Source organism: Aethalodelphis obliquidens, unplaced genomic scaffold, assembly GCF_003676395.1.
Source record: "Aethalodelphis obliquidens isolate GAN/ISIS:26980383/991018 unplaced genomic scaffold, ASM367639v1 scaffold60, whole genome shotgun sequence".
NCBI classification, from domain to species: domain Eukaryota; kingdom Metazoa; phylum Chordata; class Mammalia; order Artiodactyla; family Delphinidae; genus Aethalodelphis; species Aethalodelphis obliquidens.
In genome coordinates, this window is record NW_020838004.1 from 10865152 (window position 1) to 11005080 (window position 139929).

The 139929-nt window shown below is 36.8% G+C and overlaps 1 protein-coding gene across 5 annotated transcripts; it reads right to left on the reverse strand.

The window, feature by feature from the left end:
* Positions 1-2727: 2727 nt before the first annotated feature.
* Positions 2728-119185, reverse strand: TRPC6 (transient receptor potential cation channel subfamily C member 6). 5 transcript variants are annotated; one of them, XM_027087750.1, is made up of 13 exons: positions 118597-119184; positions 51494-52268; positions 33737-33922; positions 31682-31846; positions 25706-25922; positions 19548-19781; positions 16908-17172; positions 15474-15669; positions 14473-14676; positions 12754-12828; positions 5376-5459; positions 3827-3902; positions 2728-3146 (listed from the first exon to the last, which is right to left on the reverse strand). In XM_027087750.1, exons 1-13 carry the CDS (start codon positions 118764-118766, stop codon positions 2995-2997), a joined length of 2799 nt encoding a protein of 932 aa, XP_026943551.1. In that variant the 5' UTR covers positions 118767-119184; the 3' UTR covers positions 2728-2994. The 5 variants fall into 5 exon arrangements, with proteins under 5 accessions (XP_026943551.1, XP_026943553.1, XP_026943552.1 ...); XM_027087752.1 differs by having other exon boundaries at positions 2803-3146; positions 15474-15492; XM_027087751.1 differs by lacking the exon at positions 31682-31846 and having other exon boundaries at positions 2995-3146; positions 118597-119185.
* Positions 119186-139929: the final 20744 nt, after the last annotated feature.

Genomic DNA, 139929 nt, shown 5'->3' on the forward strand with positions numbered 1-139929 from the left:
TTTTGAAGCCAAATATTCTTTTTACCCCTAACCTTTCTTGATTAACATGATTGCGTATCTCTGGACTGGGTATAGAATGGAATTTTGGCTTTTCAGATACAGCCCATTTTTCCTCACCTAGAGGTTGAAATATAAGCTTCACAATGAGACAACCACACTCCAAAATAGCTGTTCAAGATCCCAGGTAACTGTGAGGCCTCTGCTGAGAGGCAGGCCTAGGTTTTGTTCCTGGTTCTGACACTTGCTCTATGTGCAAGTTACTTAGCCACTAAAAGTCTCTGTTTTCTCATTTCTAAAATGAGGATAGTAACAATAGTTACCTCATATAGATGTTGTAAGCATTAAGTTAGATTAAATTATATAGAGCATGGAAAGCATTTATCACAGTGCATGGCACATGGTAGGTGCTCAATAAACACTTCTTATAGTTGTATTAAGTCTTATTTCTTTACTTTGTTGCAGATTCCTTAAGGTCAGACACATTTTTTATTCCTTTTAATCCCTGGCAAAGTTTTAAGCAGACTAAATTCTGGTGATTCATTTTATATTCCTAGTAAAATCATATTGAATTTGTGTTATTTCTCAGTCTCAGAGTAATGAGAACAGCAGAGAGTCAAACCAGGCAGCGATGTACAAAACCAGGGGCTTCATTTTATTCTTTGGTGGATGGTCTGCCATGAGGAGTGGGCAGGGCTTGGCGCCTCAGGGAGTAGCTGTATGGTCAGAGTGCCAGATATCATTGTTCTGTCCTCCTTATGGTACCCAAACTTCCAGAAAGCACCAAACCACAGAGGAGAAATATGAGAGACAGCAGTTTGGATAAACACATTTAAATTTCTTAACCACCTAATTTTAAAAGATTAAGCTTACTGCAACATGAATACAGGATTTAAAGCCAGTGGTCTTGAGATATTTGAAGGATCATTGTGCTTTGACAATCCTTTGCCAATATGTCTTGAATTAAGTTCTTGCTGGAATTTTTAAAGCCTTTCTTAAAATATGCTTGAGTTGTCTTTTCATCTTCCAATTAAAAGGAAATTAGAAGAGATGCCAATTCAGCTGCACTTCAAGGAAAATGTGTTGACTTCAGGACATTTAATTTTGAACAATAACAGGTGGCCCTTGATGGCAGTATCTTTTACTGAGGAACTCATTGTCATGCCTGTTGCATTTCCTAAAACTTACATCTTGTCAAGTCAACCCAACTTAAAAGACACTGAGACATCTAAATACCTTTTCCAGAATCTTCTGGAGTCAAGCCCATTTGCTGTCATAGTGGCTTGGAGGCCAGTCTCTTGCATGGCATGACACACAAGCTTTATGCATTTAGATTATTTTAATTTGCAGATAGTGCATTTGGTTTTGAGGTTGATTTTTAAAATTTCTGATTCAAATGTTGTCACAAAACATTTGAAAACAGACCTTTTCTGTTTCACTAAATAATTTCTCAATAAGTAATAACCAAACACAAAATCACAAATCTCAGCTATATTTTCTGATCTGGTTACATAAAGGCTTTTTGATGTAAACTAAATCAAAGTTGGGGCTAAATAGATTCTCTTTAACCATTTTATCTTTTTTTTTTTTTTTTGCGGTACGTGGGCCTCTCACTGTTGCGGCCTCTCCCGTTGCAGAGCACAGGCTCCAGACGTGCAGGCTCAGCGGCCATGACTCACGGGCCCAGCCGCTCCGTGGCACGTGGGATCTTCCCGGACTGGGGCACGAACCCGTGTCCCCTGCATGGGCAGGTGGACTCTCAACCACTGCGCCACCAGGGAAGCCCCTGTGACCATTTTATCTTTAAAATGAAATTTAAAATTTGCTTGAATTTAAAGCAGCACTTCCAGTCAATGCTCAGCATCATCCAAATGTTGACAGTCTTTGGGTAGCTGAATAGTGAACCTTCATTTCTTTCTTTTAGTTGTTTTAGATATGGCCCCATATCATCAGTAAGTAATAGCAACCTCTTGGTAAATGCTCATGAATTCAGATTCCTGTTTTATATATTTTGAGAGGAGGGTAGGACATACTAAGTATTTGCAAGTTCCCTCAACACGTTTTTTGCTTTACATTTGAGGCCAAACATAGGAATTCACCTGTAAAGCCCCTTGGAAATGGTACAAAAATTGTGCTATAATTGAAGCAAATAACGATAATTGTTTGTGGCTTTGATACTTCTCCAATAAAGTGTTCTTATTTGGCCAATAATTTTTCAATAAAATAAAAAAATGTACATTGTACAATAAAAAGTATAATATAAAGAGCTTTTGAGTATCTGTATTGGCTGCAAAAGAAACTAGGACAAGTATTTCACATGCACATGTGCAAACACACACACACACACACACACACACACACACACACACACAGAACTGAACTATGTTTCCAGAGTTCAGTGAAGGAAACACTTTTTCACTGGTAAGTGTAACATTTTCAAAGAGATGAATCAGAAAATTTAGGAAAGATTTAACCCCATTTTGCAGATATTATCAATCATATTCTGTGGGGGCTAAGAAGGGTAGATGATTAAACAGTATTCTCTAAATGGCAAGAGATTATTTTTCTCTAGATTTCAAGTCTGGAAGTCTTGCAAGGGACCCATAGAGCAGGCAAGAAGGTACCTGATATCTGATATCTCCATCAGGGAAATACCACAATATGGTGTGTCTGCCCTGCCAGCTAAAATGATTCCCAGGCAAACACTACATGGCAATCACATCATCACAATAGTTGTACCCAAGAAAGCAGTTTACAAAACAAGCACCAAACAACTGGGAATAATTTTCATCATAATCTGCAAACTTTAGCCTGAATAATGAAATTTAATCATCAAAAATATTAAATAGTAGAGTTCCAAATAATAGGATGACCCAAGTTATCTTTGAACATTTTCTTCTCTAAAAGCTGGTCATATTGCCAGTTAAAAAAATAAATCAGAAAATAACATGGCTTCAAGTGGACAAATAAATATGAATTTTAAAGAAAGACTTTGCATTATCTATTGCTTTCCTCTTGGTTTGGTTTCACTGATAATTTCTCCCCAAGTTTTCTTATAAGTTCTGCCAAGTCTTCTGAATTTTGAGTTTTTTCTTCAAGAAGTTCATAGCGGAGACTTGAGATGTCCTGTTTAATTTCCTTCAGCTCCCCTTTGCAAAACAAGAGTGATAAGAAGTCAATTGTAAATACGTAATGCAGAGAAACTAGTGATTCTGGGATAGATTGAAATGAGCCTTAATGCCACACACATCTGTATTTTGAATCCCTTCAAAGGAAATCATTTTTTAATGGGGGCAGGTTTCTATTTTCTCAGCTCAGTATTTTGGTTAGTGAAAAGATTATAGAGAAAACTTACAACGTCGGAAACACTGGTGGCAAATGTTACAGGGTTTGGGGGCAATGGACCCTTACTATCCCCAACCACTTCCTTCTCCCTCAAGCCCCCCACGGATATAACACTGTTCGCTCTCCCTATCCTCGGGTATTATGTGTGCGGAGGCGGAGGGTAGACTGTAGTAGTTACTTCATTTTATATAAGGGACTTGGGAACCCATGGATTTTGGTATCCACACAGGTCCTGGAAACAACCTCCCACGAATACCAAGAGATGACTGTAGTTACTTATCTAGCAAGTGTCATCTGCCCCCAACTGCGGAGACATAGCCTATTTCCCCAGTGTGTAGCAATACTGATGGTTGGCGAGATCCTGTCTTCTCCTGTTGAAGCTCACCCTTCCCACACCCATCTCTCCAGCTCTCCCTCAGCTCTGCTTCAGGCCCCAGGTCCTGGCTTATGCTCAGGGGCTGACTTGTCTCTGTGTTCAACTCACCTTCATTCACTTCATCACTCTCCTTATCTATCTGGGCTTGTAATACATATCTTTTAATGAGCCTCTTCATTATTTTCTAGACAGAGAAAAGAGAAATCCATCTTAGTTTTACGTTCATGATAAATCACTCATTTGGAATAAGTTTCTGATTTTTTCTCTCTTTAGTAAGCACTTCAGAAATGATAGCTATGAAAGATTAAGATGATTTATCTGGTAGGGGATGCATACTCTCTCCAGATTTTAAAAGTAATTTTCACATCACCAGGACTAATGACTCAAAAGTCAATTCTTGAGAAAAGAATAAGTTCAGAGCAAACATCTAATCCTTGATGTTCATTGCTTGTATTTTACTTGAAAGTGTTAGAACAAGACACAGCCTTAACAGCTGGGCAGGTCAGAGGTGTGCACTTCTGCACGTGGAAATGGAAAGTTAAGCAAATGTGCCCTCATTTATGGCTTTTCCCCTTCATTACAAAGAAATGGAGCCAGTTTTGATTTTATACTTGTTAATAATTTAGGAATGGCTAGCTTCAATGTAATAATATTTCTCCAGCACTTGAGCTTCCACCATGAGGATATTGCTTTTACTATGTACTTTTCATAAAAAGTAAGAGGCTCAGCAAGTATGCAGGAAGTCCTGGGTGGATATATAGCTAAACCAAATCTTGCTACCTAAACCTTAAACTAAATGATAGTCAAATCCCACTTTCAAGAACTTATCCTAATGATGTAATTAGGTACATAGACAAGTATGTTCATAGTAGTCTACTTATAATAGTGAAAAAAAAAAAAAACCTTAAATGTCCATCAATAGAGGGTTATTTATTTGTACAAAGGAATATAGTACATCCATTAAAATTAATATGAATATATGTTTTGTGAAGTGAAAAACTATTATTCATTATATAAGTCTTGTTAACTCATTTATATAATATTACATATACATTTCTATAATAATATTAAACTATATGTAAAATTATATACATACATATAATCATCTGGAAGAATATTCACGAACAGTAAGTAGTCTTTACTTCTCAGTGGTGGGGTTTTTTACTTTCTTTTTATGGTTTTTGTAAGATAGACTTTTTTTTTTTTTTGTCTGTGTTCATGTATTGGAAGACTTTATATAGTTAGGACAACAATTCTACTCAAATCGATCTATAGATTCAACACAGTCACAGTTTTGGAATACACAATCAATTCTAAAATTTATATGGAAAGGCAAAGAAACAGAAAAACCCAAACAACTTGGAAAAGAACAACAATGGAGAATTCACATTAGTAAGATAGGCTTTTTACAATAAACGTGTAGGCTCTAAGTTCCATGATGGCAAGACTTCATCTATTTCGTTTGCTTCTATATCTCTAGTACTTAGAAAGTGCATGATACGTGGTAGTTATTCAATAAATATTTTTTTGAATTAGTGTATTATTTTGATATTGAGAAAAATATCATAACAGTTCATTTTCACTTAAATAATCGCATAGTTTGAGTTTCTAAATATTACAAATAACTAGTCTTATTTCTTTAAAAATTAATGCTTACCTGATATTGTCTTGGAGGATTACTGAAACTGTTTAACTGGAAATCTTCTGAACTTCTTAAGCTTGATTGTTTACTATGTCCAAACTGTATTTTGAAAAGAATTAGAAATTATCATTTAATTTTTTTTCAATGTGATGATATTTATCTCATTGTTATATATGTGAACTAAGTCTCATATATAAAAATAATCTTTTCTATATGTATAGTGCCATTTTAACTTAATTTGCTTAATATTCTGTCTTCCAAGACAAATCATAGACACTTTAGGTGTGTTCAGCCTCTCAGTGTCTATTAGAGGTTGTCTGAGGACACTCTTAGACTTTGTGGCTATCAATCATTTTGTCATGAGAGTCATGTTTTAACATTCCCACAGATACACCCTTGGTGGAGGAAGAGGCAAACAAGTTGAGAAAATAACGGTGGTGATCTCAGAAGTCCATTGATGAGGGATCCACAGTCCAGCATGATTGACTACACCATCCACACCTGCAGTAGAGACTGTGATAAGACTCCTGAAGAAACACCAGGGTAAGACTTTGTTGTAGGATAGGATTCAGGTGCCAAGAAAGCACTAATTAACCATTTGAATTTTAGGATATATATAGTATCCTATCTGGGCAGCACTTTTCAAATAATACATTTGCTTGAATAGGAAAATAACAAGGAGAGTAATCTGCAAGAGAGGTGGTAAAGTACCATATTAACATGATAAGAGGATGATTAAAAACCTCTTTAAGGCATTTTCTAAAGGGAAAAAAGTGGTTTTACAAAGAAATAAGTAGGAGAAATTGAGCAAAACACAGCATCTCCAAATATACATTTTTGGGGGTGCAAAACTCTTTTCCAGGGGAGAAGAAACTTCAAGACTATCTACTAAGACAGCCATGATTTATATTTCCCAATGACATCTAAGTTGCTACAGGTAAAGCTCAATGAGACTCAAAATCCTTGACTTCAATGCATTGATGCTTTAAATGGCCACATGCTGAATTCAAGCAGCTATGCACACATTCATCCATTAAACAGGTATGTGTGAGTGACCTCTATATGTAAGGTGCTGTGCTATGTTCTGAGTATTTAATGAATAACATACATAACTATGATCTAGCTGAGTTATAATGATGGGAAAAGTATGGCAAGGCTGACAAGATTCATATTCATTGTGAAGATATTGTTTAGATAGCATCCTTTTCCATGTAGCTATTTGCCTTTTATTTCACCCTAATAATGTCAGCAAAATGTCCGTATTTTTTTAAACTTTATATTAACTTTTAAAAAATTAAGATAAAATTTTACAATTGACCAAATTAACCAGAGGCAGCTTGGGTTCTGTAGAAGAGCACTTGACAGAAACCTGAAAACTCAAATCTGGCTCTGCTACAAGTTAGCTGTGGGATACTAGGTGAGAAGCTGAAACCCTACAATCTCTTCTGACAGTGAAGGGAATGCCCTAGTTGACCTCTACAGTCCTTCAAGTCCTACTAATTTATGAATTTGTGAAACAAATGCAAATTTCAACATATTTTAATAATATTTTAATGTTTATTTTCAAATTACATAATCATTTATTTTTATAATATTATAAAATATAATGATATTTAATATATTAGATATGATTCCTGGATTTCAAACTATGATTTATGCTTTAAAGACATCATTAAACATGATGACCAGAGTCATCACTTCCATCCCCCAGTTTTTATGATAAAGCATGGAGGGTGAGGACAGGTTCATAACCAGAGCAAAAGGATCCAGGCAAAGGGAATCTTTGTGTGCATCACGTCCATCTCTTCATGAATGCACAGCCTCATGGTGGCAAATCATTAATTTGATGTCTCCTTCTTTTGTTAGAGGCCACTAACACATCCAAATGGTGTTCATGGAAAAAAGAAAGTGAAAAATTATACTTCTTTGAGAGTTTTTTAGAGATGAATGTGTGGACCTTAATACTCGTGCCGGTCATTCCAAATTAAGGCAGCTCCACAACCCACCATGCCTATGGCAATCATCCTTTTTTGTAAATTTAATATTATATGAACACTATGCAGGCTTTTTTTCATTTGCTCTTTTCTAATTTAAGGTTTGTTATTCCCAATTCCTGAAACACTCTTTTCCTGGCTCTTTGCCTGTCTGACTTGCTTTGTCTGATCCTCTGGAGTTTAGCTCAACACATAAGCTCCTCAAATGGCTTTCTCTGCCTACCCCATGAGAATAGATCTTGAGCAAGCTAGGCCTTTTGTACCCTTCAAAACATGCTTCTCAATTGCTAATTACTTTATTCACTGGCTTGTTTACATGGTTATTGTCTACATCCTCCTGGGCTCTACAGAAGGAGGGACTTTGTTTAGTTTATCTCAGTGCCTTAAGAGCCATCGCTGTCCCGCAGATGGTAAGTGCTCAAAAGTTGTTGGTTGGTGAATGAATGAAGGGAGAAGTGCTTTCGGGTCACTAATAGAGTTCACCTGGTTTCTGAACAGCTTGCTATACAAGACGTGTACAATACAGGTTCATGAACCAATTGGCTGCAGCTCAACCACACGGGAAAGATAAATCTGAAACATGGTTTTAAGGTCTGAGGCAGATGACTTACAAATTAATACCCTGGATGACACAGAAGAGGTAACAGTACCAGGAAAGCCAGAAAACAGTTTTCTGTTCATTTGAGAATGGGTATAATTGTAGATTTTCCAGATTGTAGATCTTGACGTGTCAATGACTGCAGCTACAGTGTGTCATACAGTTTTATAACACACAGCTCCTCTTTGCACGCACCCAATGGGTAGAGTCTGGGATTTCTCAACTGCAACATTTTTGACACTTTGGGCTGGGTAATTCTTTATTGTGGGGGGCTTCCAGTACATTGTACAATGTTTGCCAGCACCCATGGCCTTGATACCCTAGATGCCAATAACAGTTCCCTTCTCTAGTTGTGACAACCAAAAAAGTCTCCAGGTATTACAAATGCACCCTGGACTGCTGGTAGTGTGGAATCAAAATTACCTCTCAGTGGGAACCACTAGTATAGTTAAATGGTATATGACTAAACAGTTACAAATTAATTTGGATCACTTTTATGTGAAGAGTTCTGCTCTAAATCTGAAGTATGAATTTGGATGCAAATATAACATTTATTTAGCAAAAATTTCTAAACAGTTTCTGATCTATAGTAGGTATTCAACAAATACATGTTTAAAAATTTAATAACACAAAGGAGTAATATGTAAGAAGAAACTTACCCAATGGTGCAAAGAAGCATTATTACCACTTGGTGGCAGAAAATTCTAATTTATATTTGTTTTGATGTACAGCTACTAAAATAGACTGGGAAGTCAAGGGAATTCAGTTGGCAATATGAATAGCATTTAAACCTTAGTGATTTGGACATTTATAGATGGCACTGACGCATAATGTGATGGGAGTGGGAAAGGGGAGCTTGTTGAGTAGAAGCAGGAAGGACTGGGTGTAATAAGCTTTCTTCCTGTGTAATGCAAATACACACTCTGATTCTGAATAAAGCACTGCCTGTCCTTTTTTTCCCCATACCTTCTACCGCATTTCCTGCATTCTTTATGTTTCTTTTCTTTTTTAATCCTAGTAATTAGTTTGATATTAGCATTTCTTATCTTGCTGCAGCTTCATTGTAGGATTAGAGTGAGGAACACTAAATAACTTGTTTGTTATTCATTAAGAATAACAAGTAAGCCTCAGGCTTGGGAATTTTTTATGTTGTTGGACATAGTACTAGGAGTCAGTCTCCCATTCCCCACGTTGAGGGGTCTGAGGCAGGGATCAAAGCAATGAACTGAAAATGTAGAGGAAATATGATCAGTCAGCAGGGGGTGCACATATGACATGAAACCATGTGGTACAGTGCTTGTAAAAGCTCTTGCTTGAAATCAAACAGATATGGATTTGAATTCTGGCTCTGTCATGTGTCTGAAGTGGGACTTTGAGCAAGTCATTTCACCTCTGTTAACCTAAGGTTTCTCATGTATAAAATAGGGAAAATAATATTACCTACCTTCTAGAGTTAATATGAGGATTAAAGAGATAAGGTGTGTAGCTTGACATAGTAGATGTTGTACAAGTGTCAACAGCTATTATTATTGTACAGAAGGATAATTATCTACTATGTGGCTTTAGGCCTATTTCATGGTTAGTTTTAATCTGCTCTATTTCTTTTGGAGACACTTTGCTGAATATTGCTTTTTACTGATGTGCTCATGTCCATGACTAAGTCATCCAGGGAATGAAATACTCAGTGATTCCCATACCCAGATAAGCATTAGAATCTCCTAAGTACTTATTAAAATGCACATTTCCAGGCCCAATGGCCAGAGATTTTAACTCTATAGACCTGGAGAAGAGGATGGGTAATTTGTACAAATTCATCTGTTGAAGTGACCCTGGTGATAGTAACAAATTGGAACCACTACATTATATAACTGGTTCATCAGATGACTAAAAAGAAAGCCCCTGACCTAATTAGAAGCTAAAGGACATAGTTCCTGGATATGTAACTGATAAAACAAAAAAATCTCCACATCTCATTCAATCCAGTACAGAATGGACTCCAAATCCTAAAATAACATCTACGCTCCATACTTGCCTATGGTTCATGGCATGTAAAACCTGCTCTGAAACTGACTACTTGAAGGGGATCTGTTCTAGAGCTAGAACAGAGCAAATATTCAAGAAGTTATTTGGCATTTTCAGGTTTACACATGTAATACAGTATGGCAGAGACTGAATATTAATGTATGCTGTCCTTTCAGACTATATGTCCGAAAAGCTAATGCTAACCACCAAAGTCAGTGATACTCAGAGCTGAAGGAGATGATTAAAGATAATAAATAGATATGTTAAAAAGTATTTTTATATGGCTCATCTGACTGATTTATATAGTGTCCGTGGAGCAGATGTGAAGGAAGCAGATGTGAAGGAAGGTTTGTGCGACCTAACCACTTTAACTTTCAAGGAGCCAAGAAAGAAGACCCCAGCAAAATAGAAACTTAACTGTGCCATTTTAGACATAGACTTCATGAAAAAGAATGAACAAAAGCCATGCAAATGGGTTAGGGAAAACACACAGCAACAGGCAAAACTGATTGGAACTATAAATGGTTGCTTTAAAAAACATTTTCTCAGGAATATAGTTAATGTATCAAGCAAAAGCAAGCTATGTGAAATATGCCTCAGTTTTGTTCACCACAAGCTTAAATGGTAAGGGAAAATAGACACTTGTGTTGATTTGGTCCTCTAGAAATCAAATGCCAAGACAAAGTGAGAAATATGAGATGTATTCAGAATTATGCCTGTGAAAGATAATGGGAAGTGGCAGCAGAAGGCATAAAAAGCTCCCAGACCGTGAGGCATGGCTCACCTGGGAAAGAGGGAAAGGTAGTAAGATTGTCTGGGAAAGTCAGCCAGCCCAACGGGGAGCTGCGGTGCAGAATGCCCGAAGAGAGGTCCTGTGTTGGCTTGAACTATCCGGGACCTAAAGAGCATGGCCATGGCGGGAAAGCTGAGGGGACCCCAAAGATGCTGCAGCCGGAGGCTGTCAGCTGACCGAACTCCTTGAAGCAGGCTCTCTCGAAAGAAAACATGAGCCGTACACTCCCATGGCTGCCACAATAAACAGTCTCTCAAAAGGGTCTCTAGAAGGTTCAGCTGACATTGGAATCAACATTTCATCGATCTACCACTGTGATCAGATACCAGAGGCTTTGTATTGCTGTTAAAGAATTTGCTTTCGCCTGGGATTGAAATATGTGCTATCGGAAAGTGTAGAGTAATCCAAGCTATGTTTAAAAAATATAAAATGTATTTTCCAGATGATTAAAACAAATTTTAAGTTTCCACATTTTTTGAGAAACTCTAAAGAAAATAAAATTATTTGATTTGAAAGACACTATAGTTTCTATCGTAAAGAAAAAAGCCATGTTGATCCCCCTTGAATTTTTCTCATATTTGTCCAACGCTTTATTGTTATCATGCATTCATCATACTTTCAGCACAAGTAATTTCTTACTGGAAAACTATAAAATCCAACTCACACTGACCTATTTTTGAAAAATTTTTATTGAGTTATTCATAACCAAATAACAAAAAGCTGCTTCTTTATAACAAGTACTTCACTATTTGTATAATAGTGTTTGTGATTTACAAAGCATCAACTGAATCCTCTCAACGATTTTGTGTGATGGGCTGTACAACTTGATCATTCCTATCTTGTAGATGAGGAAATTAGGTTCAGAGAAGTCAAACGAATTGCTAAAGGGGCAGAGATAAGATGAGATCCCAATCTTCTGACTACTTGGTTCAATGATCTGGCTATATCAATACTATATCAATACATAAGAGTATTCCTATTTTGTTGGAGGAGGAAACATACTTGGCTTAAAAACAAAACAAAATAGCATCCCTCCTTGGCATTTGTGTCCCATGGGGTGGCCCTGTAGCAGAGTTCTGGCTAATGAGATATAATAACAGAAATTGTTGGGAGGCATCTCTGAGGGTGATTCAGCTAGGGGCCCACTTTTCCTTTGCCCCATTCCTTCTTCATGCCTGAAAAGTGGGTGAGATGTCTGGAGGTGAAGGTGTCATCTTGCATCTGACTATGACAAAAAAATCCAGGAGAATCAGAGAGACTCACTCCTGGCAACAGTCCTGTACTGCCAACTCTGGAGAGTTAAATGAGAGGGGGAAAAACAACTGTCTTGTTGAAAACACCATGATATGTGCAACTGAATGCTAGTCCCACCGGATACACTGCCTTCTCCTAATGAATTCACTCAAAATTTCCCTCAGCAACATGCATTTATTGTATCCCTACTATGTGCCTGCTGCCAGAATGAAGCAAAAGTCCTCAGCATCAGGGATTTTGCCGCTCCAAATTACGGAGCTGATGCAGCTCCAGGGTACATTGCTCATTATAAACTGGGCTGATGACAGGAGCCATTAAATTCTCAGGGTGCCTTTTTGTGACAGCTTCTCGATTACTGACAAATAATGCAGCTCTGTTAGGTGTGCATAATCTCCACCTGAGCTGCCGAGAATTAAGTTAATTATATCTCCATCAGGTCCCTATTGTTTCAATTTTCCCTTCTTTACATCACAATTTCTATATTCCATCACCCATAAGTACCCCAGTATACTTGTTTACTATCTGTCTTAAACAGCCATGTAATTCTTTTTGCTGATTAACAGGACACAGGCTTATTTTTACTTCTCAATAACAGATTCTTTGAGCATTGTTAAATTGTTAATTCTTTAATGTGTCTACTGTTTCTTGAAATTGCTTCTGAACATCTGTCCTTTTCTCTGAGTAGAAAGCCTGAACCTACTCGTGGTTTCATATTTTCAAATGTGATCTTACCTGTCTTTTGTCAAGTGATAATTTTGAAAGGTCTTCATGACTTCCCAGAATTCCGAATTTCTTTTCTTCATTTCTCTTTTAAAGATAGAGAGTAAAATAGGTACAATCACTAATTTTACATTGGGAATTATAAAACGAATTTCACTCTTTCTTTATTCCATATTCTAAAAGCCATCTGGTCCAATTCTCCAGCAAGTTTCAATGAGAGAAACATATTCTTATTCAGGTCTTCCCTTTGGTGAGTACTTGGACATTTCCTTTTGGAGACTGAATTGTCTTGGGTTGCAGCTCTAATCACACCTGTAAACTACACACTTAATAACATTAAGTAAAGTGAGGGAAATTTTTGCCACTCAACACACTGAGTTCTGTAAGTTATACATTTGGGAGAGCACCAAAGATGGCATATTTTTCCAAAATTCCTATACAAAATAATGATAATACATTTAAAGAGGGCTTTAGAATTCTCAAAGCACTTTTACATATTTATCTGATTTGATTTTCATGATGTAGATGCAATTTTTATTCCCATATTACAGTTGAGGAAATTGGAGCTCTGGGAGCTTAACTTGAGAATCTCACATAGTAAGTAGCAAATCATTCAATAATAGAATCTTATAGCTGCAAGGTGGCTCAGTTGCTCACCAGTGTAGGAAAACCTATAAATTCCTAATGTTGGTTAGCCAACATTTATTGATTACCTGCAAAGATGGGGAGCTCACTATTTCACAGGACAGCCCACCACTCTGTTGGGCAGATCTTGTTGTTACAAATTTTATTTACATAGAACTAAAAATGAACTATTTGCAACTTTTGCCCATTGCCTCTCTTCCTATTTTTGAAGAGAAAATTAAATGTGCTTCCTCATTAAAATTGGGAATTGGAAGCAGCCAGCTCCTTCACGTCCCCATAATATGACACCATATCCACACCTGTTCCCTTCCTGGCCCTCCTCCTCTGGAGGCATCTAGTCCCTCAGTGCTCCTTCTGGATATAGAGTTCTGTCCCCTGCAGAGTTCCCTGCTGAGAGTAACCTCCCCACCCCCATGCATTCCACACAGCATTCCACATGCTCCACACATTTCTAAACCCACTGTGATTGTTCTACTCCTTCATCTAAGCACTAGACCTCTTCTCTTTCATGGCTTCTTAAGATGGTACTGCCTCATGGGATTACTGTTTCCAATTAGTCTCCTTAGATATTTCTTTCTTGAACTACTTAACGCCAAACCTGGTCTCCCATATTACATGTGATCAATTGATTTCTGAACTTTTCAATGTACGACTTACTTGTCTGTCAGATTCCCCCAAGTCATAATCAGCTAGCTGTATAAATTGAACATGCAAAAAATGGAAGCTGTATAAATTGAAGTATATAAATATACCTAGCTGTATAAATTGAAGGTGAAGTGAGGGACATGTAGCCACAATAGCAAAAATGGGGCCCAGAATAGCTCTCCCTTTCAGTACCCACTCCAGATAATGTAGTACATTATTTTAGTTATATTTCATGAATTTTTCTTATATTTTTAAGCAGAAATGCCCAGTGTTCTCCTAATAAACAGACACAAGCCAAAGGACTGCTCTGAGCTAAGTGACTACATTTGGGAATGGATGGACATGTCATCACAGACTGCTTCTTTATAAAGGGATGTGGCACAGTGGTTATAATGGTTTCAGCATTTAAAAATATAATTTTAAATTATCAAGTCAAATCACCTTGTTCATTTCCACATCCTCCTGGAAACCTTTTTTATGGCCCTGGAACAGCTCAGAAATCCATTTTTTAAGCCTCAGTAGGAGATAAAACAGGGACTTTGGACTTGGCACCAGGTTGAAGGGAACAGGAAGAGTTCTTCCTTCCTCAAAGTAGGAAAACCAAAGTTTGGCCCTTGCAAATTTCCACTCCACATCAGCATCATCCTATACAAATACATATGACAGTTCAGCAAGGAAATGCGTAAAAAGAATTACTGGGATGCTTCTAACATTGCGTGACTAGATGGAAGTAATGGTGCCTACAACACTCTCAGGCCCCAAAGACCACTCCAAGATTTTTTCAAAAATGTTAAGGTACTATTCACACACTCTTTCCTAAATTTTATCAGGCTTATAGATCTATAGATCTCAAAACTTGCATGTGTTTATAAATACATTGAAAGATATAAATACATTTTCCTACATTTGAGAAAACACTATGAAAAATTATTCACTTTTTTATTCTGCAACAGATCACTACTTTGATTAATTTGGGAGACAGACCAAGATTTCTGGAATAAAGATGTACACTATCACTCTGAGTTTGAGAAAGGGTCAATTCTGAACATCACTCAAAACAAGATTTGGAGAATAGTGGTATTCGGAAGCAATAACTTTTAAAATAAAGTATAAATTCATGCTGATATAGTATTTCTAAAGAGTTTGTAAATAATAATAACAAATCATACATCATTTCTCATCCTTACGCCTTACTATCCCACCACACCCATAGATATTGTGTTTGGAAGCAAAACATTAAAATTTTCTAGATTCCTTGTATATAAAGTATACAAAAATATAGATATTCTCTACAGTATATATAGTATATAAAGAAGTATGTAAAAAGGGAAAGAACAGATGGAAAGCAGTCTATACTGTATACTGTCACCACCAATGCTGAGTTGATCCCTGGAATAGTTAAAACATGCAGCACATAGTATACAAATGTATAGAGATTATACCTCAATTTCCTGGAATGAACTGTTGATCATTGCAATTAACATATTTAGCAAAACAATAACCATTGTAACATTATAGACTCCATAAAGAACATAACCGATGTTTTCAATGAATTTGTGGTTATAGTTGATGACCACTGATTTCACTTCAGAAAGTCCAAATATAGCCCAAAACAGTGTCTTAAAACTCTCTTCCACTCTGGTGAAAAAGAAGGAGAGAAAGGAAATGATAAAGTGTACAAATAAACAAAAATGGTACCATAATAAAAGTGAGTTGATTTAGTGTCTTTGAAAATTATTAGATATTCATGAGAAAACTCTTTACTTCCCTGAGCCTCATTTTTCTTTTCTATAAAATGGGTACAATAATTATTTATTTCTAGGATTGTTGCAAGGATGAGGAAATATTGTGTATATGAAGCACATAGCTCACTATCTGGAACATAATAAGCACTCAGTAAATGCTAGCATAATTACATAACCACAGATATTAACATTTAAATAATCCATAGTTGTGGCAATGGAAGTGTTAAATGTATTACTTAATAAAAGATAATGCTATCTGTTAGAGTCCTTTTGGGTTTCCTGCTCATCTATACTTCCACTAATTTCCAATAAAAAGATTACAATATTATGTGTCTTAAAGGTGTCTTAAGGAAAATATGACAATATAAATAAGTCGATGTTACCAAAATCACTGACATGTCTTACATAGGAATTTCAATGCTTTAAGCATAATTATTGACCTTAAACTAAGCCCCTCTGCTTAGCCCAGGTGGTTTAATTTCTCTCATAAACTGAACTTTACAGGAATATGGGTAATAGGTTATGCTTCAGTCAATACTTATTGTAACACTGAATACCTAACATTTGAATAATGTATTCCAAACACACTTTATAAAAAACATGTGTCTATGGTGAACATAAGTTAAAACTCTTGTCACTATTGATAAATTGGATTGTCTCAGTGATAAGATCCAACAAATTGAATTAGGAAGCAGCTGTTCTCATAGTCAGCATCCCAGGAGTCTGTAGTAAGCAGAAGGACACAGCAGTGAAGAGCACAGATGTTATAGTGGACAAGGGACTATGTCCTGGCTTTTCTATCTATTAGCAGCTACGCAGTGTTCAGCACATCATTTAACTTTTCTGAACTTCAGTCTCCTTTTTTTCTTCTGAAACAGAGATAATAAAATGATGTGTGTGAGGTAGTTCCTAGCCTTAAAAATGTTAGCTATAATTACTTAATATTACAGAGGTTGCCTACATTATTGAGTTCTTCCAACCCATTTTAAAATCCTCTCATTTTGCTAAAGAGTAACTGGAGATGAAGTCTTTACCAAAACATTATTTATGCCATGGACGCATATGAACACTGTTAAGCTAACATTTATTTAATCGATGATCTCCATGATCAAAATATCTGAAAGCACATACGTTGTGAAGGCTTCGTTTTGCTTTGCACCAATGTAGTAGGAATAGAGGTTGAACATTCCAATCATAAAGGCCACAAACACCATGATGAATATGACCATGAACTTGAAGATGTCTTTCACTGTTCTTCCAAGTGATATCTGCAGAGGTCCAAAGCTTTCATTTGCTGGTAAAATGTAGGCTATTCTGGAGAAACTTAAAACTACAGCAATTGCATAAAGACCTTCAGATATAATTTGAGGATCAGAGGGGTCCCACTTTATCCTGGCTAGGAGAAAGGAAAGACAAGAGTTATGGTGAGTTTATTTAAGTTTTTTACTTAGGTAACTTCTTTTCTGGGGTAGAAATAAAATTACATTAGCAATCCAGTTCCTGACGGAAGTCTTTTATCTTAAAGGGCTTCTTTAAGTGTCAGGTGTATTTGAACTTCTGAATTTACTGAGAAAATTACGCCCCTGGTTTGCTGGAAGTTTTCCATAGGGTATAGCATAATGGTTAAGAGTACACATATATATGGAATCTAAAAAAAAAAAATGGTCATGAAGAACCTAGGGGCAAGACAGGAATAAAGACGCAGACCTACTAGAGAATGGACTTGAGGACACGGGAAAGGCGAAGGGTAAGCTGGGACAAAGTGAGAGAGTGGTAGTGTATATATGGACATGTATACACTACCAAATGTAAAATAGATAGCTAGTGGGAAGCAGCCGCATAGCACAGGGAGATCAGCTCAGTGCTTTGTGACCAGCTAGAAGGGTGGGATAGGGAGTGTGGGAGGCAGGGAGACGCAAGAGGGAGGAGATATGGTGATATATGTATATGTATAACTGATTCACTTTGTTATGAAGCAGAAACTAACACACCACTGTAAAGCAATTATACTCCAATAAAAATGTTAAAAAAAAAAAAGAGTACAAACTGTGGACTCAGCATATGTAAAAATTCCAATACCTACCTGTCTATCTATCTATCTATCTATCTAAAGTCAGCTGGAAGAACTGGTACAAATTACTTATCTTAGTTTTATTTTCCCCTCTTTAAAAATGAGATAATACTGCTTCTACCTCTGTCATCTGTTGTGAGAATCCAGTAAGTCAACATACATTCAGTGTTTAGAAACTGCTTGGCACTAACTAAATGATAGCATTTACTATTTAATCTTAAACTATAATAAAAGAAAAGAAGGCCCTAAATACATGATATCATTATTTAATTTTAAACTGTAATTACACTATAATGTAATTTGGGGCTTTTGGAGTTATTTAAACTTACTAAAGTAATTTATATTGGTCACTCAAGTCTATTTTTATCATAAAAATGTAGTAATTATTCACTTATGAGTTCTTCTGGCATTATTACATCAGGTCATCAAAAACCTAATTAAGAAACCATTATGAAGAAAAGCAGTGTGTAGGAAAGAGGAAAAATATAATTATAAATTTGTATTTGCTTATTTGCTGAGAAGTGGAATCAGGAAAGGGTACAGTAAACTGATAAAAGCACTTTCTTTTTTTATAGCACTTTGAATATAAGTACAATATATAAATAGATAGTTTTGACTTTAAAATTCCATATAATAAAAATTTTTGTTATAAAATAACGGCTACATTCCCTGTGCTGTACAATATATAGAAGCCTTACATTATGCACTAAAAGTTGTTAATTAAATATTAAAAGAAATATTAAAAAGAAATAATAAAAAAGAAATCCCTATGTGATATAGCCAGTAAAACCCATAGAGATGTCAATTGACTGTTAACTGACATCTTAACAGAGGATTTGAAATAAGTATTCAAAGAGAATCTGTTTTCCCCACTCTAGGTTTCTACAAGGAGAGATTTTCCCTAAGTAAATAACTGAATCTATTTCTATCACTTAGTCACTTTCCTCCTGGGGAGGTGGAATGACTTATCTGATTACTAAACTGGGGTGGAAACTGAGCATACTTGGTTCAGCTCTGCCCTCTTTTTTCTTGAGAATTTTCCTCTGTTCTTCCATGGGGGAATCTCACATGATCAGACACTTGCTGCCATACCCCTCTTTGAGGAAGACTGCCCTGTCCATACATCTGCTTAAGCCTGAGGTTCAATATTACTGAGCCGGCTGGCTAATAAACTCAGAATTATGTCATCCACCCTGAACTTTGTCATTATTAGAGGTGATGATCTGGCCTCCGTGTTCGCTTTTGGTTTTATCTCTTATCTAGTTTCAAAGACTGGGTGAGAAAAAGTGGTGTTATTTATTGGGGGCCCTCTAGAGCCTCCAATGATTCCTTTGCTTTCAAACAGTTTATATGCCTTAAATGGAAATAGTACTTAAATGTATACTATTTTTAATGGACAAGAGGAAAAAAATAAATCCAAGACATAATACAGGCATTCTCAATGAAGTTTGGTGGTTAGCCAATTAATCCCAGAGATAAAGTGAGATGATTCTTGTGATTAAAAGAGGTTTCCAGCCAGAAGAAATATCAAGGGAAGAGGTAGAAAGCATGCTTCTTCAGATACAGATACTCTAAAGAAGCTGGAAACTGACCAACAATTTTATGAGAGCTGAGTAGTAATCAAACTGTTACTGATGTGTACTTTTATAAGAAAATTCTGCATTTTATAAACTTACATTGACTGTGTCCTATAAACTCACCCAAATTGTAGTATTTCACATTGTCTCCCAATGTGACTTTTGTCAAATCCTTCAAAGTATCATTTGCATCAATAATGCTCTGGGCTTTGGAAGCATGCCAAAATGCCATGAATCTTGCAATGAATGATGCTGCAAAGATTGCCAACATTCCAAAATCAAGCATATTCCACAACTCAAACAAGTACTCCTTGGGGCCTTGAGTCCAAATTTCTTTACATTCAGTCCATATCATGCCTGTATTAGAAAGAGGTTAAAATATCAATCCAACTTCATTCCAGCCTTAGCTCTTCAATAAAACAATAAATTTGAAAGATCTCAGGCTGATATTCAAAACCCTTCAAAATTTGGCCTCATCCCACCCATCCAGCCATAATTATCTTGTCCCCACAAATCCTAGAGTCCAACAATATCAGTGCATTACCTTATAGCAATGTGACAAATTTCATCAAGGGCATTCAATGTTTGATTCAATGGATCAAACATGATTTGATCCATTAATTCTATACATAAAAATACATTAATAAGATGTTCAGTGTAGGGTTCTTTATAACAATCAAACCATACAAACACACCCACATTCACACACTCAAAATAGAAGTAACCATGGGACTTCTACATATGGGATATTATGCAGGCATTTCATATGATATTTTAATTACCATGGGATAGTGGCCACAGGAATGTACCTCCCAGACCTCCAACTACAGGAATTTAATTGGCCATGGGCCTCAGCTACAGCATTCTGAAAACTACTGCCACTTTTGCCCTAAGGCCATGCTTCCCATGGGCTGCTCCCCAGTAGTGACTGAGGGCAGTCCTTCTTCAGAGACATGGGACTACTTTGATGGCTGACTTTGGCTCAAGGATTTCCTGACGGCCTTGTTAAACTTTCTTTAGACTGGATGGAGATCTAGGATACTTCTACCCTACTTTCCTTCCCTCAAGATAAGACTTGCATCCCCGTCTTACAGCCCTTGCAGCTCTCTTCAGTTCTCTCCCATTTTCTCTCACGTGGAATTTCCTTAATAAAATTGTTGTACATTAAATCCTGTCTTGCATATGCTTCTTGGAGGACCTGGACTAATACACATTGGAAAATGTTTATGTCATAAACATTCAAGCATGCTAAGTAAAAAATGTTATATATTGTATGACTTTATGTTTCAAACAAGCATAGTAAAAGACTAGAAATAATTACAGGAACATATTAATAGTAGTTGTCTCTTGATGGTGGAATTATTAATAATGTTGCATATTCACTCCAAAACTTAATGTGGTACTCAGGAAGGAGCATAGGTTTTGGAATTAGACTGCCGCAGATTTGAGACTTTGCTCTTCCACTTATTAGCTGTGTAATCCTTGGCAACTTATTTAAACTTTCTAAAACTCAATTTGGAAAATGGGGATGATAGTAGTTTGTACCTACTTCACAGGTTTGTTATGAGACTTAAATAACACATGTAAAGTGCTCAGCACAGTGCCTGGCACTTGAAAAAATAACTAACATTGATTGAGCATTTACTATTTAAAATTTCCTAAGTCTGGCACATTTTCTTTTTTCATCTGAAAAATCGTACTTTATTAAAAAGAAGTTACTTTACCCCTATTATCTTTAGATCCCTATGCTCTGATGTCCCACCTCCTCCTAGAGCCATCTGGAGAAATACAAGCCAAACTCCAACAGTCCATCAAAGGCTACCTCCATCAACAAGTCTCCATGTTCCCCTAGCTGAAATTAATCTTCTCCCCTTCCTCCTACCAAGCACCTTCCCCAAGTCCCCACATTTGTCATGAACCTTTATCACAACCTGCCATGTGAATGACTGTAGAGCCCTTCAGGGGTTTACAAAAGCCATGGTCTCCACTCTTCCAACAGCTTACTATGTGCTTTTCTCAAAATGATCATTCACTGTAGCCCACAACTTACTTATTTGGAATTACTCAAAATTCAGAGGAGACTAGAATTGAATTCATATATACTTTAGTGGATCAGATTTAAAACAGGACACACTACATGTGTACACTCATGAACACATACGTGCATGCACACAACTATGAGCAGGGGTGAAAAAAATCTGAGGGCAGCCTTTTTTTGTGGTCCCTGGATTCCTGCCAGCTTCCTCAATAGGACAAAAGGGTAGTTTAGAGTAACTGAAGAATAGGAATTAAAGGGCGGTTTAAATTCATATCGTTTAGTTGTTTTCAAAACTTCTCTCCTTCTTCCTCCCACTTCTCCATCTTCTCTCTCTTTAAGATGTACAGTTTTTGGTAAAAAATGATATCTCACCAAAGCTTAAAAAATAAAATAGATAGAACGAACTCTTCTGTTTGAAGGAAGAGTTCCCGTCTTATTTCCCCTGTGGACCCCCAGGAGCTGCCAAGCATAGATTGAAATCCCCCATCTAGTCCAACTTCTCCAGCAAGCAGGGGACTTCTCCGCAGGGTTGAGCCTCTTCTTGAATTCGTCCTGAATGACTACTTCTGAAGACGGCTCATCCCATTGTTGACTTTTTAGGAAGCATCCCTTCACTGTGGACCTGTTAGTGCTAATTCTGCCCTTGAGAGAAGAGAATGAGTCTGCTCTCTCTGCCTTTAAATTTCTTAAAGCAAAACAGAATAAAACAAAGCACAAACACCTGCACACTCATTAAATCTATGCTTCTACAGCAGAGGCAGGTTTCCCACAAAGCTCATAAAATTTAAACTTCAAGATGTCTTATCTGCCCAGGCTCCTCCTAGGGCTCTGTTTTGTCTTCTTTTTCTCTAAATGGGGCCCTCCAAATAACTAAACTTCAGGTTCCACAATCCCAGGGTTCTGCCCTACCTCCACCCTCCAGAGTAAGCTTCCGCAGTTCCCACAAGTGCTGTTCCCTGGAAGAGCCACTCCCTTTTCTGGTTGCTTTCAATTTGGGATGCTCCCTAGTTTGCCAATTGCCTGCAGATGGGATGTGGCCAGAGTGTGGAGCAGGAATGTAATTACGGCCCTTGCCTGTAGTCCTCTCCTTCTGTTGAAGGGTCAACCCAGCATTGCATTTGCTTCCTCAGCAGCTCACACTGGATGTTAAGTTAAAAAGTGCTCCTTAGGTGAAGCGTCATCAAGCGTGTCTCCCCCCTCCCTGTGTTCCTGCTACACTTCTCATTGGTTTCAGCTTGCCCTTCAGCCTTGTCAAGATCTCCTGGAATGTCAATTCCATCATCCAGCCTTTCAACATTTTGTCTACTAAAAATTATATAAATTTGCTTTCTGTGACCAATAATGTCAGTCTTTTCCCTCAAGCCAACTAGCATCTTGACCTAACTAGTCGACTTCTTATTAATATTTCCAGAAAGTACAGCAACTGTCTTTCAAGAATAACTTCAAAAAGAAAAATAAATACCAGTGTCAGAAATTGAACCAGGAGTCTAACATATGCTACAAAGTATCAGCTGTCCATTCTGAGTTGTTCCTTGTCTTCCCTTTAAATGAATGCTCTGAGATCATCTCTGAATCTCAACCGTAAAGGTTATCCAGCCAGTTGTTCCAAGGAAATGGCTTTTATTCATAAAATTAAAAGTTAACATTCTTGGTTTAGGCTTCCAAGTGAAAAAGGAAAAACTTCCAATGTTTATATTAAAATATTAGTATGAGGAGAGTCAATTATTTTTGATAAAGAATAAAATGCGCATTCATTGTATTTAATCCTCTTACATAAAATTTAATGTTTTCAAAGTTTAATCTTGAACTGAAGTGTTATATCTTGCTTAATATGTTTTCAGTAGGAAATAGCACTTCCATATAAAACACATGAACTCTTAATGAAGAGTTTAATAGTAATCATAGTTATCTGAAATTTATTAAACGTTTCCTATGTGCCAAGTGCTGTAATATGTACTTTAAACATACTAACATAAAACAAAACCTATAACATATAGGCTCTTAGCTTGAGGTAAAGGCAATGTCCAAATGATTATTCTTATTTTAAATCAAATATTCAAAGTGAAATGTAATTTATTTCTTATAGCATTATGTTATAAGGTAAATATCAATTAAATTCGAAAAGAAAAAGTGGAAAATCAAACTCTTCTTTATCTAAGGTTTACTTTAGTGATGCAATTCACATGTTAAGACACTATATTTCTCCTTGGAACATTTCCAGGAAATGAAGAGATTCAGAAGTTTTGAATAACTCTCAATGCTGTTGGATTACCTCATATGCATTTAAAACGATCATATGGTAATTTGTATAGTGCTTTGTAGTATTTCAATGGATCATCCTATCAGCCCCAGTATGAGGAAGCCAAGAAGACATCCCCTGCCCTATAAGTGATATAAAACTGACTGCAGATGCTTCTCCAGACCACTGGAAGAGAACCAAGCTTATGGGCTACCAATGGTTTTGTATGAAGATTCCTTGGGCCTTCTTCTCATGACACTCTCCACATTACACTCTAGGTGACTTCATGCATAATCAGGGCCTTATGAAGATTGCTGAAACTTTATCCACAGCCTGGCTTCTCCCAGGGGTTGCATTTTAGTGGACATCTTCAACTGGAAATCCCATGGGCACTTCAAAGTCAATCACAACCCAAACTTACCTACCAGCTTTTCATTCTCCCAGTCTCAAGCATGATCTTCCCTCTATATTCTTCCTCCTAGAGACTTGCAGTCTAGTAATTACCTAGTAATTACCTAGTAATCCAAGGCAGAATCCACAGTTCTCCCTTTCCATGTACAATACATCACCAAGTTCTTTGAAGCGTATCTTTTAAGAAGCTCTCAACTCCTTTCCCCACGCCCTGACTTCTGGCACCATGTTCCTCACAGGGATCACTTCAATTGTCTCTCAGCCTCCACACTCACTCCTCCCCAAAGCCACCCTCTACCTCACAACCACTGTGATCTTTCTAAAATGTGATGGATCACATCACCAACAGCTGAAAATCATCCTCTGGCCATGTCACCACCCTTATCTCCCATCACCCACATCCATAAGTGAACCTGCATTATAGCTGGACCTAACACATGGCTTTGCAAATGAGGTGTCAGCTGTCGACCTTGCAACCCCTGGGAGAAGCCAGGCTGTGGATAAAGTTTCAGCAATCTTCATAAGGCCGTGACTATGCATGAAGTCACACCTTTGCATCTAACATTTTGCATCCATGCCTCGTAGTGTCCTTACTCCCCATAAACACTCTGTAGGATTAACATGTCCTTATCTTCAAAGTTTCAGATTGAACATACTGTTCAGGGAGGCCTCCTTCGCCCCATTCACACCCCACCCCATTCAGATTTAGATGCCCAATCCATGTGTGTTCATAACACCCTAATAGCTCCTCAGTTACAGTATGTGTCACATAGGTTTTCTTTATTGACTTACTTATTGACCTGTCCCCTCCCCCCAGACTTAACTTCCTTGACTATAAAGACGGCATTTCATTCACTTCAGTATCCTCATTATCTAATGAGGGCACTTTGTTAGACAGCTATTAGGTAGGTAATAGCTACTGACTTTATTCATTCATAAATATCCAATTGAAATATCTTTCATTTGCATTATATTTAATGACAAGCCATATGGATGAGTGATTCTAAAGATAAATAGCATAGTAATTAAGACCACATTCCCTCTGTTTCACTTAACATCTGGGAGATCTAAAGCAAATTACTTAATCTTCACATTAATGCTGTAGTGTATACATTATTATATGACAGATTGGACCACTAAGGCACAGAGTGTGTGATATGATGTATGTAAAGTGATTTGAACAGTTCTTGGTACATAACAAATGTTCAATAGATGTGAGTGGCTACTACCTTCAGTTCCTATTAAATTGCAACATAAAATCATATGGTTATTTTTAAACTTGAAGTCACAGCTCTCCTAAAACATGAATGGCAGTTTTTCGTCACTGGCAGGGTTTGATTCATACTATCCTGTTCATTTTCTTCCTGACTTTTTCTTAGAAATATAAAAAGCTTGTGACATGTGAGAAGACTGTGGTACTGATAATGAACCCAAGATAACTGTGCTTTAAAAACAACAACAAAAAAACATGCTATGTGGAGCATTGTATCATGCTGTATACATCTGTATAACTGATGTGTGAAGGAATCAGTGTCATTCAGTCCTACTGCTAAGGCTGTAAAAATAAGTGATGACAGAAAAATCAGTCTTTACCTATTACCCAGGAAATAATGAGCATCTCCATCCATGAGAAGCAGGAGGTTTTCATCCTGAACAGCTGTTTTGCATTATCTGTGCTGGTTTCATTAGGAAGGAGTTTGGTGCCTTCAAATCTGTCTGCTGCATTCATGACTAGTAGCCCCAGAAAAATAGTGAAGGAGGCTGCATGTGCTACAAACTTCATGAATGGGCCACGCATTATCTTCCCCATCTGCCACAACACACACCAAAAGAAAATCTTAGCTTTGTTCTGTACATTTTGCAAAACACACATGCGTATACACAAGAATAAATATCTGTGCACTCCAATCTTCTCCTAAGATAATTATGTACCTTTATATAACTAATAATAGAAAAATAATTCCTTATGCTGATATAAAATTTTGGTCATGTTGCTCAGCTACATATGCTGATATTCTGGATTGATAGTTAAATAAATTAATTTCTATTAAATGATATTTAAGTTCTTAAGATATTACTGACAAAATATTTTATGAATATAATAATGACAAAAGGCAGAGCATAGTATCACCATTACTCATAAAAAGAAAACTAATTTAGTGGGTGTGAAGTATTGAGGAAGCAGCAATGAAAATATTAACCTGAATCTGCTTTACAGTGTATACACCCTTGGTTGATGTTTGTCTGCTTGTTGTCCTCATATGCATTTCACTGACATGGGTGCAAATCAGGCTTCAAGTGATGCTGTAAATGGAGTAAGAGTCAGGAGTACCAAGAAGAGAACTCCCAGCCCAGGACAGGACAGCAAGGCAGTTCCCATCACGTACTGGAAAGATGTCCTGGAATGACACTGGATTGAAAAAAGTCCAAGTGTCTTTTTTTTTTTTTTTTTTAACGTCTCTAAATCTTTAAATATGGGATAGGAGCAAAAGGTTAAAACATTTGGTCTCGCGTTGGGAAGGGAGGTTTGAGGAAGAATGGATGAATTCACTGGAGCTGGCCCAGGCGACGGAAACCGAGTAGGGGGTGGGTCTCAGGTGCAGAGGCTGGAAACGGAGACTCAATGGGAGCAGTTTGTAAGGGTGGCTGTAGGGTCTTCAAACCGTTTTTTATATTTGCAGAAGCCTATTGGAAATCACTTTATATTTGCTGTTCATAGGCTTCGGGAAAAGATTTAAAAAAAAGTTTTGTGGGGTTTTTTGGCTAGAATTGCATCAGTGTGGTAAGAAATGCAGATTGGCAATTACATACATCTCTGGTCACATAACCAACGCATTTTAGGTTCAGGTTCCAGTTTCATTCCCTCATTAGCTGAGTAGCAATGAGTGAATTTCCTAAATTATGTGAAAGTCAGATTCTTCATATGAAATATGGAGACAATAAAAGCTCTTTTGCATCTATAGTACAGGAATCATTTCCATCTGAGATGCACGAATCCTAGCTGGGGCAGAGGGATGGTGTGTGCCCAGGATGTGTCTCAAGGGCTCTGTGTATCCCCTGTAATGGTTAACAAAACTCAAATACAAGTATGCAAGAATTTTTTCTTAGGAGAGGGCCAATAGCTTTCAACAGCTTTTCAAACGAGTTTATTATTACAGAAAAATGTAAAAATTAATAATAATACCATCAACACTTGGCCAGTACTTTTATGTACTGTTTTAAGTGCTTTACCCTGTTAATTCCATGATATAATTACAATATAAAGCGGTATATGCTGCTGAAATGCCCATTTTATGGATGAAGAAACTGAGGAAGTGAGGTCCAGAAACTAGCTTAAAGGTCACACAGCTTATAAGTGGTAGAGCTGGAATCTGAACCCAGGCATACTTGTTTGAGTTAATGTTTCTATTTGGTTTACAAAACAAGTTCATATTTTCTCATTGAAGTACATATATATGTAAATTCTTAGAGAACAAACGGTTCTAAGATTTTAAAAAGCTAAATGCTGTAATGGAAGGAATGCAATCAATGTTCTCTGTTCCTACACACTTTATCTGTCTATATGGTTTTCAAAATCATAAAAGTTAGAGCTAGGATGAATCACATAGTTTAGTCCCTTCTCTCTTGATATTTAGAATCTTAGGTCAGGCAGAATATCAGGGTGTGTATGTGCGTGCATGCATGTGTGTGTGTGTGTGTGTGTGTGCGTGTGTGTGTGTGTGTGTGCGTGTGTTTATCTAGATCAATAGATCAACCGCTCTATCTATCTAGTTTTAAGCCAATGGATCTATACAGTTAGATATATTGCAGCCCCAATCCAAGGTTACTTTGTAAAAGGTTGCTGTAAAAACGTTGTCCAAAAACCATACTTCCATAAGTAAATGCTCATTAGATTGAATCAAAGAGTACTTTCTGTGTTTTTTTAAGATCTTGTTTAAATAGAACTCTCAAATAAAGTTAAAACAAATGGGAGAGAAAGTAGGCTTGATTTTTCTCTTGCCTATTGTCCTTAGCAATGTTTTCTAAAAAAATATGGACTATTAAAAACTGAACATTAATGCGACTTTAATTTCTTTTTCTATGGTGTGCCACATATACAATTTTAATTCTACATTTGCTTTATATGCAATTTATTGTAATCATGGCTATTTAATCATGTTTTATATAAGATTTAATCAAGTGTACAAGATTTATTTAATCATTTATTGCAAGGTTCAATATCTTCCTGGTGAAAAGAGCTATTATTATAAATATTAAACCAATTTTTTAAAGTTCTCAGTTTATTTGACTGTTGTGGAAAACTGGGATTGGGGCATTGACTATTAGTAGTAAAATCTATGGAAAACTTATTTATTCCCTGTTTTGTTCAGGAGAGAATCAGAGGCGGCCTTCAAAATACAGAATTACGAAAAACTCAAGAGAGCACAAATTAAAATAGGAGAAGGAGAAGAGAAAAGGCTGGAGACATAAAACGAGGTGAGAATAAAGCTACCCACATTAGAGTGTGCCTCAAGCTTGAGAGGTCTGGAACTTGAGTTCAGCTGTCTGGACACATCTAAAGTCAACGTTCAGTTATTCAGGGCATGGTATCTGATCTGCCCCTCACTCCTGACCTGCCTCACCTTCCTTCTTCCCTGGGTTCCTGGTTCTTACACAATATGACTCCTTTATTTTATTCAGAAGGGAGAGAAGAGACTCAAACCAGGTACTTTTGTTGCTTAGTAAATATATACTACCAAACGTAAAATACAGAGCTAGTGGGAAGCAGCCGCATAGCACAGGGAGATCAGCTCGGTGCTTTGTGACCACCTAGAGGGGTGGGATAGGGAGGGTGGGAGGGAGACACAAGAGGGAGGATATATGGGAATATATGTATAGCTGATTCACTTTGTTATAAAGCAGAAACTAACACACCATTGTAAAGCAATTATACACCAATAAAGATGTTTAAAAAATAATAATACATAAATAAAATTTAAAAAAACAAACACATAAACAAAAAGATGGTTGACAGGAAACTAAAGTGGTGTGTTTGGATAATCATATCTTCTATTTCTTATTACAAATCACTGAGAGTTGTGTTTCTCTTTAAACTAAAGGAGATTCTGGTACCACTCAATGGACTTTAGGAACTGAAATGAGTTATTCATTTTAGTAAAATTTGTCATCTATATATTTTGTGACGTAAACAGATTTCTAAAAAATAACTGTAAAGAAAAATTGAACAAGGTGAAAAACTGATGTACCTGGAAAAATGACTGAAAGTAAGCACTGAAAGAAATACCTGCTTTTAAATATTATATCATACTCTTTTTAAGTATTTACTGATGATCAAATAACTATCAAATACCAATAGTAGCAGAAAATGTTGAAGATAGCTTAAGCCAAAATGATTTGAAATCACAGCATGACCTATTTTTACTATAATGAGTATAAAACACATTTGGGTTATGGTGGAAAAAGAGAACAAGTAAGGACAAAAAGAATTTCTTGAAGAAAAGAGCAGACTTGAGGAAAGAAAACCAAACTTTAAATAGAAACAAGGACTCTGTCAAGGTGCATATGCCTGCAATTTGATCTCGCTTAATTTTCATGGATGCTTTGGAATTTTTTAATATTTTAAATAATATTTTAAATAAAAGCATCAATATAGCTTGAGCAATCTCCCCCCTGTTTAAAAAAATCAATTCTCTAAACTGTAAATAATATTTATATATATTACCAAAAGGAAAAATGTAAAATAGATTTTATCATCATGCTTCAAACATTAAATAACAGTAAAATAGATTTTACATATGAAAAAAAATACAGTGTCCTTGACAGTGTCCTTTTAATTTGATTATTTGCCTCAGGGTTCATAAACGAGGGTGGAAAACATACCAGAAAGAAACATGGCCAGGAAAGAAGAAATAGTGAAGGAAATCAGGTTAATTAGGATTCAATCAAAATTTAAGAAATGTGCAACTCTAAGGACTGCCAAAACTAGTCTGTCAAAACACCAAACACTCTGGAAGGCATTATGCTTTTGAACTCACTGGATATGGGGAGGCACAATTATTCACCTTAGAAGAGAGATTATAATTTAACTGATCACAGAGTAATAACAAGGATAATTCCGAACCCCCCCCACTTCCCCCACTTTTAATTCAGGTTAAATCTCTGAAGTAGAAGCAGAACAGAGACTACATACATAGATGTAGCTTATGTTCTAGTAAGGAGAATTAATTCTTTTTTCAAAGTGGAATCTGTCATTCCTATGAAAAAAGGAAGAAAAGAAAAATCTTAACTTTCTAGAAAAAAATCCATGCTATAAATTTCTAATTCTAGTAAATATCACTATTTTCATTTTATTTTCCTCCTTTATAATTTATTTATAAATCTATAAGTCCAACTTTTGGCCTTATATATTTAAGGGAAAAACATTTATAACGACAGATTTTACCCTCAGGAGAAAATGCCAAGTTTCCAGCAGTTCCTATCATCATCAATGGAAGTAATTATGAAGTTCCCACTATGTAAGGCTTTGCACCAGCTTCCTACCATAAGCCACTTAATAACATTCCTGTAAGGTTAAAGCACCAAATATATGACTAAGTAATAATAAGAAGAAAATATGTAGGTAATGGTGATATATGTCTTTGTACCCACATGTTACAAATATTTGAAAATGAGTCATGCCCAGATTTAACAACAGCAAGTGATTCAACTGGCATATCGACATGGCACATAAATAGATGGTCCAGCAGACATTTCAGCCACATAGCTTTAGAGTTATTTCAGTCTGACTCTAAGAGTTGAAACTTTGACAATTCCAGAAATGTGGCTTCAAAAACATGCAGAATAAGATTGTTGGCAATGCAGGGCAGACAAATCTCTATGCCTGTTAACAGAATGACAGGTCAACATTTTCCAAACTTCTTCTGTCACACTAATGAAAGGCTAGGTCCATCTGAACAAATTAGTTTCATCAAATCCTGGGCAGAGTTTGCCAAAAACAAAAAAACCCCAAAAAACAGGCTATCTTTGTTGTCAGGTTACAATGTATTCTGTCCTTAAAACAAATAGTCTTCATTGAAACAAGCATTATAGTAATATTTACACAATTGCCTTTTATTTATATTAAGATTTATCTGGTCATATTTGCTAAAATAAATACAAAACAAAATCTTTCATCTCAAGGTTTGCCAGAGGAGAAATAACAAAAGAAAACATGTTCTTTTAGGGTGTTATTTGAGATATCTGCTCAATGCATACCTCATCAAAAATGTAAAAATATATGCATAGGTGTAACTAGAGAGAAGACAAATAGGAAATATACTGAGTTTTTCTTTCGCATATTAACAGTGGTAATATTACAGGTGAATTTTCTCTTTCCATTGCTTTCATTATTTCTTATAGCAAATATATGTTATTTTTATAATATTAAAAACAATAAGATTATTTAAACCCAACTCTGACTTCCCTGAAATTTTTATTTGGGAAATAGAATTTTCTTTGCTTAACTGGCTCTGATATATAAACCAGATACACTACTAGGAGATAACAGAGGTGCAGGCTTCACAGACATACCTTGCTGCATGGAGCAAACCAGTAAATGAGAGCCAGGAAAGGCAGTCCGATGGCAACGGCGAGGACCACAAGAAACTTGACTGCCGTGGTCTGCTGCCGCAAACCGGAAAGGTTCTCATACCATATGGACAGAAGCTGCTGTTGACAGTTTGGATGAGCTACAAACTAGCAGGGGAGTGACAAAACATTTAACAGCTTGCTTAAAGATTCAGCATAAACTCTTTTCTTGCATTCTAATATTATGTTCTGTTCTTGCCCATGAAAAATATTGTTAGAATTAAAGAACAAATGTAAAATATCTAGCGGGCAGGTATTAAGCAAGATGGCAGGGGGTTCTAATATGTATTACATAAATTCAAAGATTCCAACTTTTGCTTTATGACTAATGGGTTTTCTTTCAAAGCACAAACAAATTTTGGAAATTTAACATTGGAAAATGATTCATCAATATTTTACAAAAGGACTTTTATGATTATATGTTTTTTCCATCTAGAAGGAGTGATATAAAGATCCTGCTAGATCAGATGTCTAAATACTTTTTTTTTAAAGTATATGACCTTTTCTGCACTGACCTAAAATGCTAAACTTATTTTATACTAGGCTCCCATTTGCATATGGGTCTTTTTCTGGACTGCCTATTCTATTCTACTGATATTTCTTTTTATTCCTGCACCATAAACTCTTTCAATTAAGAAAACTTTATAATTAAATTTCACTCTTAATTTTTCAGAATTTTTTATTCTTACATATTTATTGCTTACAAATGAACCCTACGTATGACAGAGAGCTGCATTATTTAATATACAAAAAGCAACAACTCAAAATAACAATTGGTAAAGAATATTAAAAATTAGACAAAGGACAGGTTATATAAAGGAACTAAAAATGTTTCTTAAGGATGGTTAACCTGCAAGATAATTAAATCAAGATACAATGTTTGTCTTCTCAGAATGGTAAGGTTTAATAATACCCATTATGTAGCACAGGGGGATCAGCTCGGTGCTTTGCGATGACCTAGAGTGGTGGGATAGGGAGGATGGGAGGGAGGCTCAAGGGGGAGGGGATATGGGGACATGTGTATGCATATGGCTGATTCGCTTTGTTGTGCAACAGAAACTAACACAGTATTGTGAAGTAATTATACTCCAATAAAGATCTATTTTTAAAAAATAAAAAAATAATAATACCCATTATGAGTGGAAGAAATAATCCCTCTCACATACTGTTGACATGTGTAAACTGGTGTACATTTTTTGAAGGGAAATTTAGCAAATGTTTTGAAATAACAAAAAAAATAAAGAAAATAATAAACATCCTTAAATAGTAAACTGACTAAATGAACATAACAATATAAATAAACATAACGATATGCAGCCTTTGAAAAGATTAAGTGGATGTTTATTTACTGATATGTGAAGATGTCCAAGGTATAAACTTATGGAGAGAAATATAATATTGATTAACCACTCTCTGTTAAGAATTGAGAAGATAGAAAGATGGAATGTCTATATTGTTTGAAAGCTTACCATAAGTCTATGTTACTTTTATTAGAAAACCTACCTTTAAAAACTGTTTTTTTAAAGATATCTTACATAACCTAAGAAAGCAGTCAAGGATAGGGGGCACCACATGAAGACAGAAATAAAAATACTCCACAAATAAAGATGAAGGAGATTCAAATGCTCTAAAGAAGGAATAGAAGTCATTGGTCTGGAATTGGAATATATTAACAAATGGGAAAACCGAGTTGGGTCTTAAATAATGATGTTCCTATCCTATAACAAATGCCTTGTAGTTTGAACACACAAAGTCATTTTTGTATCATTAGTTAAGTAAAAGAAAGTGTCAATCGCTGCATAAACAAGTCTAGGTTTTAAAGACTGGCATTAGTGTAGGTTAAATGCCTCACAACCAGGCACTTAGAATTGTTAGAGAACCTACCTAGTGCAATTAATTAGAAAAAACCAGCTCAATCTAATTATGCCAACCCTTCATCCTGATTTAGCACCAATAAAAACTGAAATAATGTAAAAGGGGCTTCAGGCCTGACCTTACTTTTTTTACGTCATATTTAATGGCAAGTTTTAAACGGCTGAGATTTGGACGACCGTGATCTCCACCACTGTGGTGTATTTCAACATCCCCATTCAGAATGGCCTCTACTTCTTCGGTATTTCTGCACAGATCGAGGAGTCCAACAACAAAATCTTTGCACTGCATTGACAGTTTTTTGTAGTCATTCTAGGAAAGACAAAGCAAAGCAAAAAACAATAATGTAGAAGTAGCAAATTTTACTATGTTATGCTGCAGAATTTATCAGTGATTTGATGGTCTGTAGAGGAAAAAAACTCTATTTTTAGGTTTACTATTCTTTTAACATCTTCAATTGCTGTTCTGCTGAGCGATCTCTGAAATATCTTAGCACAATAAAGATTTTCTTTATATTCTGAAAGAGGAAATTTGTCTAAAACATAACCAAAGTTATCAAAAAGTACTGCACTGTGCCAAACTCATCTACTGATTCAGGAGAAATATAAAGTAAGCAACATTTCCCACAGCATGCTCATACTATGTTGCGTACCTATATCTCTTATGTTCATAACTTCATCAGCTAGGCATATAATATATATTTGCTAGACAAAAGCAAACATATATCACTTATCTATTTACTAAATTTTTACCGAGGAATTTTATGTACCAAACACAGGGTCAAAAGACAAGATCTAATATAAAGTCTGCAAATTGAGATTCTTCTTTGGAGAAAAGGAAATTTAATGAAAATGCTTTCACTGTAATTTACTGCTGATGAACTAATGGTATTTTGGGAGGATTTAGAGAGTACAGATCATATTTAAACACCAAAAACTCATTTTGAACTTACATACACCATGCATTCATTCAGGTCTTTGATATTTCCTTCCTCTTTATTCTCTTACATTGAAATAAGGCCATTTATAACCCAATGTTAATAAAGAAAACCTATTAGTTAGAACTTGTTGCATTCCAAGTGGATCATATCATTTAATCTTCACAGTTACCTTGATCCCTTAGGTTAAATAATATGTTCAAGATCATGCAGCCACCAAGTATCAAAATGAGGCTTTAAATGTAACCCTGTTTTGCTCTAAACCCTTTGCCTGTAAGAATTATGCCACTTTGTCTTTTTGTAGAATGCTTCTCTATTTTGATCTATGAAGAACTGGGAGGCAAGCCAGAGAAATACTAGTCCCATTTTGCACATCAAAAAACTAAGGTCCCGGGCTTCCCTGGTGGCGCAGTGGTTGAGAGTCCGCCTGCCCATGCAGGGGACACAGGTTCATGCCCCGGTCCGTGAGGATCCCACATGTCGCGGAGTGGCTGGGCCCATGAGCCATGGTCGCTGAGCCTGCGTGTCCGGAGCCTGTGCTCCACAACAGGAGAGGCCACAACAGTGAGAGGCCCGTGTACCGAAAAACAAAACAAAACAAAACTAAGGTCCCTTGAGGTCACTGCCTCCATGGCAGAGTTTACTCTTAAAGCCAGCTTTGTAGGTTCAGAATTGGTTGTCTCCTCCATCTTGAAGCCACCATTGTGTTGTAGGATAAAAAGATTCCTTGCAGGGGGAGTTAAGATAGCAGAGGAGTAGGAGGACATGCAGTTCATCTCTCCCCACGATGCATCAGGAATACACCTATAGATGCAACAATTCTCACAGAATACCAGCTGAAAACTAGCAGAAAACCTTCAACACCAGAAGGGACTATAAAGATCCCTGAATAACTGGGTAGGATGAAAAAAAGGAGGGAGAAGGAGGAGGAGAGGAAGTGGGATGGGACATGCACCTCGGGGCAAGGGAGCTGAAGCAGAGGAGAGATTCCCGAATTCAGGGAAACCCCCACTCCAACAGGGAAATCAATTGGGACAGAAGGGAAAAGCATTTGAGGCTGTCAGAAGAGGGTGAAGCGGCCGATCTACAGCAGATGGGACACAGTGAGAAATATACAGGTGGTCTGTACCACAGCCCTATGTGCCCCAGACTGGGATGTGTGTTCACAGGTGTTCAAGGGGGCTGGGAGCTGGATTGTGGGGATTGGAGAATAGACCTGGAGCGAGAACTGCTGTTGGCTGTGGGGAGACAAACTGAGGGGACAGAAGGGAGGAAATCCGCAGCAGGGAATACCTATGGAGGAAGACTGGACTGCCATGGAAACAGGGCGCTATTGCAGGGGGAGGAGCCGCTACTGTAACCTCTCTCTCCCCACACACCGGCACCAATAAAAGAAGCCTTCTCAGGGCTGGCCCTCACACGCCTTATGCTGAGCACCAGAAAAGGCCCTCACTGGGCCATATCTCTTGTGCCCGTGGCCACCAGCTTCCCTGTGCATTTGGTGCCACCAGGGGTCCTGTGATCCAAGCAGCCATACCACCTCTGCACCCCGTCCTCACAGGGGCAGACCCAAGAGCTCCAAGGCAGCCTCAGGACCAGACTCCTGTGGGTGGACCACAGGGAGAGGTGGGGATAAAACCAAAGCTGAACCTCAGGAACAGCGTGACTAAGGAAGAAGATCAAAAATCTTTCCATCAGCTGTTCAAGCTGCAGATTAAATCCCCGTGATCAGCTAGGTAGACCCTGTGTCTATGGAATATCTGAGTAGACAATGAGTGTTCCCACAAATGAAAACAGTCTAGCTCTGGCAGCTGTGGACTTTGGGGGCAAGCACACTGAGGAATTGGGCCCAATCAGAGTCTGAGTGGTTCCCACAGGGCCCACAGCAGGTCCAGAGACCAGCCCAGAGGCAGAGGAGGGCCTCTTGGAGAGGCAGAGGTGGGCTGTGTCTCACTGCATGTGCAAGGACACTTACAGTGGAGACCCCAGGGAAACATAATTATTACTAAGAATTTTATCATGTTTTCATTCATTCTGTTGTTGGTTCTGGCTTTTTTGTTTGTTTCTTTTTTTTTCTTTTTTTGTTTGTTGTTGTTATTGTTTTAGTTTTTTTTTTAATTTAGTCTTTTGGGATCTTCATGTTTTATAACTTTCTTAAATATATATTTCTATTTTTACTTTGCTTTTCTGTTGTTCTGTGTTCTTTTCCCTTATTTTTATTCTTCTTCTTTTTCCTTAATATATTATTTATTTTAAAAATATTTCCATTTCTACTTTGCTTTTCTGTTGTCTTGTGTTTTTTCCATTTTTATTTTATTATTATTTTTTAATCCTTTTTATCGGTTCTGTTTCCTTACTTTATTCTTCAGTTGGCACACTGCTTTGGTTTTGTGGTTTTGTTAGTTTTGATCCTAATTGTTTGATTTCGCCTTTGAGTTCCTCTATTTGTCTGGTTGTTCTTTGCTTTTTGTTTTATTTGGTTCTATTTTTATTTCTTTTGTATGTGTGTGTGTTTCCTTGCTTCTGTTTTTGTTTGATTTTACTTTTTACCATTTGTCTGGGGTTTTGGTAGTCTTTCTTTTTTTAAATCCCCTTTATTGTGGGAATGAGTGACTTGCAGGGTCTTGGTTCCTCGACTGGAAGTTGGGTCTGAGGCTTTGGGGTGGGAGCAGTGAGTCCAGGAAGCTGGACCACTAGAGAATTCCTGGCCCCAGGGAAGATTAATCGCCAAGAGCTCTCACGGAGGCCTCTATCTGAATCCAAGACCCTGTTCCACCCAAATGCCAGCAGTTCCCAGCACTGTATGCTTCATACAAAACACAAAAGACAGGAACACAAACCCACCCATCAGCACACAGACTACCTAAAGTCATACTAAGGTCACAGACACCCCAAAACACACCACCTGACATAGCCCTGCTCAGCAGAGGGAAAGACTCAGCTCCACCCACCAGAACACAGGTACCAGTCCCTCCCATCAGGAGGCCTACACAAGCCACTGGACCAACCTCTCCACTGCGGGAAGAGAAAAGCAGGAAGAGGAACTATGAACCTGCAGCCTAGGGAAAGGAGACCTCAAATACTGTAAATCAGACAAAATGAGAAGACAGAGAAATATCTTGCAGGCAAAGGAGCAAGATAAAAACCCACAAGATCAAAAAAATGAAGAAGAAATCGGCAAACTACCTGAAAAAGAACTCAGAGTAATGATAGTAAAGATGATCTTGGAAATAGAATAGAGAAAATACAAGAAATGTTTAACAAGGACCTAGAAGAACTAAAGAGCAAACAAACAGTAATGAACAACACAATAGCTAAAATTAAAAATACTCTAGACAGAATCAATAGCATAACTGAGGCAGGAGAACGGATAAATGAGCTGTAAGATAGAATGGTGGAAATAACTGCCACAGAGCAGAATAAAGAAAAAGGAATGAAAAGAATGGAGGACAGTCTCAGAGGCTTCTGGGACAATGTTAAGTGAACCAACATTCGAATTATAGGCATCCCAGAAAAAGAGAAAAAGAAAGGGTCTGAGAAAATATTTGAAGAGATTTTAGTTGAAAACTTACCTAACATGGGAAAGGAAATAGTCAATCAAGTTCAGGAAGTGCAGAGAGTCTCATACAGGATAAACCCAAGGAGAAACATGTCAAGACTCATATTGATCAAACTAACAAAAATTAAACACAAAGAAAAAATATTAAAAGCAGCAAGGGAAAAGCAAGAAATAACATACAAGGGAATCTCCATAAGGTTAACAGCTGATCTTTCAGCAGAAACTCAGCAAGCCAGAAGGGAGTGGCAAGATATATTTAAAGTGATGAAGGGGAAAAAACTACAACAAAAATTACTCTACCCAGCAAGGATCTCATTCAGATTTGACAGAGAAATCAAAAGCTTCACAGACAAGCAAAAGTTAAGAGAATTCAGCACCACCAAACCAGCTTTACAACAAATGCTAAAAGAACTTCTCTAGAAAGGAAACAAAAGACAAGAAAAAGACCTATAAAAACAAACTCAAAACAATTAAGAAAATGGTAATAGAAACATACATATCAAATATTACCTTAAATGTAAATGAATTAAATGCTCCAACCAAAAGACACAGACTGACTGAATGGATACAAAAACAAGACCTGCATATATGCGGTCTACAAGAGACCCACTTCAGATCTAGGGACACATACAGACTGAAAGTGAGGGAAAAAGATATTCCATGCAAATGGAAATCAAAAGAAAGTTGGAGTAGCAAGATTCATATCAGAAAAACTGACTCTAAAATAAAGACTATTTTAAGAGACAAGGAAGGACACTACATAATGATCAAGAGATCAATCCAAGAAGAAGATATAACAATTGTAAATATTTATGCATCCAACATAGGAGCACCTCAATACATAAGGGAAATGCTAACAACCATAAAAGGGGAAATCAATACAACCAAAAGGGGAAATCAACAGTAAGACAATAATAGTAGTGGATTTAACATCCCACTTACACCAACAGACAGATCAACCCAAATGAAAATAAATAAGGAAACACAAGTTTTTTTTATTGTTTTTTTTTTCTTTTTGCTGTACGCGGGCCTCTCACTGTTGTGGCCTCTCCCGTTGCAGAGTACAGGCTCCGGACGCACAGGCCCAGCGGCCATGGCTCACGGGCGCAGCCGCTCTGCGGCATGTGAGATCTTCCCAGACTGGGGCACGAACCCATGTCTCCTGCATCAGCAGGTGGACTCTCAACCACTGCGCCACCAGGGAAGCCCAAGGAAACACAAGTTTTAAATGACACATTAAACCCACAGCCAACATCATTCTCAATGGTGAAAAACTGAAACCATTTCCACTAAGATCAGGAACAAGACAAGGGTGCCCACTATCACCGCTATTATTCAACATAGTTTTGGAAGCTTTAGCCACAGCAATCAGAGAAGAAAAAGAAATAAAAGGAATCCAAATCAGAAAAGAAGTAAAACTGTCACTGTTTGCAGATGACATGATACTATACATAGAGAATCCTGAAGATGCTATCAGAAAACTACTAGAGCTAATCAATGAATTTGTTAAAGTAGCAGGATACAAAATTAATGCACAGAAATCTCTTGCATACCTATACACTAAAAACAAAAAAATCAGAAAGAGAAATTAAGGAAACACTCCCATTTACCATTGCAACAACAAAAAAAATTAAAATACCTAGGAATAAACCTACCTAAGGAGGCAAAAGACCTGTATGCAGAAAACTATAAGACACTGATGAAAGAAATCAAAGATGATACAAACAGATGGAGAGATATACCATGTTCTTGGATTGGAAGAATCAACATTGTGAAAATGATTATACTACCCGAAGCAATCAACAAATTCAATACAATCCCTATCAAACTACCAATGGCATTTTTCACAGAACTACAACAAGAAATTTTACAATTTGTATGGAAACAGAAAAGACCCTGAAGAGCCAAAGCAATCTTGAGAAAGAAAAATGGAGCTGGAGGAATCAGGCTCCCTGACTTCAGACTATACTACAAAGCTACAGTAATCAAGACATTATGGTACTGTCACCAAAATAGAAATATAGATCAATGGAACAGGATAGAAAGCTCATAAATAAACCCATGCACCTATGGTCACCTTATCTTTGACAAAGGAGGCAAGAATAAACAATGGAGAAAAGACAGCCTCTTCAATAAGTGATGCTGGGAAAACTGGACAGCTACATGTAAAAGAATGAAATTAGAACACTTCCTAACACCATACACAAAAATAAACTCAAAATGGATTAAAGACCTAAATGTAAGGCAAGACACTATAAAACTCTTAGAGAAAAATATAGGCATAACACTCTATGACATAAATCACAGCAAGATCCTGTTTGATGCACTTCCTAGAGTAATGGAAATAAAACCAAAAATAAACAAATGGGACCTAATGAAACTTAAAAGCTATTGCACAGTAAAGGAAACCATAAACAAGATGAAAAGACAACCCTCAGAATGCGAGAAAATACTTTCAAATGAAGTAACTGACAAAGGATTAATCTTCAAAATATACAAGCAGCTCATGCAGCTCAATATCAAAAAAACACACAACCCAATCCAAAAATAGGCAGAAAACCTAAATAGACATTTCTCCAAAGAAGACATACAGATGGACAACAAACGCATGAAATGATGCTCAACATCACTAATCATTAGAGAAATGCAAATCAAAACTACAATGAGGTATCACCTCATACCAGTCAGAATGGCCATCATCAAAATATCTGGAAACAATAAATGCTGGAGAGGGTGTGGAGAAAAGGGAACCCTCTTGCACTGTTGGTGGGAATGTAAATTGATACAGCCACTATGGGAACCGTATGGAGGTTCCTTAAGAAACTAAAAATAGAACTAACATATGACCCAGCAATCCCACTACTGGGCATATACCCTGAGAAAACCATAATTCAAAAAGTGTCATGTACGACAATGTTCATTGCAGCACTATTTACAATAGCCAGGACATGGAAGCAACCTAAGTGTCCATTGACAAATGAATGGATAAAGAAGATGTGGCACATATATACAACGGAATATTACTCAGCCATAAAAAGAAAAGAAATTGAGTTATTTGTAATGAGGTGGATGGACCTAGAGTCTGTCATACAGAGTGAAGTAAGTCAGGAAAAGAAAAACAAATACCATATGTTAATGCGTATATATGGAATCTTAAAAAAAACGGTACTGATGAAAACAGTGGCAGGGCAGGAATAAAGACACAGACGTAGAGAACAGAGTTGAGAACACGGTCAGGGGGAAGGGGAAGCTGGGATGAAGTGAGAGAGTAGTATTGACATATATACACTACCAAATGTAAAATGGACGGTTCGGGGTAAGCTGCTGCTTAGCACAGGGAGATCAGCTCGGTGTTTTGTGACGACCTAGAGTGATGGGATAGGGAGGGTGGTAGGGAGTCTCCAGCAGGAGAGGATATGGGGATATATGTATACATATAGCTGATTTACTTTGTTGTACAGCAGAAACTAACACACCATTGTAAAGCAATTATACCCCAATAAAGATGTTAAAAAAAAAAAAAAAAGATTCCTTGCAGGGATCAAGAGAGAAAGATGTTGGAGAAATATGAGAGGCTCTGGATGTGAATCAATAGGTAATATTTGCGGAGCAGCTAAATGGAAAACAGCTTCAACTTGGGTATTTGCAAAGCACCTTCCTGGGCTCCTCCCCATAAATCATGCCAAGTTTCACTTTGCTAACTGTAGGTTCAAACAGATTCTATAAAAGAAAATTAATAAAACAAATTCTGTCTTAACTGAGAATGGCTCAAACTACTTCTAAACAGGTATCTGGTCAGATAGTATAAATAAGGTCACAAGGAAACAGCTCTACCCCTGTCATGAAATAGTCAATTAAGGTCATGGGGAAGAACTTTGAGGTGTGGAAGCATCCATACATATGCTGTCCATGCCCACTATTCCATATTATAGTGGTTAGGAGCTTGGGCTTTTAAGGTTAGATATACCTGTAATCGAATCCCAGCTCTTCTGTTTTTTAGCCATGTGATCTTAGGTAGCTTCAAATCACTCTATGAGGTAGGTGCTACTATTATTTTCATTTTACAGATGAGAAAACTAAGGTTTAGTGAGAGTAATTGTTAAAGAAATCACACATTGCAAAGCACATAGCAAGCATTTGATAAAACATAATTATTTTATTTATATCATCAAAGGCAAGATCTGAAAACAGGCCATTTCTTGACATTTGTAAGTACCTATGGAGTTTAATGCATCTAGGCTTTCTTGTTTATAGTGCTCAATTCTAGATGTATCTTTAGTCCTTTTGCAGATAAAAATGTAAGACTCAAAACCAGTACTCTCTCGAATTCCAAAAAAGCTCAGGTGAAATTAGATATTTCAAAGGAGGGTATGACCCTTCAAGTGTAGAGTAACATTTTTAGTAGAAACCACATGGACTGAAAAAGTAAAGGACAGGAGCTCTGTGCTGTTTCATATCTTGACTTAAAAAATTGTTTCCAATTCACTGCTAATTCTCAAGACATATTCCAAGCAAAAACAAAACAAAAACCAACAATTAAAAAATAAAATAAAGAATAAGACTGCTTTTAGAATTGCATGTTTTTTTTACCTTGGGAATCCATTTACAAATATTTTCATATTTTAAGTTTTCTCAAATTGAAATGTAAACTCACTTAAAATGAGATGTTGGCAGTTCATTAGCCAGACACAGCACTGTGATTTTGGTTTTTTGAAAAAGTGAAGCTGACGGTTGATTTAATTCGGCCTTTGGCTCACACACCCACACCATACATTAATAAATTAGAAGTGGATGCTGGCCTATTAACCTTTGAGTTATAAAGAGATGACTGATAGTGGGTTAATAGAACAGAGTTTAGAGATTAATAGACATGAAATACCCTGTTAAAAGCACCCTGTCAAAGGGTCATCTTAGTTGGATTTTACATAGTAGAAGATATGTTATGGTGTGTAATTTTAATGTCTGGATCTATACATAGAATAACATTTGCTTTATAGAAATCAAGAGGGTGGGGGAAAATGCATGCCTTAATTCTCACTAATCAACCCTGTGGGTTTTGGAGAAGAGCAGACCTGGATTTGAAAATAGGTGCAAACACTTACTAGCTGCATGACTTTGGGCAAATTACTTAATCCCTTAAAGCCTCAGAATTCTCATGTGTAAAACAGGGGTAATGTAAGTACCTACTTCCTAGGGTTACTGTGAAGATTATATGAGATAACAAATGCCACTTCCAGGCCCAGGGTTGGGATGAATCAATGGCAATTGTTATTGTTGCTGTTTTCATCATTTCATAAACAATATCCAAGTAGTCTCAGTACCTAGGCACAAAATTGTGCTAAAAAATAATAAAGCCATTATGGGATTCCTGGGGGTAAAAGATATTTCCACATACTGAGGTATGGGTAAGTCATTCTAGCTTATACATGAGTTAACTTGAATTTTATGCCAGCTAAAATTGCCTGTTTGTGGCCTGTCAAACATACATTTTACACCTGCTTTAATTATTAAGTAAAGGGCACCAGAAGTAAAGAATATCCATGTTAAAAGTAACGATTAAATGCCTCTCTTCCTGGGAGGCCAATGCTGGTTCTCCTTCGATGATAAGACTCCCTTTCCAGGTGCCAAGGCCATACTGACTTGCTGTGTACATGCTAATCTGTTTTTTTTTTTTTTTCAAACCTTGAAGGAACATATCCCTGACTTGTTTAATGTTCTTTGTTCTGACAACATATAAAACTGTGCTGAAAACCATGCTTTTTCAGATCAGTTCCTCAGAGTTATCTGAGAGGCTGTCTTCCAGGCTATAGTCCTCAAATAAAACTCTTTTCTATTCCTATTGTAGATTGTTTACAGATTATTTTCATCAACATTGGGTATCACTTGAATGTACTGAAAATAAAATGATTATTCATTCATTCATTCTTTCAACAAATATTCTACAAATGTTCAGCAAGCAATCAGCAACTAGTGCTGTGATAGATACAGCAGTCTTACTAAGATGGGAGTTTGGTAAAATGAGATTATGTTCCTAAAGAGTAAAGAAAGTACAGAGTATCATTATCTATCTAGTGATCGAGTTAACCAGTTCTGCTTCTTGGGACCATAAGTAACTCTAAGGCTTTTCAGAATAATTGTCACTCAATGGCACATTGATCATTGAACCCTGTCACAGCTGATGTGAGGATGATTAACAAGCATTTTTATAGCACCTAATATGTGGGGTTGTGAGGGACATAAAAGGTAATCAGACACTACTCTAAAGAAAAAGTAAAAAGAGATGAGATACATTTTCAAACAAGAATTGAAGACAGACATTTTCCTAGGTTTGTCAGACGCTACTGACTTTTATTTAGATTGTTGCCACAGCAGTGGATACTTATTTAACTTAATAGAGTGTTTGATAAACAGGTTTTATCCTTTCCTTCGCATAGAAATTCTCAGGTCCCATTGAAGCCAGGAAGATTGAAGAGCAGCAATGAAGGTAAACAGGTGCTTCAGGGGCTAAGGTCTCTGTTACTGTTACTGTTGCACGTAACTTCCATCCCTAACTGATGACTTGCCTTAGATCTAAAATTTTGCCAGAATGGATTTTTCCTGCCCATCTATTTAAACTGATCGGAAATTCAAAGACAAGAACAAACAGACTCATATACTTAACTGCATTTGTTCATGTATCTATCTCTCTTGAATAGAATCAAATATCCTTCAGAACAAAGACTGTATCTTACTCACCTTTGAGTTTCCAGCACAGTGGGCGGCACACAGCAGGTAATCAAAACTTTTGTTGTGTCATATAAAGAAAGGAGCATGACTGGGTATAAAACATATCTGTGTTTGAATTTTTGCTCTGCTACTTAACAACTATGATCTTGAAAGGCTACTTTATTTTCTGGCCTTTTGATAATTTCTCCTAATTATGGAGAACTTAAACGCTGCTATATCATAAAGTTAGAGTGTAAATCACTTAGAATGATTCATGAAGCTCAACAATGGTCCATTTCCTCCTTCCCCTTTGGTCTGGATCCCTGCCCTGTGCTTCTGTAGGCTATTTAGCATGCAAGTGACACCTTTGTCACCCTGCTAAGGTCTGATAACAGTCACACTGCCTTTCTGCTAACAAAAACTGCTTTTCAACTCAGTCAGTTTCTTAGAGGGTATTTCTTTTTCAAAAATGCCAGGAATTTTTGAACATTTTGAACGCCAGAACATAGCAACAGTTTAAAAATGGACACAGCAGAGTGTCTTCCCTTTCCTCAAAGTCAGTGGCAGAGGCATCTGGAGGGCCATGTGCCTGTTTAGATACACACCCCGCAGGAAGACATGAAGGATCTGGAAAATCTTCAGAAAAGCTGCTTATCTAGAATGACAGGGAAGAGGGCAAACTCTGATGTATAGAGGGGGTAATTTTAGGGTAATTAAAGGAAATCCTTTTTATTACCACAAACAACCTAAAATATAAATATATTCAAAAAAGGGTTTAGAGACATAAGTCATAGGTACATATTGATATACTAAAAGGAAGTTCTGAATTTGGGAGAATGAATTTGCTGAAAAAGCACCCCTGGTACTGATCTCCTTGTCTTTATGATAATTCTTAGTCTTGAGTCAAGGAGAAAAACCAGGAGTTATGCTCTGCTTCACCAGGATCAAAAACAGTCAAAATTCTGTGTGTGTTTTTTTAATCGATTTGGTGTTTGTTGCCAAAATTAGGTTTAGCCCAAGTTTTAAGTTTAAGGTGGCTGAGGTCTCTTGCTACCAAAGCAAAAACTTATTTATAAAAATTCAATATAGGACTCCCCTGGTGGCGCAAGGGTTGAGAATCCGCCTGCCAATGCAGGGGACATGGGTTCAAGCCCTGTCTCGGGAAGATCCCACATGCCGCGGAGCAACTAAGTCCGTGCGCCACAACCACTTGCCTGCACTCTAGAGCCCGTGAGCCACAACTACTGAACCCACGAGCCACAACTACTGAAGCCCGCACGCCTAGAGCCCGTGCTCTACAAAAGAAGCCACTGCAATGAGAAGCCCGCGCACCACAACAAAGAGTAGCCCCTGCTCGCTGCAACTAGAGGAAGCCCGTGCACAGCAATGAAGACCCAACACAGCCAAAAATAAATAAACAAATAAATTTATTTTAAAAAAAATTCAGTATAAAAATTAAACTTGAATGGGTGAAAACTTTTAAATCTGGTTTCTCCCCCATTCACTTTGAAGACCTGAAATCCCTCAGACCTATGGGTTTTCTTCTTATTCCTGTGGTTCCATCTAATTGTTAGATTTCTCTGCTGTGGTCTGGTTGTCACCCCCACACGGAGCCAGCTCCAGACCTGATGATACGGGTAATGAGTGCAATTTGTTCGGTTTAGAAGATTCAAGGTGCAAGACTACAATTGCCTGAGGAATTCAGTAGCAACTACTCTGGCCTCTTTTGTTAAAGGACTATGGGTTAATAATGGAAAAGGAGAATTTAGGAGGAGCTTAGAGAAGCTATATATTGGAGTTTACAAAATCTTTGTGAAAGTTCTCATTCTCTAACTCTCATAAAATAGATTAGTTGCCTTCAAACAGAGATATGTTTTTTTTGTTTGTTTGTTTTTTTGCGGTACGCAGGCCCCTCACTGTTGTGGCCTCTCCTGTTGCGGAGCACAGGCTCCGGACGCACAGGCTCAGTGGCCATGGCTTACGGGCCCAGCCGCTCCGCGGCATGTGGGATCTTCCCGGACCGGGGCACGAACCCGTGTCGCCTGCATTGGCAGGCGGACTCTCAACCACTGTGCCACCAGGGAAGCCCCAAACAGAGATATGTGAAGACTTTCCAAGCGGCCAGAGAACACTGATAGTTTTAAGGGAATACATTTCCAGATCTTCAACTTTCCTAAAACTGATTTCCTTGAAAATAGATCTTTCACCCCTTTACAAAATAATTCCCCACTCTCACTCACCCATGTAGCAAACAATGGAGAATTCCCCTTTAATAATTAACCCAGGTACCATAGACCTGAGGGGCTTCCTGTATTTTCCTGCCCTAATACACATTCCTGTTGAAGATGATGTTTAATGATAGAAATACAACATGCTGGTTCATGTTGGGATGTTCTAAATTTAGATGTATGGTGCAGTGTAGTGATAGGAACAATGATAATTTTTGCTTAATGTACTTTGCCTCTTCATTCTTCAACAACTGTCAAAGAATGCATCCTTCTTGAATAAGAGGATGGCAAAGAAGGTATCAGTAGGAAATACTGAATACAAAAATCACTTCATGTACTTAAATGTGATTCTTTTAAATTATTAATACTCAGCTTTTGGATGTATTATTAGCTTAAAGGAAAGACATCTCAAATGGGCAAGGCAGCAAACGTTGGGAGGATGATTCCTTTTAATGTGATTTGGAATGGTTTCCAGGACTCAAAATTGTCATAGGATATTGGCTAAAACACATGGATAAAACTTTTATGTGATTTTTTTCAGATTCATTGTGGATAATTCAGTAAGGCAGTTATCAAATCACATCAAGAAATAGTTATTCCAACTACAGTCAGCTCTTTTAATTTTATTACATAAAATAATTTATATTTAATTTTATTAATTTATATATCCTATTAACAAAAACTAAAATAATATGATAGCTGACAAATCAAGTTATTTTAGCAGGCTATAACTTTTTCTTTCACTAAATATATAACAAAAGTATGGACATGATTAATCCCATTAAAAATTCATTTCCAATAAGAACTGTGTCATATATTTAAAATTTACTTTTCAAAATTTGTACATATTTGTTATTTTGAAAAATTATGTTCAACTTATGTAGTTTTGATCAAATATACTGCTAATATGTGTTATATAATATATATCATATATATATATAATATATATGTAATTGGGTGATCTATAAAGGACTTTACACAATAAAAAGCTATTACATCAGGAATCATATTTGTGGAGGAAATTGGACAGGAAATACAAGCTCAAGGAGAAAAGGAAAGATGTAGCTATTCTGAATGTTAAAAAGGAGGTTGTTTACTTATTTTTAAAATAGGTGATGTTATACATAAAATCACAGCACTTAAAGGCCCCTAGATACATCTGAAGGAGCACTAAGAGTTCTATTTTTAAATGTCAATATTTACACTATGCAGAAATTATATCTTTTAAAAATATTTAAACTTAAAAATAAAAATATTTAGATGCCAATTTTAAAATGTGCACATGAGCACAGAATTTTTCAAATGTCTTTCAGGTGAAAAAGAAGCAAAAGAATTTGAAGACCATGAGCAGAAAGGATTGCCTGTGGCCAGTACAATCTCTCAGGTCCCTGTGAGGCATCCCAGGCCTCAGGTGGTCCAGACTCTGCAATCTTTGTTCCCTGAGACTCTAAGGGACTTGACTACTAAAAATACAAATAGAAGGATATGTGCTGGCGTGTTTGCAGTATCAGTGTTTATTTCTTGGTGGCAAAATAGAAATGATTTTTAAACTTTTCTTCATTTTTATATTATTATTTTCTAACATGACCATATACTCTGAACAAAGCAGAGGTTAGGAGCACCCAACCTCTGCGCAGTTGAAAACCTGCATGTAACTCTCCAGTGGACCCTCGGTATCCACAGTTCCACATTCATGGATTCAACCAACCTGGGATTGTGTAGTACTGTAGTCTATATTTAGTGAAAATAATCCACATATAAGTGAACCCGCACTCTTCAAACCCATTTTGTTCAAGGATCAACTGTATCCTTTTAAAGTAAGAAAAGAGAAGTTACTTTTGAAGAGTAGAGCAGCAGACTTAGCAAGAAATCTCACCAGAGACACCAATCTCTTTAGCCCTGTCAGGTCCCATCCTGTTGTAAACTGAGGCTGGGCTGCTGGGAACAGGTTTAGCATCACAACACCATGGATGGTGGTGGATGGAGGATGTGTTTTCCCTGAGTTTACACACAAAGGCAATGGCAGCTCATCCTCGTATGAGGCTGTTCTTGCCTCTGTGGACCCAACTAGGCTGGAGAATGAAATATTTGTTTTAGAGTGTTCTGTCTGGTGAGAAAGAAAACCTTGTGCTTTTTTATTTTGTATTTGCCAAAGACTTTTTTAAAAAAGTCAAGAACTGGCCTTTCTCCTTGTGTAATACAAGAACTTTTGGAGTCAAATTTCTAATTAGAAAAACTGCTGATTGTCGAGCTCTAGGATATACTTTTAAAAACATTTTTCTGAACTGCTATCCTCTTTTAACAGTAAACTAATGTAATATTTGCGAAGAATTTTTAAAAGATATTAGGGATAAAATACTATTAAAGAGATATGTGTTTTCAGAGAGATTTGTTTTTTCTTTGCCTTCAAACCTTCACAGAGGCAGGGCATTAAGCAGACAGTAAGCCTGAGTAGAGGCTCTAGGTAGCTGCTAAAGAGAGTGGAACTACACAGAGAAAGTATGAATGGAGGGAAAGTGCCTGATCCATGTACCTTGCACCACCTGAGCAGAAACAATGTGTGGTGAACAAATAAAGGAACGTCCAGATCCTTAAATCCTCTTAATCCTAAAGGGGCTCTTACATTATGCAATGCATTTAGGGACAGTGAAAAATTCACATTCTGGTTAGATGTGATTCTTCTCACCTTTGGCCCACCTGCCCGCCCCCTCACTCTACAAGGTCATGCCTTATATTATAGTTCCTACACACAGGTCTTTCCTCTCCTATTAGATTACAAACTAATTGAGGGCAGGATTACTGACTGAATTGTCTTTGTGTTCGTGCTACATCTCCATCCTCCCTTCTCAACTCTCCCCAGTACAATATTTGGTACAAACGTGGGCTCAAAAGATGTAAGCAAGTGAATGAATGAATTAAGAATGTAATATTCTTCTGTGGTCTAGAGAAGTGTGTAAACAAAGATACAATTGCAGAAACAGAGATGTTGAAACCTAAGCAGTGAAATTTCAAAAAAATTAAATACAAATTTTAAAATAATATTAATCAGATTTTGAAGAAACTTCTCTAATTGAAGATTGCATAGCTCTCTGACTCACTGAGTCATGGGAGTAAAGTGAGAAGTAGGAAAGACTGAGACAGGATTGTAAGCGATCATTTGCTTGTCCTGTACCCTCAGCTGCCAGGTAGCTAAAGGAAAAGCAGCATCCTCCACCCTGGGGGCCATTGAAAGGTTCCAGTCACCATTTACCTCCCCCTCCCTGCCTGGATGGATAGGACCCAAGGATAGATGGACACATGACATACCATGCTGGGTTTAACAGTGTTCCTTCAATGACAGAGGCACCAAGAAACTGCACAGGAGAGACCCCCAAAGTGTGGAATGTAGAGACATGCTTTCTCATAGCATAGAGAACAGAGAAAATAAAACCAATATTTATCTTTGTGTAATACTGTATTTGATGAATCAGGCCTGATTCCAAGCAGTGTATAGCTGAGTAATGGAGAAAACCTCACCCTAAATAACAGTAATGTACAGCAGAACGTGATGAACACTGTAAGACAGGTCAGATAACCTGTGGAGGGAATTTAAAGGTGTATGTGTGTAGGTGTGTGACCTTAGACTAGGAATCTGAACTTTCACCCTTTCCAGATGTAGCACAAACCATGGGGAAAATGGCAGCATCTGATACGGTATCTCTCCACTTACCTTTTATTCAGAGACTGCTCAAACTTCCCTCGAAGCGACTACTTCTTCCATATCTACAAGCTTTTGTTTTGGATGTTACCTTGGCCTAAAATATCTTCTCCCTCATTCTCTGCCTTCCAAAATGCTACTCATTCTGCCATATACAGCTGAAACACCATTTTACATGTAACTTCCCCGACACCTAATGTGAATTAAATACTGCTTTCTCTGAACCGCTACAGCACACAGCTTATAGCCCTACCTAGTAGTTTCATTTCTCTTTATACCATATTTATGCATGCATGCATCTGTCTCTCAAGTCAGACTACGACTTCCTTTATCATATTCATCTTTCTGACCTCAACAGCAGCTATCACCATGCTCTGAATATAGAAACAGTGTTTTACAGGAGACAGAATCTGGGTTTTAGAGATCAGCATCCATGGATTCTGATCCCAGCTCTGTCATTTTACCAGTTGTGGATCTTGGGCCTTACTTAACCTTTCTATGCCTCCATTTCTGCATCTGAAAAGGAACTAAGATCTTCTCAAGGTTGTGATAAGAATTAGACATAATAAATGCAAAATGTCTAGTGTATAGTAGATCATCTCCAAATGGCAGTGATCACAACTTTTACTCTATATAATAATGATCTTGTTGGCAAAAAAAACATGTAAAATTGCCTACTGTCTACGATACCTAACAGGGTGTGAGTACCTAGTGGAAGCTTGTAAATATACCTTGACTTCGACTCTTAAAGACCTACCTTGAACTCTTTCTCAATGTTGGCCAGCACTGCCAGCTCATTGCTAAGCTCTAAAGCTGTCATGACTGGATCTTCACTAGACAATGACAGGTAAGCTGGGCTTGCCAGGCCTTTGTAGGCATTAATTCTAGATCTGGAATGGCTGAAGGAGTCATGCTTCTGTTTCTGGTTGCATTCGCTGCACTTGCAGAAATAGTCATGAGGCCGTTCAATCCGAGCACCCTTCCGCAAGAGGGTGTGCACAATTTCATATTCCTGGCAGTGGGCGGCCAGAACGATTGGAGTCACATCATGGGAGAACCGTGTTCCGTCTTCATCATAGGCATAAAAATCATCTTGCTGGAGTTCAGACTGACTGGGGCTGGTTGCTAACCGCTTGCCTTCAGCAAAAGCTGGATGACTGAGAATGGCTTCCACAATCCGAACATAACCTTTACTAATAGCTAAAAGTAAGGCATCCCCAACACGAGACAGATTTTCTTTCTTGAGAAGAAGTTCTGTAATTTCCAGATGTTCATTGGCCACCGCCAGCTGCAGGGCATTCTGGCCCATGTAATCCACACAGTTAACATTGAGTGAGAGGCATTCTTCTAACATCTTCCTTACCACTGGGATGTTGCCATATTCAGCTGCATCTAAAAAGCGTTCCTCCTCAATAGACAGGTTTGTTGAGTGATCATTAAACATGTATGCTGGTCCTCGGTTAGCTAACCTTCTCCCCTTCTCACGGAGAACTGTCTGCCGCCGGTGGGTCAGTCTATTGTCGGTGCCCCGGCTGTAATAAAATAGAAAGATTGTGAACAAATCATATTAAGAGCATCTTAGTGTGTAAAATGACCTACCATTCATCTAATGCAATCCTCAAGTATATTAGATGTTGTCTCATCATCTCTAGACCAGCTATAATACAAATGAAGATGCATTTATTTGTTAATGGATTCCAAGAAGTCCTCTTTTTAGAAAGCCAAGCACTTTGCAGATTTTGACACTTTAATTTGGGGTGGAGATTCTGGCAATTCCCATAGTCTCTCTGTGCCATGCACACAGAGATTAATGTGTGTTTTTCAATCGCAGATATTATAGATATAAGAAAGACCCAAAATGTCACCGTTATGACATAGAGTGTAAAAATATAAAAAATAAGTAGGAAAATAGCAAATCCATTCAAGTCAACATATATTTATTGAGTCCCTCCTATGCCAGGGCCAGGCATTATATAAGGTCTGGAAAAAAGCAATGGTAAAAAAAAAAAAAAAAAAGAAACCTTTCTGTCCTTAAAAATCTTGTAGTTCAAAGGGAGAAATGGGCAATTAGCACATTACCTTGTTATCAGCTGTTTAATTGTCATGATAAACTTATAGCAGGGGCATCTAACCTACCTTCTGGGAGAAAGTGACATGCTGAAAATGGAAGGATAGCAGGAGTCAGGTGATAGTGTGTTTGGGGAGAGTGTGATGAGGTCAGGTATAGGTAGAGAGCTTTCTCCAGCAGAGGGATCAACTGCCACAGCGTAGGTTTCATTAACAAGGACAATTAATGGATTGGACTCTGGTAGGCATTGTTCTAAAAATCACTGGTAACTCGAGAAAGTTGTGATCCAGGTGGTAAGTGGGAAGGAATGAGTCTGTGATGGAGACCGTGGTCAAAGAGGAGGCCAGCCTTCAATGTCAGCTTTCGTTCTGTGATAAGAAACAGTGACTCCTCCTCTGATCGAAATGCTACAATGAGGATTTTTTTCCCTAGTGATTCATAACTTTATGTCTTAAGGTGTTTTTGAGTTTGAAGGGCTGAAGCTTTGTCACTATCACTAACTGGAAACCCAAAAAGGACAAGTTCCTGCAGAATACAGAAGAGCCAGGTTAAAGGGGAGCCTGAAAAGAAGAAGAAAGGTGTGATTGATGATTAACGTCATAGATGCTTCTTCTCTTTATAAATGTTCTAAAAGCCATCCCTCTTCAAAGACTGTCACAAACTTCCCCATATAAAGAGAATTTAAATAGATCCAAAGACCCCATAAGCCATCTTCCCCTCCGATGTGGCCAGGCTAAGAGAAACTAATTTTCTTTCCATACTAACCCTTATCCATCTTTATACCAAAGCTCCAGGCAATGTTGACAATGGCAGTGTGATGCCCAAAGAAGTTAGCAAAATGTCAGCAACTCAGAAATAGATTGTGGCTCTCCAAGGAGCTTCAAGAGTCTGCTGCCATATTCACAAAACTTTTTCATAGACTTTCGTTCAGCAGTGAACCCTTTAGCCAGCCATGGCCTCTTCAAAACTAACCAGGCTGATGTTTTACTGACAACTACGTAAATTTTTTAAAAATGACATTAAGGGCCATAGCCAAACATATGCTATAATACTAGTAATTTTTAAGATAGATCTTTAGATAATGTGTCCATAGCTTTTATTAAGTAATAAGAGAATGATTTATATATCTATTTTGCTTTCTATAGCTATTGTTTTGTTTCCGATTCCATTTTAAATTGTACCCAAGTTATGCATGTGCGTGTTTACAGACTCTAAAAGCTTGTTACAAAAAACAGCAGTCCCTTATTCTTCACCTTCTCCATATCCTGATCCCCAGAGGAAATACATTTCAACTATTTTAGCTGGTTATTTTATAATTTAAATCCTTACATCCATATAACTTCATAACATTGCTATTTCTTGCTTTTTCAGATTTGGTATTATCTACAGACTTCCCATTATGAAAGTTGAGTATTTAGCTCACTTTCACAATCTCCCACCTTACCTTCACATCCTTCTCTCTCTCTCTCTCATACACACACACACACACACACACACACACACACACACATGCTTCATGGTCCCTTATCATTCCAGTATAGTTATATCATAACTTTTGTTAGGTAGCTATTTACATTATGACAATGCAGGTGCTAGCTATAGCTATGACAAGTAGTATATACTATACTGTGGTGTCTTTTCTGGTACAGCTTCCCTGTGTCCTGCAACCCAGTCTTTAAAAATCATCTTTCTGTATTCATATGCTTAATGTTCTACGTATTTATGAAATTCAACAAAATTAATCTCCTTCAGTATAAATCTTCTTTTAATACATTCAACATACTATGTGTTTTTTTTCAATTTTAGCTTCTTGAAGAATCTCCCTGTCACCTTCTGATCTGCTCATCTGGACCAGTTGCTATCACCAGTTGGTGAATATTTGTTGTCTTTGAATCTTCCTTTTAGCATCATTCCAAGGATTCTGTTTGCTTTGCTCTTGTGTTGGGTTCCTTACTGTCTGTATCCCAGATCTTCCTCTTTTTTAGTTTACTCCCTGGAGGATGGAGTACATCCTCCAGGAGCTGACTGAGAAAGCAGGCACAGGAAATAAATTTCTTGAAATGTTGCATGTCTAAAAATGACTTTGTCTTACCTCCAAACTTAATTGGTAGCTTGGCTGGGTAGAGAATTCTAGGATGACAATAATTTTGAAAGTCTGGTTCTGTTAGATTCTAGTTTTTGTTAGTTGTTATCAAGGAGTATGATTCTAGAAATTCTCTTTCTCTCTGGTGCCCTACAGTTACATGATCTTTGTTATTGAAGGGAATCTCTTTTCCTCTATAGTTCTAGGCACTCAGTAAAACTTTTAATGTGGAAAAACATGTCCTTCTTTTCTGAAGAATATTTTTGATTTATTTCTCTGATAGTTTTGATTCTTGCTTACAGTGTTCCTTGTTTCTGGAACTCCTTTGTTTTGGATGTTGGACATTCTGGAATATCCTTTTACTTTTTTATCTTTTCTCTTCTATTTTCCAATGGTTTATCTTTTTGCATTGTACTCTGAAATATTTCTTCAACTTTATCCTCTAATATCTTTTGAAAATTTTTTTCTGCTATTACATTTTTAATTTTTAAGAACATCTTTTATTCTTCAAATGTTTCTGTTTATAAGATCTTTTCTGCTTTCAAAGACACAGTATCTTATCTAATTCTGGGGACATCAGTGATAAAAACTCTAACACAGCTCAGAACACTTCAGAGAATTTATTCCTAAGTCACTTTTCTTATGTTTGTTTTTATATTTTATATTTTTATGTTTGTTTAATACTTTATATTAAAGTTATTCCTCAGGGCTTCCCTGGTGGCGCAGTGGTTGAGAGTCCGCCTGCCGATGCAGGGGACATGGGTTTGTGCCCCAGTCTGGGAAGATCCCACCTGCCGTGGAGCGGCTGAGCCCGTGAGCCATGGCCTCTGAGCCTGCGCGTCCGGAGCCTGTGCTCTGCAACGGGAGAGGCCACAACAGTGAGAGGCCCGTGTATTGCAAAAAAAAAAAAAAAAAAGTTTTTCCTCAAATAACTAGTGATCCTTAGGAGATATTCTTTTCCATTAAAAAAAATAAATATTATTTCTAATGTCTTTACAAAGAGAATGTAATTTTCTCCTACAAGAATCAGCCAGCGTCTAATGTTGATTTTGGCAAAAGGTGACTCTTGACATAGAAGCGAGTTTCTAGAAGAGCAGCATTATTTCTGAGTTAACAGGATGGATGAAGTGAAAGAGATAAGAAGTCACCAAGACTTGTTGCATGAGCAACCATCCATCATTTCCTTCTGAAATTCTGAACCTTCTTCCCTTTTTCAGTCACTTTTCTGACTTCTAATAACCTCGTTAGCCTTTCACTTCCTCTCTTGTCTTCTGTATACTTTCCATAGTTTCTGTTGTAGACAAGAGGAAGTTCAAAGATTAGAGGGAGGGGACGTATCTGTTGAACATGGTTAATGCTTTGAAAATGAAAACCTGTAAAATTAAAGGAGAAAAGAGCTAGGATCAGGGGATTTATAAAAGTGAGATGAAAGTACTGGTAGCACAAGAAAGGTTTTTGTGTAACTAAAAAAAGAGGACACAAAATAATGCCAAGTACCAAAAGATGAAGGATCAAGCCTCTTTTTTGTTCTTTTTTCCCCCATAAGATTGAGAGAAATAATTATACCAGCCTAATTTACAGGATTACTTCTAGGGTCAATTGAAATTATGAATGTGGAAAGCACTTAAATTTGGATTTCATCATTTTTACAGCCATAGGAATATGCGTTTATATGAAGAAGAAGGACACTGACTTTATAATTTTTCAGCTGTCGTTCAATTAGAAAACCCACGAAAAGCCAAGGACTGTGATGGTAATTGATATAAGTGGTTTTTGTCTTTTTATAGAAAGAAAAATTATGATTAGCAACTTTACTCATATTTCAATTTTTTGTTGTTGTTTTTTTTTTTTTTTTTTTGGTACACGGGCCTCTCACTGTTGTGGCCTCTCCAGTTGTGGAGCACAGGTTCCGGACGCGCAGGCTCAGTGGCCATGGCTCATGGGCCCAGCCGCTCCGCGGCATGAGGGATCCTCCCAGACTGGGGCACGAACCCGTGTCCCCTGCATCAGCAGGCGGACTCTCAACCACTGCGCCACCAAGGAAGCCCCTCATATCTCAATTTTTAACCTAGTTTCCAAAGTTTTATTTGTTCATATAACACCTCTAAATTTACATTGAGGTAGAATAAGACTGAGTTGTGACATTTTTTAATTCTAAACTTTTAAAATAATGATTTATGATTTTAATGTTATTAATTTGAATAATGGCAAGTTCTATACTGGCAAGGCACTAATCCTAAGGATATATCCTATTTCCTTCTAAACTATTATGCTTTCATACCTATAACTTCCATCCTTTTGAAGAACAGGAAAGACATTTCCAGGGAAAATGTTTTCTTCAGTTTCAAATCTTTTCCTGTCTCTATCACAAATTTTAATCATTTGCAGTTACATAAATTTCAGATATGTTTTTATTAAAAGGCCTGGATCATCATCATCTCTTTAGCACTCTGTCAATGAGAAAGCCAGATAAAGAATGTTTACAGAGGTGTTTAAGATTGTTTTAGGAAGAAAACTCTTAAATGTACAATGAAGGCAGTACTCCTTGCATGGGTAGTGAGATAAAGGGAACGTGCTTGTACGTTGACAAAATGCATCCATTACTGTCTCCTTATCATTCCCAACTGCAGTCTAAAGAAGCAACAAAAGGCTTCATGTATAGTATTTTGTCATAAGTGGTGCTGCTTAATCCTTGTTGAAACGCAAAAGCAAAATGTGTAAAACAGCTTTTTAAATGACAAACATTTGAAGCCTTTCAAGAAAGATACTAGATGTTGCCAGATTATAGAATGGATTTTATAAGGCTATATTATAGAATTGTACATTAATTGCAAGTGTAACCTAGAAAAATTGTCTACTAGAAAGAGGAACAATAGCCCAAAGCACTATGTCAACAAAAGACACATTTTCGTTCCAGTTAAAGGGCACACTTTTGCAAAGTGGGCTCTTCTGTTTAAGAAAAATATTTATTAAGATTGTTTTCTTCATCCTTTTAGTTATATTTAGCATGGCTGAATGTTCAGTAACCTACATATTCATGACTGTATTTTTGTAATTTGCTTTATCACAGTACATAAATACCAGTTCTAGGAAGAATGTATCTAGCCACTGCCCCCATGGTACTCAAATATTGATTAGGTCATGAAAACAAGTTTTTACATACCTCATTTTCCTTATTCTTTTTGCTGGCAGAATAGTGCCTGTTGCCCCAGATAGTGAGAGGTGGAATAATCCATCTCTACTGAAAGTGCCAGCAATGTGAATTAGCTTTTGAGTCAAATGGACTGTGTGCTTGAGGCCAGAGCATGTGCAGTAATTTCCTCTACATCCTGTTCAAATATGATGCACTTTTATCAAATAGAACTGCTCCTATACAAACTAAGCTCTATATTAAGTATCTAGCTTCACTTTTATTTTTTGCTTCAAAAATCCTTGAAATATTTAAATAAAGCACAATTCTACTAAAGCAGAAGTGTTGAAACATAAATGGCATGTAACTATTCCAGGCAGCATGGAAGAGCCACAGGAGTAGACTTTTAGATGTATCCTAGGAAGGTGAAAATTAAGAAAATTCTAGAATGTATATTTTATTACATGCACAATTATCCATGGGAAAAATTACATGCACAATTATCCATGGGAAAAATTAGACGTAGATATTTAGAGATTAACAACAAACACAACTAGCAATTTTGCATACTACTTTAGGAGGATAAATGATAAAAGTAATTTTATTCTAATTTTATAACAATGAGATTGTTTTTACTCTACTTAATCTCTAGCCACACATTCCTGGTCCTTCCTCTGGGGTTGAGGGAGCAATACACAATCAGAGTGGTTTTCCTTTTTCCCACGAGAGCAAGGACTACTTTGTCTTATTCACCACTGGATTCCCAGCACTTAGTAGAAAGGCACACTGCAAGTGCTCTGTACATAACTTCAAATGCATGAGTCCCTCTTGTCAAAGGAATAAAAATCAAAGACTGGGCTTCCCTGGTGGCACAGTGGTTGAGAGTCCGCCTGCCAATGCAAGGGACACGGGTTCATGCCCCGGTCCGGGAAAATCCCACATGCCACGGAGCGGCTGGGCCCGTGAGCCATGGCCTCTGAGCCTGCGCGTCCGGAGCCTGTGCTCTGCAACGGGAAAGGCCACAACAGTGAGAGGCCCACATACCGCAAAAAAAAAAAAAAAAAAAAAAATCAAAGCCTGTTTGCCCTCTATTAAGCCAATAGCAAATCACCACGACATACAACCCTACAAGAAAAAAAAAAAAAGGAACACAACATGAAGGTTTAACCACAATGTGTCCTGGAGTACATATAATAGTTTGCATTCATTTCAAATAAGCATCAAGCTCAATAGCGAATGAAGAAAATTGAAAGGCATATTTTTTAAATGGCATCCTTGTGACTTGTCTTTGATCCAGAAGTGGAGATTTTCTTGTCCTTAAAGGTAAAACTAATATTCTCTCACCTCTATTGCTCTGTCTATCCTTGACACTGTGCATAGAGCATAACCACCCACCTTCACACCCATCTTCACAATGCATTACCAAATCCCTTTAACCTCCAGATATTTTTCAAAGTAACAGTTCTTTATTTCGATTCAGTTAGCTTCGATTTTCCCCATGGACTCCCCTCATTTCATCAAATACTAACGTTCTATTTGATCAGTCACACTACATCACAACACTGCCTTATTACTTTGAGAAGCAAAATGATAGAAACCTGAACTGTCTGTCGCTTTCAGTTGGGAACCAGCAAAAGTGTGACTGAAAAATGTCTTGTGCATGTTATATATTTTTGTTTGTTTATTTTTATCACCAGTTGGCATCTCACTTGTACAAAGTAGAAACCAAACTATATGAGAAAATGAAAACATGAGTAAATAATGGAACAGTTATAGAAACTTTACTTTTTGTAAAACAACTAAGTCTGAAATGTCATTGTTTCTTTTCAGCCTTCAGCTTGTGGTTTATTTCATGTGTCATGTCATCCTTCTTTGAAATGCTCTTTTGTAGATCTCTGGGCACATGCATTTATTTTGATCTATTTTGACAGAGTACTCTTGGAAATATAAAAAAGTTTATGTCTAATACAAGCAAGATATACCCCAATTATCTCATCAAAGAAACAGGTTTAAACCTTTTGCTTCTATTATCAACAGCCATCATAGTCCTGTGTATTATACAAGCATATTATCCTGTTCAACAATAACTTCTGTATAAGACAGATTCCAGGCAGAAAAAAGACAAAATACCTAAATTAGGCAATCTGACAACTTTAATGAAGAGACTCTAGGAATGTGTTGGCAGAAGTTTGTGAAATCCAGCATGGTGCCCTACAGTACCCGGTCTAGGACAGTGTAGGCTTCAGCCTGAAGGGGCAAAAGGAAGAAGAAGTTACAAGCAGTTAAACAGGGTAACTGTAAGGCAAGGGCCACTTGACAGCATTTCTGACCTTTGGTTGAGGGTAACAGCCAACCCACCAGGAGAGAGCCAGTGGAATTGATACCCTGACCTCACTCTCCTGCCCTCTGATATGATGGAGGGGCTCTCCCATGGGCTGTACCCAACCCAAGGGCTGGGGACAAAGGAGCCCACTGATACCGTCTACACAGTCTGCATTGATGCCAACCTGCCAGGCAGAGGAGAGTGTGCAAAGGGTGGAGAGTGGACCATGAGAGCGAAGCCAACAACACCCAACACATACTCTAGGTGAATTTGACTTTGCCATGATTATATCCTTCAGAAATCACTGACAAAAACATATGCATAGAGAAAATGATGTGTTTAATCTTTTATTATGAGTCACTGATGCATCATCAGTTCTCACCTTTCTGAGCTTAATTTTCCCTCTATAATCTATCTGTCAGGAAAGATACCCACATTCAATTTCAGGCAGTCCATTATTTTAAAAAATGAGCCTTTAACTAAGAATCATCCATCCAATTTAGGCTTAGGAGGAACAACTCTGATTCTGAGGATGAGAAAGTGGGTAATGTGATATAGAAACATTCAGAATTGTTTAGGTTGTGTGTTCAGCACAGGCTGAAGCTGCTGACTGCTGGAGATAACAGTGCTAGACTGCAATAATACATCTGGAACATGCTCTCAATCTCTACCTCCAGGGCTAGATCCAACCACTCATAATGTGGGTTTAAGTCTATATGCACCTGGAATGTATAAGAGAGTACAACTATAGAGAAAGATGACTAAAGGATGCAGCACATAGTTTAATTTATTTAGAAAACAAAATTATGGAATGCCTTTCTTTGCTGCTGATTCAGCACAATTTTAGATACCACTATCGCACCTCACATCCACCATCAGGATCTTAACAGATCACTCACTCATCAGTTCAAATATTTGCACTTCCAGGCACTATGCTAGGCACATGGGGGACACAGCAAGGAAAGACACTTAAGGCATGGCAGAAAAAAGAGAAAAGTAAACAGAAGATTAGAGGGTGATGCATGTTATTAAAGAAAAGGTATGATGTGCCATATAAATGAATAACAAGGAGTTTTCAACTCAACCTGTTGGTCAGGGAAAGCCTTCTAAAGACATTTCCCTTCTTGTAAGAAAGAAGGAAAAGTTAGCAGAAGGGATGGAAGAGGAGAAAAACACTCCAGGCAAAGAGAACCATACTTGTTTGTATAAGTCAGTAGTCTAGAGAAAATGGAAAGATGTCCATTATGGTGGGAATGTACAGGAGTTCCCTCCCCCAAGGGACTTCTTATTCCCGGCTCAGGTTAACTGAAAATTGAGGGCTCAGGGTTTAGAAGCTGAGGTCTGGGTTCCATTGTTGACCTCAGTTCAACACATAGCATTTATACCTTAGGGCAGAAAGGTGAAAATTTAGGTAACTCCCAACCAGCTAAGGATTCCATTTTAGGAGATTCAAGCTTCAGAACTCAACTATTGGGTCTCCAGCTCAAGGGGTTTTGTTCTGAGGCATTTGGAGCTTACATAATTCAAGTTCACAAGTTTAGGAAAATTAAGAACAAATTTATGGTTCCTGAGAACTGAGTCTTTAGGGATCTGGACTTGAGGCAACTCTGGGGAGCTATGCCAAATGTTCTTCCCAAATACTGGGAAGAACATTGCTTTGAAGAAAGAAGAACTTTGTTGGGAATCTGGACTCTGTCATTTACTAGCTATATCATCTCTCTGAGCATCAGATTCCTTAGCTATTAAATGGGTGGATGGGGGGTGGGGAATAGTAGTTACTTTGCAGGGTTACTATGAAATTGGTGACTCATGACATTCAGCTTAAGGCAGTTCGACGCCTCATCTCTTATGGACTTCAAACCCTTCTTAACTATAATTGTTCAAAGCTTTCCAGTTTGAAGATGTTCTGTTTAATAAACAAGGTGGAAGGTAAGCAGTCATTAAATGGCTTTCCTTTCCCCAATGCAATCTCTTAAATTTGTACCATGTGCCTAAAATAACAGATTGACCGTTCCTTGTTTTTCTCCTTGCTCTGTATGTAAACATGGCTAACAAGCCATTTTCATTGCCTGAGTTTTTTTTTGTTTAATCTTTAAAATATTCTGTACTTCATTCTTGCTCACACTGTTCTTAAACTATGTTCTATTCTTTTATCTTCATCCCTTGATTGTGTATTTCCCTTACCCTTCTCGTATACATGAGCTCTTTTTTTTTTTTTAAGATTTTTTTGATGTGGACCATTTTTAAAGTCTTTATTGAATTCGTACAATATTGCTTCTGTTTTACGTTTTGGTTTTTTGGCTGTGAGGCATATGGGATCTTAGTTCCCCAACCAGGGATCGAACCCTCACCCCCTGCATTGGAAGGTGAAGTCTTAACCACTGGGCTGCCAGGGAAGTCCCCCTTACATGTGCTCTTAAAACCCAAATCCGTCTTCAATTTCTAGTGCCAAGCACAAGCCAGGCACAAAATGTCTATGAATCTGCAAGTGAATGAATAAGTAATAGAAAGAAAAAAGGATGAAAAGAAAAATTAATGGAGAGCATTCTGTTTTGTCACATTTTTAGGAGTTTCCCAACCCATTTTATTCCATATCAAGAACTTATGTTTTACTATACAATTAGAATATCATTTATCATCAATGATCAAATGTATAACAACCATACTACACAAGCTTCCTGTGCTGTCAGAGAGTCAAATTTTGAAAAGTGTATCCTTTATTTACCAAGTAAGGGTGACTCTTCATAATGTCCCTGCATCATTCAGGCAGTTGAGGGGAAGGTAGACAGACTACTCTGTAGGTGTAACCACATCTGCTTCACTTCCTACAAAATGACAGTGTATTCATTTAGGATTTCTCCTTCCCAGAAGGATGTAATCTAATTAACAACACATCAGGTTTTAGCTCATGAATCTGTGGGATAAAATAATTTTATGTCTGAATATTAGAATGGTCACAAGGCTAAATCAACCAATTTTTATATACTCACTTGATACAGCTAAGATCTTCCAATAATCCACAATGCTCTCTTTTAAATAGGCTGGTTCCTTTGAAATATAGGGCAAAGTGTTAGAAATCATCATAAATAGTAAATGTTGCCTCAATGACTTTCAAAACTAATCTATATAACTTTGTCCTTTATACCATTCCTAGTACAGCAACATCAGACTTTGTAAAGCTACACATTTTTTTCCTCATCCTGTGACCAAATTAGTAAATTTTCATCAAATGCTTCAGATTCACAGTGGTTTAAAGCACAAATGCTTGAGTAACCCAACATGGATTCAGGTTCTGATGTGCCCATTTTTTGACTCCCTAGCTTCCTCCAAAATAAGGATAATAATGACCCTATTTCACAGGATTTGTGGGAGGATTATAATAATGTATGTATTTTATTTGGAAATATCAGTTATAGCCCTTGCATAATACTAAGTGCTCTGCAAGTCTTAAGGAAGCTTAACAATCTTATGTAGTTTGTACTTATTATTCTCATTGAGGTAAAGATAATGTAAAGCATTTACTACTTGATAATAATAAGTGCTCAATAAATAGTCTTAATTTTTATTACTATTCTACTGTATTTTAAAATAATTTTTACTTGTAATAAATTCAAATATACTTGTCCACCCTCAGTGAGAATGAAACATGGCAACTTGCTAGAGTTTGATTTTGAGCATGCCAATTGTGTCAAGTAAAGTTGTAAGTTCACTATATAGTTACTATAATTTTTCTAGCTTTATAAATAAAATTTTATAAAATTTATATAAATAAAATTAAAACACATGTGCAATGTTGGTAGGAATGTAAATTGGTGCAGCTGCTATGGAAAACAGTATGGAAGTTCCTCAAAAAATTAAAAATAGAACTACCATATGATTCAGTAATCCCATTTGGGTATGTATTCAAAGAAAATGAAATCACTATTTCAAAAAGATACCTGCGTCCCCCCATGTTCATTGCAACATTATTTACAACAGCCAAGACATGGGAACAACTTTAGTATCCATAGATGGATGAATGGATAAATAAAATGTGAGGTATATATATACAATGAAACATTATTCAGCTGTTAAAAAAAAAAGGAAACCCTGCTATTTGCAAAAACATGGGTGGGCACCAAGGGCATTATGCTAAGTAAAATAAGTCAGACAGAGAAAAAAAAAAAACACTGTACAATCTCACTTATATGTGGCATCTAAACAAAGCACAACAAAACAACAAAAAACCTGAACTCATAGACACAGAGAACAGATGGGTGGTTGCCAGAGGCAGCGGGTAGGGAGTGGGGTCAAAATGGGTGAAGGGTGCCAAAGGTACAAACTACCAGTTATAAGATAATTGAAAGTTGCTAAGGGAGTGGATCTTGAGAGTCATCATTGGGCTTCCCTGGTGGCGCAGTGGTTGAGAGTCTGCCTGCCCATGCAGGGGACACGGGTTCAGTGCCCTGGTCCGGGAAGATCCCACATGCCGCGGAGTGGCTGGGCCCGTGAGCCATGGCCACTGAGCCTGTGCATCCGGAGCCTGTGCTCCTCAACGGGACAGGCCACAACAGTGAGAGGCCCACGTACCGCAAAAAAAATATCATCACAAGAAAAAAATATCTGTAACTATATGTGGTGATGGATGTTAACTAAACTTATTGTGGTGATTATTTTGCAATACATACGAATGTAAAATCATTAAGTTGTACAGCTAAAATTAATACAATGTTATGTCAATTATCTCTCAACAAAAAACAAAATAATATAAATACAATTATTGGAAAAACACTTATGAACATATATTTTATATTAATTTGACTAGAACTGGGAGGATGAGAACCGACAACTACTGGGGTTTATTATGTGTCAGTCACTTTATAGATGTTATTTTATTTAATTTTCACTGCAGTTGGTAAAGTTGGCTTTGTTACTTCCACTTTACACATGAAGAAATGTTTGGTGATCAGTAGGGATGATCAGTGATCATCCCTACTGATGTTTGGTGATCATCCCTACTGATGTTTGGTGATCAGTAGGGATCAGAAAGCTAAGACTGAGTACATTAAGAAAATGTTTATGAATTCTCTACAGTACCTAGAACTAGTTATGATCTATAGAACACTCCTTGAGTTCATACTAGTAACAAATAGTAAAGCAAGATTGTAAACTTAGCTTTGCAGATATTGTATCTCATTTTTTAAATCTTATTTTTATTACTGTGAAACGTACATGCTGAAAAGAGCTACGATTTAAGTTTAATAATAAAATTAACACCATTTACCAACCCTGCCCCCCATCTGTCCTCTAAGAATTAGATCACTGATAACTTTGGAAACCTCTGTGTGCCCATTTTGAATTAGTACTATCTCCCCCTGAACTCCAACAAGTGACCACTACACCACCACCTAGCTTTTGGGTTAAACGTCCTCAACTTTATTGCTATAGCTTTTCCATCTTTATATGCCCTAAATAATATAGATCAGTTTGGAAAAATTAAGTACTTAGCACAAACCTGGAAGAATAAGGAAAAGGAAATATTGCCACTGTTACACTATTGGGGGAAGGCTCCTATGATATGACAAGAAGAGCAGAGTCTGTGGTTCACTGTCTGGCTCCAGCTTCCCTGACAGTTGACAAGGGCCCCTGTAGGTTAGGCAGTGGTGGATCGCCTGGAGTCCTAGGAAACACGGGGCTCACCAGAGCTGCAGCATCTGGCCAGACATCTGGCAAGGCATCTGGCCAGCCTTCTGCTGCTCGTGACAATACTACAGTTATTCTGTAGGAGTAGGTCAAGGCAAATCACCTCAGAGAGGAGAGGGGCTCGCCCTTTTCCTACTTATTCCATAAGTCCTCTAGATGTAGGTTATCAGCCAAGTCTTCACTTCATCTCTTCTTTTGTCTGTATCTTTAAAAACCAATTTCACAAGAACAAAACACTGAATTACACTGGAAGTTACGTAGCGAAACTAGCCATACTAGATGTAAAGCTACTAGTTATGCTGAGCCAAGAATGGAATGTGTCTATCTCCATTTTCAGCTATATTCAACTTTTAGAGGCATGGTCAATGAGCTTCTAGTTAAAATGGGACTTTCAAGACAACTTGAGCTATAAAAGTTATATGACTTCTCTAAAGTAAGGGGAAAAGGAAAAAACAAACTCAGTGAAACCAGTAAAGTAATTGCTTTGATACAACACAAAGCAAACCTAGCTGACTAACTTCTGGAGGCTTTGGTATCACGTGAACAAAAAATAAGGGTCTACGATTCTACAGAGAAGTTATTCTTAACTTACAATTCTTCTTTTATGGTAATAATGAGCTTCAGCTTCTATAGTTATAACTCAAACCATTTTTTATTAACTGCATTATATTGCTCTGCTAGAACGTTTATAATTGAGAATCCTGCCCAAGGGTCACAGTCTCTCTAAGCATCCTATTCTATGATTATTATTGCCATCAGTCACTTAGTGAATGTAAGTTACTTAAATGTCTGAATGTATGGGATACATTTCTGCATCACTTTCACTTCACCTACCAAGGCAATAATAGTAGGATCACAGACTGAAAGTATCAGAACAGCACTTAGAAATTGTCTCTTTCAACTTTCTTACTTTTCACGTATCTGCCTTAAAATTTTCTATAAGAGGGAATATATATAAATTATTTTAAAAAATTATATAGTTACCTTCTATATGAGAAAATTGAGGCCCAAAGTAACTTGCCCAATGTTAAATAGCTTCTTATAACCCTGAACTGTTGACTCATTTTCACTCCAAGATGCTATTACCTTAAAATAAATTAGTTATTTAAAGGAAATTAGTTTCTGGTCCTGTTAAGAGGAACTTTCTTATGATAAAGATCAAATTTAACAAACAACTATTGTTCCTCAGATATTTCCATAGCTGGTGCTAAATTTATTCCCATATAGATTGTGGCCAGGTCAAAGCAGGAAAGGCCAAAGAGTTGGCTGAGTCTATAATCTTCATTTCTTCGCTGAAGCCCAGAGTAGTAATAAAATCCATGAGTAAATTCACTCATTGATGTTACTGTGGCACTGAGCCAACTGGGTCACTCCAATGTTTACCACCAATTCAACTCAGAGAAAAGCATCAGTTTTCCTCTCTGGTCTTCTATTTTCTTGCTTTTAAAGCAATCTCTAAGGACCATTACAGTTAATACTAATTTGATTCTCTTTATTTTAAATAAGTCGAATATTTATCTTCATTTTCAACAGCTTTGAGGATACAGACTAAGCAGAATAACCTGAAATCAGGTGAAAACTGAGGGAAAACATTCAACAATATGATGTTTTCTCCCAAACTGCTTCTCTTATCTTGTTCCCCATCTCAGTTAATGGCACTCCAATCTTCTAGTTACTCAAGAAAAAAAAAATCCCGGTGTTATGCTCCCATCCTAGCCCAGGCCTTTTCGTCTAGATTATTGCTATAGTTTCGATCCTGCTTCCGTGCCTCTTTGCAATCACCACCATCCAAGAAAGACTATTCTTACCACATAGCAAAGTAATACTTTTAAAATGTTAGTTAGATTGTATCACCTCTCATCTCAAAACCCTACAAAGGCTCCCTGTCTCAAAACAAAAGCAGAGTCCTTACCATGACCTATAAGGAAGGCCCAGCACAATCTGACTTTGTATTGGTTCTCCGTATCCACCCTGTATTGAAACCCAACCCCACTCAATCCTTTTTCTGCAGCCACACTGACCTCCTTGTTCTTCCTTTATGTACCAAGTGTGCTGGCACTTTTGCACTTCTACCCTCTGCCTGGAAACTCTGCCCCTGGTATCTGAGTACACACCCCCAGTTTCTTCAGGTCTTCACCTTCTCATTGAGGCCTTACCTGGCTACTATTTAAAGGTAAAATCCTAATCTCTAACATTCCCTGCTTTTTTTTCATCTTACCACATATCACAACATCTGTGTTTTAATTATTTATCTTGTTTACTGTCTGCCTCTCTCACAAGAATGTAGATTCTATAAAGGTATAGGGTCTTTTTCCTAATGGATTCTCAATGCACCTAGTAAATTCTCAGTAGATGTCTGCTGAATGGATGAAAGCATGAGTAGATATAACCTGGATTGACTGCCTATAAGAAATTGTTTGGTGTAGCTTCAGTGACAGCATTATATAGAGGGGTTTTTTTTTTTTAGGAAATCAATGCAATCTATAAAGCTCTAGCAGATTAGAAACAAAAAAGATAGAAAACACAAATTATCAATGTCAAGAATGAAAAACATGACATCATTACAGATTCTACAGATTTAAAAGGATAATAGGAGACTATTATGAACTACCTTATGCCTATAAATTTGACAACCTGGAATAGCAAAGGATTTTAGATATGATACCAAAATAATGATACATGAATTTTAAAAAAATGGTAAACTAGTCTTCATCAAGATGAAGAACTTTCACTTTTTGAAAGACAATGTTAAGAGAATTAAAAGGAAAGCCACTGACTGGGAGAAAATGCTTGCAAATTACCTACCTAATAAAGGACTTGCATCCAGAATATATAAAGAACTTTCAAAATTCAATAATAAAAATTCAATTAAAAAGGCAAGAAAGAATCCAATAAAACAAAGAACCCACTTAAAAATAAGCAAAGATTTGACAGATTTGAAATCATCTAAAAATAAATATCAATGACAAATAAGCATAGGAAAAAATGCTCAATATTATTAGCCATTAAAGGAATGCAAAGGATAACCTTTATAAGATACAATTGCATACGTATTAGGATGGCTAAAATTAAAGAGAATGATCATACCATGTTTTGGTAAGGATGCAGGACAATTGGAACTATTTTCTGTTCCTTTTTTTTTGTTGTACAAGATTCCTAGTTCAATTGCACCCTCTCTGTCAGTATTTCAAAGCTCAGATAGGTTAGTGGATTGTTGCTATTTTGGTGGTGGGAGATGAGATTGTATATTCTCCAAATTTCTGGTTATCTATTGTCTTCCAGGACAGACAATAGATAACCAGAAATTTGAAGTGAAGCTTCTTTTTCACTTCTTTTATCTTTCACTACCTAATAACCAAAGGGGGCTTTTCACATCATTTTTACCTTTCCCGCAGATGGTACACATTTTGAAAAATGCTCTTTGAAACCATACATTCCCTATAGTCCTTTACCTATAGTTCAGGCTCTGATCTACCAGGGTACTTTTTTAGTATTTTTCAGACTTAGGGTCGGCTTAGTATTTCTGACAGTAGTTATAGATCAATGAGAGAGTATTCACTAGCCTTCTTCTCTCTTCCCTGTAGTTTTTCTTGGTCTGTCCTTGCTTGCACCAAAGCAAGCCAGGGTAGAGGAGGAGAGTCAGGAAGATGAGATCTCGCACTAGGATTTAGTAGGTTTTTTTCCTTTTTCTTATTACTGTTATTTTGAAGTTTGATCATTCTCTGTTTTCAAGTTACACCATGGGCATGGTTTCTGTGAAATTTTATTTACCCTTTCTTGTTCCTTACTGTTTGTAAGATATATTAGAAGCTAGGCAGTGGCCCTTGTCTTCCATTACCTGGAATTTTCTGTTCTTTTGTCTTTATTCTGAAATATTTTAAATCAACAGTACCAGAAATAAACATAGATTCCACTAATCTTTGGAGACTAACTCTGTGATAAAACCAATTTCAATCTTCAGTAGAGAGTAGAAAATCAAACGTTCCATATTTCCCCTTAGGTTAGACAGTTGTTCACTTCACAAATATTTATCTCTGGCTGAAATTGAAACAGAACAAATTGAAAAAGACCATACCTATTCATTTGACATAAAAATTATCTAATCACTACTTGAATACTCTGCTCTGCTTGCAATGATTATTTGTCATGTATATATAAATAGAAAAAAAAGTTGTTTAAAATTTTTCTGATTATTAAAAGATTAAAAGTGGATACAGTGATTCCACATGAAATTTTCTGCCCCTCCCATGTCAAAATTTGAGGAAAACATTCTTTCCTCTCTCACTTCTGTGCCCCTGTATTCCTTTGTGGTTCTAAAATTATAATGGCTAATTTGGAAGCTATCTCTCTAAGCTAGACAGGCTCTGTCCTTGCCAAAGTCAACGTGAGATTACTCAGTGATAGCCAGCTGCCTGCCTCCAATTTGTTCATTAGCACTTCTCCAATCTAAAAGTAGACTCTCATTTGTATTACTTTTTATCTTTACTGTAGTCTTACTTTTACAAATTTGGGACTGTGGGCTCGTCAAGGGACTCAGGTGAATTTACCAAGAGATGGGAACTCCAGTGTCTGCCAGACCTTTTTTTATACTTTAGATCTGAATATATTTAAGTCAAAACATAATTCTACCATATTGTAAAAGCTTTGATTTCAAGACTGGGTCTTTCATTTCAATATTACCCATTTCCCAAAACAGTGAGTAGCAAGAAGTATGATATGTGAGTATAGTGTTATAAATATGACCTTTATAAAATACAGCAAAATTTGATAACAATGGTTATCTATGGGTGGGTGGTAGAATTTCCTATAGTTCACTTGCAATATTTTTTAATTTTTTTATTTGTTAATAGCAGATTCATAACTATAATCACATTTTTGCCTGATTATTATTTATTTTTTTTTAATAAAAATTGATTATACTGAAGGTTTACAATATGATGATTTGATATATGTATACATAGCAAAATCATTACTACAGTCAAGCTAATTAACATATCCATTTATTCACATAGTTACCTTTTTTGTGAGGGTAAGGGACCTGAAATTACTCTCTTAGCAAATTTTCCATATTCAATACAGAATTATTAACTATAATTATCATGCTGTATATGAGATGTCTAGCCTGTTCATCTTACATAACTGCAACTTTGTACCTTTTGACCAACATCTCCCCATTTCTCCCCACTCCCTGTCCCTGGTAACCTCCATTTTACTCTATGCCTCTGTGTATTCAACTTTGTTAGATTCCACATATGAAGTGACATCAGTCTGAAATACTTTTTAAATAATTTCTTTTTCTTTGATTTAAAATGAACACACCTGCTTCATTCACTTTCCAATTATTGCTCACTTTCTATCCCTTAGAAATATAAAGTAAAAGTCTAGTGCCCAATTTTGTTAGCCACTCACTTTATATAACCATGAAAGAAACAATTAAACAAAATGAAATTAAACATCTCAAAGTAATAACATTTTTGGAACAAAGACATAATGGTCATTAGTCTGGAAAAGTAGTGGAAAGGCAATGTGGTAGAGCATTTCGGCTTTGGAGTCAGATGGAATTTGACTTGCATCCCAGGTTTGTGACCTATTAAATGTGTGATCCTGAATTGGTAACTTAATCCCTTTTAGCTTCAGTTTCACCAGGGGAGTAAGAATACCAACATTGCAGGGGTTTTTTAATAAGTAGGAAAAAAATTTAAATAATCCACAGCAAAGATGCTTAGTCTTAGAATTTTTAGGATTTGATGATTGATTAAATGGAAAGGACAAGATAAAGGGAAGAGAGAAGGATGACACTAATATTTCTGGTGTGGATGAATACATCTGAGCTGAAACCTAAACAACGAGAATGAATTAGCCAGGTACAGGTGCAGTAAGGGAGAAGAGTGTTCTAGAAAGAGGAAGTACATGCACAAGGGGCAGATGATGAGCATGAACATAACATGACCTTGGAACTCAAGGTAGTTTAGTTACACTTGAGGGTCAAGTGTAACAGGATAGCTAGAGATTAGGATGGAAGGAAAATGGCATCCCAACCAAGAAAGACTTTTTGAGACATAATGCTGTGTTTGGACTTAATCCCAAGGGTGATGTGGAGACACTGAAAGCTTCTAAATTAGATTTAGAGTGGACAGAAGCAAGGGACAGGAGGCAGGATGACCAGTTAGGAGACTATGGCTAAAAGTTGGGTGTAAGACAATGGTGACCTAAAGTAAGGTAGCAGGAATGGGGACTAAGGAACACATCAGGAAAGCCTTTCCTGATCCCCTAGGATAGGAGCAGCTACTTCTCTTCTGTGCTCCATAGCCCTTTGTGCTCACTACCTGCATTGTAGGGTGCTTATCACAATGTATTTTCATCACACAGTAGAATGTAAGTTCCAAGAGGACAAGAACCATTTTTTCCCCAGGCCCTCATACAATTTCTGGGACGTGGAGAGTGTTTAATATATATCAATATTAATGAAAAAGCGTAAATATGAATCTCTCTTCCTCCCATTCTGCAGCTTTCCTTTGAACAATGACTACTCATGGGGATAATGCAGACACCTCTAAATAATGGAATTGTTTCCTCCAATGGAGAGAGGACCACTATCATCCCCATAAAAGTTTTGAGTGCTAACTTCCATGTGAAATTGTATTAAACACTGAACATAAGTTAACTATGGTATATTTTCTGTCCTTAGAAGTTTATATATGATATATACTTTTTAACTTTCAAAAAAATATTATATATCTTAGTTTCCCTTTCTCCTCTTAAAGTCAACATCAATAACCACAGTTATTTTTTACTGAATGGATTTTTCCAGATGTGTTATTCCTAAATTGTCTTTTGTTTGTATATAAAAATTCTTTCTAGAATGTTCTGATATCAAAAGATGATTTTATTAGATAGGCTTATCTCCCAAAGTATAGGAAATGTACATTTTTTAATTAGGTCACGTTTCTAATGAGTTACACTATTTCACGGTACACACAAAGGCTGAAGGGATGAAAAAGGTCACAATTTCAAAACATATTGTATAGGTACAAGGTTGTGTAGTATTTTATACATCATTGTACTTAAACTAGGGAAGGAAATATGACTAGCAATATAAGAGCACAGCATCAAAATACTGGTGAGTCAATCCTGATGTGTTTTAACTTTATGCATTTTTCATAATTCTCTTATTCAATCCACTCTTCCAATTAAGCTGTTAACTACTAGTCCGATTAGGGTCAGAACAGGAGGCATTTACTGTATTTTCAACAGGTTAATGTGGGAAAGAAGAGGCAAGAAGAGGGCACTGGATGTTTGGTTTAAAAAAGTTACCCCCAGGTAGCAAAAGTTTTCAAAAGTTTTGAATAGACCTATTATCTCCATCCTCTCGACCTTATACTCTCCTCAACTTATTCTAATCAGGATTTTGTATTTAACAGCTGAATTGAACACTTTTCACCAAGGTGGTTATTGACTTCTACTGTGAAAATTCAAAGTCAATTCATCTATACTCATCCTGCTTGTTGTTCCGGCATCAAAGACACAAGCAAGTATTTCACCTTCTTAAAAGATTTATTTTCTCTAGGTTCCTGAGATACCAAATTCCCATGTTCTTCTCCTATCATACTAGCTTCTCCTTTTCAGCCCCTCCTCCTCTGCCTGACCTCTAAATGTTATAATATCCAGGGTCCTTGTTCTGGTTCCCTTTCTCTCCTGTATTTCCACTCACTTCTTAGAAGAGCTCAACCAGTATCTGGCTTTAAACGTCAAATCAATATACCCAGATCTAGCCTCATCCCTGAGGCCATTGATCCCACTTCATGATGCCTAATACTCATTTAAAATTTAATATGACCAAAATGGTACTCTTATATCCCATTTTTTCCTGTTTCCCAATTTTCCTTAACTCAGCAAATGGTCCCACCATCGACCTTAGGCCAGAAAACTTAGAGTAGTCCTTAATCTCTGTCTTTCCCCTACATCTAATACCTATATATCAATAAAGTTTTCAGTGGTTCTGCCTCCAAAATATATTTGGAACCTAATACATATCAATGTTTCTACTCCTAAAATCCTGGTCTAAGCCTCCATCGCCACTTCCCTGATATTCCACAATAACTCCATAACTGCTCTTTTGCATCCATTCTTGCCTCTTACACAGAGGTCCAAATATTTTCTCAAAATATAAAATCAGACAGTATACTTGTTTTGGTAAAAGACAAACAAACAAACTCCAATAGTTTCCGAATACAATCAAATAGTGTTAAACTCTTTCCCAAGGCAGATTAGGAAAAAAATCAAATAGGTAACTAGCAGTCTGATTATATATGGCTCACTCTTCTCCCTATTTTCTATTCTGCTCCAGGGACACTGGCTTTGTTGCCATTGCTGTTCCTGGAATATGCCAGGCCCATTCCTGTTTCGGGGTCTCTCTAGTCTACATGGAATGAACTTCCCCCCAGATTTACATGTAGCTCTCTGCTCCTCAGACATTACTTCCTTGCACAGCCTAGCTAAGGAAGCTCTACAGCCTATCATATTATGTCCCACTGCACAACTTTATTTTCCTAAAGTAATATTTACCACTCTTTAAAATTACTTTATTTGCTTAACTTATGTATTTGTCAGGTTTCCCCATTAAAATGTAGTCTTAAAAGGAAGAAACTTGGGGCTTCCCTGGTGGTGCAGTGGTTGAGAGTCCGCCTGCCGATGCAGGGGACACGGGTTCGTGCCCCGGTCCGGGAAGATCCCACATGCCGCGGAGCGGCTGGGCCCATGAGCCATGGCCACTGAGCCTGCGCGTCCGGAGCCTGTGTTCCACAACGGGAGAGGCCACAACAGTAAGAGGCCTGCGTACCGCAAAAAAAAAAAAAAAAAAAAAGGAAGAAACTTGTATCTATACACTGGGTTACAATTGTGAGTGGGAAAGTGTTGATAAATAAATAAATGGTTGAATGAATAAATAAGAGAAGAAAAATAAGATAGAGTCTCAAGGCTGTGGTCCCAGGTAAAGGGACACCACAGAAAGAGACAAAGGCCTTTTATACCCAGGGTTCTCAATATCCCCAAAGTATATTTATACTAGGAGCAAGGCAAGGCCTAAGATTCCTAGGCGCTCATAAACTACCAGAGTAAAATTTTCCTTTTTTGATATGGGAAATAACAGAGCAGCTCAAGTTCTCCAAAGTGTGCACAGGATGAATGGCAGAGAAAAAAACTCTGCTGCCAGGAAAATTTTTCAGAATTCTAGTACCTGATTTAGAAATCCCCAAAGCCTCCTTGGTTCAAACTAAGGAGAATTTATGATCCCTGCAGGTTATGCCAAGCATACCCCCAGGCGGCTATCAATTACTGTTATAGCTTAGTCTTAAGAATGTCTCTCCTGTCTGTAATTTAGAAAGCAGTGAGTTACCAGAAACCTTGTATAGAAGACAGGCTTTCCTAAAAGACATCCAGGTGGTAATCTTCCTGTGAGTGTTTCAGACTTGTGTCCTAAGAGACAGCACAAAGGCCAGACAAAGACTAACACAGGGACATGGAGAATGGAACAGGTATATTTTACACAGTTATATTTTCTTTGGTCTCAATAGGCGCAATATTCTCCTAGCCTGCTGCCTCTCTCCTCCTATTTATTAATTTGTGATATTCATGACTATAAAGCAAACTAAGGGGCACTAAAATGAGACTACCAACCAATTTCAACATCAGAACTGTTATGGCAATAAATATACAACATTCAAATATATTCACACATACTTATCACATGTAAACTGTCTCTAGGAAATGCCAATTATGACTTGAAGATTCCTTAAGGCTGTTCAGAGCACAGAAGTCTCGCCATATACTTTGAATCTATTGTTTCAGTAATGGGGCTAAAATAGGATTTCTATAAAACCAACCAGAAACCAAGTGAACTTCAACAAAGTAGGGTTTCTAAATAGAGTTTTCTCCTTTCTTCTCTTCATGTACTATATACTAGGCATTAAACATTTACTACCTCATTTAATCTTCCCAACAGCCTAAAAATATACATATTATACTAATGTCACAGATGAGGAAAGTGAGATTTAAAAAGGTTAAGTACTTTGTCCAAGGAGAAAACAAGCCATTTAACCAAAATTAGACTTCAATCTTATGTGACAGCAAACTCCATACCCTCCCATTGCTGCATTCATAAACAATCATGCTTATTTATAAAAAGAAGACTGAGATAAAAGAACTATTAAAAACTTTTTAGAAATTATTTCTATACAATGGAATACAGTGCAGCTACTAGAAAGAATGGAATAAATCTATATGTAGTTACTAAAATGCAAGATTCGGGACTTCCCTGGTGGTGCAGTGGATAAGAGGCCACGCTTCCAGTACAGGGGGCCCAAGTTCGATCCCTGGTCAGGGAACTAGATCCCACATGCATGCCACAACTAAGGAGCCTGCCTGCTGCTACTAAGGGGCCCACATGTTGCAACTAAGGAGCCAGTGAGCCACAACTAAGGAGCCCGTGAGACACAACTAAGGAGCCTGTCTGCTGCAACTAAGACCCAGTGCAACCAAATAAATAAATTTTTTAAAAAGTTACTATTATTAAAAAATCCATATCTTAAAAAAAATAAAATGCAAGATTCTACAAAATGCATATACTGTTGAGTAAAAAAAAATCATAGTGTAGAAAAGTATGAAGACATCTGATTTTGCTTTGTAAAAAGAATATATATACACAGGGCTGCATATGTATAGACATTTTCTGAAAGGACATGCAAGGAAATATCAGTGGATAACTCTGGGGAGTAGTACTGAGGGTAGGGCTTATGCAGTGAGATTTAAAGTTTTCCTTATTACCTTTCTATATTTTCTAATTTATTTCCTACTCAAATATCACTTTTTTATTAAAGGAAAACTAGTTTTCTTTAAAAAAGATGGTGTGATGTTCAGATAAAGAGTAAGGCCTACTACCAGGAGGAACTGAATACTACATACGTCTGCTTTAATCTCCTGAAGTGACTAGAGAGTGAGTAAGATGCAAAATTAATCTCTGTGTAAAATGAACAGAATGTGAAGCCTAGAAATACACTCAGGGTATTCAACAGTTTGATGAAAAAAGAAGGATATATTACAAAATCAAAGGAATAATAAAATAAAGGAATTATTTATTGAAATTACATTAAATTCTGTGAGGCCATTTTACTTCTTCCTTTCCAATTTGGATGCTTTTTAATTTCTTTTTCTTGCCTGATTGCTTTGGCTAGGACTTCCAGAACTATTCTGAATAGAAGTGGCAAGAGTCTTGTCTTTTTCCTGATCTTAAAGGAAAAGCTTTCAGCTTTGCACCGTTGAGTATGATGTTACCATGGGCTTGTTATATATGGTTTTTATTATGTTGAGGTACATTCCTTCTATACCTAACATTTTGAGAATTTTTATTATGGGTGTTGAATTTTGTCAAATGTTTTTTCTGCTTCTATTGAGATGATCTGATAATTTTTACCCTTCATTTTGTTAATGTGGTGTATCACATTTATTGATTTGCATATGTTCAACCATCAGTGCATCTCAGGGATAAATCCCACTTGATCATGGTGTATAATCTTTTTAATGTGCTATGCTGTTGATTCAGTTTGCTAATATTTTGTTGAGTATTTTTGCATTAACATTCATCAAGATAGTGGCCTGCAAATTTTCTTTCCTTACAGTGGCTTTGTCTGCCTTTGGTATCAGGGTAATTTAGCCTCAAAATGTGAGCTTGGAAATGTTCCTTCACCTTCAATTTTTTTGAAGAGTTCAAGAAGGGTTGCTATCAACTCTTTAAATATTCAGTGGAACTCATCAGTGAAGCCATTTACTCCTGGACTTTCCTTTGTTGGGGAATTTTTGATTACTAGATCAATCTCCTTACTTGTTATTGGCATATTCAGATTTTCCATTTCTGCATGATTCAGACTAGGTAGGTTATATGTTTCTGGGAATTGATCCATTTCTTCTGAGTTATCTAATTTGTTGGCATATAATCATTCATAGTAGTATCTTATGATCCATTGTATTTCTGTGGTATCAGTTGTAATGTCTTCTCTTTTATTTCTGATTTTATTTGCTTGAGTCTTCCCTTTTTTCCTTAGTCAAGCTAAACATAATCTTATATATAGAAAACCCTAAATACTCCACTAAAAAACTGTTAGGACTAATAAGTGAATTCAGTTAAGTTGCAGGATACAAAATCAATATAGAAAAATAAGTTACATTTCTATACAGTAACAACAAACTATCTGAAGAAGAAATTTTAAAAATCAAGTCCATTTGCAATAGCATAAAAAAATAAAAAAATACTTAGGAATAAATTTAACCAAGGAAGTGAAAGAGCTATACACTGAAAACTATGAAATGTTGATAAAAGAAATTGAAGATGACACAAATAAATAGAAAGGCATTCCATGTTCATAAATTAAGAGAATTAATATTATTAAAATCTCTATACAAGCAAAGCAATCCACAGATTCAGTGCAATCTCTATCAAAATTCCAGTAGCATTTTTCACAGAAATATAAAAAAAAATCCTAAAATTTGTGTGGAATCCAAAAAGGCCCCAAGTTGCCAAAGCAATCTTGAGCAAGAAGAGCAAATCTGTAGACATCACACTTCCTGATTTCAAACTGTATTACAAAGCTATAGCAATCAAAACAGTATAGTATTTCGGGGGGACGTTCCAGATGGTGGAGGAGTAAGACGTAGAGATCACCTTCCTCCCCACAAATACATCAAAAATACATCTACATGTGGAACAACTCCTACAGAACATCCACTAAACGCTGGCAGGAGACCTCAGACTTCCCAAAAGGCAAGAAAATACCCACGTACCTGGGTAGGGCAAAACAAAAAAAAGAAAAACAGAGACAAAAGAATAGGGATGGGACCTGCACCTCTGGGAGGAGGCTGTGAAGGAGGAAAAGTTTCCACACACTAGGAAGCCCCTTCACTGGCAGAGATGGGGGTTGGGCAGGGGAGGGAAGGTTTGGAGCCATGGAGGAGAGCACAGCAACAGGGGTGCAGAGGGCAAAGCAGAGAAATTCCTGCACAGAGGATCAGTGCCAACCAGCACTCACCAGCCCAAGAGGCTTGTCTGCTCACCCACAGGGGCAGGTGAGGGCTGGGAGCTGAGGCTCCAGCTTCGGAGGTCAGATTCCAGGGAGAGGACTGGGGTTGGCTGCAAGAACACAGCCTGAAGGGGTGCTAGTGCACCACAGTTAGCCAGGAAGGAGTCCAGGAAAAAGTCTGGACCTGCCTAAGAGGCAAGAGACCATTATTTTGGGGTCCGTGAAGAGAGGGGACTCCTTCCCCATCTGCCCACAGAAGGCAGAATACTGCCTGAACAAGCTTCAGAGATGGACACAAGCCACGGCTATCAGCTTGGACCCCAGAGATGGGCATGAAACGCTAACGCTGATGCTGCAGCCACCAAGAATCCTGTGTGAAAGCACAGGTCACTATCCACACTCCCCTCCAGGAGCCTGTGAGGCACGCCACTGCCAGGGTCCCGTGATCCAGGGACAACTTCCCCGGGAGAACACACAGCGTGCCTCAGACTGTTGCAACATCTCGCTGGCCTCTGCCACCACAGGCTCACCCTGCATTCCAATTATAACTACTGTACCCCTCCTTCCCCGCCCCCAGCCTTAATGAGCCAGAGCCTGCTAATCAGCCGCTGCTTTAACCCCAGCCTGTCTGGATGGGAACAGATGGCTGAGGGTGACCTACATGCAGAGGTGAGACAAAAACCAAAGTTGAACTCCAGAAGCTGTGAAAATAAAGAAGAGAAAGGGAAATTTCTCCATGCAGCCTCAGGAACAGCAGATTAAATCCCCACAATCAACTTAATGTACGCTGCATCTGTGGAATACCTGAACAGACAACAAAGCATCCCAAAACTGAGGCAGTGGACTTTGGGAGCAATTGCACACTTGGGGTCTACAATTGTCTACAGTTGTCTACAGTTGTCTGGAACTGATTTGTTTCGGATTTTTATCTTAGTTTAGTGTTTAGCGCTTGTTATCATTGGTGGATTTGTTTATTGGTTTGGTTGGTCTCTTTTTGTTATTATTATTATTTTTTTTAGTAATTAAAAATTTTTTTTAATTTATTATTTTTTTCTTTCTTTTTTTCTCCCTTTACTTATGAGTCGTGTGGCTGACAGGGTCTTGGTATTCCAGCCTGGTGTCAGGCCTGAGCCTCTGAGGTGGGAGAGCTGAGTTCAGGACATTGGACCACCAGAGACTTCCTGACCCCACATAATATCAATTGGCGAAGCTCTCCCAGAGATCTCCATGTCAACACTGAGACCCAACTCCACCCAACAATCAGCAAGCTCCAGTGTTGGACGCCCCATGCCAAACAAGTAGCAAGACAGGAACACAACCCCACCCATTAGCAGAGAGGCTGCCTAAAATCATAATAAGTTCACAGACACCCCAAAACACACTACCAGACACAACCCTGCCCACCAGAAAGACAAGATCCAGCCCCACCCACCAGAACACAGGCACCAGTACCCTCCACTAGGAAGCCTACACAACCCACTGAACCAACCTTACTCACTTAGGGCAGACACCAAAAACAATGGGAACTATGAACCTACAGCCTGAGAAAAGGAGACCTTAAACACAGTAAGTTAAGTAAAATGAGAAGACAGAGAAATATTCAGCAGATGAAGGAGCAAGGTAAAAACCCACCAGACCAAACAAATGAATTGGAAATAGGCAATCTACCTGAAAAACAAGAATTCAGAGTAATGATAGTAAAGATGATCTAAAATAGTGGAAATAGAATGGAGAAAATACAAGAAAAGTTTAACAAGGACCTGAAAGAACTAAAGAGCAAACAAACAATGATGAACAACACAATAAATGAAATTAAAAACTCTCTAGAAGGTATCAATAGCAGAACAACTGAGGCAGAAAAATGGATAAGTGATAAGATAAAGGTAAAATAGTGGAAATAACTACTGCAAAGCAGAATAAAGAAAAAAGAATGAAAAAACTTGAGGACAGTCTCAGAGACCTCTGGGACAACATTAAATGCACCAATATTCGAATTATATGGGTCCCAGAAGAAGAAGAGAAAAAAAAAAGTGTCTGAGATAATATTTGAAGAGATTATAGTGGAAAACTTCCCTAATATGGGAAAGAAAATAGTCAACCAAATCCAGGAAGTGCATAGAGTCCCATCAGGATAAATCCAAGGAGAAACATGCCAAGACACATATTAATCAAACTATCAACAATTAATCACAAAGAAAAAAAATTAAAAGCAGCAAGGGAAAAGCAACAAATAAATACAAACATACAAGGGAATCCTCATAAGGTTAACAGCTGATCTTTCAGCAGAAACTCTGCAAGCCAGAAGAGAGTGGCAGGATATATTTAAAGTGATGAAAGGGAAAAACCTACAATGAACATTACTCCACCCAGCAACGATCTCATACAGATTAAAGGAGAAATTAAAACCTTTACAGACACGCAAAAGTTAAGAGAATTCAGCACCACCAAACCAGCCTTACAACAAATGCTAAAGGAACTTCTCTAGGCAGGAAACACAATAGAAGGAAATGACCTACAATAACAAACCCAAAACAATTAAGAAAATGGTAATAGGAATATACATAGAGATAATTACCTTAAATGTAAATGGATTAAGTGCTCCAACCAAAAGACACAGACTGGCTGAATGGATACAGAAACAAGACCCATATATATACTGTCTACAAGAGACCCACTTCACACCTAGGGGCACATACAGACTGAAAGTGAGGGGATGGAGAAAGATACTCCATGCAAATGGAAATCAAAAGAAAGCTGGAGTAGCAATTCTCATATCAGACAAAATAGACTTTAAAATAAAGACTATTATAAGAGACAAAGAAGGACACTACATAATGATCAAGGGATCGATCCACGAAGAAGATATAGCAACTGTAAATATTTAGGCACCCAACATAGCAGCACCTCAATTCATAAGGCATATACTAACAGCCATAAAAGGGGAAATCAACACTACCACAATCATAGTAGGGGACTTTAACACCCCACTTTCACCAATGGACAGATAATCCGAAATGAAAATACATAAGGAAACACAAACTTTAAATGATACATTAAACAAGATGGACTTAATTGATATCTATAGGACATTCCATCCAAAAACAACAGAATTCACTTTCTTCTCAAGTGCTCATGGAACATTCTCCAGGATAGGTCATACCTTTGGTCACAAATCAAGTCCTGGTAAATTTATGACAATGAAAACATGACAACCAAAACCTATGGGATGCAACAAAAGCAGTTCTAAGATGGAAGTTTATAGCAATACAATCCTACATCAAGAAACAAGAATCATCTCAAGTAAACAACCTAACCTTACACCTAAAGCAATTAGAGAAAGAAGAACAAAGAAACCCCAAAGTTAGCAGAAGGAAAGAAATCATAAAGATCAGATCAGATATAAATGAAAAAGAAATGAAAGAAACAATAGCAAAGATCAATAAAACTAAAAGCTGGTTCTTTGAGAAGATAAACAAAATTGATAAACCATTAGCTAGACTCATCAAGGAAAAAAGGGAGAAGACTCAAATCAACAGAATTAGAAATGAAAAAGTAGAAGTAACAACTGACAGTGCAGAAATACAAAGGATCATGAGAGACCACTACAAGAAACTATATGCCAATAAAATGGACAACCTGGAAGACATGGGCATATTCTTAGAAAAGCACAACCTTCAGACACTGAGCCAGGAAGAAATAGAAAATATACACAGATCAGTCACAAACACTGAAATTGAAACTGTGATTAAAATCTTCCAAGAATCAAAAGCCCAGGACAAGATGGCTTCACAGGTAAATTCTATCAAACATTTAGAGAAGAACTAACACCTATCCTTCTCAAACTCTTCCAAAATATACCAGTGAGAGGAACACTCCCAAACTCACTCTACGAGGCCACCATCACCCTGATACCAAAACCAAAGATGTCATAAAAAGGAAAACTACAGGCCAATATCACTGAATCCAAACAGTAAATACTAGAGAGGGTGTGGAGAAAAGGGAATCCTCCTGCACTGTTGGTGGGAATGTAAAGTGATACAGCCACTATGGAGAACAGTATGGAGGTTCCTTAAAAAGCTTAAAATAGAACTACCAGATGATGCAGCAATCCCACTACTGGGCATATACCCTGAGCAAACCATAATTCAAAAAGAAGCATGTTCCACAGTGTTCATTGCAGCACTATTTACAATGGCCAGGACATGGAAGCAATCTAAGTGCCCAACAACAGATGAATGGATAAAGAAGATGTGGCACATATATACAGTGCAATATTACTCAGCCATAAAAAGAAACAAAATTCAGTTATTTGTAGTGAGATGGATGGACATAGAGTCTGTCATACAGAGTGAAGTAAGTTGGAAAGAGAAAAACAGATACCACATGCTAACACATATATGGAATCTAAAAAAAAAAAAAAGGGTTCTGATGAACCTGTGGGCAAGACAGGAATAAAGACTCGGATGTAGAGAATGGACTTGAGGACACAGGGAGGGGGAAGTTTAGGGTAAGTGTATGCTGGGACAAAGTGAGAGAGTAGAATTGACATATATACATTACCAAATGTAAAATAGATAGCTAGTGGGAAGCAGCTGCATAGCACAGGGAGACTAGCTTGGTGCTTTGTGACCACCTAGACGGGTGGGGTAGGGAGGGTGGGAGGGAGTTGCAAGAGGGAGGGGATATGGGGATATATGTATACATAGCTGATTCACTTTGTTATACAGCAGAAACCAACACAATATTGTAACGTAATTATACTCCAATAAAAATGTTAAAAAAATTAAAAAAAAAACAGTATAGTATTTGAATTAAAAAAAAAAAAGACTCATAGATCAATGGAACAGAACAGAGGCTCCAGAAATAAACCCACAGTATACAGTCATGAAATTTTTGACAAAGCCGCCAAGAACACATAATGGGGGGAAGAACAGTCTCTTTAATAAATGGTGTTGGGAAAATTGGACTACTGTCTTACATGCAAATAATGAAACTGGACCCTTATCTTATGACACAAAAATCAACTCAAAATGGTTAAAGACTTAATCATAAGACCTGAGAAATAAAGTCCTAAAAAGACACATAGGGGAAATGCTCCCTGACATTTGCTTTGGCAAGGACTCTTTAGATCTGACAACAAAAGAGCAGGTAACAATAGCAAAAATAAACAAATAGGACTATGTCAAACAAAAAACTTTCTGTATGGTAAACAGTTAACAAAATGAAAAGGCAACCTACAGAATGGTACAAAATATTTGAGTGATCTATTTGATAAGAGTATAACATCCAAAAAATATAAGGAACTCTTACAACTAAATAGAAGGGGAAAAAACAATCTGATTAAAAAATGGTCAAAGGGGCTTCCCTGATGGCGCAGTGGTTGAGAATCCACCTGCCGATGCAGGGGACACGGGTTTGTACCCTGGTCCGGGAAGATCCCACATGCTGCGGAGTGGCTGGGCCCATGAGCCATGGCCACTGAGCCTGCGCGTCCAGAGCCTGTGCTCTGCAACGGGAGAGGCCACAACAGTGAGAGGCCCGCATACCACACACACACAAAAAAAAGGTCAAAGGACCTGAGTAGACATTTTCCCACAGAAAACATACAAATGGCCAACAGGTATATGAAAAGATGCTTAACATCATTACTCATCAGGGAAAGGCAAATCAAAACCATAATAAGATATCACCTCACACCTGTCAGGATGGCTATTACTAAAAAGTCAGAAGTTTACAAAGTTCTCAAGGATGTGAAGAAAAGGGAACTCTTGTACATTGCTGATGGGAATGAAAATTGGTACAGCCATAGGAAATTCAGTATGAAGGTTCCTCAAAAAATTAAAAGTAGAAAAACTGTATGATCCAGCAATCCCACTTCTGGATATATATCCAAAGAATATAAAATCAATATCTTGAATAGATATCTGCATTCCCATGTTCATTACAGCATTATTCAAAATAACCAAAATATGGAAACAAACTAAATGTCCATTGACAAGCAAATGAATAAAGACATATATATATATATATATATATATATATAGAGAGAGAGAGAGAGAGAGAGAGAGAGAGAGAGAGAGGAATAGTATTCACACTTAATAAAGAACAGAATCTTGTCATTTGCAACAATGTGGATAAACTTTGAGGGCATTACCCTAAGTGAAATAATTCAGACACAAAAAGACAAAATCCATGTTCCCACTTATATGTGGAACATATTATTTTAAAAAGCTGAATGCATAGTTAGAGAGAGTGGAATGTTGATTTACCAGAGGCTGGAGAGTGGAGAAAAATGGGAGATTACAAAAAAAAAAAAGAAAAGGAAGAAAGAAAATAGATTGTTGCCAGGGACTGGGGGGAGGGAGTCATGGGAGTTATTTTCTAAAGGATACAGAAATTCAGTTTTGCAAGATCAAAAGACTTCTGGAATGTTTGGTGGTTGCACTACAATATGAATGTACTTAATACCACTCAACTGTACACTTTAAAATGTTAAAGACAGTAAGTTTTATGTTATATGTATTTTACCACAGCAAAAAAATTTAGTTTTCTGAAAAAGAAATTATGTGAGGATAATAAATCAGCTATAAGGAAAAATAATTATATTACTTACATTTCATATAATAATACCATATAACTAAAAAACTTATATGTGAAAAAATATTTCCATGAGTTTTATTTAGTTTACTAAATAAAAACAAACCCAAGAAAATAGCAAAAAAGGACAATAAAAAGGAATTTAATATTTATCAGATATTATGTTAATAAACTTTGATGAAATAGAAGAGACCATAATGAAAAGAAAGTTTTAAATGTTTATAATAAAATAAACTCAGTAAAAAGAAAGTGGTAGAAAGAAAAACCCTATACTGAATAAAACAGCAAAGGGTTAGTTACTATATTTTGAAAAGAGCTTATATAAAATTTTGAGGAGAATAATAATGACTATAATAAATACATAGACAATATTCATCACGGAAATACAATTCACACATTATAAAATACTACAAACCAAGCAAATTTGGAAAAACAGTCAATCAACTAATAAATAAAAGCAAATTAAAACTAAAATGAGGTATTATTTTTCATATACTAAATTAGAAATAAAAAGAATGATATCACCAAAAGTATACGACTGAAGTGAAATTTGTATCGTCCCTTTTTACTGATGACACAGAAATTGGAAAAATCTTTTTGGAAAATAATTTAATAATATGGTCTAAGAATCATGAACATATATTAAGTTTTTGTGCTTTAGAATTCTCCTTCTTGGAATTTAGTCTAAAAAAAAAGTCTAAAGGAAAAAAATATGCTATGTTGGATGGTTTTCAAAACACTATGCATAAGAACAAAAATTTAGAATCAACCTACAAGTGTCCAACAATAAGGAAATAATTAATCATATAATAATTAATTCTTTAATAAAAAAGTTCCTCAGCAGAATTTTATGTGACTTTCAACATAACTATTATAAAAAATATATATTATACATGTGAAAAAATTGGTATAATACTAATTACAGTTAGAAAGTTCAGAGTTATATACTATGGTGGAAAATGATACATATATATGCATAGGTACATGAAGGTAACTAAAAGAATTATATTTTGATTTGTTAGAGTTCAGATGTATTGATACTTTTTTCTTAATTTTAATTTGATTTCTATTAATGCTGTTATGAAAATATTTGTGCAACTAATGATAATAATTTTTATAACCCTAAAACACAGAGTAGTGTTTTTAAGCAACAAAAAGAAAAATTACTTTCAATTGCTAAATTTATAATATATGCCATAAGCACTAATTAAAAAATGACAAAGGGCAGTTGAATACTATATTATTGTTTATATAAATGTTTCTTAGAGACTTTATAAGGTGATACATCATAAAACACAAACAGATTAACTAAAAATGTATGTGATACATGCAGAGCAGGTGGTATAAATTTTCAAAATTTAGAAAAATATATTTGGACCAAATGTAGTACTTTTTAATATTCCATGTTGATGTTTCATTTTTATTTAAAAAATAATACACAGGCTAAATTACGTGTTCACTAGGTTCACTTAACATTGTTGTGGGATAAGAGATGATTCCTACATTTTATTGGATCGTAATATTAAAAAGAAATTGAACCATGTGATTTAAAAATGAAACACTTAATTTTTGGTGCTGCATTAGCCAAAGTTAAAACAATCATTTTCATTAAGAGCAGTTATATGACTATAAATATGTAAGTATTTAGGACAAAGTAGTCAGGTTCTCTAGTCTAGTTTTCTTGGAGAAAATGCTTCTGTACTTTAGTAATCAGAAAATAGCTTCTCGATATAAGAACATATTTTCAAGTCAACATACTTCTATAAAAAATAGTTCAATTTTAAACGTCCTAGAAATGAGTATTTAACATTTAATCAGTAAATACATTCAGTGAAACTACTAAATGAATTAAAAGGACTAACTGAATATCATGAATTGGCACTCATTAAGCATGACAAACTTTAAAGCATTAGAGTAAACTATATTTATGGCCAATTTAGGGTGACAATCTTAATAAAAAAATTTTTATAAACAGTTCGTCAAAAAGAAAGCCTAAAATATGTTAGATTTGACCATTTAAACTATTTTTCTTTGGGGAGCATAACTTCTCATACTGAAAAATGAGTAATGTTATTTAAATTGCTCTCCTGAGAAATAACATTTAGAAAAACCTGACATTTTCAAACCTAAGTTAAATTGCTTTTCACTACTTCCTCATATAGTCATGTCTGCAATTTTTTTCTGTAGTTATAAATAATTTTAAAATCACCTTTTCCCCCAATATATTGTCTCTACCAATTATTGACTCAAAAAAGCTCCTAAAATCCAATTATTCACAGATAAGTCTAGAGTTTCTACATATTTTATGTGTGAGGCAATGATTGTCCTTTGCTCTAAACTATAACTCCAAGGATGCTAGAACAGCAAAGAGCCTTGGAAGACAGAAATGGTGTCCTTCTCCAGAGCACAACGGCAGTCATGGTTATTGTCCATTTCAAAAGATTTAGGTTCCCTAAGCTCAGAGTTTCTCTCTTGTAATGCAACTCACTGTGAGTACAGCACCATCTCGACCTCTCATGTCTCCCTGTGGAAACTGCAGCTTGGGGAACCAATCCGAAAATGTGAATACTCTGGCCACTGTTACTGCTAGGGTAATAAACTGTCCTTTATCTCAGACCCAGGAGGTTTGTGTCTTCTACCAGTATCCATGCAGCTATGAGAGGCTACACTGTAAGTCTGCAAGTGAAGTAAAATCTCAGACCCTTCGCAGTACTAGACATCAGTAAGATCATGCAATTTACTTACAATTTATAAAATATTTGCAGGACTTAGCTGGTTTTGATTGCCTTTAACTAAAAGAAGCCAGGGCCACTCACTGCACATTTTCCAATGTACAGCTAGCTACCCCTTGCTGTAAGAGACAAAAGAAATAGATGATAAAGAGAAATCAACATAACCCATATTTGAAACACAACATGACCTATATTTGAAAAAATAATAATAAAGCTGCATGAGGCAGAATTTTCCAAAATTACTTGGCTCTAAATATTTTTGTCACCTTCTGTCTTGGTGGTTTATATATCAAGAACAAAAATGGTCCAGGAAACATTTGGACGAAATAATAAAACTTTAGTCAATACATTCTGGCACAAAACAGAAACTGAGGCAGTGAGCCAGAAACTTCAAGTTTTGCTTTTGAGACTTCTTCTCTTCTTTCCATTTAGGTTTGTTTATTTGTTGCCCCAAACAAAAAGAGAGCAGTGGTCAATACTCCAACCACAAATTCTAAAAGAAATTGTCTTAGCTATCAGATTACTCAATTTTTAAAAATTCTGTCTAATTGCTTATGTCTCAAACTGCATATTTCCTCTACAATTCCTACATTATTATGTTGTATTAGTACTGAGTATTTATCTTTCCCCAAAAAATGAGGGTCAGGTCTAATTCTGAGTTCTAGGCAGTGCCTAGAAAAACATATGTGTAAACGTTATTGCATGAACAAGAATGATAGTTACAAATATTGTTGGACTTTATCCAGTGTGGTTTTCTGCTTCAAGTGGCAGAAATGAAATGAAAATATCAGGACTGGGAAATCATTTTTTCCCCTGAAAATGGAGAAGAAACTAAGTTGTATTCAGTTAATGTGAAAAGAGAAGCTTCCTTAAAGTCTGTTTTTGCAGAAAACAGGAAGTAGGGTATTAATGGGAAGTAAGATAAGAGCTATGGGGTGGAGTAATAAAAAAAACGAGGCAGTTAGCCCCTTCTTTCCATGCCTGGCTCAGCAGCTGGTGCTCAAGACCATGAACCTGAGCTAGTCTTGACCAGTACAATTACTCTAGCCTGTGAAGTTAGGAATTGAAACAGGCCTGGTACAGAAACCAAATTTCCCCTGAGGTATACTCTTCCCTATAACCTATTCCACATTTGCCAACCCTGATACAGCCTTTTTTTGTTCTTGTTTCTCCCCAACTAGGCTTTGTAATCCTCTCCTTGAATCTTTTTTAGATTTGGTATCTCATTTCAATTGGATGAATAAAAAATAATTAAGGTACTTCCCTGGTGGCACAGTGGTTAAGAATCTGCCTGCCAATGCAGGGGACAGGGGTTCGAGCCCTGGTCTGGGAAGATCCCACATGCCGCGGAGCAACTAAGCCCATGCGCCACAACTGCTGAGCCTGCACTCTAGAGTCCGTGAGTCACAACTACTGAGCCCACATGCCACAACTACTGAAGCAGGCACGCCTAGAGCCCATGCTCCGCAACAAGAGAAGCCACGGCAATGAGAAGCCCGAGCGCTGCAACGAAGAGTAGCCCCCGTTGGCAGCGACTAGCGAAAGCCAGCATGCAGCAACGAAGACCCAATGCAGCCAAAAATAAAATAAATAAATACATAAATTAAAAAAATAATAATTAAGATGACACCATAGGATGAATCTAAATGCCTCACTACCAGTTGACTCCTGCTGCCTTGCCCACCTGTTAGAACAGATCCTTTTGGATGCCGATGTTCACCTAAACCAAGTAATTTTGGTCCCATGCCTTTGGACATTGTAATCGAGACTTCTAATCAAAACTTTAGAGTCAACCTAGACCGTGTTCCTAATAGTTTCCGGCTTTCTTCCCTTCTCAAACAGCTCTCCTGCTGAGATCTCAGCATACATTGTATCAAGTCCGCTAAGAATTATAAAATATTCTATCATATATGTATCAAAAAGTTCCTTTATTGTATTCATGTCTTCTTTGGCTCCCATAGTTAGTTCTAGAAGAGTAAATACACCCATACTTCATTCTCTCCACAGAAATTCACTTAACATTTGTCATGTTCCAAATGCGAAGCCCATAGTAAAAGGATGTACACAAAGGAAAATAAGACACTTGCAAACAAGAAGTATTTTGTAAACTTCTGCTCTGTCCTGGAAGCTGTTGTAAGTGTTCATACTTTAGTGGGAAAAATGTTCATGTGAGCATTTTTCATATTTGCTTTAAATGCTACACTAGAAGTTTATATAATAAATATGAAAATACAGAAACAGACACACTGAACTCAGCCTGAGTTGGAGCTGAATTCACAGGGAGGTGATTTTAAAGTACATTGATAAGATGGAAAGAGGTTCGCTAAGTGAAGAGGAAGGAAGACAGCTTGTATCTCAGGCAGACAGACCAGTATATGCAATGGAAAGGATGTATGAGACCATGTACTGTCATTTCAACAGGAAGAACTGAAAGTGGAAATTGTTCCTTTTTACTTTCTTTTTTATTATTATTGAGGGGTCAGTTTCAGAGAAGCTGTACAAAAAAAGTTTTGATTTGCATATATTCATGTTTTTAAACTTTCATTTGTATTTATTTTACGCTTAACATATTAACTAGACACCTAAGTTTATCTGAAAGTTGAGCAACAATGGAAAGTTAACCTATTAAGAGAATAAGCAACAGCCTGAGTATGCTGGAATCCTTCATGTTTCCCATGCCTGTATGACTCTAAGTATGACATATATATGGATTGGGTATATGGGGGTCTTCCTGGCTACAAGGAGAGAAACTGACCTCTACAGTAACCTCTGTGCCCTGGTCAATTTCAGCTGGTAGCTGCCCAGGGCCAGGCAACAAGAAAGACAAGTTATTTGTCTCACTGCATCCTTTTTTGGTCTCACCCAAACAGTGATGAAAAATTTAAAACCAAAATGAAATACAACCAATCAAAAAAATTACTTACTAAAAATTAAAGAAATGTATTTTAATCTCCAAGCTCAGATAGCAGCTGGCCCAGCTATCAGAACTGGATATTCCCTCAAGAGATCCCAGTCCTATTTCTTTACCCTAGGCGTGGGCACTAGCCCTGCTCTGTTGCCTCACTGTCCTAAGTTTGTCTTGTTCTCTGTACTTCAGTCTTAAAACAGGCCACAAAGATTCTATTCCACATATTTAGCTGCTTTAGGCTGCATTAGTGTTTACCTCCTCTCGTTTCCTACTGCTTATGATTTTCAGTGCTAGCACAGTGTGACCTGATATTCACTGAGCCCTCACTGTGACAAGCCCTGTGCTAGGCTGTAGAGATACCACAGAGGACAGGAGAGTTCAGGCTTTCGAATTCTTTCTCTGTGACTGGTTATGGACGTGGAGTGTGTATTCACTAGGTGATACAACTGACTCTCTTGTTGGTGATATCAGCTTTCTTCACCTATTCTTCAAAGCAGGATGCTTTATGCTTGGTGTCAACTGGTCATGGAACATATGGGCGGCTCCATCTTATTTCTTCCATTCCAAATACCTCTCTCTTCAAAATTGCCATATTGCATCCTACTCTTTCACCATGCCGAAAGGGACCTCCCTTTTATTCTATTATTTTAAAAAGGCTTCCTCTTGGCTCCCCTAGCTACCTTTTCCTGTCTAGGAAGTTCCTGTGTGCTCAGTGTATTTGCTCATTGGGAAGGGGTTGAGTTGACGTTTTTTTGTTCATAGTCACTGATGTGAATGAATCACTGGCTTTCCCCCATCCTGTATGAGTACCACTGAGCATGTGACAAGACCTAACAGCACACAAAGCTATAGATAAACATATTACATCCTTTTGGAAGAACGGGTGGTGGAAAGCTATTTTCAGATAAACATGGGAACATTATGGAATAAGATGCAAACTTTTAATGTAAAACAGATGTCAAAGAATATTTGTGCTTCCAGTGGGCTGTACCAGATTTCTATGAGAACCAGCCTTTTTTTTTTCCTGTGGTTGGGGATATAAAATGTTGAAAATTTTGTATAAATAAAATTTTATTCATAAAACTTTGAGGAGCACTATCCCAGTTATTCCCTAGAGAGTGGTTTTCCATGAAATTATCTTTATATATTTTAACAGAGTAAATAAAACTTAATAATCGTAATATCATGAATGTACCTTTAAGTAAAGGTGAACTGTTTTTTACCAGGGAGTTAACAGAATTTCTTGATAATTTGAAGGTATTTTTATTACAGTGATTTTTCAAGATTTATTTCTCTAAAAGCATCAGTTCACTCTTTTTTACAGTTTTTTTCAAAGCAACATCTAGCCATCTTGTGGAAAAGTAACATCTGTAAGTCCAAGTTGAGAAATAAAAATTAAAACCTATATGCCACCAAGATATAATAACATTCTTTTTTTTTTTTTTTGATCAATAGAGTGGTAGGTTTCATTATAGTGGTATATTAGCAAGCAAAATTTATTCAACCTCTAATTAAGGTTTCATGGAAACTGACCTTTTATTCATTCTAAATCTTTAAAAATTGTCAGTCTGGGAGTTAGATCTGATCTATAGTCATTTTGGACCATTTGATGTTTTAAAAACCAGGACATTTCACATATAAAATCTTACTTCTGGCTTCTCTTTAAAAACCAGATGATTTAGGAACACAGACCTCTAGTGCCTCATGGTAGCAATTGACCAGGTCTAAGTGGAGACTGCCATTTTTACATAGGGCATCTTCTCAAGGTCACTACATCCCCAACACCCCCAGCCTTTACTTGCTTTATTTCTTTTCATGACTTGCCTAGACATTTGAGTTGGCAAGATTGATTCATTCAACCAGCCTTCCATGCCTCAGATATTTTTAGATATTGTATATGACACACTGTTCTGCAGCTAGCAAGTAATAATTAAGCCCTAGCCCCTGCCCTTGAATATCCAAAAGTCCCATACAGCAGATGCAGGAATGAATCACTGAACTATGGTATTGTAAAAGGAATGAAAGAGATCTGCTCAGAACACGACAAGAGCTCTGAGGTGAAGCAATTCCAGCCTGGGGTGGAGAGGACTGTTCAGGGAAGGAGCCTTTGAAGGGGTGTGCCTGATAAAAAAGGAGATAAGGGTAATTTAGGCAGAGTGAATAGTCTAAAGAAAGGCACAGCAGTCAAAAGTATCAGTACATTTATTGTGACAGCACAAGAATTGGGAAGAAGGTGAGGAGAGATGATGTTGGAGAAGGAGGGAGGAAGTCAGTCTGTAGAAGCCAGTATATCGAGTTGTCCCATAGTAAGGTCTCAGATTGCATTTGATTGGCATCAACAAACTAATCCACATAAGGGAACATTACAGTTTACACCCACGTCTTATAGCATGAACATTTTTGTTAATTATGTTAGATTTAAAATCTTTCTAAAATGCATTGCATACATCTCCCCTTTCTTAAATTATGTTCAGAATGCTCAATTTAAGTTTCTTTTGATGACTCAAGGATAGCATTATAAATGTCAACGATTAAACCATGCTGCCAATAAAATATCAATGCTATAAGTGGGACTTTTCCTCCTACACTAATAATATTCTATTTGAGTAACTCATCTTTTTTGATATAAATCTGTTAGGCAAATTGAAAGTAATTGACAGAAAAGTAAGAAGTCTCAAGTGCTGTCTCCCCCTTCTCATTTGTTGTTTCTGATACACCATAGGCTAAAAGTAAAGGATCAAACTCATTACAAATACATTCAATATGTCTTTCATTTAGGTTCAGATGAGCACTCATAAATGATATGCATGAGCTTCATGCCAACTCTTTTATTTACTCAGAACGACCACTCCCTTTTTTTTCTTTTAACTTTCATGCAGACTCTTGAGTACATTCGAAATCAGTGGCTCTCACCCCTTTATCCTTCCACTCTACATCTGAGCTGGTGGATATCAAAAGGGAGAGAAGCTTCCTTGGACTGGATATAGATGGTACAGCCTGGGTTATACAGAAGCCTCACTCCTCTCTCTCTTCCACTCAGGAAAACATATGAAAAGGCATGTCAATACCAGGGGGTTCTAGGGATTACCTTAAGTCCCTTAAAATTTAATTAAAAAAAAAAAGCAAATTCCTTTGAGATGTTGGTCCTTTAACTCTCGTTATTACTGAGTTGCTTGGGGCACACCTCACAAATGTCTAAGATATACCATAACACCACAAAAATATGGCCTCAGTTGCCAAGATGAGTGAAGTGAACCTGTGGTGACATAAACATCTTGAGATGTAAAATTCCAAATCTGCTTGGACTATGAGTGGTTCCTAATTCTGATTTCTCTTTCTCCTCTAACCCTCCTGAAAATGGATAGGTCAGGTCATGGAAGAGGAAGAAAAGTAAGAAATTTAAAAATAAAGAACTGAAAAAGGAAAAGGTACAAAGAGGAAGGGAAGAAACCAGGGGAGATCACCCAATTTCAAGGGACTTGTTAGGATGTGAATGAGCCGTCATATATTTAGTAATGGTCATTTTGGGGCACTCCCTAAATTCAAGAAGCTATGACTTCATCCTGAGGCCCAAAATGTTGCCAGGGTAAATCCCTTTGCAAATCATGTGTTTTAAAATTCTTTCTCTGTTCTCTTTCCTTTTTACTCCTTTCATGAAAATGCTTCTTTCTGTACAACCTGAAATTTTAGAATAAGTGGCTTAAATTTTGTCCCAGATATTCCTACCAAAACTTCTAGTTTGCATAATAAAATAATGCAATTCATACCCGTATGTAGGTAGCTACCTACTATTTTGAGTTGAAATGTAGTAAGAAATGTGCCTTTGTCCTTGTTTTTGACTCTTTGGATTATGATATTGGAAGTGGGTATTAAAAATATCTTACTTGAGGGTAGAGAGTAAGAATTTAGAATATAGATTCTGGAGTCAGACTGCTTGGGTTTGAATCCCAGGTCTGACAATTACCTATGTGTGACTTTGGGAAAGTTACTTTAGACATGTCGGCTTATATTTCCTAATCTATACAGGGATAACAGTGGGTGGAGGTGTGGTCTCTGGGAGAGGTAAATTTGGTGCAGTTGGAGCCTTCAAGGTATGCTGTGTGACCATGGGTGTAGCGGGGGGAGTAGGTGTGGGTCCTGAAGGAGAGGCAAGGAGAGGATGGGCTGGGATGTGCTGAGCATCTGAGGTGGCTCAGAGGAAAAATAAAAATAGGCTGTGCCTTCTGGGTATTTATGATAAAAGACTCCACTTGAAAAGGTCAAGTGAAAAGGTCACATCGATGTGAAAAGGTCACATCGATAATAACTTCATAAAAAAATCTATGTAAACAAAAAAACCACCTTTTTGTGTACACATTCAGTCTTATGACAACAAAGCAACATGTAAAACTTGCTTAAACCTGAGATTATCTTTCCAAGGAAACAAAAGAAAATTTAAAAATAAATAGGAACAAAATTAAAGAAGGTCAATTCCAAATAAGATCCTACATGTTCTGTTGATTCTCCCACTGAGTGGCACGATTCAAGTCATCATTATGAGAGAATTTTATTTTAAACGTGTCATCTTAGACTGCAAGGATGTCCAATAAACCCTACCTCATAGGGTTATAGTGAGGTTTAAATGAACTAAGAGGTGTAAAATGCTTAAGACAATGCCTCCCCCATAGTATGTTTTTCATTAAAGTGCCCTTAGCCAGGAATCTGGAAAACTAGCCTGTGTAAAGGTGTTGGAACAGCACTGTCCAATATGGTAGCCTCTAGCCACACGTAGCAATTTAAGTTTTAATTCAAATTAACTAAAATTAAATAAAGCTAAAAATTCAGTTTCTCAGTTGCACTAATCACATTTCAAGACCTCAATACCAGTGGCTGACATATTGGACAGGGCAGATATAGAACTCTTCCACCACTGCAGAAAGTTCTATTCCACAGTGCTGTGTTAGAAACTGATAATAATAATAGTAGTACAACAGAGACTGGAATGGAATAAGAGAATGGAATGGAATAAGGACAAGAACACGTTGAGTCAAGCAGTCGTTAAACATGGAGTGAGGGTTTCATCTGGACCAGATGCTGTATGAAATGCGGAGGATACTATGATGCCTCTGTTCGTCCAAATGTGCCTACAGGAGGGGGCGGATGTATCAGGAAAATTAATTGTAAGGAGAATGGAAGGGTGATTAGACTTTTGGTAGGAAAACATTACAGAATTTTAAAGTTGATAATTGGTTATCTTCATAAGTAAAATCTCAACTCCATAAGCCAGCATCATGTATGTCTCGTTCACCTTTTAAATTTCTTGTTCCTAGTACACAGTCCACTGCATAACAGGTGTTCACCATACATTTGTTGAATTAATGAATTTTAAAAGTCAAATATGAATGGAGGGAGGTTGGTGAAGATGAGATATATGGAAATGAAGCTGGAGGGAGGAGGAGAGAGGACAGGATGGGAGGAGAGACAGATTCTGGCATAACTGAGTAAGCGTAAGCGAAGCACAGCCTAGGAGGAGGTGAGCGTGGAGAAGATGGAGAGCGAAGGTGAGAGTAGATCAGGCCTCTTCACGCTTTTGCCTAGGGATGCCCTGCTAGGTTCATATTAAGTATTTACCTTCTTTACTCCACTTTCTACTTGTACATTTAGAGTAAGGAAAAGGTGGCCTGGCCTGAGAATAGAGGGCAAACATAAACTGTTTACTGAATGGAGCTATAGAAATGGAGAATGTCTATCCATGCTCACACTGCCAGGGTCCAAGGAACTCCCCTGCACCCAGCACCCCCATCAGGAATCTAATGTGAGGGAAGTTGAGTGGTTCCACTCTGCTAATACCCTCTGCTGTTAATTTGTTTTCAAACATGGCAGGCCTACAGGCAGCCTACAATTTCTTCTCAGTAACGGTGCATAATTGTTCAATATTAGAAACAATGTTTCAAACATTCCTGTATGTATATTCTGGGGCACATGGGTAAAATTTTCTGTTCGGTAGTAGCTCTCAAAATATAGCATGTATTAGAATCACCTGCAGAGCTTGTTAAAACACAGGCTACTGCACTTATAAGTGGAATCAAAAAACAAAAACGAAAACCAAATTCATAGCAACAGAGAACAGACGGGTGGTTGCCACTGGAGGGGGGTGAGGGGTGGGCAAATGGGTGAAGTGGATCAAAAGGCACCAACTTCCAGTTCTAAAATAAATAGGTCCTGGGGATGTGATGTACAGCACGGTGACTATAGTCAATAATACTGTATTATATTTTTGAAAGTTGCTAAAAAAAATAGATTTTTAAGAAAAAAAGATTTGTAACTGTAGTGATGGATGTTAACTAGACTTACTGTGATCCTTTTGCAATATATATACTTATCAAATCATGTTGTACACTTGAAACTAATATAATATTATATGTCAATTATAACAATAAAATAAATATTTTTAAAAACAAAAGCTTGAGAAACACTAGGGTTTAAATTTTGCAACTCAACGTAAATTAATAAAATTAAAACAATAATTTTGTAAAAAATTTCCACACATCAAAACTCCTTTCAGGCTTTAGTAAATCTCAGTTGACACATTATTCAATTGTTTATTCGAAACATATTGATTGATTGTCTGCTTTGAGAGAGGTGCCATTCTAGGTACTAGGAATATAGTAGAAAGGGTCTCCAAGTCTCACATTCACTGAGATTATACACTAGTGAAGATACAAGGGGAAAAAAGTCAAACAGCATGAGTTCAGATAATGCAGAGACAAATACTGGTTAATCAGAGACTTCTCTCTTGACTCTAACCCCATATTTCTCACAGCAAAGGATACTGTCCCCTTTCTCACTGTCCAGGAATAGAAGCAGTGGCTATTTCCCTTCTTCCAAGTAAAGACACCACCAAATTCTCAATTCCTACTTGACTCCAATTCCTGACACCAGCCTACAGCTCCTTTCATAATTGGTCAATGAATCCACAAATGTTTATTGAGCATCTACTATTTCCTCAGGATGAGGCTCTTGTCCGGGCAGAAAAGGGAAGAGAAAAGTAAGAACCCAGAGAACATTTAATAAACGAAGCAGCCTAATGTTGATGTGCACTCAGCAAGTCTTTACTCAACACCTCCCACATAACTAAGTACTGAAGGGTGAGAGGAACACCGTGGGGAGGAAGCCACAATTCTTTCCTTCACATAGGACAAACCTTCTGGCAAGGCAAGTCAAGGCAATACTTCATTCAATCAAAGACACCCATTTCTTTGACATTTTAAGATCTTTAAAATTGGACTTTATCTTACAATGGTGATGCTTTCAACTGGGTGAAACCATAACGATAGCACAAAATAGCATCATGTCCTGAGAGCTGTGTAGAGTCTATGGCAATTAGAACAACGGTCCAAAGTCAGGCTGCACATTAAAAAAACAAAAATAAAAACGACACGGGCTGCTGGACTCCACCCTCAGTTTCTGATTCAGTCCGTCTGGAGTAAGGCCTGATGATCTGGATTCCTAACAAGTTGCAGGGTGATGCTGGGCATGCACTTTGAGAAGCCCTGCTCTAGGGTTTCTGTCTTTAAACTGGAGCACCCCTACCCATGGAGCACACAACAACTTTGCAAAAGGTGCAAGGACAGAAATAGTTTTACTGAAATCTATTTTCAAATCCTCCATATCTATATGTACTCTTTTCTAAAACTTCCCTTAGATTTCCCTCGGAATACTCTTGTAGTCAATTAGTCATATTGATTCATCATTCCCACCGCTCATTCCACAATCTCCCCTCTCTCACTTTGCAAAGGAAAAGCACAACTCTCATTCATTCTTGGCATTGCCCTAAGGTGTAAAGGCTTCTTGAACATTAAATAAATGTCCCCAAGTTCAAACTAAGCCTTTTTTAATTAGGGCAACGAAAGAGTCCCCATTCATCTTTTTAGAAGATGCATTTCTAGTCGTTAGTAAAGAAAAAATAAACTGTAATAGTACTGATCAAAATATATGAAGTTTTGATCAAAAAAAAATCTGAAAACTGGAGCCAAAATGTCTAGAATCCAATCCTGAACCCAAGACTTAACTAACTGTGAAATCTTGAGAGAGTTACTTAATCTCTCTGTGCCTCAAATTCCTCATCTGTAAAGTGCAGATGATAAGTTCCTTTTATGATTATTGTAAGCATTAAATGATATACATAAAAACTGTAAATTAAATTAAAATTATATATGTTAATATACGTAAAAAATGTTTAGAATTGTACCTGGCACATAGGAAATGCTGTCTGTGTTAGCTATTATTGTTGTTGTAATTATTAATTGTAATAATAACTCAGAATAACTTTTTTAATTTAAAAATTTTACATAGATTTTCTTTTGTTTCAGGAAACTTTTATAGGATCATCAATAAAAAGCCTTCAAAAAATATGTTGTGACATGATAGTTAAGTTATGTAAAAGTATGATTTCAAGTAAAAGGAAGTAACAATTTTTAATTAAAGAACCTATATATTTTTAAATTGATGGTGACAAGAACATATATATTTTTAAATTAATGGTGATAAAAATACAATTTTAAAAGTAATGGATCCATTTTAATTATAAACATTAATTTCACAATATACTGGCAATTACATATGATGAAAACTTTCAGATGTTAACATTCTTTTAGGGTAACCAACCTGAACAACATTAAGACCACTGCTTTAGGTATATGCCAAAGAGTGAAATTGTTGAGTTATATGGTATTCTCATCTTCACCTTTACTAAGTTTTGCCAAATTCTTTTTCTAACAAGGTTGCTTCCCTTTGATGTATACTCCTACACGCTGGGTATAGGGTTTCATTGATCTACATCATCATAGGTACTTAATATTATCGAGCTCATTTACTTTTTGCCAATTTAGTGGATGTCAAATGGTATCTCTTTGTGATTGTTCTGGCATTTTCCAGATTATTAATATGACTAAGGATGATTATTGGTCATTTGTGTTTCTGCTGCTGTGAGAAAGCTGTGTATGTCTTTGCCCATTTTTTAGAGAATTTATATATTGTCATGTATATTATATGCTGTCAGTAGCTTTTTCCAGTCTGTAATCTTGTCTTCCTTTTCCATTTATGGTATCTTTTGGTAAGCAGAGTTTCTTAATTTTTATAGATTAAATTTATTAATTTTATGATTTATGTTTTGTGATTTTTTTGTGTGCCATAAGAATCTTTTTCTACCCCAAGTCATTAAAATTTTTAGAAGAAAACAAAGACAGATGTTTTGCTTCTAAAAATTCATCTGTAGTGGATTTTTGTTGTAGGACGTGAGGTAGAGATCCAATTTCTGCTTTTTTACCCCCATATGGATATCCAATTTCTCTATCACTATTTAATGAAAAATCAGCTTTCTCCTCATTGATCTGCCCAGCCACCTCTTTCATATAAATTTAATTCAAACAATTAGTCTATTATCACAGCAATGTCATACCAGCTTAATTATTAAAACCTTAATATGTATTCTGATATTTGATAAGTCCCTCCAGATGATTCTTCTTCAGGACATTGGCTATAATTTGGTTATTTGCACATATGTATAAATATTAGAATCAACTTGTCAATCTTCTGGAAAGAAAAAATCTTGCAATTTTCATTGAAATTACAGTTAATTTATAGATTAATTTGGGAAAAAAGCTGACATCATTAAAATATCAAGTTTTAATATGTGTGAAGATGGTTTAGTATATTTGCATTTACATGAACAACCTTTTATCTTTCAGTATAATTTTAAATTTTATTCCATTAAAGCATACACATTTTTGGCTAGATTTATTACTGATGTCTTAAGTATTGTTTTTTTCAGTGAATAGTAATTTTTGTAATTTCTAACAGCCCATTGCTAATATAAATGAATGTAGTTGATTTTATATGTTGATCTTAGAACAATGTGTTAAACTCTCTTATTATTTGTAATATGTGTCTGCAGAATTTGGGGGTTTTACTATGCAGACAATCTTATGCTAATAATGGCAGGGGTTTTTTGTTGTTGTTATTTCAGCTTTATTGTGGTATAACTGACATATAAAATTATAGGATATTTAAAGTGTACACCGTGATGATTTGATATACATATGTATTGTGAAGGGATTCCCCTCATCTAGTTAATTAACATATCCATATGTGAATATTTACATATTTATCTTTACTTTATTTTGATGAGAATATTTAAATTCTATTTTCTTAGCAAATTTCAATTATACAATACAATGTTATCAACTATAGTCACCATGTTACACTGGATTCTCAGACTCAGACTTTTTTCATCTTATAGCTGAAAGTTTGTACCCTTTAACCAACCTCTGCCTATTTTCCCACCCTCTATCCTCTGGCAACCTCTTTTCTACTCTGTTTCTATAAATTTGATTTTTTTTTTTAGAGTCTACATATAAGTGATACCAGTACAATATTTGTCTTTCCCTGACTTATTTTACTTAGCATAGTGCCCTCAAGGTCCTCTTGTTGCAAATGACAGGATTTCTTTCTTTATCCTGCTAAATAATATTCCATTAAACATATACACCACATCTTCATTATCCATTCATTCATTGATGAACACGTAGGTTGATTTGGCTGTTATAAATAATGCTACAATACTTATATAATAATGGCAGTTTTATTTCTTCCTTTATAAGCCTATCATTTTTATTTCTTTCTCTTTTCTTCTGTGCTTATTAAGGTTCCAGGACACAGTATAGAAGCAGTGATGTGGTTATCAATGTCTTGCTCTTGAATTTTAAAAGAAATGTGTCAGAATATTTTCATGTAAATGTGGGGATATTCCTATTTTATTGAGCTTTGTTATGAATTAATACTGAAATTCATCAAATGCTTTTTCACTTCTCATTGAGATGATCATATATCTTATCTTTTCTCCTTCAATTTATTGATCTGATGAATTAAATAGATTATTTACTTAGAATTAAACCGCTGGGTTTGGTTTACTAATATTTTGTTTAGAAAGTTTTACATTTATGCTGATGAATCAAATTGTCATAACTTTCTTTCCTTATACTCGTTTTGGACTGTGTATCATGGTTACAGTGGTTTCCCTATAAGAGTTTGTGTGAGATTGAAGTGATCTATCCTTAGGAAATTTGTTTTATTTATAAAACTCTCTGAGCATGTCTTTTATGAGAAGATTTTTATATAATCTTCTTGAGTCAATTTTGATATGTTCTATTATTCTAAAAATTGAACATTGTGCCTTAAATTTTCAAATTGTTGGCATAAATTTGGCCTATTATCATACCTTTTCAACCTCTGATAACTGTTATTATGTTCTATCATTCCATATTATCACTTTTTACAATCTTTCAGGTACCTGTGAATATATCTATTTTTCATGCTTAATATTGTTTATCTGTGAATTCTCTTTTCTGGATAAGTCTCACCAGCCTTTTCTACTTTCTTAGTTTTTGAAAATAATAAACTTCTGGATTTGTTGATCTCCACTATTTTATTTTTTTTCAATTTTATTCCATGTCCTTATTTTTCAGGTATCTCTCATATTTAAATGAAAAATAACTAGATTAATTTTATTCATTAGCTAAGTGTTCAATTATGAAAAGAGAGAGCACAGAAGAGAATAAACACACAAAAAAATAACATTATCAAAATAAAAATATTTGCTAGCTTTTGTTTCCTCTAATTTAAACATTTAAGGTTAAGCACCAATCCTACTGCCACTATTACAATTTGCTATTTTCATTGTAGTTTATTTCAAAGTATTTTAAAATTTTTATTATGATTTCTTCTTTGCTCCATGAAGTGTGCATGTATGAGTGTGTGTGTATATATATATATTATATATATATATATATATATATTTATATATATACATTTTCAAGTTGATGGCAACAGTTTATTTTTGTTACTCATCTCTAATTCAAATGTATCATGATCAGATAGTCTTTCTATGAGATATATATTCTTTAGTAACATTTATATGTGTTAGATCATAAAGTTATCTCAACAAATTTTAATGTTTCACATGTGCTTGAGAAATAGTGGATATTATTTAAACAGCCAGGTCCCATATATGTCCAATAAATAATATTTGATAATTTTACTTTCAAGTTTTCCTTATTTAAATGTTTTTATTTGCTCAACCTATCAAAAATTGAGATTTCTCACTATGATGACAGATTTGTCAGTGTTGTTCTTACAGTTCCTTTGATTTTCACTTTTATATTTTTAAGGCTACATTATGATGGGTATGCAAATTTTTAACTTCAATACCTGCAAGGTGAATTATATCTTTTATTATTTTGTTGTTGCCTCTATTTCCCTACTAATGATTTTTGTTTTAAAACATTTGTTCCGTTTGATGTTATTATACCTACCAATATTTCTCTTTGTGTTGCCAGATACATCTTTGTTCCTGTCTTGATTCCCAGTGTTCCATGTCCTTATTTTTCAGGTATGTCTCATATTTAAATGAAAAATAACTAGATTAAGAAAAATCTATTCTCTAAATCTCTGGGAATTTTTCCTGGTGAATTTAGTCAGTTTATATTTATTATCTTAACAGATACATATGAACTTGTTTCTACCATCTTACTTTGCTTTGAATTTATCCTATTTTTCTTTTCTAGGTGGCTTTTTTCTTGTTTTTTTTTTTTTCCAGTTCTCTGTCCATTCATTTTCCTCTTTCTTTTTATTTTCCCTCTCCGATTTGTACCGTTATATACTCTATTTTTATTCTTGTATGGACTTCCTTTGAAATTTTACAATGTAGTTAATTTAAGCCCCACCCCTTCCCAAGCAACATAAGGACTCTAGAATTTTTTAAGTCTGAAAATTCTCTCCCAGTTTACATGAAACTGTTCAGTACTTTAGTTCTGTCCTTTTTTAAAAACACAAATTAGACATAACTATATTATAGGAGAATGATTATTTAATGTTATCTATGTGTTTATCAATTTCATTGCTCTCATTCCTTTAATATCACAGACCATCCTCCTAGGATAAGTTTCCATCTTTCTGAAGTACGGTATATCCTTTACAAGTTATTTTCATGTAAGTGTGTTGGTAATAAATTCTTCTTATATTTTTTCCCTGAAAATGTCTTTATTTTAAACTCTTTCTTGAAAGGGGCTGTTTCTGAGTACAGAATATTAATATGATTTTGGATATATAATTCTCTTATCTTCTGCTTTCCATTCTTACTGTTGAGATGTTTGCTGGAAGAAAATTCTCTTTCTTTGGTACATAATCTGTATTTTTCTCTCTGGCTGCTTATAAGATCTTTTTAAATAAATTTTTTATAATGTAGTTGCAGTTCCTTGTATCTAGGTGTGAATTTCTTTTTATTTATCTTATTTCATATGTGTTGTGGCTCCTTTCTCTGTAGCTTCATATCTTTCATCAATTCTGCAAAAAACTTAGCCATTATTTTTCTAATTGTTTCTTAACTACATTCCCTTTCTTCTTTGCTTATGGTTCTTTGAATATATGTAAACTGGTCTTTCCAATTCTAGCCTCTATATCTCTTAACCTCTCTCACATTTAACATTTCTTATCTTTCTGTATTACATTTTGAGAAACTTTTTAATATCTATCTCCCAAATTATAAATTCTCTTACTAGCTGCACTTAATCTTCCATGAATAACTCTGGTCCATTGATACTTTTCTTTCAATAGTTTTTTTTTTTTTTTTCCTGAAAGCTGTATTGTTGTCTTGTCATTTTTTTCAATACACTTGCTCAGAGAAAGACAAATATCATATGATATCACTTATATGTGAAATCTAAAAAAAGGTTATAAATGAATTTATCTACAAAACAGAAACAGAGTTACAGATACAGAAAATAAACTTATGGTTACCATGGGGCAAAGGGGGAAGGATAAACTGGAAGATTGGGATTGATCAATACACACTATTATATATAAAATAGATTATTAATAAGGACCTACTATATAGCACAGGGAACTCTACTGAATACTCTTTAATGGCCTATATGGGAAAAGAATCTTAAAAAAGTCAATATATGTATACATATAACAGATTCATTTTTCTGTACACCTACTTCAAACTAACACAACACTGTAAATCAACTATATCCCAATAAAATTTTTTTAGAAATATGCTTGCTCATTTTTGATAGTTTTCTTGTGCTTGTTCTCTTTTGGGATTCCATCTTTATGTCTTTATACAGTTCAAACAAAGTAATTTTATGTTCTTAACTTTAATCCTTATATTGAAGTCTTTAAGGATTTTATATCTTGCTTGCTATTTCTGTTGACTCCCACTCAGGATGGCTGTTTTCTTGTGTATCTAAGGTAAATTAAATATATACTCACAATTAAAGATTACCAATTTGTAGAGAACCCAGAGGACCAGGATTAATTGAGGATTACCAGGTCCAAGGCAGAGTCTCCTAACCACGATGCTGACATTAGCACCTTATTTATGGAATTCCACCTTTCAAGAGAGTTCACTGCTACTCTGATAGAAGCCTATGACTTGTGCATGTTCGTGTTTGCATACAGGGGTTGGGTTAAGATTTCCCTTGCTTCCTACAAGCACAGAAATATAAATTATATTTTATGCAGAATCTAGTTGTTTTGAAACAGGATGACCATCAAGATTATCTATTCCACTGGAGGCAGACTTTCAAGAAAGTTTTACAAAACCTCATAATATTCAGAAAAAGAAATCCAGTTAAGTGATAATAAGCTTCTTCAATAGCAAAATTTTCACCCTTTTGGAAAATTTTACCCCATAAAATCTTGGATGATTTAAAAAGGACAAACTTCCTCTATATTTTCTGAAAATACAGATAATTCAAATCAGAAAGAAGGTCAACATTAAGATAAAAATAAAATTCAAATAAATTACTTTCTCCTCTAATTTAAATATAAAATTATTGCATCATGTTTTGATTTAAGAAACAAACTGGAAAGGTAGTTTTTCTCATAAAACAACATGTTACTCTCCTGACATCTTATCAAGCATATCTCCTATCTCATCACTTATGCTCCTAAAATATATCAAGAATAGCATCTTGTGTATAGCAGATATTTGATGAGAATTTGCTGAATTAAAATATACTATTTTTCAATTTATCTGATAATAACTAATCATTGGATCTTAGGTAGAAAAATGAATTTCTTTTTTTTTTTTTTTTTGGGGGGGGGTACGTGGGCCTCTCACTGCCGTGGCCTCTCCCGTTGTGGAGCACAGGCTCTGGACGCGCAGGCCCAGTGGCCATGGCTCACGGGATCAGCCAATCCGCGGCATGCGGGATCCTCCCGGACCGGGGCATGAACCCACGTCCCCTGCATCAGCAGGTGGACCCTCAACCACTGCGCCACCAGGGAAGCCGGAAAAATGATTTTCAGTCTCACATTTTTGCATGGATGAATACACTGTAATGGTTTTCTTGATTGAAATTAGGTTTAGTTCCTAACTCTGGTTTTCATAGTGAATCTAAAGTAGCTGAAACAATAAGTTTCTAAACCTGACTACATATTAGAATCAACTAGGGAAATTTTTTTAAAAATATTATTCCTAGGCCATAACCCCCAGAAATACTGATTTATTTGAACTCTCGTAATTATTAGGGAATCTATATTTTTAAAAATTATCCAGGTAATTCTAATATATAGCCAGATTCTCAACCCACTGATAAAAACATTTTTTAATCCCCATCATCTGGTGTACATGTTTAGACAAGAGGCTGCTGATTTTTTCTGTGTTTACATCAGTCGATGTGCAACACTATTCCTTTAGTAATATCTCACTGCAATTTTCTAGTGAGGGTATATCAAATTCTTGCATGTAAGAAAGTGAGGATAATGCCTAAGTCTGAGCATAAGGTGGATTGCAATACAATTTGAGAATAATTGATCTAATTTCTAGAAGACAGATTACCATGAAAATCAACTAAATGTGTAAGTTTTGCCCTGCACAATGTGATCCAAATCAAAGTTACAATATCATTAACATGTAATTTTAAAATCATTTTTACTTAACCATTCTTTTCTCACTTTCTCAATTTTAAGTTGGATTATTTCATATAAGTATTTAAGACTTCTCGGGATGTAATGAGCTTTGGTCACAGGAAGTTCAGTTTTCACAAACTTTTTCAACTTAATTTAAATAAAAAGACAAGAACCTTTCCTGTTGCCATTTTAGTAAAAACAAAAAAGACTAATCTCCATGAGTGTTCTATCAACACAATATAAAAAAATAAATGGTTTATATTTATATTTTCTTGTTTGCAGGATTATTTAAAAATATTTGACAAGCACAATTTTAGGGATCAAGCAGATATATCACAAAGCTCTTAGAATTCATTAAATGACCTAAGCTGCAAGAATACAAAACTCCAATACTGTAGTATTTCTGAAAAGGCTAAGATGAAAACATGGTATCCTAAAGGCAAAGTCTCACAAAACTGTATGAAGCCCAAAGAGAAAAGAATTTTAGAGATAAGGCCCATCTACTGGCCTTCCACTTTGTATAAGGAAGACATTGTATTCATCCAGCAAACATTTATTGAGTCCCTACCAAATGCTAGTTTATAGACTGTATCCCCGCCCTCAAGGAGCTGCCATTCCAGTGAGGGGAAGAAGTTCAGACAGTGAGGGTCAAATGCAAACAAACAAAACAGTCAAATAGGAGTTTAAGTACAGGCTCAGATTTTTGAGAGCCATAAATTCTTAGACAATTCTTAACCTTTCTGAACTTGCTTCCTCATTTACAAGTAGAAACAATATTACCCATCACACAAGTTTGCTGTGATGATCAAATAAGCTAATATAAATAAGGCAAAAGACTGGCATAGTCTTATCTGTGTCTTAAAGTCAGAGAATAAAGTTCAAATTCCGGACAGATAATAAAGTGTATTGTCTCCCTTGTAATCTTTCATATCTCACCTCCTCTTTCATTTACCCTGACTCTAGCACACCAAACACCAAATTTCATTGATTCTAGGATACATAATTCTCCCACTTTAACTTCTCTGGAATAGAACATGTCTTATCAGTGCTGCCAGTTGGTGTCAGTCATTATCATGACAGTTTACCTTTAGCAGTGCATGTACAAGCATTAAAAGCAATGGCTCCAAAGTTTCAGAATGGATGACAGTGGCTTGAAAATAAATCCTGGAAACAGTAGCTAAGGATTCCTTTCAAGCCTAAGAAACAAATACATGTGTGTATGTGCATATGTGTATTGGGGAGAGTGGATTGTACATGGGGAACGATGGCGAATCAGATTTGTTCAGCAACATTCAGGAACTGCTAAGTCAAAATAGTCTAGCTCTATGTAATTGCAAAGTCAGTTTAACTGCCTAGCACCGAAAGCTTTTGGTCTATCATGGTTCTTTGGATTCTTTAAAGAAATGCTGCATCACCAATGTCTTCTTGGCACAAAGGACAAGACCGTGTGGAGAAACATAGATATCAAATATTTTGAGTTGAAAATGACTCAGGAAAGTTCATCTCTGAATATGAAGAAGCTTTAGGAATACCTTAACTAAATTTATTTTGTTTAGACTTTTTTTTTCCATATGTGTGTAAGAGTTTTATGTGACCCAAACCTACACTTAATTAAGTATAAAGATCTATTTCAATAGCTATAATATAAAAATCTAAGGTATAATATAATTGATACAGTACTTTTTTTCTTGTTTTTCAAAGGCATATAAAACATCAGGACAGGTTAAAATTGATACAACCTTGGACTCTATGAAATACAGTAACAGTGATTCCCAAATACGGTGCTAAGCACATCAAAGGAGCTAAACAAATATTTGTTGAAAGAAATTAATGTTTTCTTCAAGACGAAATACAGTGTCTGGCCCTGAATGCCCCTCCAAGAAAAGGGGTCCTGCAGAAAACATTTTACTGGGGAGAAGAGAAGATTCTTACAGTGCCCAGGAATCAGCTTTTCATAGCAACTACTGCCACCCTTCAACCTATTCAATGCAAAATTCTGTTTCAGAGAGTTTAACATAGTAATAATAAAAATAAGTTTTATCTCTAACAGTTTAAACTGCCTAAAAGAATCTTTAAAAGAGTTTTAGAAATCATGTCATTTCCAAATCCTATTATAATTCTCAAGATAATCTTGTTAGTAATTCCCATGAAGAGAACTCTTCCCAGTTTTGTGCAAGGGTTTTGTGCTGACCCATACATGTCAGGACAAAATGTTCTTTGTGCTGCAACCAGAGTTTCTGTAACTGAAACGTGAAATCTGCCTTGAAAAGGCAATCAATCTTAACATAACTATCCATGCTGTAATTGATTTCTAGCAATATATACTTTCAGATATGTAAAATGCTTTACAAAGTATGCAAATCCTGCAATGAAATCCAGTTTCACACTACCATTTGAGTCAGGTCAGTTTTTCTAATACAACCTGTTTCATAGCAAAGAAGCAATTTCATCCACATGATAGAAATCAAGAGTAAAAGAAAGCTTCCTCTTTTGTAATCTTAAAAGAGTCATGATCAGCTTGTGGACCATTGCTAAAATTAGTAAGTACTTTACAGATTACTTAGTTTTGATGCATTCACAGTCTTCCTTTGGTGACAAAGATTGACAGTTTTTCAAAATCTAGTTTCACTGTGTCTAGATAAGTGATAGGATCTTTCTTTCTTTCCTTTCTTTCTTCTCATTTCTGTCAACTACTGGCTGTGTAATCCCTGGCAAATCACTTAACCTCTCTTTGCTGTGGTATATTTTTACTTTTTTCTTTCTTATTAAAACATCAGTAAAACAGAGATTTGCTGGGAGTATTAAATGAGGTACATATAAAGCACTTAGAGGGCCTAGCACATAGAAATCCCTAATAAATCTAGTTGTTATTTTTATTATTATGTGACAAAATCATATAAGTCAACAAAGATGAATGAATAAACAGATTAATGAATTAGTGGAATATAAAGCTTGATCTTCACGGATGACTAAGATTTCAATAGAAAGAAGAGGTGGAAGTGAAACACACATATTACTGCTATTATAACCTTTCTTCCTGTCTTCTTCCCTCACCAGAGAATAACTTAGATAAAAGGAGCACAGCTCAGGAATCTTGGTGCCGTAGATCAGAGCCAACCTGTGGCTTCTCAAGTACCTATGAAAAGATAGAGGAGAAGGAAGTGAGTGTGCTCTCCAAGAGGACACCCATCACGTATCCAGCTGTGCCGGGCACAGGCATGATTATATGGGATGCCTGGAGATTAGGGGACTCTGTGCAACCTGCCAGCCCTTCTGTTTATGCGTTCCAGCCTGCGTTACCTAAAATGTATTGGTTTTTGTCCACTTGACAACAACTTTCCAGCTGTGTAACTTTCTAAATATTGCTCAATGTTTCTAAACTTCAGCATGGTCATTTATAAAATAGACATTAAAAATATCCAGGTGGCTGCTCCGAAGAGCAAATTACATTTGTATGACAACTAGAAGAGGACATGCTACAGAGTAGGTATTCAAAAAATGTTAGTCCCCCAAAATATACACAAATGCTTTAGATTAGTCCTCTACAGAAACAGCAACTCGCCCTGACCTGTAAATAACTCTAGTCAGTACCCCTGCTCCTCTTTGTTCTGGCTGAGTTACCTGAATTAGGGTGAGAATAGTTAGACTGCAACTAACGTGTTGTTTCGGTATTTGTGACATTCATTTCTATATGCTGCTCCAAAAGGACATTCTATAAGAAATGTGATTCAATCCATTCCAATATCTTAAGGGTCTTAAACAGCATACCAAGTTTTAGATGCCAAAGTTTAATTGAAATTTGACATAGAGATGAGCACTTCATGTCCTGAAAGCCAGCAGAAGCTTCCTAAACAAAAAGCAATCACAAACGGTAATTTTATCCAACTGGTTCCAATTACATTCAGCATTTTTTATGAAAGAGGGAGAAAAACAAGAATGGACTCAAGAAAATGTTTTCCTTTTATGATTTACTCTCTAAGAGGCAAAGATGAATTGCCTTATGAAGTCAACTTACCTCTTGTAACTCAAGGAACATAACTGTCTAGAGAAAAAAAGTTATGCAATGTCTTCCTAGAGGTAAACAAACATTATGTTACAGAATAAATGTGGGCATTTCAGCACATCTGGAAATAACTCCACAACCTACGGTGTTGGACCTCTAAAAAAGATGTTTCATGATAATAAATTGTTATCAGCAGATGTTGATTACTTCAAGCCAGGGGAGGTTTAGAAACAAAATAGATGGTTTCTGTCATGCAGAACACAGAACTTCAAAGTGGTCAATTAAAAGACAGATCAGCTAGGTGGTTTGTGACCACGTAGAGGAGTAGGATAGGGAGGGTGGGTGGGAGGGAGACACAAGAGGGAAGAGATATGGGAACATATGTATATGTATAACTGAGTCACTTTGTTGTAAAGCAGAAACTAACACACCATTGTATAGCAATTATACTCCAATAAAGATGTTAAGAAAAAATATAGATGAATGGATAAAGAATATGTGGTATATATAAAAAAAAAAAAGAGACACACCATTAATCCAAATGGCAGCTGGAGGAGTTGTTGATTCCTAAATGAAGAAGGGAAAGCGCATCCAAAGGTGATTTTTACACTTGTTTTTCTCCAGCTAGCACAGCAGCTTCCAAACTGCATACCCTTAACCAAGGTCCAAGTCTTTGCTTTATGGTTATACATGCTATTTCTTTCAAAGGACATAATAGATACTAGGATTCCCTCTGAATTCTAAACCACTACATATGTTTGTGATATCATAAGAAATCATGATATCACATATACTCTATTTGATTGATTTTATTTTTCATTTGATAAATGTGTTCTTATAAGGAAATGAGTCCTTGATTTTACTTGGAAATCCCTTATACTGCTGCTGAGTGGCTGTGTTCTAAGGTAACTGCCCCTATGGGTCAGAGAGTGAAGCCATACCTGTGTGGGTAGGTGGTAGGATCTCTGCTTAAAAGAGTAGACATACCTAATGTCAATGATCCAGGAAAGAAGGAGATCCTAGGAAAAGAAATGGAGTTTGAGAGGCATATCTTACTCTGGATAAAGGGAGGAGGGTGGTATTCCTTTGTCCATCTGGGCTAAGAGTGACTTTTTTTTTTTTTAACTTTTTTTAAGATTTTTATTGGAGTATAGTTGATTTATAATGTCGTGCTAGTTTCAGGTGTACAGCAAGGTGAATCAGTTATACATATACATATATCTACTCTTCTTCTTTAAGATTCTTTTCCCATGTAGGCCATTAGAGAGTATTGAGTAGAGTTCCCTGTGCTATACAGCAGATTATTATTAGTTACCTATTTTATATATAGTAGTGTGTATATGTTAGTCCCAATCTCCCAATTTATGGAACACTGACTATTAAGGGCTAGATTGTCTGTGGATGGTCTGAGGAGGAGAGGGAAGAATACTCTCTGCCAGTTGGATAAAACTTGGGGTTAGGCAGGGGTCAGTCCTTAGGAGACTCCACAAATGAGCTGAAAGACAGTTATAGCCAGCCAGGAGTTTTTCTCTGTATGTTAATTATCTTTGGTTATTCCTAAGCATTTGACAAGTACTGATAAAGATACAGCCTCATCTCAGGTGAGCAGAAGGAACTTGAAGGGGAGAGTCTGGGGCTAGAGCTAAAAGGCGAGCAGCATGGTAGTGGCATAGTAATTAGTGACAGATCCCCCAGAAGAAGGTGAATCTAAGTGGACAGGCAGCCGGAATATAAGATCTGGGTATCTCCTTCTATGTGGACATTCACTCTTCTGTCTTCCTTAAAGGACTCAGATGTTATTTTATGAAAAGAGCTGGCACCACGTTATTCCTTATTAGAATAAATACTGATGAGAGGATAATGTCTTTGTTGAGGAATAAATTAATTTACACCTTCTCTTTGCTAGATTCTATGTTAAGAGTAGAGAAATGAAGGACTAGAGGCATACAGTCTGGTAGAAAGAGATTTGTGAGCAAAAAGTAAAACGGATGTTTGAATAGACATATTTATCAGACATAGGGAGGCAAAAATAATGGAGGGATAACAAGCACATAAAAATGTAATGTGATTCATAGGCTTGAGTCCATACTCTAACGTCAATCCTAAACTTTTTCAAGGGATTCGTGTACTCTATCAGCAGTTAATGTCAGAAAACATTTTCTATCCTGCAGTCTGAATTTTTCATTCCCTTTTAATACATAAATAAATTCAAGCATATTTTATTTTGCCTGGAGAAAAGAAGGCTATGTTGGGGAAATCTATTTATCTGTGGCCTCTGACCTTAGGTTACCTCTCTTAAATCAAGAGTTCAAAGTCTGGGTCCTAGAGCTCATAGATGGGTTTCATCCAAAACCATCCTGAGGTCAATAAAAATTTAAAAAGATCCATGACCCATTAAAACATTTTTTAAAAGGTCACTTTTGTTTCATAATATGAATTAAAGTATACAATTAAGAATCTCTTTGGGTTTCTCCTGAGACCATGATTTAATGACCCTTGGAATCCCTTTTTGTCCATATCCATGTTTAAAGAGATACTACCAGCAATGGAGCACTGACTTTGTATTAAAAACTACATTAATAACTAGAGAGTAAACAATGCTTCATGTAAAAGAAAAACCATAGTTCTTATAAGCTACACATCAAAATACACTGGGTATCAATACACTGGGTATCAAAATACACTATGAGTATGTTTTCTTATTCTAAATTTTAAAACTCACTCATTTGAATCTCTTATATTTTGGTTCATTTTTATATTTCTTATCTTTAGTGTTCTTCAATTTCAATATAATACATTTAAATGGGTTTATTTTTCTGTATCACACTAGTATTCTTGTACTTCATAAACATGAGAATGAATCACTTCTGGAAAATTATCATCCATTATCTATTCAAATGTTGCCTCTCCCTCATTCTCTCTATTTTCTCCTTCTGGAACTCCTACCTTCGTGTTTCTTAGCTCAATAATGTTTATATTTTCCATTTATTTATGTCTCTGCATTCTAGGTATTATCATCGATTATACTATGGCTAATCTGCATTTTTAATCTTTCCATTGAGTTTTCATTTCAAAATTATATTTTTCACTTACAGGTTTTCTATTTGTTTTTTAAAAATAAGTCATTCTTTGTTAGGGTTTAACTTCTTTTTATACTGTCAACATTTTATACATACCCATTTTATATATTCTCTTTCATGTTGCTATATTATCTCAAGTTATTAAGGATCCAATACTGCTGTTATGTCTCATGTTAACTCTCCCTCATGGACTGTACTGACTGCTAACTTTTGTTCTTAGTTGATTGTTTCCTTGTGTGTTTCGTTATGTATTATAGTGAGCATATCTTTAGCAGGGATTGCTGTTTTCCTGAAAATCCTTGGCAGTCTAGATAGTTGGTACTACACTTTCAGAATGCCTTTCTGTTTTACTCTTCTAGGAGCCGGAGTATTTTTCAACTTGAAGATTTCTAGGTCAGTTAGGTAGTGTAAAAAACAAAAGCAAAAATAGAGTCACATGATGTTTAGGCCCAAAGAATGAAATTCTTAGGGGAAGGTTCCTTTTCCTCTTACTAACAAAGTTTCTTGTTCTCACTCCGTGCTGATGGCATATTATGCTAGTCTAACTTTTCACTAAAATAAGGGTCCTGGTTTTATGCAGCGGACAGGGATGTCTCAGTTCCAACACTGCCTCATCTGGAACCAAGGCCTTAGCTTTTCTCCATCTCACATGGACATTAGACTCCAACCTCCTGGTCACCCAGATCCATAATCACTGGGGTAACCACAGCATCGTTTCTCAGGGTATACTCTGTCTTTTAACTTCTTTGCTTTTGGCAAATGGTAATCCCTTTTATTTTTTGCAAAATTGGGTACCACGTTAAAATCATTTAGATTATTTTATCCAGTACTGCTAGGTGTTTGTAACCGTAATTTTTTTTAGAATATCTCAGTCTATTGTTTTGCCAGAGCTTTAGTTTACAGTTTGTTTCATTATTCATAATTAGTCTTTTCCAAGCAGAAATTTCAGTTGGACTATTTCAGATCTTGAGAATTTAGAAACACTTAACATTTTTTATGTCCAGAATTCTTCTCCATGTTCAGAAGGGATGGACTAGAGACATTTTTAAGTTCTAAATGAAGGAACTCTCTAACTCCTGGGATCCTCCTTGGACATGGACATTTCTTGCTAACCATGATTACAAACTGATCAAAATATATTGTATTAATTGATTTCCAATTAGAAGTTGAAAAAAGGGAGAATTTGAATCTTTTTCTTCTAAGCACCACTTCAAAATGTTACTTCTTACACTTAAGTTCTGAGAATACTTAATTTCTCTCAAACAAGATAATTTGCCAAAATTTTCAGTAGTAAAAGCCTCATAAATATATATATAAATCATTCTACATAAGTGAACTATGACAATATTTTAGCAAGAGTCATAGAACTTATCCCACAGAATTGATAATTTGCAAAAATCTGTTATCTTACAAGGGAAAAAATCTCAGTGATTTGAGATAATGGCAGTACCCATATCTAAAGTATACTAGTGATTGCCACTTTCACAAATATTATGCCTCTCACTCTAGGAAAATATACAAACAATTGTTTAAATTGCAAGTCAAAAGCATATAGAAGCTCCTATTTGTACTCTCTAACAGAGGGAAATAATTTTTTTATTTTTATTTATTTATTTATTTATTTTTTGCGGTACGTGGGCCTCTCACTGATGTGGCCTTTCCCGTTGCGGAGCACAGGCTCCGGACGCGCAGGCTTAGTGGCCATGGCTCATGGGCCTACCCGGACTGGGGCATGAACCCGTGTCCCCTGCATTGGCAGGCAGACTTTCAACCACTGCGCCGCCAGGGAAGCCCAGGAGGGAAATAATTTTCTTTCATTCTTTCTCATACATCACAGGTGTGAAATACTATTGTTTACTGGTTAAAATTTTTCAGTTACTTGATTATTTAACTGGAAAAAATTAAAACCTTGCCAGAGTAAATAGTGATGAAAAGTAACTAAGAACCTTTTGGAAATAATAGACTTGGACAAGACCAAAGTCTTACTTAGAAACATGGCTCACTCTTAAATTTACTATCATACCTCTGACATGACAGGGGGTGCTCAATAAGAATTGAAGCACATTAAAATATTTCTGTTCATCTCTCTACTGCCAAGGCTTATCCATTAAGAGTGATCTAGGATTCCTGAACGAAGGGAGAAAAATACTTATTCTTTAAATAGTAGATGATGTAAAAACTAGATAAATCAATAAGGCAGTAAACCACATTTGAAGGAAGCATTGGGGAAACTTTTCAGGACAACTTGCAATTATTGTTTTATTTAGTCTGTCTCACTACTAACATATAGCCACAAGTGTTTAAAATCAAATTATTTTCCCCACACAGTAACAAGTGACTATAGAATGATTAGGTGATAAAGAGAGAAAAAAAAGATTTTGTCTATGGAGCAGTCTAATTTTTAAAAAGCAATATAGCTTTTATAAGTTGCTTAACTTACCCACAGGTAACATTACCAAACATAACCCTCAGGCTTAAGGGTAGATCTTAAGTCTAAGTCAATGAAAAAGTCCATCTATGTTTCAAAGATACCCTTAAAGCAAATTTGAAAGTAGCTGCGTTCAGAATATCCAGAAATTATTTATTTATTTTTATTTTTTCTTGGCATATATCTCCTCGCTACTCAAAGTATGCTTCACAGACCAGCAGCCTCTACATCTTCTCAGAGATTGTTAGAAAGGCAGAAATTTGGGCTGCACTTAGACCCTACTGAATCAGAATCTGCACTTTAACAAGCTCCATAAGTAATTCATATGCCATTAAAATTTGAGAAGTTCTGTAGTAAAAGACACAGAAATATTTTCTAATTTAACGTCAAGTACAAGATTTCTTTTGAGGGTGATGTCCTGGAATAACATAGTGGTGATGGTCCCCAACTCTGTGCATATACTAAACACCACTGAACTGTACAACTTAAATAGATATATTTTATGAAATGTGAAATATATCTTAATTTTTTTAAAAAGAAAAAAGTAAGTAACAGTAAATGCTTTCAAACCATACAGCACGTAGATGAATGGAACCAGTTCCATTTTTTTTTTCTTTTATCTAGGGGAAAAATTAGATGCACCATTTCCCGGGGCTCAGTTCTTATTGGGAAAGGGATCTACAGCAAGCCTTGACTCTGGGCAGCCCTCACCAATGATCTGAAGGTGCACCCATCCATCCTGCCCCCCATCCCCCGAGAGTGACACACACACACACACACACACACACACACACACACACCCCTCTACAGCTGCTAACAGAACTGCTACTGAGAACTGCTTTCCTCGGGAAACCGCATGCAGATGGATGTGACATGTCAAGAAACCATACTGCCCAATCAACTAAAGGAGCAAAGAGGCAGACACACTATCTGCCAGCTGCACTTGTGGTCCCAGGCGTGTGGGGGAGGGGAGACTTCCTCATTCCGTCCTCTGCTTGCCCCTGCCACCCATCCCCCGCCAAAAAAGAAACTCCAGATTCTTAAATAATATCTCGTAGTCACTCAGGGTCCACAGCAGACGACCTTCTTCAGCTTCTACAATTATCAATTTCCGGCCCGCACCTGTAACAGGCTCGCCTCCCCCGTACGCCCTTGGTAAAAGTTTCGCGCTATGGGTGGGAAAGCCTAGAGGTTCTATTTCTCCTATTTAACTCGGAGAACCGGAGGCTGGGGAGAGGATGCCTGGGGTAAGTGCACCCCCTCCCACGCGCCCCTTCGAACTTTGCTGCCGTCTGGTAGCTGAGGACCTGTGCGCGCCCCCTTAAGGGCAACGGTGGGGAGTGTTTAGAGGGCGGGCGCGCGGGTTCTCGAGTTCCCCTGGCAGAAGCGCCGAGCTGCGCCCAGGACCGAGAGTTCTGGTCATCCCTCCCACAGATGCTAAGAGTCACTGGGGACGCAAATTTGAATCAGTCCCCCGCCCAGACCATGCCTTTGGCGCAGCGACACAGAGTCTCTTTGAGGGCTCCCGATTTCTTGGGACTAAAGAAACCGACATACACCTATCACCTGTAGTGGCGTCGGTACCCCACGGTCTCACTCTCTCGGGCAAACCTACCCGTGCGTGCTCGCCCGGAGCAAACCTTAGATCCGCGCGCGCCCTCCTCTCACTCGGGTCTCAGCCCGGCTCGCGCGGCCCTGGGAAGGCAGACGCGTGCGGAGACGCGCGCGGAGCCCCGGGTCTTCTCCGGCGAGCGCACACCTCCCGCCTGCAGCGCCCCCGGCCTGCCCGCAGCGCCCGCACTCACAAGCAAGGGTAGTAGCCGTAGGGAGGCAGGGGGGGCTGCGGCCAGCCGTCGTCTCCCACCTCCGAGTCCATGAGCAGATAGTCTTGGCTCTCGTTGCGCCGCGCGCGGGCCCGGGTAGCCACCCCGGGAGAGCCTCCCCTCCCGGGCCCGAATGCTGAGCTCTGGTTCATGGCGGGAACGCCCGACTGGCCGGGATCCAGCTCCTGGGGGAGGCGCCTCGGCAGTTCCAGCGGGGACCCGGTGCGGAGGGGTCCGCGTCACCTGCCGGACTGGCCCGCGGCAGACTGGTGCTCAGGGGGTGAGGGTGAGGCGAGGAGGGCAGACGCCCTGAGAGATGAGCTCCGCGAGCGGCTCACCCGCTGGCCCGGGGAGAAGTCACCACGCAGCGGGTCGCAAAGGGGACCTTTTCTGGGGTGCGTCCGGGGAGGCGGCTGGGGCTCCCGGACCGAGCGAGCGCAGGCGGGGCGGCGGGTGGCAGCGGAACCTGAGAGCTGAGAGCAAGGGAGACAGAGCTGAAGAGTTACTATGTCAACCGAGACTCTTCAGCCGTCGGCTCCCGCCTTCTTCCCCCGCATCCTCCGTCATGATTCCACCTTTAAAGGGATCGGAACGACGTTCCAGAAAAAGCCTGTCGTGTAGCCACAACTTTCAGGGCCAAGATGAACCTAAAGTAGGTGGAGCCACACATGCACTTTTTTTTGGGAGGGGGGCCCTAAGAGTTTGCTTATTTAGAAACCATACAAATTAAGAACTTTCTAGGAAGCTTCTCTTAAGTAAGACTCAAAGAACTCTTTTTTAAAAGAGACAGAAGCCTCTCCTTTCTCCTGTCTGCCTTCATTTCTTAGGACATTTTCTCTCCCACTCCCAACCCCCGAAGTTATAACTCTTCACTTTAAAATGAACAACATTCTGTGTTCCCAATGCCAAATGTTCCCAGTTCCTGAGCAAATCAACAAAAATAGGCATTTTCTGATGATACCAATAGAGGCCACCAACCTGCTTACTTCAGAGAAAAACTTTCCTTCCATCATTGCAAATGCCAGAATTATCTCTCTGCCAGATGTTTCCCACATTTCCGAACTGTTTTTAATTTTAAGACAGTTTTAAATTCAGATTTAATCTTCATACATGTGCAAAGTAAAAGAAACTCAACAAGGATGAATCACTATCTGTAGTAGTTCAAGTAGTTGTCATTTAGGAATCCATTCGTTCAACAAATATTTAGTTGATCCCAATTGTGTGCCAAGCACCATTTTAGGATTCAGAGGCAAACTAGCCAGATAAGGTGCCTGTCTGCCTTCCTGGAAGAGAAGGAGACAGAGATTAAACGAGCAAACGAGAAAGTATCAGAGAAAAAGGCTACAATAAAAATAAGACAGGTTGATGTGATAGTAACTGGAGACTGACTACTTAAGATTATTAGGAGGTTAAAAGAGACCTTTCCAGGCAGGTGCTAGTTAAGTGGAGATGGACAGGGCAAGGAGCCAGACATGAAAAGATCAGAAACTGGTTGCAATAGGATTGAAGAAAGCCAGACAGTCTGAAATTCTGTTGACAATGGTACTTTTGCTTCCCATAAATAGGTGGACAATAAAATGGATGTTGGAAGTGTGAAAGCAGTGAACTTGATGGAGGAGAAAAGAGGTCACAAATTTAGTGTTTTTGACTCTGCCAATACACTAAGAACTAAAGCTCAGAGAGGACAGGAACTGTTGTATTCTGAGGGCCTGGGTCTGTATTTGTCACTGGTATGTGGAATGAGTGAATGAACAGATGGATGGACGCAGTACAGAAAAGATAGGAAAACAGTCTTGGCCACTAAAAGAACATTTAACCTGAAAAACTAATCACCATCATTGTGAAGTACATTATTCGTGATTTAAGAATCTCCTCCTTGGGGCTTCCCTGGTGGCGCAGTGGTTGAGAATCTACCTGCCAATGCAGGGGACACGGGTTCGAGCCCTGGTCTGGGAAGATCCCACATGCCGCGGAGCAACTAAGCCCGTGAGCCACAACTACTGAGCCTGCGCTCTGGAGCCTGTGCTCCGCAATGGGAGAGGCCGTGACAGTGAGAGGCCCGCACACCGCGATGAAGAGTGGCCCCAGCCCTCCGCAACTGGAGAAAGCCCTCTCACAGAAACGAAGACCCAACACAGCCAAAAATAAATAAATAAATTTATTTTAAAAAAAAAAAAGAGTCTCCTTTGATTTCCCATCATGTGGAGTCATGGTTTAAAATTCTTACTTTTGCCTAATAATTATACATAGTGAAATTTGTCTGTGGCAGTTGCCATCTGTAAGAACTCAGTAGCTTTGATGCTTGAATGAGTTAGTTAATAAATGTTTAATTTAAATAGTGCCAAAGTAATCTGTTTGGGAACATCAAGTATAGTAAACAATTTAGTGGGGAAGGTAATATTCAAATGTTTTTTGACATTTCAAATTCTATGAGTTAAAGAAAAGTTAGAAAAGACCAGTGGTGTTAGTTGAAGTGTTTCATGAAGTGTTTCATTTCAAAAAATGAAGTTTTTCATTCTCAGGTAGCAACCTTCACACTGAAAAAATTATTACAGTAAACTTATAATGTGATATCAATTTATCACTTTGCAAGATAAGACATGCTTTTTCTCTGTTTCTTAAATATAGTTAGTACAGGACCAATAAATCCTAGGGACATTTTCCCAAGAGGGAGAAAGTGGTGTACAAAGGATTAGAGGATTCTGAAAGAGTTTAATGATATGAGGAAGTGGAAACAGCATTAGATTGGAAGGCTGAAAGCCTTGTTCTAACCATTCCCCTAACTGAAGCTGTACGATTTGAGAGAGGACATCTAATCTCTCTATGCCTCCTTTACTAATCAGTAAGCAGATATATAATTACTAAGTACTCCTCAATCTCTAATTTTCTTCATTTTATGCTTATCTATGAAGTTTCATCTCTTCAATTATGTTAAAAAAAAACAGTGAAACAAAGACAACCCAGACAGTTAATATATTTTTTAATCAAGTGAGGCATTGCTGAGTAGATCTGGAGTAATGAAGAAAATTGGTGAATGAAGTTAAAAAAGTAAAAAATAGTTGGATGAGTAAAGAAAGTATAGTTTTCACAAGCTAAAAAAATTGTCATGAAATTTTGTTATGTTTATGTAGTATGTTTATGTTATTAAGAAAAAAAAAGAACACCAAGTTGTAGGTCCAAGATATGGAGATGAAGGTAGGCTGTGTGTCTCTATGTGGAAAGGGAGGGATGCCATTAAGAGATGACTTTTACCTCATTATACATACCTGCAGTTTGTTTGATTGATTGATTTTGATATAACACAGTATTTTGAAAGTCAAGAAAAAGAATTGCCCTCGAGAAGGTCTCAGGCTAAGAGCCCAAAGGGAAAGAAAATGATATTGCTACTGGCAGCAGGGACAAAAGGTTGAGAAAACATTATTAGTTACCAAATGACTCAAGAAGAAGGTGTTACGTTGAAGACTTTGGGCAGCTGCAGTTTATGAGGTGCTATTGTTGATGAGAAGGCACTGACACAACAGCTTTTCTGGGAAATGCAGTTTGGGGTTAGTTGACCAACAGCTACAAACAACAGTTTAGTCAGAAAATCGTGTGGATAATTCAAAGCATGGAGACCCAGAGCCCTGAATTCTAATGCATGTAGAATCCACAGGGAAAAAAACAAAAACACCCTAGAAGCTTCAGAAGGCTTGATCGTCTATAAATAAATGACCTCTGTAAATTCTGGCCTGAGTGAAATAGTTGCAGGTGATATCAGATCTTTGAACCTCAATTGCTTAATTTTTTAAGTAAAGGGGTTTTAATAATTACATTTAAACCTCTACTGCAGATATTAAAATTTTACTATGTTAAATATTAGAAACAGTAAAATTAAAGTAGCAACCTATTTTAATATTTTGTTTGATTTGAGCTTAACATAACTATCCAAAATTCTAACATTATTGTATGGGTATTTTTTAAGCACTTGTGATTACCATGGTCTCAGAACAAATCATGTTCGACTGAATTAATCTCTCTTTTAATAGAATTATTAGAATACTTTCAGTAAACTATTGGCCAAGGGAATCGTATAATATATTTGTCAGCAAGATTGAAAAATATGGACTGAGTAATGGAGGAATGATTTGTAAGTAGTCAGAAGACTATTAAGAAGACTGCTGATCTGTGGATTAGTGTCACCCAGGCCTAGTAGATGGAGACATATCAAAAATGGATGGAATTACTTTATAAGTAGTTAGTTTCCTATCACTCAACACATTCAAATGCAGCCTAGACCTCAGTTTTTTACATATGCTATAAAATAAATGAATGTATTTGTGGCAAATTAAATGATCTCTAAGATCCTTTAAGAAAAAGGCTGAAATTCGAAAACTTATTATCATCTCAGTGGATCCAAAATGCACAATTGATAAAACTCAATATCTTTTCCTGATTTATTATTTTTTTCAAAAAAGCTTAGTAAAAAGGCATGCCTTTAACATGGTGACGAAGATCTATTTCACATAAAACCAACATGGAGAAATACCAGAGATGCTTTCATCAATGTAAGGAATAAGATAAAGATGTTACAATCATTACTAATAATTATTAGCTAAGAACTTCTATAATAAGCTAAATAAAACATGATAAATAAGAGGGAAAAGTTTGAAAAAGAACATAAAGCTATTAGTTTACAGGTGATATAATTGCCTACTGTAAAAATTTCAAGATTTTTAGCTGAAAATTATTAGAACTGCAGAGTAAGAAATGTGTTTGGAACATTGTTGTATTACAAAGGCAAGCATAGAAATTTCAGTCGTTTTTCCTATCTACTAGCAATAGCCAAGGATCAAGCATCAAGGATTTGATCCTTGATGTTAAGACTGAGATTTATAGGCCTTTGGGGCTCAAATAATTTCACAGTTTTATAGTTTACTGTTTGGGGATGAAAACCAACAGCCTCTTCAACCTTACAGGTCTCTGCATTTCAGGACTCTCTATTCTCTTTCAATTTTGCTTGCAAACTTTCCAATACTATGTAGAGATCATCTCTTTCTTATATTAAATTGCCAAATGCAGCCAACAGCAACCAACATTTGCTATGAACATTAGTTTTTTTCAATTCTTCTTTACAATTAAAACCTCACTAGGTACATTGTCTGTCTTCCAAGTAATTGAAGGTGACAGGTTTTGCCATTTTTTCCTACCACATAACACCAGTAACTCTTGAACTGCCCTCTTCCCTGAATTTGATAACAGATTCCTTGTCTGTCATCACCTGGCATCTGAGAAAATGCCACATATTTTAGTTTAGTTTGTTTGTTTGTCTTGTTTTGTTTACAGAATCACCCCACTTCTAATTATAATTTTGGTGACAGAAATAAAAAGGGTTACTTCTGTTAGAGGAGGTCATCAAGAGGACATGACTCCCAGTTGACCCTCAAGCTGCACCTGAGCAATCAGAGACTCCTACACCCTCCCCTGTCCTTGCAATGTATGGAAATACTCACAGTGGGACCTGTTTCAAGGACACAGCCTTGAGAGACCATGTGTTGTTGAGATCATCTGGACTGTATACATGACTGGGCCCAGTTAATATATATATATAAACTTTTAAGATTCCGGCAGGTGGATGCAGAGATCTACTCATCTCTTGCAGCTGCCCAAGACAAGCCTTGGTTATTAATCCTGCCACATACCAATCTGGAGTGGTCTGCTCTTTCGTCAGTCTCTCCTTGCCTTCTGTGTATGGGGGGCCAGTTTCAGATTTCACTGGAGAAACTCCTGAGTTTTCGAACTTCATAGTGACAAAATATTTAATTTGTTACAAAATATGGTCATACCACACAAAGCACCCCCCTATTAATAATTTTCCAATTTCCTTCAATACCCAAACTTTATAGAAAGTACCTAGTTCTCAATACATTTTTGGACACTATCTCTAAGTGATAAATTAATATTTACATATCAAACTAAAAACAACAGTTTTAACAAAATTATGTGCATTTCATTGAGTTATATTTCAAATACAATTGGTGGAACATCGAAAATCACAAATACGTAGAAGTAGGAAGTTTTATTGAGAACCTCCTGCTGTGGGAAGATGGTAGCTTGATGTGTTACTTCTTTCTTTTAAAATTTTCATTTTGAAATAATTCAAATAAAAACTTACAGTAAAGTTTATAGAAAGTAGAAGGAACTGACATATACCCTTCATCCAAATTCACTAATTGTTATATTTTTATTTATATTCCATACTTGGTATATCATCATCTCTATACACAGATAACATTTTTTCTAACCTATTGGATAGTAAGCTGAAGACCTCATTCCCTTCTATCCCGAAATACCTCAATGTGAATTTTCTACGAACAAGGATATTCAGGTACAGCTATCAATTTAACATTATACAATTCTCTTATATAATCTCCAGAACTTAATCTGATTTTGCAAATTGTTCCAAGATTGTCCTTTTTGGCAGTTTTCTTTTTTTGGTCTAGGGCCCAGTCCAGGTTCATACATTGGATTCACATGCCATGTCTCTTTGGTCTCCTTTCATCTGGAACAGTTTCTCAGCTTGTCTTCACCCTGAAGTTGGTATTTTGAAAGTACAGGTCAGTTATTTTGTGAAATGCCCCCCAATTTCGGTTCATCTGACACTTCTTCATCATTAGATTGATGGGTAGGAATACCACAAAAGTGATATTATGCTCTCCTTGGTGCAGCACATCAGGAAGCATATGATATCATTTTGTCCATTATTGGTGATGTTAACCTTGATCACTTGGTTAAGATGGTATTCTCCTGGATTCTACTGTGAAGTTATTATTTTCCCTTTGTGATTAATAAGTAATTTATAGGGTGATAACATTGGGTTTATGAAAATAAATACCTTGTTCCTTACCAAACTTTATACCCACTAGTTTTAGCATCCATTGATGATTCTTGTCTGAATTAATTATTACTATGATGGTTACAAAATAATGATATCTCTAATACCATCATTCCTTCCATATTCATTTGTTGGCATTCTACTGTAAGAAGGATGTTTTCTTTCCTTACCATTCATTCATTTCCGTAAACTCATGGGTATGTATTTTATTAAAAGTGTTATAATCCATTATTGTCATTATTTATTTTAATACTCGAATGGCCCTTGATTAGGCCCTTTTTATTTGGCCTCTTTAAAATTACTCCATGTGTTTATAGAGAGTCAGTTTTTTGGTTTTTTTTTAAATAAGCGCACAGTACTCCATTATGTAAATCAGGGGTTGACAAACTGCGAACCCCCTGGCAAAATCTGATCCTACCGTCTATCTGTTTTTGTAAATGAAGTTTTATTGACACACAGCCATGCACATTTGCTTATACACTGTTTATGACTTCTACAACCACAGAGGTAAGTAGTTGAAACAGAGACAGTATGAGCCAAAAATTACTATCTGGCCCTTTAAGAAAAATTGGCTCTCACTTGGTGAAAGTTATTCATAATTTGTTCAAATAATATCCAGTGTATTGATATTAAGACTGTATCTGAGATTTGTAATTATTAATGATGCCATAATGAATAACTATACATAAGTATTTTCATATTGTTGGAGGTACATTTTTAGGGTAAATTCCTAGAAGCAGGATCAAAAGCAAACGCAGTTTCTTGAATCTAAAAAACTGTGCCTCACTAAACTTTGATAAAATATAGGCAATTATATGTTTAAATACTTTTTTCTGTCCCATCCTCTCCTCTCCTCTCCTGTGACTCCAAATACACATATGTCCCACTCAATATTGTCCCACAGATCCCTGAAGTTTATTTTCTTTCAATCTTTTTCTTATTCTTCTTCAGATAAGATATATTCTATTGGTCTATCTTTAAGTTCTCTGTTCTTTTCCTCTGTCATCTCAATTCTGCTATTAAAACCATCCAATGATTTTAAAACTTCAGATATTTTGTTATTCTATTGTATTTCCATCAATATTTCTTTTTACTTCACTGCACACAGTTACAGCAGCTCCTTTTAAATCCTTGCCTACTAATTCCAGCATCTGGATCATCTCTATTCATTATCTTTTCCCTTAAAAATGGGTCACATTTTCCTGGTTCATTATTTGTTAATCAATTTTGATTGTATCCTGGAAAGTGCAAATATTATGTTTTGGAGACTCTGGAAAAAGTCTGATATTTTTGTTTTGAAAGCAATTTATTTGATCAAAATTAAATTGCAAACAATTTCTCCTGGCTGGCAACTCAAATCTCAATTCAATTCTTTTATATGTGGTTGTTACTTTGAATCTGCTCCGTGTATGCATAGCTCAAGGGCCAGGCAAAGACTTGGCTAGAGTTCCCTCACATAATTTGAAAATTACCCCACACTGGCTCTCTACTTCAGGGCTCTCCCCTGACTTCCCAGCGGCTGAGATTGCCCTGAATTCTATTCTGTGTTCCACAGTCTTGGAGGTTTACCCACCCTACTTGGTGGCTGTTTTGGCCTTTTCTCAGATAAAAGCTGTACAAGGGGAAAACTTGCTGTGTGTGATCCTCTTCTTTCAAATTTTCACTCTCCTCAAAAAAATCCTGAGTTATTCATTCACTCTGAAGTGCCTTTGTATATTTTTGTATTTTGTCCAGAGTTAATAGTTGTTACATACGGGAGGTTTGAGTCTGATAGGAATTTCATTTGCAGTATAGAAGTAGGCACATCATAGCTTAACTGCTAAAAACCAAAGACGAGGAGACAATCTTGAAAGAAGCCAGTGGAAAATGATATGTTATACACAGGGAAACATCAGTTCAGTTAAACAGTGATTTCTCCCTAGAGGGCCAGAAGGCAGTGGTACAACTTCTTTAAATCTTATCAAATCTGGGATTTGAGACAGTTAGATTGTATGGGTGTAGAGGAAGTTACCCTTTCTAGTACCTGAATGACTTTATTTTTATACTGAAATATCTGGTCCATTTTGGAGTTTATTGTCGTGTATGGTATGAGGTATGGATTTACTTTTATATTCTTCCACATGGCTATCCACTTATTGCAGCACCATTTAGTAAAAACTTCACTAGTGTCCCAGTGATTTTAGATACCATCTTTATCATATATCAAATTTTCCTGTGTACTTGGGTCTATTTCCAGACGTGCTATTCTATTCCATTAATGTTTGTTTATTCATATGCAAGTTACAAACTATTTTAACTACAGAGGATTTATAGTATATTTTAATATATCATAAGACTAGTTCATTCTCTTAGCTTTTCTTTTCTTTGTTTTCCTAGCTATTCCTGTATGCTTATTTTTCCATATGAACTTTGGTATCAACTTTTCTGACTCCAGAAAAAAATATTTGTTGATATTTTTATTGGGATCACATTACAATTATAAATTAATTTAAGCAAAACTGACATCTTTATGACTCTAAGTTATATTCAAATACAAGGAAAGCCTTTTTATTTGCTCGTATCTATTTTTGTGTCTTGTAGAATTGTTTTAAAGTTTTCTTCATATAATTTTTACACATTTCTTTCTAAACACAATCCCATTTTAAAATTTTATCAATCTATTTTGAATATGTTTTATCTTCCATTACACTATTTAAACAGTTATTTTTGCTTACATGAAGTCCACTGATTTCTAGGTTAATTTTATATCCTGATACTTTACTGAATTCTTTTATTGTTTCAGTTTATCACTAATTCTTTCACATTTTCTAGGAATATCACCATATCATTTGAACTAGAGACAGATTTTCTATTTTTTTCCAATTTCTATTACTCTAGTTGTTTCCTGTTATCTAATTACATTGGTTAACACCACAAGTACATTGTCAGTAGTAATGTAGATTAAATACAAATACATACAAATGTGTGCTTGTGTGCGCGCATGTGCACATGCTAAAGAAATGTCCACTAATTTCTATTTTCTTGAGTTTTTGCATTTTTTTAAGAAGAGGCTTTCCAAATAACTATGGAGATAATCATATGACTTTTATCCTGAGATGTATTAATGTGGTCCATTATATTAATGGATATCTTAATACTGAACAATTCTTGCAGTACCAGAATAAATTCCACTTGATCATTATATATCATGTTCTAAATATGGTGCAGAATTTTGCTTGCTAATATTTTATTTAGGATTTTTACACCAATATTCACAAGAGATATTGATCTGTAACATTATTTTTGTGCTATAAAAGTAGATGTTTTGAAAAGCAATCAGAGTGTCAACAAAGACAATGTTTATCTGAGGTATTATTGGTGCTAAAAGAGACTGTTACTTCATACAAAGCAGATATTGGTTAACAAATAAATTAGTTTTTTGGTGATTAGGACGTAGTGTCTTGAACATTTTGTAGCCTAACATGTTAGCTTATAGCCATATAGATAGTTACAAATAAGTTTTTTACTATGTTTTAGTAACATTTTAGGAAATTGGTTGAGAGTTTGCCATTGACATAGATGCGTTATAGTTTTTTTCCATTAAAATAATGATAAATTGGCTCCCATTCGTGTTTTTGCATATAATGTCATTTTTCCATGGGCATATTACTGATGTTAAGCAGAAATTGCTTATATAACAATTCTCAACTATAAAGCCTCAAAATGTATAAAGCAAAAACTAATAGACCTACAAATAGAAATAAATCCACAATCTCAGAGATTTTAACATGCCTCTTCTGATGTTTGACGTGGGAAATCTTTCTTTATTGAAAGATATGAGTTGAACACAATTGGCAAACTTGACCTAATAGTCATATATAGAGCAATGAACTGGAGCAGGGGCCAGCAAACTGGGCCAAATTCTGCCTGTGACCTGTTTTTGAATGAAATTTGAGCTAAAAATGGTTTTTGCACTTTAAAAGAATTGTGAAAAAATAAAGAAAAATTTGTTACAAAGACCATATGTGGCCCACAGAGCCTAAAATATTTACTATTTGGCTCTTCAGAGAAAAAAATTGCTAACCCCTGCACAGACTGTAGAACATACCCTTTATAAACATACCTGAAATATTAAAATATTGGTCAAAGAGGAGCTCATAATGGTTTTTTTAATAAATGATAAAATATCCTGCTGCATCTACTTGTGATATATTCACAAAACTCTGTTTCATTTTCCTCTTTCTGAGCATGTAAGAAAGTAACACTTGTCAGATTCTTCTGTACTTAAGGGCCATGTAACTGACTATGAGGGGGTTCTAAACATTTCTATACATTAATTGACACTATTCCAATTGATATATGGGGCCTATGCCCCCTCCCCTTGAATTGGGAAAAACTTTAATGACTCACTTATAACCATTAGACTGCAGCAAAAACAATGATGAGTAACTTCCAAGGCAAGGTAAGAAAAGGCCTTTCTGTTTCCACTTAACTCTCTTGGGTCACTTGCCTTTGGAGTGACCCTACTGGAAGTCCAGATACCTTGAGACCTTCATGCTGTGAAGAACACAGACCACGTAGAAGGGCTAGAGGCAGGTATTCTGGCTGAAAGTCCCAGATGACAACCAGCATCAACACCCAGACATATGCATGGAGACAGCCATGATTTCAGTCCTGAGCCTTGAAGTGACTCCCAGCCATCAAGTTTTACCAACTGAGGCCCCAGACTTTGTGGAACAGAGACAAGCTATTCCTGATGTACCCTGTGGGAATACCTGACCCACAGAATCTGTAAACGTAATAAAATGGTGATTTCATGCTACTAAGTTTTGGGGTAGTTTGTTATGCAGCTTCAGTAACTAGAACACTAACCAATGGAACAGAGGTGGGAATTATGTATGACACTTCAATACCTAACCATAAATCCCTCTTACTCTTAAATTCTCGTCCATAGTGACTCTCTCAGAGCAGGAGTTTTGGTTGGCATATGTTAAGATGGAAGGAGCCTGGGTTTTTCAGTGACTACCTGGAGACTGGCCCATGAGATCTACTTGACCCACATTAGACTCATACATGAGTGAAAAATAAATCTTCACTATGCTGAGACACTGATTTTTGGATTAATAGCCCATCCTATCTTACTAACACAAATACATTTCATAGTTTAAGAGATGAAGCTAAGGCAACATTTAGAGGATAATTCAGCTTTAAATTCATATATGACAAAAGGAGAGTGATGAAAAATTAATGATTGAAGCACCCATCCGAAGGTGTAATAAAAACAGAAGCAAAATGATCCCAAAGAAAGTAGAAGGAAATAAATGAGATCAGAAAATAAAGGGAAAAAATTCAATGTAAATATAAAATAAAAAGTCCAATCTTTTTAAAGTTAATAAAATTGATAAACATAATGCAAGACTTATCAAGAAAGGAGAGAAAGGGCAAAAAAAGAAATTCCAGAATTGTAAAAGGGAATATCACTGTACCTCCTACAGACACTAATGGAAAAAAATATTATTAACAAAGTTATAACCATATGAAAGCTACAAAATCCTTGAAAAATACAACTTATCAAAACTAACACAAGGGGCTTCCCTGGTGGCACAGTGGTTGAGAGTCCACCTGCTGATGCAGGGGACACGGGTTCGTGCCCTGGTCCAGGAAGATCCCACATGCCGCGGAGCGGCTGGGCCCATGAGCCATGGCCGCTGAGCCTGCGCGTCCGGAGCCTGTGCTCCGCAACGGGAGAGGCCACAAGAGTGAGAGGCCCGCGTACCGCAGAAAACAAAATGAAACAAAACAAAACAAAAAAAACTAACACAAGAAGAAATAGGAACTCTTACTAGTCCTATAGTATTAAAGAATTGAATCAGCATTTAAAACTGTCCCATAAAGAAAACAGTACCAAATGACTTCATAGGAAAATTCTACCAAACATTTCAAGAAACAATGAGTCCAATCTGAAACCAACTTATACACAGGGTACTTTCCAATTACTTTCATAGGACCAACATAGTCTTAATATCAAAACAAACTGGGCAATGTAAGAAAGAAAATTACAGGCCAATCTCACTTATTATGCATTGTATCTCCAGAAGTCCATCCAGAAGCCCAAACACATATAAGCAAACCAAAAACATAAATACATAAATATCATGTACATCATGAACAAATTGACTTTATCCTAAGAATGTAAGGAGGATTTAATATTAAAAAATCAAACAAGCTATTTGGTGTATTAGTAATTTAAAGGAAAACACTCAAGAGATCATTCATCTCTTAATTCCTGTTTTTTTTTTTTTAACTCTAAATGAATAATTAGGGGTGTGAGTAAAGATTACCTAAGATAATGTCAATTTTTTTTTTTTTTTTGTGGTACGTGGGCCTCTCACTTTTGTGGCCTCTCCCGTTGCGGAGCACAGGCTCTGGATGCACAGGCTCAGCGGCCATGGCTCACGGGCCCAGCCGCTCCGCAGCATGTGGGATCTTCCCAGACTGGGGCACGAACCCATGTCCCCTGCGTCGGCAGGTGGACTGTCAACCACTGCGCTGCCAGGGAAGCCTGATAATGTCAATTTTTCATCCATTTTTCTGTCTATGCCCTTTGCCATGTACCTTTGTAATTTCTCCTGCTAAAGAGACAGAGTCAATTTTCTCATCCTTTGATTCTGAGGTTGGCTGTATTACTTGCTTTGGCAAGGAAGTATTAGCAGATATGATCACTTCAGAGACTGGCCAATGTGGTTCTGCATTTCCACTTCCTTTCTTGGTTCTTCTTCAAACATGCCAAGAGCACTTCTGCCTTCCAGCCTTTGGCCATCCTGCTCCCTCCATCTGAAATGCTCCTTCTTGTAGATACCTACACAGCTGACTCCTTGCCTTCATTCATGTTTCTGCTTAATTGTTACCTCATCAGAGAAGCCCTCCCTGAATATCGAAGTTAAAAATGTGTATCCAATGAAAAAGAAATTCAGAACATCACTCTCTATCCTGTTTTCCCAATTTTCTTTATAGCTAATGCTAATTTGTTCATTGGCTGTCTCCCTGACTGGATTATGAGATCCTTGAGTACAGGGACTTTTCTACTTTACTGATGAATTCTTAGTGCCCAGATAATAATGCCTGGCATGTTATTAGTACTCAAGGATTATTTGCCTCATTAAAAATATGCCTTGGGTCTTATCAATTCAGCCACTTTACCCTTTATTAATTTAGCAAAATATAAGGCACCCTGGAACTTGACACTTGTTGGTGACAAGGGTGATGAAGTGAGGCAAGACTTAGAAGTTGCTGAAAGATGGAATAGTTAACTTAAAACATGGTTAAGAGAGTGCATAACCAGAAAGTACTTAACCATGGAAAGTACACACCTGCCATTAGTCTTTACAGCTATTCTACACACTGAAAGAATCACAAACTGATGTTCATAAAAAGCCATATGAAGAAATAGAGATAGACATATTTTAGATAAATTGAAGAAAATTTCAAGGAAGAATTTGAAAGATATAATGAGTAAGAAACCTAAGCATGGATGAAACATTAATGAATAATGATCACAGTGTGCAAGGAAGAAATGAAGAAAGTATCTTCACTCAAATAAACTTTATATGTGCAGGGAAAAACTACAGAAACATCTAGACACAAATACTCAATATACAGTGACCTATGAAACCCAGAAATTAAAGAAAGGGAAATGTATAAAACTGTTTAATTTTCTTCAGTTACAACCAAAATATTTAGATGTTGAGAATGTACTTGTTTGCATAATTGAAAATGTTGTTCAGTAACTAGGCAGATGATAAAGGATTTGTGGTTATAATGTGGTAACAGTGTGTAACAAAATGCAGTTGGAAAGACAAATATAGATGCTCAACAAAAGTTGAATTCTGAGCATTACTTTCAAGGAAGTGACTCAATATGTACAGCAGTCTTGTTCATACCACATAGATGCTTTCATAACATTAATGGAATGACTAAATGTTCAAAAAGGAAAAAAAAAAAAAGCAGCTATGCACAACAGGATGAATAGCTTGCCTAACAGAACCTAAATTAGTCTAAGTTATTTTTAGTCTGTGATTCTGCCCTAGAAGCCCCCTGGGAATTGGAGGGAAATATGGAGAGAGAAAATTTGTTTTTTCCCAGCTGAATGATACCAAAATATTCCTGAAATACATTTTAAAAGGCTTTATGTTCCAAAGATAACTCAGTTTCTGTCAGTTACTGAGAAAATAAAAAGGTGGAAAGTTTATTTTTATAACACAACATTTCCTCCAGTGGGCCCTCTCCAGGGTGATTACTGCCTCCTGCTATATGTAGTGGAAATAGACAGGGATGTAAACTCTGTTAGTATATTAAACATCTGTAAGTTAGACTAAGAACCTGGTTTTGTTCAGTTTTGGAAAAATTCTTTTAAATTTTATTTGTCTGGATATCCCTGATCACCCTCTCAAATCCAAGATTCAAGCTTCAGGAAAGCCAATCACTGGGAAGCCCCCACACTTTTGTGAATTTTACCTTCTGAAACTCTATCAGGTTCTCACGGTAAATATGGAAGAAACCCCCCCAGTGCTTCCTGCAGAGGAAGTGGAAAGGAAACCATTTTTTAAATATTCCAGAGCATTCTTTTCTTCTTAATAAGGTCTGACCTCAGGAGAAACTAGTTAACCAGAGTTTAATCTGCTGGTGATTTATCAGAGCCTAACTGACCTGGGGGAAGGGAAATACTTGACTCCAGTTGGATCTAGTCTTCCATGTGGAAAAAAGGAAATACTCAACTCCAACCTCCTCTAGCCTCTATATGGGAGATGACTGGAGTGAACTGGAATATGGTATCCCTGTCTCACCTGAGTGGGGGGATGGAAAGCCTAAGAAGTGAGGAGAACTGAGAAGCCTGTGTGAAGTTCACATTCCAGAGGTAAAGGCTCACTAAAAGACTCAGACCTAATGACAGGACTGTAGAACACTTCCCCTCCTCCCCCACATCTCACCACTACATTGCTGAAGGCTTACTTACAACCATTCTACTTACCCAGTACACTATGTCCAGCTATGAAGAAAAAAAATTGCAAGACATACTAACAGACAATAAAAAAGTTTAAAGGGACAGAGCAAGCATCAGAACCAGACTCAGATATGACAGGGATATTGGAATTATCAGACCAGGAAATAAATATGCTTACTATGCTAAGGGCTCTAATGGATAAATATAAGGCAATATTGATACTGAACAGGACCATGTGGGGCTCCTGGGTACAAAAGCCTTTCTGTGTCCCCCATTTCTTGATTACAGAAAAGAGTCTTCATTCAGCCTCCATGGCCATCCCTGAGTTCCAAGGAGTAGGTTCAAACCATTGCTAATTAGGAAAGGAAGGGAATGTGGAAACAAGGAAACAGTCAAGGGAAACAATAGTGCAGCCTTGGGGCAAGGTCCTGGTTCCCCATCAAGGGATATACATAACAATATCTTAGAGCTGTTTTGCAGATACTGAAACCCCCATCAGGTGGGTGAAATTAACAGTATGCTCCCCTCAAGCACGATGATGCTGACTCCCATTTACCTCACAACCAGCCAATCAAAATAATATCCACAAGCTGATAGTGCCCTCTTTGAACCATTCCTATAAAACTTTTCACTATCCCCTCCAGGTTGGGACATACAGTTTTGAGGGCATTAGTCTGTTGTGGCCCCCTTTGCCTGGCAAAGCAATAAAATTATTATTTTCTACTTCACCCAAAACTCTTTCTCTGAGATTTAATTCAGTGGTACAGAGGCCAGATTCAGCTTCAATATGGCAACATAAGCAGAGAGATAGAAATTCTAAGAAAGAACCAGAAAGAAATGCTAGAGATCAAAAACACCAGAGTAGAAATTAAGAATGCCTTTGATGGGCTTATTAGTAAACTGAAAACAGCAGAGGAAAGAATCTCTGTGCTTAAACATATCTCAGTAGGAACCTCCAAAAAATGAAAAGCAAAGAGAAAAGAGACTGAAAAAAGTCAGAACAGAATATGCAAGAACTATGGGACAATTACAAAAAGTGTAACATATGTGGTATTGGAATATCAGAAGAAAAAGAAGAAATATCTAAAAGAATAACAACTGAAAATTTCCCCAAATTAATGTCAGACATCAAACTACATATTCAGGAATTGTAGAGAACAAGTAGGATAAATGCAAACAAATAAACAAAAACCCCAACATCTAGTCATATGATTTTTGTATTACAGAAAATCAAAGATAAATTAAAAATACAGAAAGGAGCCAGAGGAAAAACTACCTTATCTATAGAGGAACAAAGATAAAAACTATATCCAGCTCCTCAGAAATCATGCAAGCAAGAAAAGAGTGGAGTGAAATATGGAAAGTATTGAGAGAAGAAAACTACCAATCTAGAATTCTGTACCCTGTGTAATTATCCTTCAAGAGCAAAGGAGAATGAAGAGTTATATATATATATATATATATATATATACACACAATGGAATTTTACTCAGCCATAAAAAGAAATGAAATTGAGCTATTTGTAATGAGGTGGATGGACCTAGAGTCTGTCATACAGAGTGAAGTAAGTCAGAAAGAGAAAGACAAATACCATATGCTAACATATATGGAAGTTAAGGGGAAAAAAATGTCATGAAGAACCTAGGAGTAAGACAGGAATAAAGACACAGACCTACTAGAGAATGGACTTGAGGATATGGGGAGGGGGAAGGGTAAGCTGTGACAAAGCAAGAGAGTGGCATGGACATATGTACACTACCAAATGTAAAATAGATAGCTAGTGGGAAGCAGCCGCATAGCACAAGGAGATCAGCTAGGTGGTTTGTGACCACCTAGAGGGGTGGGATAGGTAGGGTGGGAGGGAGGGAGATGCAGAGGGAAAAGATATGGGAACATATGTATGTGTATAACTGATTCACTTTGTTATAAAGCAGAAACTAACACACCATTGTAGAGCAATTATACTCCAATAAAGATGTAAAAAAAAAAAAAAGCGAAGGAGAATGAAGAGTTTCTCAAACAAAAATTGAGGGAATTTTTTAGCAGTAGAATTGCCTTGTAAGAAATGTTTAAAAAGAGGGTGTGGATTAGAAATAAACTACAAGAAAATAACTGTAAAACATGGACACATGGAGGCTAAACAATATGTTACTAAACAACCAATGGATCACTGAAGAAATCAAAGAGGAAATCAAAAAATACCTAGAGACAAATGAAAATAAAAGCACACCAATCCAAAACCTATGGGACATAGCAAAAGCAATTCTAAGATGGAAGTTCATAGCAATACAATCTTACCACATAAAACAAGAAAAAATCCCAAATGAGCAACCTAACCTTACACCTAAAGCAACTAGAGAAAGAAGAACAAACAAAACCCAAAGTTAGTAGAAGGAAAGAAATCATAAAGATCAGAACAGAAATAAATGAAATAGAAACAAAGAAAATAATAAAAATGATCAATGAAACTAAAAGCTGTTTCTTTGAAAAGATAAATGAAATTGATAAACCTTTAGCCAAACTCATCAAGAAAAAAAGGGAGAGGGCTCAAATCAATAAAATTAGAAATGAAAAAGAAGTTACAATGGACACCACAGAAATACAAAGGATTATAAGAGACTACTACAGGCAACTATATGGAATAAAATGGACAACCTAGAAGAAATGGACAAATTCTTAGAAAGGTACAATCTCCCAAAACTGAACCAGGAAGAAATAGAAAATATGAACAGACCAATCACAAGCACTGAAATTAAAATTGTGATTTAAAATCTTCCAACAAACAAAAGCCCAGGACCAGATGGCTTCACTGGCAAATTATATCAAATATTTAGAGAAGGGTTTATTGATGAGAAAAACTGGAAGAATAGCAGAAAAGATCTTCTACAACTAAAAATATAAAGAACCACAATGAGACAGTAAGAGGGGCAGAGATGCATATAGTCAAGACCCATACCCCCTGTGGGCAACCCACAAATGGGAGGATAATTACAATTATAGAGGTTCTGCCCAAGGAGCAAGGGGTCCAACCTGCACACTAGGTTCACCAGCCTAGGGGTCCTGCACCAGAAAGATGAACGTCCAAAACATTTAACATTGAAGCCCATTGGTGCTTCCTTTCAGGAGAGCCAGAGGACTGTGGGGGACAGAGACTCTACTCTTAATGGGCACACACAAAATCTCACATGATCTAGGAAGAAGAAATAATTTGAAAGGAGCCTGGGTCAGACCCACCTACTGATATTGGAGAGTCTCTCAGAGAGTCAAGAGACAACTGGAGCTCACCGTGAGGACATTGACACTGATCAACCATTTGGGTGAGCTTGTTCTACCACGTGGACCCTGGTGCTGACAGGTACCATTTTGGAATCTTCCTGATAGCTTATTAGCATTGAGACCCAGCACCATCCACCAGCCTGTCTATTACTCGGATGCCCACCAGTACTGTGACACCACAGTCCAAGCAACTAGCTGGGCAGAGACACGGTCCTACCCACCAACAGGGCTACTGCCTTCAGAACCCATGGACCCACAGCAACCCTGGGACACTGCCCTGTCCACCAGAAGGCCCAGAACCTGGCCCCACACACCAGCACACTGGCACTAGTGCATGAGACCCCCCAGGGCCCTGCAGTCAGAGACCCCCAGACTCTGCTCTGCACAGCAGTGCACTGACACTAGCCTCAGGATCAGCCTCACCCACCAGACAGTATGCACCAGTTTGGGGACACCGCAGACCCTGCAGCCAACTGTGTTAGGGACTGCCCTTTCCCACCAGCAGGTTGAAACTGGATCACCAGGTCCACAACCACCCACTCCATAACCCAGCTTTGTCCCAGTAGGCCAGCACTAGCCCTGAGAACACCCAGGGCCCCACAGCGAGCAACCTCATAACCTGGACCTTCCCATCAGTGGCCAGCAGTCTCTGCACAAGACAAGGCCTGGCAACCAACCAGACTGGGGGCCGGCCATGCCAGCCAGACCACCAACAGTCAGCCTCACAAAACAGGAGGAAATATGCAGCACAAGTAGAGGGCACTCCTAGAGCATATAGCCCTGGTGACCAGAAGGGAGTGCACTGGTGGGACACATAGAATATCTCCTACAAAAGGCCACTTCTCCAAGATCATGAAACATAACAAACTTACCAAATACATAGAAATTACAAACAACAATTTAGGCAAAATGAGGCAAGAGATGAATATGTTCCAAACAAAAGAATAAGACAGCCTCAAAAGAAGAGCTAAGTAGAGTTAAGTGTTTCTACTCCAAAAAGAGTTCGAGGTTAGGATCATAAAGATGTTCAAAGAACTAAAGAGAAGATTAGATGAACAGAGTGAGAAATTAGAAGAACCAAACAGGTGAAGAATACAATAACTGAAATGAAAAATACACTAGAAGGAAATGACAGCTGTCTAAGTGACGTACAGACTGAAAGTGAGGGGATAGAAAATGATATTTCATTCAAATGTAAATGACAAGAAAGCATAGGTAGCAATACTCATATCTGACAATGTAAACTTTAAAACAAAGTCTATAACAAAAGACAAAGAAGGGCATTATATAATGATAAAGGAATTAATACAAAAAGATGATATAACATTTGTTAACATATATGCACCTATTATAGGAGCTCCTAAATATATAAAGGAAATATTAACAGACATAAAGGGAGAAACTGACAATAATAAAATAATAGTAGAGGACTTCAACACCCCATTTACATCAATGGGCAGATCATTCAGACAGAAAATTAATAAGAAAAGAATGGTCTTAAATGACATGTTAGACCAGTTGGACTTAACAGATATCTACAGGACATTCCACCCCAAAACAGGAAAATGCACATTCTTTTCAAGTGCACATAGAACATTCTCCCAGATAGATCACACGCTGGGTTGCAAAACAAGCCTCAACAAATTTAAGAGGACAGAAATTATTTAAACATCTCTTCCGACCACAATGGTATGAAATGGTATGAAATGGTAGAAATTAATTACTGAAAGAAAAATGGGGAAAACACAAATGTGTGGAGACTAAATACCATGCTACTAAAAAAAAAAAAAAAAAATGGGTCAATAAAGAAATCAAGGAGAAAATCAGAAAATACCTCAAAACAAATGAAAATAAAAACATAACTTTCCAAAATCATTGGGATGCACAAAAGCAATTCTAAGAGGGAAGTTCATAGCAATACAAGCCTACGTCAAGAAACAAGGAAAATCTCAAATAAACACTCTATCCTACCATGTAAAGGAATTAGAAAAAGAATAACAAACACAGTCAGCAGAAGTAAGGAAATAATGCATATTGAAGCAGAAATAGATAAAATAGAGCCCCCCCGAAAGAAAGAAAGAAAGAAAGAAAGAAAGAAAGATGAAAGAAAGAAAGAAAGAAAGAAAGAAAGAAAGAAAGATGAAAGAAAGAAAGAAAGAAAGAAAGAAAGAAAGAAAGAAAGAAAGAA

Excerpts from the sequence above, each read along its gene's own strand:
- TRPC6 (XM_027087750.1), bottom strand. The coding sequence starts at position 118,766 with ATGAACCAGAGCTCAGCATTCGGGCCCGGGAGGGGAGGCTCTCCCGGG. Across the intron at positions 17,173-19,547 it reads TGTGAAATACTACAATTTGG|CCAGGATAAAGTGGGACCCC; the intron begins GTGAGTTTATAG and ends CCTTTCTCCTAG. Across the intron at positions 3,903-5,375 it reads ATCCTCCAAGACAATATCAG|AAAATAATGAAGAGGCTCAT; the intron begins GTAAGCATTAAT and ends TTCTCTGTCTAG.